At 39.9% G+C, this 130,440-nt stretch overlaps 3 protein-coding genes across 12 annotated transcripts; 1 reads left to right on the top strand and 2 right to left on the bottom strand.

Annotated features, from left to right (window-relative positions):
* Positions 1-19,951: 19,951 nt before the first annotated feature.
* TBC1D22B (TBC1 domain family member 22B) lies at positions 19,952-61,284 on the bottom strand. Its single transcript, XM_034414688.3, has 13 exons — positions 60,821-61,284; positions 56,763-56,819; positions 52,214-52,521; positions 49,853-50,032; positions 49,307-49,377; positions 48,531-48,659; positions 47,019-47,084; positions 43,272-43,386; positions 24,731-24,837; positions 23,377-23,452; positions 22,310-22,437; positions 20,985-21,080; positions 19,952-20,351 (listed from the first exon to the last, which is right to left on the bottom strand). Exons 1-13 carry the CDS (start codon positions 60,874-60,876, stop codon positions 20,223-20,225), a joined length of 1,518 nt encoding a protein of 505 aa, XP_034270579.1. The 5' UTR covers positions 60,877-61,284; the 3' UTR covers positions 19,952-20,222.
* On the top strand, positions 60,622-72,978 carry TMEM217 (transmembrane protein 217). Of its 10 annotated transcripts, none has more exons than XR_015733054.1 (5): positions 61,250-61,364; positions 61,943-62,029; positions 67,232-67,348; positions 71,116-71,230; positions 72,099-72,234. XR_015733054.1 is itself a non-coding variant. In XM_034414685.2 (4 exons), the coding sequence occupies exons 3-4, from the start codon at positions 67,346-67,348 to the stop codon at positions 72,690-72,692; spliced, it is 597 nt and encodes a 198-aa protein (XP_034270576.1). In that variant the 5' UTR covers positions 61,250-61,364; positions 61,943-62,029; positions 67,232-67,345; the 3' UTR covers positions 72,693-72,978. The 10 variants fall into 10 exon arrangements, 5 of the variants coding, with proteins under 5 accessions (XP_087745684.1, XP_034270576.1, XP_087745683.1 ...); XR_004590893.2 differs by having other exon boundaries at positions 71,081-71,230; XR_015733055.1 differs by lacking the exon at positions 67,232-67,348 and having other exon boundaries at positions 71,081-71,230.
* Positions 72,979-80,547: 7,569 nt separating this feature from the next.
* PIM1 (Pim-1 proto-oncogene, serine/threonine kinase) lies at positions 80,548-85,423 on the bottom strand. The gene is made up of 6 exons (XM_034414684.3): positions 84,956-85,423; positions 84,605-84,711; positions 84,386-84,436; positions 83,877-84,243; positions 82,263-82,439; positions 80,548-81,868 (listed from the first exon to the last, which is right to left on the bottom strand). The coding sequence occupies exons 1-6, from the start codon at positions 85,035-85,037 to the stop codon at positions 81,711-81,713; spliced, it is 942 nt and encodes a 313-aa protein (XP_034270575.1). The 5' UTR covers positions 85,038-85,423; the 3' UTR covers positions 80,548-81,710.
* Positions 85,424-130,440: the final 45,017 nt, after the last annotated feature.

The following is a 130,440-nucleotide window of genomic DNA, read 5'->3' as shown; positions in this document are numbered from 1 at the left end:
AAGGCAGAATGCCAACATTTGAACTTCTATAGTATGGAAGTGTGTGATGTCATAGCACAATCATGGCATATTTTCAATAGGTTTTTGCTTCTGAAAATGAGTTTAATGTCTAAAGTCAGACTGCATTTCATCATTTTATTTGTATTAGTACATGTTTTTTAATACCTTTTGGTATGAAGCTGCACAATTTGCTAAACCAGCCAAAACATCTGTAATGATAGCTTTATGTCTAAATATACAAGTATAGCAAAAGTGGAGGCAGAGGTACTCTAAATTTTTACTGATAATCCAATCTAAAAGATACGTTCTCGCCAGACATCAGTCCACACATATTTAAAGCACTTCCAGCTTGCTCCTTCTTTTCTGCCTCTTCAGAATAACAAAGTGCTGTTATTCAGATAACCACGTGTACACATTTCAGCAGATGTCAAAGCTCTTCTATATACAGTTCATGTTATACCACTGGAATGCCAAGTTTGCTGTTATCAGAAAATTATTTCCTAGCCTATTTTGAATTATCAACCAAATATTCTGGATTATTTTTTTATCTGTCCCAAAAAGGAATGGCCTTGTAAAAATATATTTGCTTGATAATATCGCGGGTGAATGGCTATGGGCTCAAAAGAACTTAGAGAATTAGCCTCTGTGCACTAACAAATGTTCAAAGGTTTTTTTTTTTTCCTGGCAGAACAAAACTAACAGCAATGAGCACCGTTTGGCTAGAAATATATTTGATACAGGCTGTAAAAATTTTCCTCTGTGCTCTACTGTTGTAAATAAAAGCAGAGGAAATTAAAGATCTGTGCAGGGCACAACAGCAAAGTAGGTACTTCATCATAAAAAACCTAGATTGCTTTGGGCATCCATTTTTTATCAAACACTTTTGGTGCTATCTTCTAGAGGTACAGCACCAAAATATAAGCAATTCCAAACCTAATCACACAAGGGAGCAGTATTTTGGGAAGATTTTTATTACTTAGTCACAAATGTGACAAATATCCACCTCTAACATCAGCAGAAAGCATACACTGCACTTGCAAAGACTTTTCTTTCAAGGAACACTCTTCATAGTATTCCGTAGTACTTTTTAATCAACGCTGTTTGCAGAAATAACTTGATTTAAGCTATGTAAGCTAATTTCTGTGAGAATAATATTCCCTCATGCCTTAAAAAATTAAATGTATTCTCAGCAATTGCATTAATTTTGAAAATGTAATGTCGGTTCGCATATATTAACATAACTCTGAAAAGAAGACACGGAGAAATGAATAGAAATCGTGGTGTCCAAGACAATATTCTCCCACAACACACACACTTAAAGGAAAGTAAAAACTAGGACAGTTTATATTGGTCATTTCAAAATATTCAAACTATCAGCTCATTTTATCAAGTGGGACCTTGACTTCCATATTACCCAATAGCATCAGTAACTAAATATCATGATAAATAGAAATATGAACAATTTTGAGTAAAGTTTATTGAGTGTCGAAATACAAATGTGTTTGTGTGTGGGGGGCATTTGATGGTAATTGTCTTCAAAGATGACAAATACTTTGAAGACAAATTGTCTTTAAAGATGATAAAGGCAATGGAAAGAGAATGTATAAACTGAGCCAATTTATGAGTGATGGGTTGTGCTGTTCAGAAGATATTCATTGGTCCTGTACAACACCAGAATGATATATTGGTAGCCCTTGTTTAGCAATCACAACTGCGACTGGCAACTTGATGTTAAGTGAAGCAATTGGTAAGTGAAACCACAATTGTGCTTATGACTTTAGCTTTGCTTAGCTTTACACACTTGCAAAGGACTGATCATAAAGTTACTTTTTCATCACTGTTGCAACTGTAAATGGAATTAAATGACGTAGTCAGTAAACAAGGACTATCTATATGTAATTAGGATTATCAAGTTTCCTATGTCAGGTTCATACATATAATAGTATGCACCAAGCTTTAAGAAGACATGTTTTAAAAGTGAAACAAATCTTCAAGTGATGTTATTTAATGACCTAAGAAATTCTGAAAATTAGAAATATAACAGATATTTTCTTCATAGCTGCTACAAAGTTAGCAGCCCCAAATAAGAAATACTAGATCAGAGCTCCAAGTTCTTCTTTGATGGCATGGGAATGTAGGAATAAGAGCTTTTTCTGTTGGTATAAGAAAAGCTGGGGCAAGAGCAGAGATGCTGCAAACATATCTCTCAACAGAAAGACGCATTGGTTATCGTTAGGAATAAATCACCATAGCCAAGACCTGTTCAGGGTAAAGAGTGGTTTTCATAGATTTTCCTGATATGATTTGCTCATTGCTATTGCAATGCCTGTGTGGGTGTCTGTGTGTCTGTGTATATATCACCGCATTACTTCATTCACACCATGTGGCAGGTATTCAATTTAAATTGATTAAGGCTGATTCAACTTCTCCAGTTATTCTGAACCATTGTCAGGAAATAGTTGACCATTTAAAACCAGAACAAAGGCAGGACACCTCTAAATTAAGTTTTATCTCACCAACAACATAGCTGCTGGGTTGATATGGAATATAGAATAGCATGTTGTACAGTTAAAATTTTGGCAAGGGGAGCAAAAGATAGTTGTGCTTCATGGGTAATTATGAAACTTATTAGGAAGAAAAGGGAATATAAACTTTTCCTAAAGCACAAGAAGACATTACATCAAATGAGGCTTTGACACTCTCTTCTGACTGCAATAGATTCTGAACAACATTATTCTGGAAATTAGTAAATGATAATTTGGGTGAAAAAAAGTCTTTTTTTTGGCTTGAGGGGCCAAAGAGGAATGGGAGAACTATTATACTAGATCAGTGTTGGTGAACCTTTTTGGCACTGAGTGGCGAAATGGGAGCGAGTGTGCGTGCCGGAAATTGAAAGAGCAGCTGTCCGGAGGGCATGCGCTGCCGGGAAGATGATCTTCTGGTTTCCGGCATGCACATGTGCACCGGCCACCTGGTTTTCCGGTTTCTGGTGCGTATGCGTGCTCAAAGACCAGCTGTGCGGTGCGCATGCACACACCGGAAACCAGAAGAGCAGCCGCCTGGTGCAGATGCGCATGATGGGAAGATGATCTTCCAGTTTCCGGTGCATGCATGCACACCGGCCACCTAGTCTTCCAGTTTCTGGTGCGAATGTAGCTGGCAAAGACCAGCTGGCCAGAAACCAGAAGGTTTATCTTCCCAGCACGCGCATGCGCACCAGGTGACTGCTCTTCCAATTTTTGGCACTCCTGTGAGCGTGAAGACCAGCTGGCCAACGCGCTGGAAACTGGAAGAGCAACGGGCAACGGCTAGTGTGCCTGGAGAAATGGCTTTGAGTGCCACTTCTGGCACGCATGCAATAGGTTCGCCATCAAGGTACTAGATTGTTTGCTTGTCATCCCACTCCAGATAATTCTCCAATTAATCTAAAACTTTGTGATGCTACACCTTGGCCCCTTATCTCATTAAAAGAAATTGAACATCTGATACTGGTGCTGCCATCAGGCAAAGCCCCTGGAGAAGACTATATCTTGGTGATTTATTAAAAGCTGATATATTGAGAATTTAAAATTTCATTTTTCTAATTTTTCAGCTTCACTTAATGCTTTGGGGGGGAAAAGCAATTCACACCCTGGACAGCGAAGATAGGAAACATAACATGATATACTGTAGCAAAATGTTATATGGAGTATGCAGATTTTGCAATAGGCGGTCTCCTCGTTAGTGTCCACATTAGCATATGAAATTGGTTATCATGAAGGATCTGAGAAGCAGGCAGTAGAAACATTGTTTTATGAGATGCACCTTAATCCATTACTGCCAGCAAGAATGAAGTGATATCAATGAACCTCTCCAAAAAAACAAAACAAAAACCAATTATAACGTTAGGAAAACATTCAGTCAGGACAACAACAATTTTGACACGTAATTCTGTTTATGTACATGATGCACAGTTTTCAGGTACATCTTTAATATGAAACTTTAGGGTGGTTATTCACCTTAGTAGTTATCTGATCCCAAGAAACACTTTTTAAAAAACATGTTTCTCCCTTTGTTTTTATTAAATGACAGTCTGTGCATCTAGGTTTGTTCACTTTGTTGGAGTAATAAATGCCCAGTGTTAACAACCACTGGCTACAGATAGTCAGCACAGGATCATGAAAGGATCTAAGATGAAGAGAAATTACTGCTTAACCATTTTCATACAGGCCAATATTCTATAGGCGCTAATAGAATCAGAATTTTACACATCTCCTTGATTTTTGTGGTATTTCTCAGCATTCTATAAGTTACTTTTTACTATCCTCTTTGTTGTCAAAGAGGACAACAGCAAACTATGTTCATATTTCTATCAAGAAAACTACATGGGTTTTAAGCTTCCTTTAAAGGACAGTTTACCTATGTGAGAAGTTTTATATCTAAATATATTTTATTCTTTATACTGTTTCCATCTTCCCTTAAAATACAGTGGTCTGGGAATCAGTGTCTCCACCTCAAGCTGAAACTAAATTAATCAAATAAAGATAGCAAATGGAGAAAATCCTTTACCCAAACTTCCTCAAACTTCCACATAAATTACCCAGACCTAGTCCACATATCAAAGGATAAGGTCTACAAACATAAATAGAGTTCATTAAATTAGGTCTCCCAGCGGAACTGCATATTCACAAAAAGACATAACTCCCACCCACCCCCCACACACATACATGCCTCTCAGGTGTCACCCTAGAATTGGCATGTAGATACTTCCACATACACCCAGGATCCTTTCTCTGTACCTGCCCCTAAAGCCAAGCTCTTTGCTTTTAGGAAGAAATATTTCTTCTTTCCTCACGGCTGTCTGGATCTCATTTTTATTTATTCTTGTGCAGCCCCAGCTCAAGTTGGAACCCCAAATTATTCTTCTGGCAATATCCAACAACTGTTTCTGTTTGCTTCTTTAATTTGCTTTACATATACATTGGGGTATTCTTAATACAAGCCCTATTCATAGTTATTAACTTGTTTAATCCCTGGATTCACTCTGTAATCCTAGCATAAAGGCTGATGTTATATTTTATATATGGTAAATTAAATCTATAATTTCATCTCTGTTAAATCGTTATTGCAACTGTTATTTTAAGGAGTTTGGTTGCCATGATCCTTGAGATGATTAGGAGTAACAAAATAGTAAATGTTCTTTAATTACTATGAATGGTCCACGGTTGAGCAATTCATTTCCATAGTGGTGCTGAGACCAGAGCTTTGCAGAGAAGTGTGAAAAAAAACCTGCAAGCTTGGATTTTGAAAGGGCAGACAGAACATAATGTTTTCAGATGGATTAAGGATGCCAGGCCTGTTTGCCTCCATGGTACCTTGTTTGAACAGTAAATGTATAAATAAACAAGCATCGAAAAGACACTAGAACTCTCCTATATTCATGAATCCATTACCACCTACTGTGTTGCCAGTTGAGAAGACACAAAATGTTAATAGGAAAAACAATTTATGCTGGAACACATCTTATTAAAGCAACCAGGAGAAGAACTAGCCAGGAGGTGTAAAGTGAGATTAAAAAAACATAAATGTGATTTATCTTGATTTATCAGGAGTCCCTCAAGAAATAAAATTATTAGAATGACTGATGGTCTAAAGGCCCTAAAATAGCTTTCACAATTTGATACCTCAGGGTATGTCACAATAAAGCTCCTATCATCATTATGGCCATATATTGGGTGGGAATGAGGTATAATAGGGTATCATCACCTGTTACAGAAAAGTATGAAAAGGACAAGGAGAAATCTAAGCCTAACTTTCTGCTTACTCTCCTTTCTTCACAAATCACTTGAATATTAGACACTATAGTGTCCCACATTAAATTTTTGCTGCTTTTCTGTAAAGAAAATAAAAGCATTTATGTAACTCAAATTTAACGCTCACAGTAACTATGCCTTTAAACATTTCCACAGAGTATCTAACAGAGTTTGCAAATCACATTCTGGGAAGTTCTGATTTATGCAATTGTGTCTCTTGATAGGAGGATGGTCTTACTTTCAGGATTAAAGTCCCCCCCTTTTTTTTTGAGGAAGCCACTGTCCCCCTACCAAAAACTGCTGAATGCTTCCTCCCAAAGGCAGCAAGCAACTCTTAGGATTGTCAGAGTTAGTTATGCTTTCTTCATAGTGTAGGGAAACAAACAAGCCAGTTTCCATGACAACTCCAGCAAAGATTGCTTCAAATGACAACAAAACAAGATAAAATTTCTACCGGAGGAGAGGGGAATATCTGCAAAAGCATGAGGGGGAGATTAAAAACAAATAGATCTGGGTTTACCATTGACTTTTTGTAAGTGAAGGGAATAGGATTCTATAAAGTATCTGGTAATTGTTGTAATAGCAATTAGCAATTCTGTGGCACTTGTGAATCCTGGATCTGCAAATGGTCTTGAAATCATTAATCTTATATTATAATGTGAGCAGAGATTCTCCTTCCTCCTCCCATTTAGGAAACATTTCCTTTGAGAAACTTCTTTGAGGTAGATTAAGACCTAAACGAGATAGAAGATCTTTTGCAGATAGAGCTCACTGTCTATGTGTAATTCTCACAATAACAGTTCATTCTGCAGAGACTCTGGAGGCCATTTTATGACATCACACATAATTGCAAAAGGACTTGCTTGAAAATCATGAAGAAACATTCAAGGGATCAATTAATGGCACCAGTTAGTTCACAAACGTTAGCTCTTTCTGGCCCCAATCTTGAGAAAGTTAAGCATCCTCAAATGCTTGTATGCCTGCTTAAAATGTACAGTTTTTATAAAAGTAGAGTATAAAGAGTAGAGTAGAGTAAGGGAGAGTACGGCAGAGTAGAGCGTAGCAAAGCAGAATGTTAGTTCTACCAAAATGTATCTCAACTTTGTTCTTTTCACATGACTAGTATAATGAGGAACTTCTTGATCTCAACAACGCTTTGATTTTGAGACCAGGAAAATCAGACTTCTGAATTAGAAGTGTACAACCTGAGGCGATGCTTATCTGCAGCACCCCAAATGTCTCTGAAAGTTGTGCTGAAATGCATTTTTATTGTGACTGAGGGGAGATTAAATCTCTGGGGACTAACTAAAATTGTATTTGAGCTGTATTTTTTGTTTGTTGGTTTGTTTTGTGCCTTTGATCAGTCTTGATTCCTTGCCAGGACAAGTCATGCAGATTTCTCAGTAAGGTTTTGAGACTTGATGTTGTCTCATTCTCAGGGCTGATAGAAAAGAACTGGCCCAAAGCCACATAATTGGCTTCATGACTAAGATGGGACTAGAACTCAGTTTTCTGTTTCTAGCCTGGTGTCTTAACCATATAACCCTTGTTCTTCACTCATATGATACCTGGTATGATGTCTTGTACCTGGGGGAGAATTGTGAAAAACCGAGAGGTTCCTCTTCTCCTTACCCTACTTCCAATAGTGGGTTAGACTCTACAAGGGTAGTCTAACTCTCCTTTGTCTCCCTGCTATATTTTGAATCTACAACTTTGCATTTGCCTAAGGTGGTTTTACTCCTCTTGAAATTTATTTATTTGTATTCATTTTACTGAGCTTGCAGACCACTCCCATCACAAATGCCTCTAGAAATTCATTTTATCAACTGTATTCAAGCACAGTTGGCTATTACAGATTTATTTTGAACCTATCAGGTCTTCACATTCAAGGTTGAGTCAACTACATTTAAATTTAGTGCAGAATTGTTAACCTGGTGTTTTCCAATTTTGGCAACTTTAAAATATGTGGAGTTAAACTCTCCAGAATTACCTAATGTGGGAGTTGAAGAATTCTGGGAGTTGAAGAATTCTGGGAGTTCCAATCCACACATATTAAAATTGTCAAGATTAAGAATCACTGTGCTAAACCTTAACCTTTCTCAGGGATCCACTTTTAAATGTCTGGCAACTAGATTTGGTGTGTATAGATCTCTGGGAACTGGAGCAATTTTTTCCCTGCAAATCCCATGATTGGAGTATGCTTTCCATGCTATATAGCTTTGTATATTTTGAATACCTTTTTGAGGTTAAAAGAAATTGAAGTCTGATTTGAAATGAAAATTCATTGTCCTAAATCTACAGGTTTCTGTATTGGATCTTTCCAATGTCAGAACTCAGGTCAGGTAGGACTAACAGTGAAGGTTAACCAGTCAGTACTCTGGAGCATATGAACTGAAAATCCATATGCTCTGTTCCTCAAACTGGAATCTGGAGGTTTGCCTTTTGATAATTTAAACTCAGATCACTTTTCTACCAGCATTTGCAAATCTTTGAAGTTTCTCCATCCATTTCCCTATGTTTAGTAACCAATCTGCCAAAGTACATACATTCATCTTCTTGCTCTACTTTTTGCATCATCAGTTCTAATATCTACTGCCTACCTTTGGGCTTGCGGCTAATAACACATAATGTGTACACAGAAGCACAAATCATTCATGTTCCAAACTAACACACTTCTAAATATCACATTCATACAAAAAGTGATATCAAATATATACAATATCATAAACTTATATACTGTATGTGTGTGTATGTATGTATGTATGTATGTATGTATGTATGTATGTATGTATATGTATGCATGCATGCATGCATCCTGGCAGAGCCAGGATGAGAACGGTGTACACATCTTAGTGTTCCTTGATTTCTCAACAGCCTTCAGTACTGTATCCTACTGGACCATTTTCAGCATTTGGGACTGCGAGGCATTATTCTGCAGTGGGTCTCCTTTCTCTGTGGCTGGTTTCAATTGTTGTTGACAGGGGATGAGGCAGGGCTTGACTCTCTCTGTCCTTTTGTTTAATATTACATGAAACTGTTGGGTGAGGTCATCCATCAGTTTGGGGTCAGTTATCATCAATGTGCTGATGACATCCAATTATATATCTTGACCCTGGGCTGACCAAGTGATGCAGTTGAAGTTCTGACAGACTGCCAGGAGTATGTAGGCCTGGACAGGGAAGAACAGGCCCAGGCTCATTTTTGACAAGACTGAGTGGCTGTGTTTGTATGTCCTCTCCCCCTTGGTTCTAGGGATAGTTCATGTTTAATCAGTCTTTAATCAGGTTGGACATTCCCCATTTGAGATTAGTTTGCAATCCATTGGTCCTGCTATACTTACAGCCCGTGCTTTAAAAATAGGTGGCTTCTTCACAAGAGCTTTGCAAAGGCCTTCACAGAGGAGCTCTGGTTGCATCTGTTCCTAAACTGGAAGGCCTTTCAGATCTTGGTCACTTCTCAACTGAACTACTGTGATGCACTGTACACAGAGCTGTCATTGAAGGCCACTTGGAAATTACAGCTGGTCTGGAATGCAGCAGTGCAGACAGTCAACAGTGTGTCACAGCTGCCCAGGTTTCCCTGCTGCTTCATAAGCTGCACTGGTTGCCATTTGTCTTCCAAGAACAATTCAGGGTTATGACTTACAAAGCCTTTCATGGCATAGGACCTGGTTAGTTGTGAGACCACCTGTGTCCGTATATTTCTGCCTGTATGGCGAGCTACAGCGTGGAACCCAGCAAGTGAGTCTTCTCAGTGATGGCTTCTGCCCTGAGGAAAAATATTGCCCTTGGAAATCTGTACCACTTCTATCCTTTTTGTCTTTTTGCAGATTGTTAAAGGTTGATTTTTCTTTCAGGTCTTGGGCTAGGATGATTATTCAACCCCTTCCTGTTTTTGGCTTTTGTTTTCCAGGTGTCTATATTCTTTTTCTCTGATATATGATATTTGCTGCTGTGGAATTGGGTGGCCTTAAAATTTAAACAATAAATAAAATAAAAAAATAAAAAAAATAAAAAATTAAAATGAATCTTTCGTAACCAGCTAGAAGCTGCAAAAGACACGTGAAATATTAATATAGTAGTAGACTTTAAGAGGAATAACAGGGCAAGAACTGACTAATAACATCCTAGAAAACATTAACAGAGGAAAACAATCTATCCCCCTTTTCATTAACAAGAAGCAGCTTCCAAGTTGAGAGCCCTTTGCAGCAATTTTTGCTGACCAGATACTTCATTCTTAGTGTTGCTGTGAGCTTAACACAGCCTGACTCTGATGCAGTGACTGTAAAACACATGTTGGCACAGCTCCCAGGCTCCCGTGCTATCCCTTGCTTGACAGGGTTGGACTCTAGGCAGAGGGATGGGCTGAGGGATTAATAGGTGTGAACAGTTATTTTCTCAGCTTGTCTCTTTCAGGAATAATTGTCTTGACTTGGCTCTTCGCAAAAACCCTCCCCGCTTCATGGCACCTTCGGCAACACTTAACACAGTTGGGCAAGTTGTAATGAAGCAACCTGACCTTCCTACCCCAAAAAACTGAAGATGCTGCAAAATGAAAAGACAGAGACCTCTTCTGTTCCCATGGTTACATCACGGGCCTTGCAAATTGTAACCCCTCTACTCTCATTTACCTTTTTGAACTGTTGGTTTCAAAGCACCTTCTAAAATGATTAAACAGTGATGATTTTAATTTTTAAAAAGCCGATCAGCATTAGATACAGCTGTTAATTTGCAAATCATTTAATCGTTACCTTTTCTAGCTTAATTAGAAGCCTGCAAAGTAGACTAGCATTATTGTTCTCGTATAAATTACCAGAGGATGTTAAGAGAGTACAAGTAGTTCAAGATAATTCAGTGAGAAAAGAGCAGGGGTACATTTGGAACAACTGAGAAACTATTCCAGGAAATCTGAGGTGTGTGGAGGACATGAAGAAAAAAAACAGGATAACTACTGAAGTACAGATTATAAAGACTAATTGTCAGGCTTAAGCTACATCTGTGGTCTCAAGGAGATCAAGCGCTCATAAATCATGAGATGGTAATCATATTCTGTGCCATGTTGTTGCAAGTGATTAGTCGATTTCAATCAGTAATATATTTGATAGATTTCTTCCACTAACTCTTTTTTCTTTCTTGATTAATTTATAGATTAGTTTGTCCAGTAAAGATATCACTTGAGTCAAATTTCCAATCTCTCTGATGTTAGGTACAGACAAAGATTGGTGTTGGTAATACCAATTCTTCAACTCACCTTCTGACTTCCCCATTAAACATAGGGGAGCTTGCTATTGATTTCACAGATAAGCTTATACCATTACAGTAAGTGCTTAATTTTCCCAGGACATTCAAGAGCAGGTGTCTCCAGCCTTGGCACCTTTAAGCACGGAGGAAGTCCTCCAGTTGAAGTCCTCTGGGCTTAAAGGTGCCAAGGTTGGAGACCCCTGTTCAAGAGGACAGCAAGTGCTGCTGCCTGGCCCTGTTGTCTTAAATGGGTAATATGCTCTCAGGAAGTCAAGGGCTGGATCTGAAATGTGGTAAAGGCTATTACTGGTTTCATTAGCTAAACTTTTCCCCCAATATGAATGCTGAGCCAAAAGCTAGAAGCTTATTGAAGTTAAAATGTTAGGATGGGAGAGGGAACAGACTCTGGAAGAAAATTAAGGTGATGGTAGGTCTAGCAGTGAATTTCTGTGAAACAAATTATGTTATGGGCTAAAATGCCACTGTTATTAGTAAGACATGTGGAATACCTGTATATTGTGGCTTCAAAGGGTTTGAAGATAAGCAACTATGAGCTAGGATTGGCAGTTGTGAGCACCTCATCTTACAAAGAGTTTTTCAGAGCAAGATTATGTGTTTGCAACCAAGCCATTAGTATCCCAATGAGCCTGTGACTGTCCAGGGCATTATGTCCCATGATGAAAACAACAGGTGAGTGCCTGAGAAGGTGCAGAAGTGAAAGGCTGGTATTTAGAAATCCACCTATTCAGACAGATCTGACCTTTAATTGAGAGCCATGCTGACTTTTTCTTTATCATGTCAGAAAACATAATGCTTGCCTGACTAAGTGCAGGCAGGGGGGAAAATAGCAAAACATAATAATGATGATGATGCTATAGGAAAGGTGAATGAAATGTCAGGTGCTTGTGACCTCCGGAATGGAACTCTCCTTGCAAAGTAGAAGAGAAGCACTGACTTTCACTGTGTCATGCAACTTTCATAGCATTTGTGCAATGCTAATGTGATTTCTGGAGTCATGGAACCATCTCAACTTCTGGCAATTCTCCAATTTTGCATAAGCTTGGAGATGATGATTTTGCTTGCTTTTGTATAAATTTGAGGATCATGGATTATTTTGTGTTTATCTAATTGCTGATTCAGTCTGAAGTAACCTTCTCTCAAGTGCCTGTTTCTCATGTGCAAACATCTGAGTAGATATCAAGACCAGATCAGGATGATATCAATTCCCTGTGAGGTCCTTCCTTTTTGCATAATTTGGAATTTCCACATGCAAAATGTTGCTACATAGAAAACCACATGCAATTTGCATGTAGATTGTGAAGTAGCACATTTGTTCACCTGTTATTTTTTAAAATTCAGTTACTTCTATTTCATAAAATGAAGCTAATTTATCTTGGTTTAGTAGGACAAAAGCAAACTATAGCAGCAGAAAGTTAAATACAGGTATTTCTCAACTTTCAACTATTTGTTTAGTGACTGAAGTTACAACAGCACTGAAAAAGGTGATTAATGACCAGTCCTTGCACTTGCAACCACTGCAACATCCTCATAGACACATGATCAAAATTTGGATGCCTGGAAACCAGCATGTTTTTACAACAGTTGCAGCATCCTGGGAACATGTTATCACCTTTGTGACCTTCTGTAGGAGAAGGAATGGCGGAACCTGGGGTTGGAGTGAAAAGAGGGATCAGCTTAGAATCCCTACATAGCTACAAGTGAACTACCGTATTTTTCGGAATATAAGACACACCTTTATCCCCCCAAAAAGGGTGAAAATCTGGGTGTGTCTTATACTCCCACCCAGCTTCTCAAATGGAGGTTTCAGAGGCAGAAAAAAAAGTTTTTTCTGGAATGGAGTTTCAGAAGTTTCAGAGGCAGAAAAAAAGCAAAAAAAAAAAAAAAAAAAGCAAGCAAGGCACAGAGCTCACAACCAAGGAACCTGTTGCTAAAAGTCACCTCTGGGAACAGCTGATTGGGGGTATTCCGGGAGGCCGATCCACCTGCCAATCAGCTTTTTTCTTATTTTCCTCCCCCAAAACTAAGGTGCGTCTTATACTCTGAAAAATACAGTAATTCCCCTTGTGTGCTATTGACTTTTATCTAACACTAATCAGGTGCTGACCATTGGTTGAGAAGATTCCTGTGCATAGGCTTTTAGCTTAATTGAACCTTTATGTGTGGACCTAGTCTTTCATGCCTGATACCTTCTCAGCCAGCTTCCAGCAAGCAAAGTCAGTGGGGGAATACTGGACTTGCTTAATGAGCATGTGATTAATGACTTAACAACTGCAGTGGTTTGCTTAACAATCATGGCAAAAAGCTCGTAAAACCTGGCATGACTCACTTATCAGTTGCCTTACTTAGTAATGGAAATTCTAGTCCCAATTGTGGTTGTAAGTCAATGACTACTTATATTTCAAAACCAAGAAGCATCTTAAAACAAGCACCCATACAATTTGTCTATGACTGGCCACCTCATCACAGAAATCACTTTAATTCTTCTCTTGGCATGAACATTCCTTTGTTGAATTAAATTAAAGCATAAAAACAATACTTTACAAGGATAACTACATATGGTACCTGACAATTGTTATAAATTATCACTCCAATACTCAGATTGTAATCAAATAAAGAGATTGGTACAGCCAGAAAAATGGCAAAGTGAATACTGGATTAGAATCCTGAGTTTATAGTTTTGACAAGTTAACATTCTTAAGAACAGAACCTGATTTTAGCAATGATTACTGAAACAGGTTTTATATTTTCTGTATACTAGAACAAAAATTAATTTATTGGAAATACATTACACAGATAGTTAGAGCCTGTCTACACCACAGGTGGCCTTCAGCAGGTTCTGACCAGTTCTGGAGAACCGGTAGTGGAAATTTTGAGTAGTTCAGAAAACCTGTAAATATCACCTCTGACTGGCCCCACCCCATCTATTCTCTGCCTCCCGAGTCCCAGCTGATTGGGAGGAAATAGGGATTTTGCAGTAACTTTCCTCTGGAGTGGGGAGGGAATGGAGATTTTACAGTATCCTTGCCCTGGCATACCCGCCAAGCCAAGCCACACCCACCAAGCTACGCCCACAGAACCAGTAGTAACAAAATTTGAATACCACCACTGGTCTACACCCTACCGGGAGGAGAATGTAAGAGTATGTGCTCTGTGTATGTGTGCCTGAGGAAAAAAGGCAGGAGGAAGTAACTTCAGATTAGCCACCTCTTACAGAATAAGCAGACCCAGGGCTAATGAACATTCCCTACATGCCTCAGTATGAGGATGGTCCACCTACTATTTTAGGAGGGAAGGACTGGATCAGTGATGGGTTGCCCCGGTTCGCACTGATTCTATAGAACCGATAGTAAAACCGGCGGAAGGCTCCTCCCACTGACCCTGACATCATCAGAATGCTTCTGCGCATGCGCAGAAGAGCGTGCGAGCGCTTGCTTTGCTCACACACGTGTGGCCCCATTGCGAACCAGTAGTAAATGTAAGTAGAACCCATCCCTGGACTGGATGATACTTCCTTTGGCTACTCTAAAATATTGGAGAAGCACTACTACAAGAAGTCTTTTTCCTTCTGAATTGGTGCAAGTACAGCAGTCCAGTATTATGTGTTCCACTTCATTGTATTCTATTGTATGCATTTTTAATGGGTAAAATTGACATAAATTCTGCCAAGTTTCCCCTTGTAGCCAAATATATGCAAAAACTGTAAAACTGCTTTTTCTATCAATCCTCAAAAAACATGCCTACAAAAGGAAAAATATTGGCACTTGTTATTCCAGCATGGGTAGAGAAGTAGTGGAATTGGGAAGAGAGCTCGGTAATGGCTGCCTGGGCTGTCATTGTGGTAAATGCTAATTTACCACCATGGCGATGGCGCAATGGTTAGAATGCAGTGTCGCAGGCTAACTCACTGCTCACTGCCAGGAGTTCAATTCTGACTGGCTCAAGGTTGACTCAGCTTTCCATCCTTTCAAGGTCAGTAAAATGAGGACCCAGATTGCTGGGGGCAATATGCTGACTCTGTAAACCGAGGGCTGTAAAGGACTATGAAGTGGTAGATAAGTCTAAGTGCAACTGCTACTGCTAGTGGTGTTGTTAAAAGTAGAGGAAGGAGTTGAAATCTAGAAATATGTCCCATAAACTGGCCTGATTTTCAACTGACTTATTTAAAGAGAACAAAAAAATTGAAAGCTGTTGTATAGATCCCCAGCCTACTGTCCTCTTGTGACCAGTAGCTCAGATGGGGCTAATAAGTCACTGAATCCGTAAATGAGTACCAATAGTGTAGCGATGATAAATTAGCCCTTGGATGGCAGATAACCTCACTCACTGGTCTCATATATTTGTTGGGGTGGGGAAAAAAAATAAAGCCCTCAGATATTCCAGAAAGCAAGGATTGAGAACTGGACCTGCCCTATTCCCAAATTACATCAGCTAGTCTATTTTAGGTAATCTAGTCTAGCTGATACAACAAGGAGTATGGATCTCAAAATTAATACACTAAAGTGATTGGGTTTGCCAAGAAATCTGAACAGTTCCAAATTACACATAAATGGTGAAAAGTTAAAGCAAGCAGATAAATTTGTTATCTCCCTTGGTAGAAAGTTCATTGCAAAGGGAAAAAGAAGAAACCTGAGGATATACGTGGTGACTAATGAATTTTTCCTGAAATAAGTGAGAATAACTATATGCAAAAGTGAGTGCTGCCTATTTTGCTACATGGCAGTTTGGTTAGATAATTCCTAAGGTACCTTTCAAATTTTACATTCAATTTTTCTGATTCCCTTTCTTTTCTCTTATGGCATGCTTTGAATTTAATTTGCACATTATTTTGTATATCTTGTCTGGATTGTATAACATTGCTTACCCAGAAAGAAAATAGGATCATGGGGATGTAGGCATATATGTAAACAACAGCTTTTCTCAAATTTTACTACAAATAGCGTGCGTGTGATTGGCATGATTTCCTTTCTCAAGGAATATTCTATACAGCTTTATTAGTTCTAACCATTGTTCATGATCGGACAAGCAGCTTTTCAAAATTAAGAGGGTATTTTTAAAAAGGTATTTCTAGGTAGTCCCTTTATGTGTGGTATTCTATTATAATTATTTTCCAAAAGAGCACATTTATCTTTAGCAAGATAAAGTCCACAAAAGGCACCAACATATACTATAAACTAACTGGTTTAAGACCAATCAAAAAGTAACAGATGTATTAATGGCCGCTGCACCTTGTAACCATGTGAATCATTAACATCTGATGACCACAGAGCCATCTGAAGACCTGCAAAAATAAATGACCCGTCATGAATTAGGCCCCAAACTAAACATTTCTATCCTTGTTCAAAAGCAAGGGCATCAGCTCATATATTTAAGCAACACATTGAGTAGTGAAGTGTGAAATCGGGTTAGATACATACATTTGTGAACAAGACATAAAGCCTGCAGCATCATAGCTGTGAATTTGCTTTCAGCAACAAAAAAGTTGTACTGCAGAAATGGAGCGTAACACAGCTTTTCTAAGTGGGTGGCCTACAAAAAGATGGTATCTGGACGGCATCTGGCTGGTCTACTGGCATTAATATGGCAAGGCACCCAAGACTAGGAATGTAGAAGGCACTCAGGTAGAACAAAGGGAATACAGCTGAGGCACCCAATCAATATCACAGGACACTTGCATGTTCAAATAGAATCTGTGTTTTTTTCCTGGTAGAGGTATTAATTAGATAATTCCAGAGTGAAGCAGACCATTAGCAATCAATTACAACAAAGCACTGGCAATAAATGCAGATAATTAGGCTCCCCCAAAAGTAATTACGTTTGTTCCACTCCAATGAACTTTTTATTTTAATAGTAATTAACTTAGGGTGGGGGAGAGAAAGTTTGAGTGACCCACTGTGCCCAGTCCTGACTGCATGAAAAATAGAATGATTCCCCATCAGTTATGAGCACTTTTCTCTAGATTAAAAATATATTTATGTTTTAATTATATCTATTGTAGGTCTATATGTACAGTACATAAAAGCTACTCTGGCTAATGGGCAGTGGGAAAAAGCGAAGGGAGCAATACGATGAGACTTACCACAGCATAGTAATTCCTGTATTGTTGTGTGGAGTCAAAACAATGTTGAAGCATCTTTCTATCATCTTTGACCATCTTTAGCTCAGACCAGCAAGCCTAAGCAACAAAATCCACAATCTAATGAACCATTGCAAGAGTAACGGCTCCATTAATGGGTAACCTGAGAAAGGAACGATCCTTCATTCTAAGGTTCTTTAGAGATCTATTGAAAAATGCTGTAGCAATGTAGAACTGCTTTCAGTGAAAATGTTTAGCATAACTTTCTCAAGCCAGTTTATGGCTCTATTGCATATTACAGAAGCTCAGAATCAGGTAGAATTTTTGATAAGACTGTGTGGAATGACAGAAGTGCTGCCTTTGAAACCTAAAGTTTTCTTCCATTTAGTAATCCCATTGCAGGAGAAAGGCGGCTAAATTTCAGGCAAGATATATTTTCTTGCTTACATTTAGATCTTAACAGAATTCAGACATTCACCAATTTAAATTCAAATGTAAAAAAGATAATTCTGGGGGAAACTACCTGTTGATTCACATCACTCACCTGCTTGCATGGATGCAAATCTTATATACAAGTTAGTACTGATCAGGGATCTTAATGGTCTATTGTAGGCAGTATGCTTGGTATTGCTAAACTAGTAGAATGCACGATTAACTACCCAGAGATCTACTCATAAATATTCCTGATCTTTGCTAAATTGTGAAATTGGCAGGCAGAGCAATCAGATTTTCTCTGATTCCTAAAAATAGTGTTACTATTCAAATAATTCTGGCAAGGTACTGAAAAAAACAAGGCACTTTGCATTTTCCCTCCTCTGCCTCTTTATCTAGTATCAGACAAGGAACATTTATATGAAGCAAAATGATTAAAGAAGAGACTTTTCCTGATAAAAATTGGCCCAATATGAATTTTAAAAGTTGTCAAGGAATACTGAGAAGCAAAAATATTTTGACTTCTGCCTGGTTGGGTGCTCTAAAAAGACTTTGCAGATTCATATGCAATCCATGTGTTGTGCATCTAATGTGTAATATTCTGTAGTTTATATGGAGGAATTTTCACCACAAGCAGGAGAAAGCTTAGAGTGAAGATTTTCAAAGAAAATTTTCACTAAAAATAAGTCACTCAGAATTGATAGAGAGAGGAAGATTCTCCACATTCTGGTTGCTCCATTAATAACCTCATGAAATCCTAAGAAGAAAAGACTGGTGACACAAGTAGGAATATTTTTTAATCAGTCATATTAAACTAATGACCACCAGGTTGTTGTCTGAATGGAAACAACAAATTCACACATACACACTTACAAAGGAAAATCCAGTCAATGCCTGAAAAAGCAATTCCCGGTTAGGAAAGCAACTTAAGAAACACTGCTTGGTGTCTGAATTATGGCAAGGGTCTTGTGTTCTTCTACCTCAAATATCCCCCCCAACACCCTCACTGAAAAAAAAACCAGGAGATTGCTTTTCCTTTTTAACTCCAAGAAGAAAAACAAAATGAGATGGATGCAGTTGGAAGTTTGATGAAACAAGCCGAAGTCAGCCCAGCAGAATCTGAAGAATTCGGCCTATGGAAACAAATGTGATCTGAGAGGTCAAAGCTTGGCACTAATGAGATTGTACTGCTGCCTGCATAAACCAGTCAATTAATATATATATATATTTCTTTTTTCACTGGAAGTCACACTGCAATAATAGTGGAGAGGACAAGAAGTGTATTAAAGCTGCTGCCTCCCCAGAAGAGGTTGGAGCCTTGAAAGAAGAGATCTCTGCCTGGAGAAAGGGTGGGTATAGCTGAGCATAAACATCCAAAAGATACAGGATGGGACACAAACCTTGTCAAAGACATGGCCATAGCAATGTACTTTGCCGCAGCTGGAGGAGAACTGCTTTCCACAAGGGCAAGCTCAAGTGCTGTTTGGGAAGTGCAGGCACCCTGCAGAAAAAAATTCCATGAAATTCATGGTTCAGCAGCAAGTTTTTAAAAATCTTCAGACCCTCAAATTCCTTGGCACAGGAGGTCATGCAATGTCATTCAGCTTTGGAGTCATTTTTTTTTTCTGATAAAAATGAAATGTGCATTCTGGGGAAGAATAAATGTGCTAGTGCAGATGTGTTGACAGCTTCAAAACCTGATGGACAGAGGAAGTAGGAGGCCCATTATTTGTAACCTAGGCAGCGTTTGTACGCCAGAGAGGCAGACTATAAATATAAAATCATATCTGCTACAAACAGACGACTTATATTGTACAACCTTTACCCATATACACAAGAACACAATTTACATATAATGCCTTACAGGAGTGTCATTGTCACAGAAAGGATTTCTTTTCTCTAAAAAAGAAGGGGGGGAAAGCACAGCTCTCCCCCCTCCCCCCCTACGGTCAGTGCACATACCAGGTTAGGCAGTCCAACAATCACAGGTGGAGTTCTGTTTTATTCACTTGTATTTTCTGAATTGTGCATGAACTAACCAGCCTTTTCAATGTGTATGGACCATCCTACACAAAGATGCTGCACAAGAGGAATGTGGCAGCATGCACATGGAGTATATATGTCTTTTGTTAATGCCTGAAATGCCTCATTTCTTCAGACATGCAGAGTGAAGCTAAGGCCTGAGAGTGTCTTGTGTTCAACAGCACTGCCTTCTCTTGGGCAGGACTCTTTGTAAGGCATCTTCATTGGGGAGTTTAAACAACCGCCGAAGAAGAAATGGGGGAAACAAGAAAAAATAAAATAAAAACAGGCCAAACAGGAAGTGCATGAGTTTGTCTGTGCTTAGAAGGTTAACAAGAGGCTGCAAGACTTAAGACTATCTAGGCTGAAACTTGGAGGTCATTCAGAAGTTCTGTTTATTCATTTCACTTCCATCCAAGCTCAGGCCACCATCACAGCAGGACACTAATGGTTTCTGGAGTGGCACGTCCACACATGGAGTGGCAGGCAGGCACACACAAAGTGAAGACAGAAGTCTGATGGGAGCGTTTTTACAGCAAAGATTGGGCTCCTGGTCAGTGTGTCCGAGGGCTTAGGTGATCGAATGCCACAGTGATTGAAACTGTGCCAGCACAATGAGAAGCAAAGGCAGTACTCGACTACCTATCGACGATAGTGATTGGGAGCATCTGCAAACATGTACTTTAGTCTGTAGGCTTCGGCAAGGAGGAGTCCAATCTCTTCATTGCCCCAGTGTATGGTCGGTAGATTTTGTAATAACATTAGAAGGCCCTAAAATGTGGAAAAGAGACAGCTCAGAGATATGACCTTGACTTTAAATGTGCAAAAGTGCTTTTATGTTTTTGTGGCATTGCATTTCTGTTGCATTATTTTATTTATTCAAATTTATTATCGTGGCCCAACTTCAATGGACTCTGGAAGACATACCAAAGCAAAACATCCATAAAAACATATAAAACACAAAACCACCCAGGCAGCCTGGACCAAAATAATCTACATTCAATTCAATCTACATTCAATTCAATAAACCTACATTCAATTCAATATGAACCATAGTAATTGGGGCTCTGATTCAGGCAGTATTGAACCTGATAACCAGTGGAGGGGAAAAACACCATCTCAGGATTAGGGTCAAAGCCTTAAACACGAAATCTTCACTTCCTGCTTTACTTACAGACAATCAGATATTAGAAAGTCAGATATTACAGCTGTGGAAATTATTTTACTAAAGCACTCAAAGAAAATGTCTGCATCTCTGGGTAAAGTTATTTCATGCCTGTAATCACAGAACAGAAATACTGCTGTACATATTCATTCTATTCTCTTCGCTGAAATAAATACGTTTTCAAGCAGGATAATTACACTGCATCCTTTTCTAAATGTGGTTGCCTGCTGATGATTTACCTGGAAGTCCTCTTCATCCAAAATCTCTTTCCGCCACTTAATCAAGAATGCAGCACAGACGTATAAATGGAAATGAGAGAATCCCTCAGGCTCAGACTGAAAAAAACACATCACTTGGGGTTACAACCACTGTTATCAGCATGCCTTATTTCTCACTGCTTTTCTACATTTTATAGTGGATATACATGTAAGTTATGTGCAAGGAGAGTGGCAGAGCTCTCTCTCTATTTTGTGATGATCTTATACAGGTAGTCCTTGACTTACAGCAGTTCATTAAGTGACTGTTTGAAGTTACAACATCACTGCAAAAAGTGACTTACAACCATTTTTCACATTTATGACTCTGACAGGATCCCCATGGTCACATGATTTATATTTGGATGCTTGGCAACTGGTTCATATTTATGATGGCTGCAGTGTTCCAGGGTCATGAGATCCCCTTTTGCAAACTTCTAACAAGCAAAGTTAATGGGGAAGCCAGATTCACTTAACAACTGTATTACTAAATTAACAGCTGCAGTGATTCACTTCACAACTGTGGGAGGAAAGGTCATAAAATTTTGTCGGGCCCTAAAAACTTACTTTTTTCAGTTAGCCGGTCTGTCTTGATTTTAGGGTTGGTTTTAAAATTTTGATACTGATTTTAAATTGACAAGTTTTAAATTATGGGCCAAATTTATTAATTATTTTAAATCTATTTTTAATTGCAATGTTATGTATAAATGTTTTTATTTTGGCTGTTCACCGCCCTGAGTCCGAAAGGAGAAGGGCGGTATAGAAGTTTGAATAATAATAAATAAATAAAATATGCCAAAATTCACTTAACAACTCTCTCAATTAGCAACATAAATGTTAGAATCAGTTGTGGTCATAAGTCAAGGACTAGCTGTAAAGACCTATCCTCTAGAATCCTGGGAGAAAACTGGCCTTCCAGATGGCCCTGAAAAGTTGGTTTTGCATTCAGAAATATGAAGCCCACAAAATGGTTGCATTGTGTTCAAGAGTCTGAATGCACTTTTGTATTTTTCGTTTGTTTGTTTATAGTACTTTAATTGCTTTAATCATTTTTAATGGTTTTGTTGTAATTGTTTTGACAGTTTTTTCTCTTGCTAATTTAATCGCTTGAGCTGTCCAGAGTTACAAACGTGAGATGGGTGGCTAAATAAATCCAACAAATAAATAAATAAATAAGTGATCTGAGTATACTACTGCCTGCTTCCATGTAAGATTATTGCTAGGAAAAGGTCTCTGAGTAAAGTCACATGGCACCATTTTTATCAAGACGGGCTTCCAACAAGGAACTGGGGTAGTCTATGTACTCATACCTGATAAGTGTCCCAAAGGCGAATGGTGCAGCGAAGAGGAAGCTCCCTCATTAGGAGATTGTTCATCCAGCGAAAGGCAAACTGCAAGTACTCCACTTCATACTTCCTAAAGTGACTGTGTACCTGCTCTGAAACAGGACATTTTATTTGCAAATGGTAAATATTTGATCAATTTGCTGTCATTAGCAGAAATCACATCTCCATGAAACAGTACCTTTGCTTGCTGTCTCTGTTCTACTTCTTAGTACAATTCAACGGTTTTGACCTATCATGTCCCACAGGGCTGCCTACTTCTATCCATCTGGTTCCTGCATCTCAGATAGGATGCTTAGCCTGCATTTGAGATTTGGGGAATGTGAAAAACTTCTGTTTTTCTGGCAGTTTCTATCAAGAAACTAGGAAAGAAAAAACTATATTTCCACCAACGATGTTGGAAAGGCAAGCTACTGTAGGTAAATAGGGAAAAAACCCATATTGACTTGCACTGATGATGTTACCTAGTTGGGTAATCAAATGTCTACAAACAGCCAAGCTCAGAGAGCACCATGGACTCCACAGATCAACCCTGAGCTACATATATTCTACTGTATTCTATTTGAATATGAGAAACTCCTGTTGTCACTGGCACCCACACTATGGAAGAGCTTCCCATTAGAATTTTGGGAAGTTCAAATGCTAGAGTTCTTAAAGTCTTATAAACACAACTGTGGACATAGCAATTATTTAAAACCTATCATCAATGTGGTCATTTTGGGGGGCTGCCCATACAAAATGCCTTTTACTTACATTTTATAAATTTTAGCCCCTTTTCTGCTATTTTTTTTTCTTACGAGCCTATCAGTTTATGACTTCCTATTCACCCCTTCTTCCCAAGAGTATTCTATTTCTAACATGCCTTAAGGACATCAACATCCCAGTCTGATTGTCACCTAAGACAATTGAGAAAAAGAGCCTATGACTTTGGTCTCATGTCAACTGTTTGTTTTCCACACCCTATGTTTTTCTCTCAAGTGAGAATCCATGAGTGTTACAATTCAGTTGTAGATGTCAAACTCAAATTCACCTACCATCAATACGACTGACAAGTTCCTCCAGTGCTTTGACTTTTTTTTGGATCCCTGGTTGTGCAAATGTGTAATTGTCCTGAAGCAAAGATATATTGTGCGTTTAAGAGGATGCAAGACCAGCAAACAGGTTTATACCTTTTTAGTTATTGAAGATGGTTTTCCAGGGCTTTCAAGCAGACCATTCCAAAAATGCCAGAAATAAAATATGAAATTCTATATATCCAATAGACCCTACCATAATTTTCTGATATTTGGGACATATCTGATGGATATGCTCCTTATGGAATGTTCATATGCAATAGAAAATGGTGGTGAGAATTGGGTATTAACCATTTCTTGCCCTCTTTAACTGTCTGTAACATAATAACTTGATGTTCTCAATTTGTTTATTCAACACAGCATGAACAAATAGGAGAAACTGCTGATTTCATCTGGTTATAAGACATTCTAGAAACCCTGGTTTTCCACGAATTATAGAAATTATTTCCTATGTATACAATATTTTCAAAATTAAAGATACCAGTATATTACAAAAAAGATCCCCTACAAGACTTTCAAAAATTCTGTTTTTGAAGTGACACACGTTAAAATAATATAAATTTAAACTGCTACTATGATTACCATGTTCCTGTCAAAAGCAGTAAAATTCCCTCAGTAGCCCACTTGCTTATCCACATACATAAAAATGTATGTGGATAAATAACCTCTATCTGTACATCAAACATTTTATGGTCTATACAATAGTGTCTCTGATCAAATTGAGCTACATTGTATTGATTTGAATATCGCTTTTGCACATTATGGACAAAACCTGCATAATGTTAAACTAATATTATGTTTCCTGAGAATTTTGTATTAGTTTTACATTATGTTTCCAGCCATTAGAGCTGTGAAGACATGCCCGACTGTACATTTGTAATAACTACAGGAATTTAAGCAGACAAAAGCATTATTAAGATTTTCAAGGACTAAAAAAATGCTCTTTCAGTATCCATGTGATTCCTTCTCTTTCTCTAGAACTAATAAATCCAGAATAAATTAAACAAATATAGAATGAATGATAAAACAAATGATTGCATAGTAATACAGTAGATTGCCATGTTTCAAATTGAACATTTGGGAGACATAATGTTTAGATAACTGAATAATTCTTTTTTTAAAGCATGGAATGCACTTGCTTTTGTACATTGCCTTCAGTGTAGAGGCCAAAGCAGGTAAAATTATGAAAGTGTAGACTCCACATTATCCCTGGGTGACCATGAAGCAGCAGAAGTGGCTGGGAATAGCAGAGGTTGAATTATCCAAGGAAGAGGTTCCCTGGAGACCTGAGAGTCAGTACAGATAAATGTCCTACCTGGATCCCATCCAGCAGTTTGCTCATACACCAAAAGCTGTCAGCTTCGATGCTTTGCAGCACATCTTGAGACAGGTTTGTTACATCAAAGTTCTCCACATCCTCTTCTAAAAAAAGAAAGTGTACCATTATAGAATAATGCTTAGGGATATACACCCCTTGTCTGTCTCTACTATTTATTTTGTGTCTTTCTAAAAACAGAAGTGATATCCCATCAGGTCTTCCTTTTGTTGGTAGAGTTCTGCTTTTTTTTGTTGGCGGAGTTGTAACTTCTACAATGTGAAAGTCCATACAAAGCTGGAGGGAGAATGCATGAGCAGTTAGATCACTCAATGGCTAATCCTTTGGTGTCATTCTTTGTGTTAGGGACTCGTTTGTGAATAAGGGCGGGTTTCCAAATGGCTGGCAGGCGGGAGGTATCATCTCGTTTATTCATGCTGTGTGGACGTTTTTCTATCTCGATGGCTTCTCTGATTATTCTGTTGTTAAAGTGTTCAGTTTTGGCAATAGTTCTGGTCTTTTTAAAGTCAATATCATGTCCTGTGGCTTTGAGGTGTTGGACCAGGGAAGAACAGTTGGTCCAACACCTCAAAGCCACAGGACATGATATTGACTTTAAAAAGCCCAGAACTATCGCCAAAACTGAACACTTTAACAACAGAATAATCAGAGAAGCCATCGAGATAGAAAAACGTCCACACAGCATGAATAAACGAGATGATACCTCCCGCCTGCCAGCCATTTGGAAACCCGCCCTTATTCACAAACGAGTCCCTAACACAAAGAATGACACCAGACCCACACTCACGAGAGCCACACAGGATGTAACCACCACACATCCACGCAGAAAGCAGACTCAAACCCACACTGATGATCAGGCATGACCACGGACCAGAAGCCAGACCACAGCTGCATCATTAGCCACTTTAAAACCCTCCAATCCATACATGAAGCAGACTGACACCCAACATGAAGAGATGGCACGGCCACAAACATGAAGCCAAACAACAGCAGCACAGCTCACCAGCTCAAATCCCCCTGCTACTCAGACTAACCCGAGCACAACCAAGCCCCTACCTAAACAGAACACACACCCAACCAACCAGAGCACAGGCAACCCCCCATCCAATCAGAGCACAGCCAAACCCCCAACCAATCAGAACACACCTCCACCCAATCAGAACACAGCCAAGCTCCCACCCAATCAGTTCACACCCCCACTGGCAGTTAAAAGGAAGAAACAGCTGTGATCACACACATTGCTCCTAGAAGCACGAAGCTGAGAACACCAGCCTGAAGATGACGAATGAGACTTCGTCAGAACGTTGCCAAGACACCTCCAATTTTACGTGGGAGAAAACCCGAATAACCAAAGACCTACATACAAACACCCGCGAAAACCTCAGAAAACACACACACATATATATATATATGCAATAATATCAGTTTTTGGAAATTTATTTGCTCAAAGAACAACTGGTTTTCTTGTATGATCTTCTAGATCTATTTCATTTGATAATGAGGTCTGGATAGAAATAGATTCCCTGCAGGATGATGTTTATTATGAAACACAGAGACTGTTGAAAGGAGAGGCGGAAAAGGTTGTGGTTGAATGGAACTGAAGAGATTCTTAAAGAGAAGTTTAAAAAATAAAAGGTCATATATGAGTCAGTGTATTAACATGACGGAAGCAGGGACACGGGGAGGAATAATGAATAGTGCTAGTATAAACTACTTCTGTGTCTTTTATCTTGTGTCTTTAATTCATTTGGTTCAGACTTTCATATCTGTGTTCTGCTTATCCTGACAGGAAGTAGTATGATGAGTAAATACAGCGTCTATGCATACAATATACAAATGAGTCCACAGTCACTCTTTGCCCAAATATATTATCTTCAGATAATATTAAGCTCAGGCAATTGTCACTACTGATGAGGGGAAATGGCAAGACAGGATTAGTATTTTTTAAGAAGCACGCCTTAATTTCTTTTATGGCAAACTGCTATTCACAAATCCATTCAAGGCAGAAAAATACCTACATCTCGCTATTCTTTGCTTCTCTTAATAGCAGATGCCTTGATCACATCTGAGTGTTTTAATAAGAGACACTTTGGTTTGCAGCACTGAAAAAGAGCTATAATGCAATGGAGAAGTCATTCAAACCTCCCACAATAGTAAGAGCTCTCTATTCAGTACAAGGGATTGACAGCTCTGAATTCTGAAGAATACTTGTTTTTAAAAGGCAGGCACTAGCCTTTATGAAGTAACATCAGGATAGGACTAACCAAAATTGTTTTGGCCTCTAGTTCCTTGCTTTGGAGATGGCTGTTCCTAGAATCCTATTAACCATAAAGATTTTACTATCCATCTCGAAACTAAAAACTTGACAGCAGGACTGTCATTGGTTCCTTCATAAAGTCAGATTCAAAGACAACCCCCCGCCCCTCTCCAATATTCTTGGTTGCTTTTCAACCTTACAATTGCTGCAATTTAATCTGGAAAGTATTTTTTTCTTTCCTAAAATTAATTTCAGTGACTAATATTCTATCTATACGCTCTCTACATGGGGCTCCCCTTGAGGAGCACTCAGAGGCTCCAACTGGTGCAGAATGCGGCCGTGCAGGTACTTATGGGGGCAACATGGCGCTCCCACGTGACACCTCTCCTGCGTGAGTTGCATTGGCTTCCAGTGGTCTTCCGGGTGCGCTTCAAGGTATTGGTTCTCATCTTCAAAACGCTCCATGGCTTAGGGCCCGGTTATTTACGAGACACCTTCTGCCACCGATATCTTCCCACCGGCCAATACGCTCCCTCAGAGAGGGCCTCCTCAGGGTGCCGTCGGTCAGGCAATGTCGGCTAGCGACCCCCTGGGGAAGAGCCTTCTCTGTGGGGGCACCCGCTCTCTGGAATGAGCTACTCCCAGGGATACAACTGATCCCGGACCTTCCACCGGGCCCTGAAGACTTTTTTATTTCTGCAAGCCAGGCTGGGTTAAAAAAAAATTTTAATTGGTGAATTTTATGGGTAAGGGGTTTTTAAATTGAGGGAAGCCAAAGATAAATTTAATTTTGTTTTATACTCTTTTAATGTTTATATTGCATGTTTTTTTTAATTTTGGCTGTTCACCGCCCCAAGTCCTTCGGGAGAGGGGGTGGTATAAAAAATAAATAAATAAATAAATAAATAAATAAATAAATAAATAAATAAATAAATAAATAAATAAATAAATAAATAAATAAATAAATAAATAATACAGAGTTGGACATGACACCAGCTTTGAGTAAATGCAATAGAAACTATAAATTTCAGGAACAAGAGGTAAAGAATACATGATATGAAGGACTGGCGATACAATCTCCCAGCATTTTTTCACTTTGAAATAATTATCCAGGATCTTGAAAACAGCAGGATTTTGGATCACAGGGGTCAGCAATTATTTGTATGGGTCCCCCCCCCCCTTTCTGAGTTGCTTCTTATTCTAAACCAGTCTCACAACAAGCTACTCAGCCTTGTAAGGGAAAAATGGCTGTGTGATAAATATCTATATTCCTGTATTGGCTCAGTATTACCCTCTCTGGTATGCAGGACATCTTTATAGTGTTTGAGAATAGCCTTAGTAGGCAAATCTTTCTTTTTTTTTTATCCAAATCAATTTTTTTACAATAACATGGCTTGTGAAATGTAAATGTGGAGTTCTTAAGGTAAGCTCAGTAGCTAATACTTTTGGATTTGTTATCCAGGCAGCTGACATATTGGACAAAATAAATCAATTGAAGGGCCACTTTTACCCTAGCCTCATAAATGTGGAAGTCCACTCTCTTGTTTCCCGGGGACTTCCACCATGAGCCAAAGATGTTCACTCCAAAACCAATCTTAGTGACTCACACAGATATAAAATTAAAATTATATTTAAATAGTCTAGAAGCACCTTCAGGCACATGCTTGGTATTGTAAGATGCATATCTTGAAGTAAGTAGCCTTTTATCCAATAATTCATTTTATGTTCTGATGTTCCAAGCTTGCTATGTCATAACTTAGCTACATAAATGCAGGTAATATCTTTCACAATAGCGATAACACATAGGCTTACAGTATATATTGCTCATAGTCCTTTACAGAACTCTTTGGGTGGGATACAATGTCATTATTTCACTCCCAACAATCTGGGTCCTCATTTTACCAACCTCGGAAGGACGGAAGGCTGATTCAACCTTGAGTCCATCAGGATCAAACTCCAGACTGTGGGCATTTTAATCACTGTGCCACCACGGCTCTAGAATTTCTAGAGCTAATATGTAACTAATGCTATATATGTATCCTCCCAAGTTAAGTTTGACTGAGTGAATTACTTGATTTTGTTAAAGTGAATTTACTACCAAAATACTTTTTAAACGAATTCCAATAACTTAATTGGAATGGTGAATGAAACCGGACTTCATTTGATTTGCCCTTCATTCCATTTAATTGAACCTAACACTCAACTTGCTGAAAAATAACAACCTCTTATCTTTACTGCTTCTCAAGACTAACCATCAAGTTTAGAAGAAAACATATTACTGAACAGCAAGGAGCCACCAACCCTGTGGCAGCCCAGTAGTGAACAGTGTATAAGTAGCATTAGTGTAATGGAAATGGCTGTAGGGGACACAGCGAGAGAAGCAGAGATAAGAGATGCTTCTGGCAGTTTCCTGAATCTATTGTCACCAATGCTTATTGCAAATTTATGAAAAGACTTCAGACTCACAAAAGCTTAACAGCTTTTAAACAATTTTTTAACCATCAGAGGTCGAAAAATAACATCTAGCTCTAAGTAATTTGCATTTGCAGCAATTATAAACTGTTTCCCCACACCTCTTTCACCAAACTTGAAAGGAGAACACCATTCAATGAGACCAGCCTAAGGCATCAGCATAATCAAATGAAACAACCTCTTTAAGAGAGAAATCAGAGTTTCTGCCCAATACTTCCAATGCTAGTTATTCAGTTTCTAAAAGGAAAGGAAAGTCCTCACAGAATCAGAGGGATTTTCACACACTCAAAAAAGCAAAGGCAATGGACCTATGCTTGAGTCAAGTGACCAAGGCTGAAATCATATCTGATCAACCAGTTTTCTTTTAATAGTACCATTGTCAGGGTTCTAAGGAATACATCCCAGTTCAATAAGAATGCCGAAGCAAAGTTCCTCAAAGAACATTTTATTAGGACATATCAAATTGGCATATTCCTGGTGGAAAACGGGCTCTAAGTTGGAGCTGGTTTTCCCCCCAATTAAAAGTAAAACTTTATCACTTCCCCCCAGAGTCTCGGTCATATGGGCCAATCAGCATACACCCCAGTTGCTAGATGACCTCAGTCTCCACCCTGCGGACACCTGCGAACGTCCTTGATTCCCAGGGAAAAGAATTTTATTTTGACTACAACCCCCAGCTAATCTCTACAACCCCCCCGCCCCCTTCGCTCCACGCTGTGTGAGCCCTGAAGCAGTGAGAAAAGAAACCTCCATAGAGACTACAAAAAATAAAATGGCCACAGTTCAGCCAACTTCAGGGTTGACAACCATTTCAATAAAGCTATCTTTTGGGGAAACATTAAAATTACAACATTAAACACATTTAATGCTGTTTTTAATTGATTACCAAAGCACTAGAACTCTTTAAAATGTTTGCTCTTTGCTTTCAGTTCTTTGGAATAAAATCCACTCTGTCAAATACAGCACCACTTGACAGTCAATAAATTGTTTTGAAAATTGTAATTTACAAACTGAGTATTATAACCCTAGATTATATCTAGATCCTAGTGGAGGAGAAAATATCACAATACTAACTTCTGAAAATCCTTAACTCCTAAAAGTAATAGAAGCTAAAATGTTGTTATCAGAAACTTCTCTGAAAGGCAACAATAGAATAATGGGGGTTGGGGAGGATGGATGTGATTCTGATATTTTCTCTATTTTTTTTAAAAAAGGATTATTTTATATATAACTAATTCTATTAGGAATGGGATTGATTACAGTCAGAAGACTTTTCCCTGGTACCAATCCAGCCTGCAGGATTATTCAAGATATGAGTGAATCAATAAGGACATTCTTAATGCCCTCTCATTAAGCATAAAAGTATTTGAGATTTATACTGCATTATTGTTTATATTGTGAGTTATTATTTCATTCTAAAAAGCAAACTGCCTAATTTTAGAGCATGCAATCATAGAATACAATTGCACAGGCAACTATGAATAATGTTTACATTCTTGCAAACTTCAATTTTTAAAGATTTTCAAAAGAAGCAGAATATAGGATTTAATGTACTTTGATTCCAGATACAAGCAGATTTGGATCATCAAATTTTTTTTGCCACTTCTTCGTACTTTTTTGCTTCCTTAGAAACAAGAATTTGAGGTCACGTTTCTGGGGAGGAATGGCAAACTGAGGCTCTGTGGATTAGCGGGAGGCATTATGTCTGAAAAGGCAACTGGATGCTGGATCCAGAGTGCTGAAAATTCTTCTCTCCAGATCAAGGAGACATCTTCATATCCTGACCGTTTTGTGACAGTAATTTCTGCTGCCTCCATCTATCTTCCAAGATGTTCTCCATCTAACTTCTAGCCTTTAATTCCAGTGTCACAGAGAAATAGGGACCTCACAGCCTATGCAGCTTTTCTATTGATTTAGAGGTTAAAAGGCAACAAGCAGAAGATTATCAATACTGCAGCCTCCTGGCTATGCAGCTTCTTAATTTTTTTTTCTTCCCACTTTTAAAAATTAAGGCGGAACCCAAAAGAGCATTTATTTATATGGGTTTCATTTATAAATATTTGATGTATTAAAAATTAAAATAGATGCACTCATTGCCCCTGTAGCTTCTCATGATTGTTTGATAGGATTTTAATTTAATTAATTTATTTTTTCAGCATGGATTGGCAAATAATTTTGATCCCTGAAAAGGTCTTAAGAGGCTCCCTGAAAGGGTCTTGAGAGATTCCCAGGGGTTCTAACATCACATTTTAAGAAACACTGGTCTAGAAGAATATGATGAAATGTTTCAGTCTTGTTGCCTCTTCTTGGGAGACAGACCAATCTCATCAGAGATGAAAAATTAAATTTTATTGAAAAGGATAAAAAGACAAATACTAACTTTAAGTATTACATTGTACAACATTTTTTTTTAAAAAAATAAAAGAATAGAGTTCCAGAATTCTCCAGATACAATGAAAAGCCATTTAAACGAAATGTAAGATAGCATTGGTCTGCAAAAATAGAGTGATTTTAGTAAATTTCTTATAAAAGAAGCTGTAAAATATTTTCATATTATTTTACAAATTACAACAATAGTCTAAGGCAGGATTGTCAAACTCCTGGCCCACAGGCTGGATGCGTCATGTGCTGGCCATGCCCACACCCGGTTTAGTGAAGGGGAAAAAAGTCCCGATACGTCACATGACGATGCCGTGACGATGTGAGTTTGACACCCCTGGTTCTCCTCTAAGAAGAATATTATTTTTGTTCATGAACAGGCTTCCCAAACAGATTGAGAAGGGTAATGATTTTATTGACAAGGCTGCATTTTAATTTCTTTAGTATCTAAAGGTCATAAGCGCCTTGGGTCAGTGACATCATCCGAATAGGCTAGTTCAAAACCTTGAGATAGTTTTGCGACTGGAGGTTTCTGAAAAGTATTTTGCTTCTGTAAATCAATCATTTTCCAGATGTTTATCAGAGTTAATGATCCGAGAGATATATGCCTCTGTAGACAACAGATAACTGCTATTTACATTTATTCTGATATCTAAACTTTCTTTCCTTCCTTGAACAATGTGATAATTTTTGTTTCACCTTTCCCCATATATATATTTTTAAAAGTCATGCCACCATATCACTTTTCCAGATCCTAATCATAAACTCTTACCTTTTTGATCCTTGGAATGAGGTTGAATTGTAGTAAAATGGTTGTAGAATACTTAGTTTTTCATTTAAATTCTTAACTAAGGCTAATATTATGAAGAAAAAAAACATCTTTGCCATGGATGCTTATTTCATGTGCAGGCTTGAAAACATTCTTTTTCCAATACTTAATCTGAATGCTCCTGAGCCTTTATAATATTTTTTAAAAGAACTGTAATATTTTTCAAAGTATTAACACTCCTGGTCTTCTCAGTTTAAGACAGTTTTTTTCCTGTTTTTCTCAGGTCTGAATAAAATTTATCCATTTTTAAATCTCATTTCCCCTCCCCTCCACACCAACGTTTCCCAAACTGGCTGCAGAAGAAATGGACAGAAAATGTTTGTTTCCAAATTAACTCCTTTCTAGCCCAGTCACCTCAGGTTCATCACTGCCCTTATTTAAGTGACTGCAATTGTATACTTTGTTATTGTCATAATAACAAAACAACAACAAAAAAAATCTTGGCAACTGGTGTGCATAACCTGTGGGGAATTGCAAACTATCTTCTTATCTCACAAATAATTTGGCTATTCTGATGGTTAACTAAGCAATTATTAAGGGATTATAGAGAGGAGAGTTGGCATCGTTGTTCAATCTTTTCCCCAACCCAATCATCCTTCTCATCTGGTAAACCAGTAGGGAACATCATCTACAGTTTCAGCCTCAGTAAGCCACTCTAAATTATCCATCACATTTAACAGATGTCAGGTTCCCCTGGTCTCCTGGTGGTATAAACCCAGGGCAGCTGGATGCTCTGATGATTTGGCTGACTTAGTATGTAACAATAAACAAAAAACAATAACTTTTATATCCAGGTAACAAAAAAAGGGGAGGAAAAAGCACTTGATCCCAAAACTTGCTGCTATATATGTGTTCCTATATTATGCTATACTATTATTTGTTTAATCATTATTTATTAAATAAATAGCAAGTACATTGGTTTGCACAACATGTTAAAAAGCAGCTTAAAAACTCGCAGTAGTTGGATTCACATAACTTGCCACATCGCTGATTGAATTGATGTGTGAACTCAGCTACAAATTGAGGTTGCATTTGCACCACATGTAAATCAAACCAAAGTAATTTCTGTTTCATCAGATAAAAGATCACTCACTACATTTTCCAAATGCCAGCTGGTCTGATGTGTCACTACTCCTACCATTTCCAAAATTAAGGCAATGGCTTTACCCATAAATTTACACACAACTGTTGCTTAGTTTGGACATTTAAAACTTGATTTATTCAACTATGATATGTACAAGCCTTTTGGTTACTCATCTTACTATCTTTAGCTGCAATTAATGTAAGAAGTCACTAAGTTTTTCATTTTTGTCCAAGCAAGGAAACCATGTTATTTGCCTGAAAATAAGCAATGTTATATGATGATTAGAAATTTAAAACCTTGGCTTGATCCAAAATGAATATCCATAGTTTCCTGATTCACATAAAACAGGATATTATGTATTGAAATTTTGGGCTTGGCTGCCATGTATTATACACATAGGAAAAGGAACAAGGAACAAACAAATCAGTGAACAACTTGCCTCCAGAAGTTGTGAATTCTCCAACAATGGACATTTTAAAAAAGAGACTGGACAACCATTTGACTGAAATGGTATAGGGCAAGGGTGTCAAACTCAATTTCAATGAGGGCAACATCAGGGTTGTGTTTGACCCCAGGGGGCTGGGGTGGGTGTGGCCAGGGTGGGCATGGCCAGCTCAACATCACTCATGTCGGGGGTGCCTATGGTGGCCCGAGCGCTCTGCCAGCAAAAATGGGTTCCTGAGCTCCGTTTTCGGCTGCAACGGCCTCCTGCAACCCTCTGTTAGCGAAAACGGAGCCACCCGCGGGCCTCCCCAGCTGTTTTTGCTGGCAGAGGCACCATGGGCCAGTCCTTTGTTGTTTCTAGAGCAGCCCCGCAGGCCAGATTTAAGTACCCTGTGGGCTATATCTGGCCCATGGGCCTTGAGTTTGACACCGGTGGTATAGGCTCAAACCCCCTGTTTGAGCAGGGGGTTGCACTAGAAGATCTCCAGGGTCCCTTCTAACTCTGTTATTCTATATTCTAAGGAGGACTGCTTGTAAGCCAGATATTATTGTACTTCTTGAACGAAAATACTTGCTGCATTTAGACAATCAAATTCTGTGAAAGGATCCATTGAAAGTAACCATATTCAAACCCAGAATCACGTTTTTTAAAAAACAAAACTCGTCAGTCATTAGCTTTATATTAGCTTTGTGCACATTCCTGTACAAATGTGTTCCTTCCTTTCAATGATTTGGTAAGTTTAGGCACCATAATAACTATAATTACAATTATCATCAAAATATGGCCTGATATCTGGGGATTCCTTCACAAATCACTGTTTCCAAGTGTAGCACATTTGGACTTCTTTTGCTAGATCAAGACTGTAAGACCGTGTGTGTGTGTGTGTGTGTATGTGTGTGTGTGTGTGTGTGTGTGTGTGAACTTAAAGGCAGAGCAGACTATCCAGAACAGATGTTACTTTTTTAAATTCATATTTTTAAATATACAATTTTAAGAATGGATGCTAGAATTTGTTTGCTTTCCAATTCCATCTCATTTCTTTTTTTCTGTCTTATCAAATCCTTTAGATTATAAATACCTTCTGTTTTGATATCCACATATATCTGAAACATTTAGGTATGTGATGGTTACATGACAAACATGGTTTGGGGAAATAATATGAATGCAGTCATAATGGTTGTATATGAAAGACAGATAAAATGCGACAAACATATATAGCTCACTCCCAATCAGATACTTCTCCCTCTTCCAAAGGAGAAGCAATGGCTACGACATCACAAGCAACCCTGAAAACTAGAGGTATGGGTTTATGGCAAAAGAAGAAGAGAGCTTCAGAAAATCCTCTTGAGTGTATTGCTCAACACAAACATCTGTTCTGCAAGAGCCTTAGACAGAACCCGCATAAAAAAACCTGGATATCCAACATATGGCACTGACAAGAACTGAAAAGCAGCCAACAGTTTTGCAGCAGCCACTTGAAGCTGGCATGAAGAAGAGTCTAATGTGGCTATGATTGACACTGCAGCTCAAGGCACCACCGAACTAGGATAGGAGAAGATTAGTACGCACAACAGTGGCTCGCTATGCATGTGGCTGCTGGGTACAGCAAAGATCTCTAGACGGCATTCAACCAAGAAGCTTGGAGATTGCTAACCAGCAAATGGAGTTAATTTACAGCAGGACTAGAGGCCAGCTCATCTTTCTGCCTGCAGACACTGTCTAAAATATGTAGGATCCTGTCAAAAAAAGAGATGTACTTTTTCCCACCTTACTGGGAAACCATCCATTTATACAATGACAGCATGAAAAAAAAGCTATGGATGTTTTGAAGGAATGGACTTTTGGGAGCTTCCTTATCTTTTATTTCAGCACAGAAGTGATGAAATAAAACTGAAACGATCATATTGAAACTGAGACAATCGCAGAGGAAGACAAATTACTTTCTAAGTATGGATATTTACTGTGTATGCCAGCAGCAGAGAGTGTCGTCTTGACAATGTGATTACTACAAGTTGCCTGCAGTGAAGTCACCAAGGTTCCCTACCTTTACTATTTGTTTAAAATTTAATTTTTGTTTAAATTTGGAGGCTGAATGCACTGAAAAATGAAATGTTGGGTTTCATCCCACTAGTTTTACTTCTATATGTGGGCTCAAAGCATCCACCTTGTGGCCCAACCTGATTACCCATAAAATTATTTACGGAAGAGTGGGTTCTTCATAACCATTATAATGTATCATTTTAGGTGATGCAGGGATGTAACAGAGACTGACAGGGTGATAGCACAGTGGGGATCCAGACTGGAGTGAAGAAGGTAGAAGAAATATGTATCTGATGCACTCATCCCGTGTGTACATGAAGTAGGGAGCTGAGATTTATATATGAGAAAAATGTGGCTCAGTTCAAATAGCATATTTAACTGAGTCAATGTCAGAGCAGTTTTATGATCCAGTCCAAGTCCCATCTAGTAACTCCTTCTGGAAAAGATTGTAGATAGCAACAGCAATAGCACATAGATTTATATTCTGTTTCACATTGCCTTACAGTCTTCTCTAAGCAGTTTACAAGCTCAGCATATTGCCCCCAACAAACTGGGTTCTCATTTTACAGACCTCGGAAGGATGGAATGCTGAATCAACCTTGAGCCAGTGAGAATCGAACTGCTGAAATCCTGGCAGCCGGCAGTCAGCAGAAGTAGCCTGCAGTACTGCATTCTGACCACTGCGCCACCACGATTGGTGCAGATTGTAAAGGGGCTTGAAAAAATCCTAACCACACTAAATACAGATATCTACTGTTTGTCCAAGCAACAAGGAAACAGCTATTGACCGTAATGAAACCTCATCTGCCTTCTCCTGGCAAAAAGGGAATACCATTCAGGACTGAAGAAAATGAAAATAAGTATTCCCCCAAACAGCAGACTTTAAGCTGGTGAGGGTGACTCTGCTGCCAGCTAAAAAATAAACAACATGGCTTGATTAACAGTTGACTGTACTCATGAGTATTCTCTGGACATCATATACGGATTGGGATTAAAGGAATGAACAGACTTGATAATAATTTGTGCGGGTATGTGGATGCACATGTGAACAGAAGTTTGTGATTTCAAAGGTATCTTTTTTAAAAATGAAACTCAAGACTCCAACTTGCCTCATAGATTATAATGTGACTTGATTTTTAACAGGTCAAGTTTTTCTACTGTAGAATGGGATAGTTTAAGACTGGTTGTTGCTCACTAGGACAGCAATTCTGTGAAATAACACTAGTCTCCCTTTGTTGTGATTTAGTATGGCATCTATGAACAGAAAATCCCAAACATGGCCATTAGTTCTAAAAGGAGAACTTTCCACAGGAGACAGATCCTGGCGCTTGACCTTGCAAATATAAGTCAGTTTAATCTTCTGAAAGGAACGAGAACAGAAATATTGAATAACAGGCAATTTCCAAATCTACATGTTCCCCAGCAACTGAATCAATGTAAGATTTAGAAACTATATTTACTGTCATCTATATCTTCAATCAATAGAACACTACAACGGAATGGAGAGGAACTGGAATCAGGTGATTATAATTCATGGGAAGCTCTATTGCAAGGTTTACATATTCTTGGAGGGACTCCTACATTAATAGTTGTAAAGTACTTTCAAGAAGTTGTGAAATATTAAGGGGCGCAGTGGCTGAGCAGTTAAGATGCTGAGCATGTTGACTGAAGTTCGGCAGTTTGAGTCCCAAGTACTGCATGATGGGGTGAGCTCCCGTTCTTGCCCTAACCTAGCAGTTCAAAAGCATGCAAATGCGAGTAGATAAATAGGTATCACTTCATTGGGAAGGTTACAGAATTCCATGTGCTTGGGTGTATAGTCATGCTAGCTGAATGACCATGGAAGCATCTTCGGACAATGCTGGCTCTCAGCTAGGAAACAGAGATGAGCACCGCCCCCTAGAATTGGTCATGGCTGGATGGGGGAAACATTTACCTTTTTTTTAAAAGGATGTTTTTATGGAATGATCAGACTTTGATTTTCCGTATCAAAATTATGACTTTTATTTGAAGACTGAGGTTTTAATGCTCTTCATTTTCAAGTATACCATTGTGTATGTATTTTGACCTTATTGCTTCCTGTAATGGAAGGATTAAAAAAAAAAAACCATTATGAACACAATTGTAAAGCTAGTGTTTTTAGTTACAATTCAGTTGGTATCCCAGACAGCAGGTACAGCAACAGACAAACAGTGCCTGCAGGCCTCTATACTCTCTCATCTCACTGTGGGTAACAGTGAGCAGATTCTCAATGAATTACTGAAAACTATACAGCAAATAAGATGCTTTGAATTTTATTTTTATTCACAACTAAAGAGTTGTATGAAGATTTGGCAAACTTGTGGATAATTTGGAATAAATTGGAATATCCTCATTTAATAAGTTATTATGGTTGGATTGTAAAAAATACTATTCATCCAAGTATAATATAGGCTGGCTTTCCAATTCTTTATGTTGGAAGTGCAATATATAACTAACTATCCTTTTGACAAACCAGGCACTCTCTGCCTGCCTGGATCCCTATCTGAGTCTCTCAATCGAGGGCTGGCATCGAAGTTTCTCCACTTGATGGTGTTCAGGGGAGTTCAATCTCACAGCCTGGAAGATGGGTCAGGGAAAGCCATGCGGTGTATATACTCCATGACAACCATGGGTTTGTTCCAATAATCTCAAAACACATTAGTGGACATATGTCAGACTTTCCTTTGCTTGACGGCAGTTTTGTGGTGATCTGAATCTAGTGAGCATTATATCTAGCCCGCTGTTGTGGTTAGATCACCTTCTACTTCAATTAAAATTGATATTCAAAAGGGAACCTAACTGAGCATGGGGACAAGAAAAAGTTCAAGACATCATGAAAAAGGGGAAATCCTTACTTTTTTACCCTGTCCCCCCCCCCAAAATAAGACATCCCCTGACAATAAGGCCAATCGGACTTTTGAGCACATGGCAATAAGGCCAAGCGCTTATTTCAGGGTTCAAAAAAAATGTAAGTCAGGGTCTTATTTTTGGGGAAACACAATACTTTCCCTACTTTATTGCACTGATGGAATGTCAGGAGCAGCATACAGATGTAATCATTATTGTTAATAACATTACCTTTTTTTTCCCTATGGATTTTTTTGTTTCAGTTTATACTTCAGTTATATCTGGTTTAGTTAGTTGTTATTTGGTTCCTGTTTTCTTTTTATATATTATGCCATTGCTCTTTTTAAAGGTATAATGTGGTTGTTTTGGCTTTTTTTTTTTTTTTTGCTTTAATTTATATGCCGTCCTTCTCCGGAGACTGAGGGCGGCTTACAATGCGTTAAGCAATAGCCTTCATACTTTTGTATATTTATACAAAGTCAGCTTATTGGCCCCACAATCTGGGTCCTCATTTCACCTACCTTTGAAAGGATGGAAGGCTGAGTCAACCTTGAGCCTGGTGAGATTTGAACTTGTAGTAATTGCAAGCAGCAGATGTTAATAACAGTGCTTTAGTCCACTGTACTACAGGCTTTGGCTAATACAACATAGCTGCTATAGATATAATACTCTATCTCCCAGTCAATATAGTTTATTCAAATCACATGAAGTTTCACATGAAGGTAACATGGTTACTATCAACTAGATTGCTCCAGCGTTTAATTAATACAAGTTTTAAAAAAATCTTTACCAAATGATATCAAATTCTGTCTTGTTTTTGCCTTGAAAAGTTTGGTTGAAGTTGAATAAAGCTGGTTATTGAATGTATTAGGAATGGTAACACATGTGAGAGAATAAATGGAATGCTTACCAAATGTTTATTTTGTCAACCATAAAAACTCTTCCAAATGAGCATTCAACAATTCTGCCGCTTTGATAACCACCTTTGGGACACTAAAATTTTACTATAGTTGTAGCTGTTATAACCCCCATAAGCCATTCTGCCAGACAGCACTGGCTGAAACAAGCAATGCTCAGCAATGTTCAATGACATCCGCTGATCTGTTGAGAGCAGCAGATACACCATATATGGATCTGATACTGGCACAGATCCCAAAATGCTCACAGGCTCTGCAACTTCATGAAGGCAACTCCCTTTGTGCAGCAGGCTAACAGTGAACAATTTGAAAAAAAGGCAACAACATACAAGAAGAGGAGAAAGAGTTTGGTCCTGTTCACTAGCCAGGTATTTGTCTGGTGATTCAGCAAAAGCAATTTTGGCCTGATGAGAGCCGCCATGCTCACTTGTTAGTTTTTAAACAAAGAGAGAAATGATATATGGTATGGTATGGTATGGTATGGTATGGTATGGTATGGTATGGTATGGTATGGTGTGTATGATAATCGTTGGTGCCAATGGATGATTTCAGAAATAACATCCTTTGTAAACTCCTTGGCTGTTATCTGTAACTTAATTCACTGAATGACCATGAACAAATATAGACCTCTCTCAAAACCAAACAAATGATCTGACATATATATCAAAGAGCTAATCTTTGGTAGACTTCTCAAATTGATCTAAAATGAGGGTGTCAGGAACCTTATCTCTACTAAAGAAGGATTAATGAGCAGCAGTGACCTCATGTGCCAAGGGTATTCATCACCACACAAGGATAAGGCAAGAATCCAGCAAATACAATGTTGAGAGGTACAAGTGTCAGAACCAGTTTATTTTTATTGGAGATAACTAATTAAGAATGCCTATCTCCAAATAAAGCAGTGATTTTCCTACACAAATGTCATGAGAGTGCTTGCTGGTTTGCTGATTCAGCCACTGGAGTATAAGCTACATAAAGGGTAGATATACCAGAAACAGTTCAAAGCACAGTTGATGGGCAGCTACTCAAGGAAGTCCACTGAAGAAAGAAATAGCGGAAAGGCCTCAGTGAGTTCCAGATTCTGAAGCTACACATCTCACGAGAAGCTACATTATTATAAGCAAGGAATAATTAAATTGTCTGCCCAGCAAAATAACCAGGTAATGGCCTTTTTAGTAAAAGCACTATTCTTGGGCTACCCTCCTCATAGTGAGGCCTACTTTTACCATCAGTCAGAAGTGTTTTATAATAATATGCAAGTTAATCATTCTATTTTTTTTCCCATGGAGGGCCACTGAAAATTGATTGGGAAAAAAGTTGGCAGTAATTGATATTGATAAATTTATTGTTTTATCATTAAATGCCACATAGAATATTTTGAATGATTCTTAAGAAGAATTAATAATTTCATTAAATGAAATTCAAATGGAGCATTATCTTACAAGTTCTACTGATAAGACTGTTAAGAACAGTAACTGACATAAAGTCTTCCTAGAACAGACCAAAGACCTAGTTAGCTCCCGCCCCCATAGTAGCCAGCCATGAAGCTCACGCGTATAAATGAAGCAGCAGCCATGCTGCACGGAAAGTTCCTCATCAACCATATTTAGAACATGAAGGGTCACATCATTAGATACATGCTTAGAATAGCAAGTAGGAGCATGTCATGAAAATCAAAAAATTAAATGACCACATTTCCAGGCTTAGAAAAATAAAAACATGATAAGGCACAATATACCAATAACCAAGGGAGCTGAATATTCAATTTCCATGCCATCCCTTACTAACCATTATTTTCACAAGTTCTATTTTATCTCATTTATAATTAGGAGAGGACACCTACTGTATATATTTAAGACATAATCTCAAATAATCATCAATATTCAAAATACATCTCTTATCAGATTTCATTGTTTCCAGTCATTTATTCAACATGCACAAAATACATGAGTTATTCCATTCTCCAGGAAATTGCAGAAATTGGATTACTAATCTTTGATACATAGTAAAAAAATAATTTAGGAAGACTATCAATGCAGGTCAATTGCCAATTAAGCAAATGACTAGTGTATGAATTATCTGTATAAATAAGTTTGATCAACGGCAGGAGGATTTGCAGAACGTGATTTTATTCTTTCATTATTTTTTAACAAAATAAATCTTACAGATCATGTAAATGTTTGTGATAGCATCAGTCCGGCACTGTCATCATCAGAGAAGTTTTTTTGACCCTTCCGTATCTAGCCTACAACTTTGGTATTCCTTGTAGAGTTCTCAGGTACTAGGTATATCTGATGCTGCTTTGATTCTGAGCCAACACAAAACCAATCAGATTTCTTTAAATCAGCTTTTAAACTAGTAATTCTCTGCGTATATAATTTGACCCATATAAAGGCTGCATTATTAGTTCTTCATTTCCTGTGCTTTTTGATCTAAATCAAAAATGCATTGCTGTTATTATGTGTTATGTAGTTTCTCTGAAAAGCTCTTTCCTTTCCTAAATATTGTTCCTAAATTCTGTTCTTGAAGCCATTTTTTCTGCATGTCAATATTATTAAAACTGATAGAATATGCTACTTGTTCAGTATTGACTGCTGATGGGTATTTTTGTTTTCACTGTACAGGGTAAAAGAGGTGGACTTCAATTAGAAGCACTGCTTTAATGTAAAAGAATCTGTTCCATGACTAGATCTTTAATTCATTAAGCATTCCAGATTATTCTAAAAGGAAGGTGGAATTATCTCCATGTATCCTACAAGATACAAAATTGTAATAAGGGGTAGTGCCATTCTACACCTTTCTAAACAATTCGGAAGCAGAGCCCTCCTAGTACCTGATAAAAATTGACATTTGCATAATACATCTTGATTGCAAAATGCTGTTATCTTTGGCAAACAATGTAAGTCTGACACTACCACAGTCATTACTCTATGTGGAGTTTTTCTCACTAATGACTTGTTTTACCTTACTGACAATCACAGCTAGACAATAGCCTGCTTCTCACCACCACCACCACTCCGGGGGAAAAAAAACTTTTTCTGTCAGATTTAAGACATGATTGACAAAAGTTAATCCGGGAGAGAGATGATGGTGAATCAATTTGCAGCTCTACCTTTATATACTGTAATGAAAAAGCATTTCAGGGATGATGAAGTTGATTCAGTGATGACAAACTGAGTATTCAACAGCAAGAGCTAATCATATACTTCAGCCATCAAGCATCGCTTACCAACATATTCAGAGAGGAACACAACAAAGAATGGAGTGACCAGGTCATTAATCCCTTGCACGTAGCCGCTGGCAGGGTGTCGGATGGCCCAGATAAACAGGATTCGTTCAAAGATCTAGAGAGGAAGAAGGAAAGCCAGGTGCTTGAGTTAGCCATGCCCAAGGAAAGAGAAAGAAGGAGAAAGCCTGAACAAGTGCAGGGGAGGAAGAGGTTGTGGTAAGAGTTAGAAATGCAAAGTGACTAAAGAAATAGCCAGGGTTGAGGTTCTTAGCAGCAAAAGAAGATTCAGCATACAGTGTACCTGACTCCTAGGATGCCACGTGCAGAAGCCAGCAGAAATTCAGAATTATCATAGATGAATATTCTGCTCTGAAAAGAGTTTATCTATCCTTTTCCATTGTCTATGTGATTAAGCACCTAGAGGGTTACAAGCTGAAAGGCAAAGAGATGCTGTTTGGGGATTACCTGGCTTCACTTCCTCCAAGGACACATATTCATGGATGGAACCCTGAGGTTGTTTCAACCCAGATATGCAGCCATTGGAAGTTCTGGGGAAGATCAGATACCTTCTCAACTTTTTTAAACCTTTCTTTACAAAATCAAAGTTGCTTCTTTTTAAAACGAGGGGGGAAAAATACTGGCCTTATAATTAAGCCGAATGCCTGTTTATTTGTTCAAATATTTCATCAAAGGGAACAAAAGGCACCAGGTTGGCAGTACTGTCATTAATGTGAACTATCATTAAGCAAATGGTTGTAAATTGAGGATCTTTCAAACAGGTGTTTGGGGGTCAGCAGTTTCATGACAAGTTTAATAAATGTTACGCCTAGTTCAAAAGAGCAAGATAACAAAAGATTTTTTTAAAAAGCACTTCTGGAAATCCCGGAGAATACAAAATGTTGGGCTAAATTCACAAGTATTCTGATGTGGATTAAGGCAGTTTCCTGTTGTTCTAGTCCAACATGTCTCCTACCTCTGTTATGTAAGAGTCTTTCCAAAGTCACTATCACATATTTAGCAGATGCTCTTATATCTACTGTTAAAAGTTCCTCGTTTTCTGCAATGAGGTTTCTTGTTTATGGATGAATATAGGCAACAAAAGGCCTTCTCACAACTATCTGGTATGTCCGAAATTCATGAACCTTAGGATGAGGCTACTGCTAATACATACACAGCAGCTCCAAAACACACTGTCAAGTTAAATAAATCACTTCTGCAGAATCAGCAAGGTCTGACAGACCATACATTGCAGCTCCTTGACAGAGGTGGTCTAGATTCTCTTGTTTCCTTCAAATATAAGAATAGGGCTCAGGCTTGAGGCCCCTGATAGGTTTTCCAGTTGCACACCAGATTTAGAAACATTAACCCCAGCATGCTTCAAGTCCTCATGGTGATTTCTGTAATTGAGAGAACTGACATTCTCCAGAATATATGTTGTTCACACTTCATGAAACATTAATAATAAATGAATAGCTTCTCTGTTACATTTGCATCCACAATGACTGAAGTTAGTAGACAAGCATCTGAAGTCTGTTGTTTTGAGAATATAAAATCTTGATGGAGGTATTTATTGCTACTTGTAGGAAACTTGTTGTAGCAGAACAATATAAGCAATATCTCGGTGCCCTTGGTATAAATTCCGTGACCAGTTTTCCTTTCAAGAGTCTGCACAGGTTATTTTATAACTTTCAGGATAGTCAGCAATGGCATTTAACATAATTGTGACAGATAGCTCTCATTAATCATACTTTGAACATGGCCATTTGTTTTGCAGCACTACCACTTATATTAATGGTTAAGTATTCTAGCTCTTAAGCTGATCAAAGCTTTTAAACAGTATGCACAGGCCATTGTCTGCTACAAGGAGAAAAGGGACATACACCAGAAAACAAGCCATGACAATGTGCCTATTCATTTCAAGGCCAACAGCACAGGACCTTGTTAGGTATTTATTTATGCTTCATAAACCTGAAGAACTGAATCAATCTATTATGGTTTTAGACATACCTTGCATTAGTAATCATAAATTCCCAAACCCAATCAATGCTGACTCCTAAATATAGAAAACCTCATCTCTTCTATACACAAGAGCTAGGAATGGATTAAGATCACTTAAGCTTGACTGAAAAAGCATGATTTGTAGGCATCAGTAAATAATCAGCAGAATCAGATTGGCCAAAGCTAAAATAATTTATACCTTAAAACATGTTTCGTTACTAATATTTGGAATTCAATTAATCTAGCTAGAGGTCTGCCATTTAAAACTCTACTAAAACAGTTTATGTTCGTAGGCAAGTCACCTCATTGCTACAATATGGACTTAATGCAGTTTTGCTGGTGATATACATTTGAGAGGACACTTAAAAATCAGAGATTATCCCTTCATGAAGTCACTACTTTCTGTTGAAGAGTTTCTAAAAATACTGGCTTAACTTCTACAGAGCCTTATCACTAGAGAGCATCTAGAAAGCCCACACAGACCCCTGCCTTTTACTCATAGTAACTTCCTAGATACTAGTAGCATCCTCAGAAGACTTATTCTGGGTACTTATTACTGAAAGAAGGATTGAAAATGCCTGGAGAAATGAATCCCTTGGTTTTCACGCCTTGATTTTAAATTCTCCTTCAAAGGTATTCAAAATGGCATACTGTATAGTCAATTTTTCTTCATCAGAAAAAAAAAATCTTTCCAACTGTACTGTTCTTATTGTTCTACTAATCTTACTTTGATTTTAGAATACTGTCTATTCTTCTAATATTGTCATATTTTTCTTCTTTTGATTTGTAAGCCACTCTGGGAGTCCTTAGATAGCAGGATATTGGGGGCTATAAACAGACAGATAATATCAGAACATTGTACCCTTGCAACTAACTAAATATAACTGTGTATAGGAAAAACACTTTATCCTATCTAGTGCATTCTAAAAAAAAATTAAAAATATGGAGAAGTTGCATCTTTTTCTGTTGAAAGTTTGTAATTTCATGCAATATTTGAATATATGGATTCTTATGAAAAGTTCATAATTATACAGTATTGAAGCTATTGGGCTGCAGATTGAAATGTTAGTCCTGTCTAGTTCTTCCTCTTGATTTGCCTGCAACATCTAGTAATATATCATATATAATGCAATGCCATTGTGTTACAAATTTCTTTATCCCCACAGCAATGGCTGGTAAAATAAAAGGAAACAGAATGCAACATTATCCTATCATACACCTATATTAATACATATTTCTAAGAAGAAAGAGATAGGGAATTATTTATCTGGTGGCAATGTGCATTCTTTTAAAATTTCATAATGATTTTTGCATTTCCCAAATGGTGCGCTTAAGTAGAATATTGATAAAATATTCCTGCAAAAATAAGTGTGCCTGCATGATTCATTTATATTGCATTTTGGAAATGCAGCATATACTACATAGCCACCTAACTTTTAGAGTAGAAAGAAAATACTTAAAAGCGTGATTTAAAGAAAAAATCTGTCAGAAATGCCCTTGAATAGTACAAGGCAGTTAACCCTAGAACACTGTTTCTTGACTTCAGCAAGTTTATGATATTGGACTTCAATTCCCAGAATTCCCCAGCCAGCTAGAAGTTGAAGTTCACACATCTTAAACTGGTTGCCACTGGGTAACAGTTCTCAGAAAATCAGTAATAATCGGGCAAAACAAAAATTTCAGTAAGCATCCTTGGTCACCAACATCAAGAGTTAAATGGCTTAGCAGGGCGGGGAAAAAACTTCTCACCTCTTGAACTAATGGTTGCTGGAACAGAGGGATGAGGGGATTTGTCCGTGGAATGTCTATATGGATCTGAAAATGATTTTTAAGAAAATAAAAAGAAATTAAAGACTGCAAACAAATCTTGCAATCTGCAAATACAAGGCAATATTTCCATGGCCTAATCTAAACGGAAGATAGAATGTTGTCACTGATTCACAGAGGACCAACATTATAGCATGTTCTTGCTCAGCCAACTAAATAGAGCTGATGACTCAAGGGTATATGTTAATGATCCAGCACAAATATGCAAGCTTTGCAGGAATAATCCCTTCAAAAGACTACCCTAAAAAACCTAGGTGATTTCCCCGCAGTAGCTTATCTCTGGGTCAAGAGTGCCTGCAACTCTTGGAAGATGCCCAGGCAGCAGGTGTGCCAGCCTGATGGTTATGAGGTTCCAGGGATCAGTTTTGTAGGCAGCATAGGGGAAGCTTTCCTCCCAGCTAAAGAGCAACCAGCCCACACTGTCAATGGCAGGAAGGAATATGCAGTACTATAGAGCTGCTTCAACAGGAAGGAATAGGGAAGTCTTGTGTAGCTTTTTCTTTTCTTTCCAGTGAAGCAATTCCAGTGGCTCTCTCTGGAAAGAAGTGGAAGAAAGCATCCTATTTCCTAGAACAAGGTGTGTTGGAGACTAGACCTCCACTCCACTCCCCTCAAACATGCTTAAAATTGTGGATTTCCCCAAAAGCACTGACCTGCAAGCAAGTACTTGGAGAATAAACACAGTTTCTTGTGCATACATCCGTTTATGTGTCTGCTGGGTATATACTGTATTTTTCAGACTATAAGACGCACCAGTGTATAAGACGCACCAAGATTTCGAAGAGGTAAGCAAGAAAAAAAAAGTTTTTGCCCTCCCTGGCCCCCAGGAGTACTCTGCAGGCCTCCCAAACCCTCTGCACATCCCATTTTTCACAAAAATGGGATGCACGGGGTGGGGCTTTGGAAGGCCAAAAATGGCTGTATTCGGTGTATAAGACGCACCAACATTTCCACCCTCTTTTAGGGGGGAAAAAGTGTGTCTTATACTCTGAAAAGTACAGTATGTATATCTGGAATATACGGCCTTCAATATCTGACATAGCTCTGAAAGACAAAAAGGCTATCTATTCCTGTTCTAGGGTCATTCAGATCAGTTTCATGTCTGCTGATTAACGAATAATACCTAGGAAGTGTATATTATTATCTAGTATATTATTGCCAATGTTAATTTGGGAATCTGGAATGGGAAGACCCATTAAACTACAGAACTCACTGAGTGACTGAGTGACTTGCCCAGAAACTGTCTCAGCCAATCTATCTCATATGGCTATTGTTCTGCAGGTAAATTTCTTCACTTTCCAAATACATGCTTTGGAGCTCAGAAAAGGTGGGAACATAAATGCAAAGAATTGTAACTAAACAAATAATGGTCAGAACTACAGAACTACATGCAATGGGGGCGAAGCTGAATCTAGAGATTAGAAGTCTGAGTACCTGCCGATAGGTATCTTGATGATGCTCCTCATTTCTGGAGTCATAATACTGTTCAATGAAGCCAAAATACTCTTCTCGTTTTCGTTGTAAAGTCAGCTTCCTTCGTTCCATACTGGCAGGGAGATAACCCTATAGAAGACAAAACCTGTCAAGTCAAAATTCTTCCACTGTGTTCCACGTTCCTATCCAATTTTCACTCCAACCTGCCCAATCCTAGCCCACAAGAAAATATTTTAGGAAAGGATATAGGATTTAACAAGAGTTCAACAAAAAGTTTGAAAAATGCAGCTTCTTCTAATCAAGTTCTCCTTTGGGAGATGAAACTGCAACTATCAACATTTTTCCTTAAAATGCTTAAAAGCATTGGAGACAGTCTTACTTTGGAAACTACAATTCCAGCATCACATAAAGATTTCTTGGGAATAAGGCTTTTTGGAGGTCAGAAATACTGTTGTCATGTAACTTCTCTCATTTTCTACAGAGACTGACTTTGGGATTCATTGACATTCTTGCTTTTTCATGGCATAACTAACATCAAATATGGGCTATTTTTATTTCTAAATCAGTTTTTACAAACCTAAGCATAAAATGTACTGTTCTCCCATGCTACAGTGTCATATTCCTCTCAAGAGATCTCAGGCAGCTTGGTTAAGAAAGACTTGGGCTAAAAATCCAACCAGGAGCTGTGTTTGCCTGGAGCCCAGTTATGCATCTTGGATACATTTTCATTATGTAGATGACACAAGTTGTCCTAGGTCAGAGGATGCAGCACTCACTGATAAAAGTCGCCAAGTCACAGGACGAACCTCTCTGGGGACACCAGGCCAGCTGCATTTCCTCAATTCATCTGCAAAGGGGTAACAGTGAATTTATTCATATTAACTTTTTGGGATTTTTAAAGATGGCAGAAAGGATATACTTTTCTCCCCTCTGGGTAAGTAACTTGCTGCTTCGATATGTATGGCAATAGTGACTATGTTTCTTTTTATTTTAATTCTTTGAAATTTAAAATTGGATTTAAATATGTATGGAAATAAAATGATAAATCAAATATAATCATTGGGACTCTGTATAGCTCTACAACTGTACTGCTTTAATCCTCATACAATCTTTGCTTGATCTCTTCCAAGACTATAACATTAACATTCTTGGCTAGCTTGGCTAGGGATGATCTCACACTAGAATCTCATGTTACACAAAGACATTTATGATAACCCAAACATGCTTGCGCCACAACGGGAGGAATGTGGTTGTTTATTTATTATTTCTAGAAACCACAAAAATTCTTGAGGTACTTTTATCATCCCAACATGTGGACTCACCTAGATCTGTGTTTTGGCTGGACAGAAGCTGCCGGAATTTTTCCAAGCGAGTTTTCTCACGCACCGTCATGGGAGGAGCCCCAGAAGCATTTTGGTCAGAGATGCGAGCGACAAGTGGAATGATGGGTCGGAGTGGGAGGGATTGCTGTTTGTGGAGGGGGTTGCGCGTACAGGCATCCTCTAAAAGAGTTTAAAGAGGTCCATCAGGAGTATACTGGGCAGCAGCAAACACTGGAGCTTCCAGAATCCATTGTTTTCTTCATGCCTCCAGAATCTCCAATTCCAGGAAGGCTTCCACACCTTTAAACACACACATGGCAAGGAAAGTCTCCATACCTGTGAATTTTCTCTCCCATCACTGAATGATGGCAGAAGCTTCACATGTTGAACTGTTTCCTGCCATGCTGTTATTAAAAAGGTATGCAAAGAACTTGAGGATTAGTCAAGATAAACCATGAACTGATTTATTCCTGCTGACCAAGTTATCAAACTGTTCTGCTTTACTCATTCACCAAGAACCCCTGCACAGGAATACCCTGATATTTTACAATTTTCACTATGCTTGACATAACTCTTAAGGAAAGTGCAGAGATCCAATGATTGTAATGGTAAAAGTAGAATGTTATATTGTTAGCAATTTAGATGGATGGCTCTTAAACCACTTTCACTGATGTCAAGATTACCTGGCCTGTCCATCAACATTATACAAAGCCAATACTCTATCAGCTCTTCTTCCATCATCTCCACCTATTCAATCCCTTCCATCTGTTTCCAGATTTCAGGCTCTTTCATTCCTTCTTCCTTCAGCATGCTAAACAACAAAATCAATAGCACAGAAGAGGAAGCACCACACCTCAAAAGCAATCTAGCACCCCAACTTCCTCTATACTTCAATGCTAAAAAGCCAAATAATTTCCAAAAAAGAAATAGAATGTGGTATGGGTTTTGATGCCATCTGGTGGTAGCTTTGCTATCAGATGGCTACTTTTTCAAAGCCAGAAAGCAGAATATACTTTGCTCATCATTGCAGTATGCAAGATAAGGCATGCATTATCTTAATTGTTTGATTAATATTAGGAGTATACAATTTCTGGCTTGAGGATGCCATTAGGTTTTGTGGTAGAACCCATTTCAAGGGGAATTTCAGGGACCATGCAGGGTGAAATGGGTATCTCTAGAGTATCTGTAAAGATTAAGGTACTGATTTTATCCCCTAATCTTCCCTAAAGTTCAAAGCCACCAACGAAGCTGTCAACATTTTGGCCATTTTGGGAGTGGAACAGAAAAAGAATTCTGCTAGGCTGCATGGCAACTTCAGGCTGTATATTTTACACTCATATCTCACATGCAATATCAAGATTCTGTGGTCAAGACTCTATGTTTTTCCCAAAAGTTTCAAATACTTTTTGAATACCAATTCACTAACTGAAAGGCCTTTATCTACAGAAAGAGCAAACTCATTCACCCCAACCCTCCATTAAACATGCAATGACTATGCTTGATATCAGTTAGTAAGAATGACTAACAAATACACTAACTACTGCTCTTTTTTTTAAAAAAAAAAATTTGATTTATATGCCGCCCTTCTCCGAAGACTCAGGGCGGCTTACAATGTGCTCAGCAATAGCCTTCATTCTTTTGTATATTTATACAAAGTCAGCTTATTGCCCCCACAAACTGGGTCCTCATTTCACCTACCTTAGAAAGGATGGAAGGCTGAGTCAACCTTGAGCCTTGGCGAGATTCGAACCCTGCAGTAATTGCAGGCAGCTGGTCTTAATAACCAGCTTAATAACAGGGTGCCTTAAACCCCTGTACTACCAAGGCTCATAAGAGCATATCAGATCTATGTGTGCTCTGTAAAGGATTGTACTTTTAAAATACACCGTTATAATTTCACCGGCAAGAAAAGCCAAGGTCTACCAACTACAGTACATAATCAGATCCCAGGATTCACCTTGTCTAGAACTCAAATATATTGTAACCAATGTCAATAAATAAATATGAAGTTCAAGAACATGCTTATATATCTGCATCAATGTATTCTGTTCCTGCTAAATACGGGACAAAATAAAAAGTTAAAAAAAGCATGAAAGTCTTGTTTCCTGGGATATTGTACTTAGCTAGTCACCAGTTTTCAGGATTTCATCACAAATTAACCACACACATAAAAGGCTATTTCTTTGTCCATAAGAAAAAAATGCTTTTCTTGGCTAAAACAGATTGAAGGTTTTGAGAATATTCCATTCTGCATTTGCCTACAAATGCAGCATTTGTACAGAACTGCAGAATTCACTCTCACAAATTTGGTGGGATATAGCAATACACTGCAAAAAAAGCCAAGAGCCATAAGCAACGTACCAGGTCCTCTGGATAGCTGGGCTTCACTATTGGATTTGATGACTTTACAATTGATTGGTGCGTCACTGAGAGCTGCCTGGGGCCACTCGGGTTTCATACGCTGTGATTTTCTGCTGTGATTTTCCAGGACTTGTGCTGCTGTGGCCTTGGCCACTTTAGAGTTCAATGTTTGGAAAGATGAGAAATCTTCATCTTCATCATCCCCAATATCCCAAGCATCACTAGTGTCCCGAGCAAACTCATGAAAACTGCTGGCCTTCTTATTTTTCAGAGATAGCGTGTTGATCTTGGAGCGTTCCTTGATGAAGCTAAAAAAAGTAAAGTGATACACTGTATTGAGAATTGCACTCATTTTTTCATTTCATTTTCATTTTATTAGATTTATATACCGCCCTACTCCCGAAGGACTCAGGGCAGTGAACAGCCAGAAAGATAAAACACACAAACTACAATATTTAAAAGACAATATAAACCCATTAAATAATTTGGCCCAAAACAATTTAAAACACCTCTAATGTTTTAAAACCAATTTTAAAAATTACAATTAAAAGGGAAGTTAGGCCAGGCCAGCCTGTTGAAATAAATAGGTCTTGAGGGCACGGCGGAAGGTGTGTAAATCCGGGATCCTCCGTATCTCCGGGGGGAGCTCATTCCAGATAGCAGGTGCCCCCACAGAGAAGGCTCTTCCCCTGGGGGCTGTTTGGCCGACTGCACCCTAAGGAGCCCCTCTCTATGTGAGCGTACTGGCCGGTGAGAGGCTATTGGTGGCAGAAGGCGGTCCTGCAAGTATCCTGGTCCTAAGCCATGGAGCGCTCTAAAGGTGGTAACCAAAACCTTGAAGCGCACCTGGAAGACCACCGGGAGCCAGTGCAGCTCGCGCAGGAGAGGTGTCACATGGGAACACCACGTTGCTCCCATAACCACCCACGCGGCTGCACTTTGAACCAGCTGGAGCCTCCGGGTGCTCCTCAAGGGGAGCCCCATGTAGAGAGCATTACAGTAGTCCAGGCGGGAAGTGACGAGGGCATGAGTGACCGTGCGTAAGGAGTCCCGATCCAGAAAGGGACGCAACTGGCGTATCAGGCGGACCTGATAGAAAGTCCTCCCGGCCACAGCCATCAAGTGCTCTTCTAAAGACAGCTGTGAATCCAGGAGGACGTCCAAGTTGCGAGCCCTCTCCGTGGGGCCAATGACTCACCCCCAATAGTCAATGATGGCACCAACTGACTATATCGGGACGCCGGAAACCACAGCCACTCAGTCTTGGATGGGTTGAGCTTGAGTCTGTTTCTCCCCATCTAGATCCGTACGGCCTCCAGGCACCGGGACATCACTTCAAGAGCATCATTGGGGTGGTCCGGGGTGGAGATGTACAGCTGAGTATCATCAGCGTACTGATGGTACTTCACCCCGAAACCACGGATGATTTCGCCCAGTGGCTTCACATAAATGTGAATATCAGTTTTGATATACAAATTTTCTTTGCCTATGATAATCTTTCATCATCATTTTCATTTAATGTATCAGTTGCTCTCCCTCCATCCCACTGTTCCCTCTCTTCCCTTTCAGTGAGCCAAAGAACAGAAAATAATTTTAGGCAAGAAGTAAAATATTTCTGCCTAAATCCATGATGTAAAAGGCGGTCCATGAAACTTCCTGTGTGGTAAGCAGAGTAAAACTCTGGTTTTATGTTATATAAGTAGAATACTAAAGAAGTATAAACCACACATATATAAGACATGTGAAAATAGAAATGTTAATATACTATTGCTCAAATTAACATGTATATTGAATAAAGACACAATTAATCCCTTTGTTTGAACAATACTGTTAATTTGCACTCGCTTTATTTTCAGTTATATGAATCATAATCCTAGCATCAAAGAACCCAGGAAATAGTCTTTGTCTGTTCAGATCAAGAAACCTAAATGAATTCCAATAAAGTAAGGTAGATCAAATGGCATTTTAAATGCAAAAAAAGGAATTTCTTAAGAATACATCAGGAATCCCTACCAGTAATCCAAAGCTAATGATGGTACTGAGCCCCCATTAGTTCCACTGGTCTTTGCTTAAAAAAAAAAAAAGAGGAGGCAAAGGAACCTCACATGCACTTTTTCAGTCATAAATTTTAATACAAAATGAAGTTAACTAAACTGACAAGTAGAAGTAAATTTGAAATAGTTGCATTATAATCCAGAAGTCCGATGTCAATAACAATAACAAATAAAAGACCAAATTTAGCCTGTACATAAAAGCCAAATCACTGTACATAGACCAACATAAAAGGAGGAACATATCACTGATACTGATTTCTAGGTACAGTGTTTCTCAACCTTTGCTGGCTGGGGAGTTCTGGGAGTTGAAGTCCACCCATCTTCAACTGGCCAAGGTTGAGAAATATTGCTCTAGGTCCTAGGATAACAATGGTTGTGCCCCCTGAAATTCTCAACCATCTTTCCTCACTCTAGGCTTTATTATTAAAGGACTACAATGAATGTGTTAAATCAATGGATCACGGCCTATTGTCTGAGAAGATTATGCATATTGTCTTCACTGAAAATTCCAAAACAAAAGTGGTTAAATCCCTTGTTTAAAATATAAATTTTAGTAAAGAATTTTTCATACTATAAAAGATAAAGCCAAAGAAAAAGAGAAAAGTTACAAGAAACAAAAGTAAGAAAGACAGAAAGAGAAGCAAAGGTGAAGAAATAAACTACTTCAACAGTTTCTTTTCAACAGTTATTTACAAATTCATTATCCCTCCTCCCATCTGAATGGTACACTAATTGCATAGATAGATATATAGATCTATATTTTCATCATTCATATAATAATCAATAATGTATAGACTAAATTCAGTGACTCCAATACAACCACTTCGAAGTTCAGCAGTTAATATTCTTGAAATAATCATCCTTATCCTGATTGACACTAAAATTGGACTATGCATGTCTTTGGCCTTCTTAAATCCCAACTGTCCCCTTCCCTTTACAAAGATTCAATCAGTAACTGAAGCAGTGATAAGGATTTACAATAAATGACTTAATGTTGTGTAGCCCATAATATAAATGCAATAGGTTAAGTGATATCAGTGTGAATGAAGGATAGCCAAAAGTAAAAAAAAATCTCAAAAGTAAATCAGCATAGAATTTATATATTTATGAAATGAATATTTCACATTTCTTCATAAAATCATATTCACTATTTAAATATGACACCTAGTCATAACAACCTAGTAGTTAATGCTTAATTCATTTAAACTTAAATACTAATTCAAGTCTGAAATTTTACAGGTTTTCCCCTTTCCACTGTTATGTTTGTAAAAACCAAGCCTCTTCTTGCCAAATAAAAGCAAAGGAATAAGAAAACCTCTCTCTGGGGAAAATGCTACACAAAATTCCCATGCACCTATTTATTTACACGTTGCCAAACTTCATCTCCTTAAAAGGAACTACTAGATCTGCAAATCTGATGTTAAACAACAATCAAGTAATAACTGTTGATTTCCAATGATGGTAGTTTTTAAGGATATTGTTGTGTTACCAACCAGCAGAGTAAGTGCACAGAGAAATGGTACTGAGAGCAATGAATACAATAGTAGTTAGTAGTTAATAGTAATAGTAATAGTAGTACAGTAGTTAATGGAGACATAATACTCCATATTTCCTAAATTAGGATCAACACTTGGAACCCAATTGAATTCAGTATCCCTGAAACAGACCAAGCAGAATTGGACTGCTTCTAAATGTCTAAATCAATATTTCAATCAAATAGTTTGATCAGTCTAATATATTCCTTTACATTCCTCATATTACTTGCACATAGATCACGTAAACCAGACTGACACTAAAACTGCACTACATATGTTCATTGCCCTTTTGAAATCCCACCTGTTCCTCTCCCTTTACAAATTAGAACAGATGTTCAATTTTATAAACTATTGGTTTCCTGACTCAGAGAAGGCAATGATTGTGAAGATGTCATCCCATAATGATTTAATAGTTAAACCATCATCTCACTATATGTCCTCCGCTTAATGGCCAATAGTTTTTTCAAGAAAGCAAAATATAAACTTCAAATGAGTATTGATGGTTCAAACAGAGTATCCAAGTACTTCAGTAGAACATCATCAACCAAGGTAATATATTTTCCTATTGTAAAAATGCCTTCTCATAGAAGAGGTAGAATAATTTGCCATTTTTACTATATACAGGTAGTCCTTGTTTTACAGTCATTCGTTTAGTGACTGTTCAAAGCTACAATGGCACCGAAAAAAGTAACTTATGACAGTTTTCACACTTACGACTGTTGCAGCACCCCCATGATCACATGATCAAAATTTGGGTGCTTGACACCTGGCATATATTTATGACAGTTCCACAGTCCAGGGCTCATGTGATCACAATATGTAATCTACCCAGCTGGCTTCTGACAAGCAAAGTCAATGGGGGAAGCAAAATTCGCTTAACAACTGCAGTGACTTGCTGAAAAACAGTGACAAAAAAAAAGTTGTAAAATGGGACAAAAGTAAGCACTAAAAAGTACTTACTTTTTTGTGAGCCGTGGGTCCAGTGGAGGATGCTGAGCTCCATAAACAGGTTGAATACTGTAAAAGAGACAAGACACACAACCAATATTAGATATATATTTTGCCTTTCCTTCAAGAGTTCAAGGCAACCTCAATTTTCCTCTATATAACAATGTTTCTGAGACAGAATGGGCTGAGAGATTGGGTCTGGCCCAAAATAATCCAGTGAGTTTTGATGTCTGAAGGTGAATCTGAATTTGGGACTTCTTCACACTAATGCAACATAGAGCACTGGCTTTGAAAATAGCCATACAGTACTTCAATAACCACAGAAACAACTTCAGCATCCTCAAAATTTCATAATAATTCAGAGTTGAAGGGTAGTTCTTTTAGGAGGAGGACAGATAATTCTTTTGAACTGCTATGGTAATATGAGATTAAGCGTGAGATTGTGAAAAGTTAGGAATTAAATGCAGAACAAGTCTTCAACTCCAGTCATAGTATTAGAATGGCTGGGTTTGGTGCTCTACAGCAATTAATGAGTGAATCTTGCCTTTCGACATTAGAACTATTACAGAAATAGTAAAGAATTTTTAAAAATCACTTTGGCTTTGGTTACATGAGAACCGGACCATTATGGCTTATTCAATAAACCAACCCCACAAAACATAAAAAACCTAGTATATAAAAGAAAAATGGTGACCTAATTTGACAATTAAGCAATCAGAAAGGGATTCTACTTAAAAGGCCTCCCCGTTCCCCAAGGGGGGAGGGAGCCAGATCTTAACTGCTTTTTTAAGGCAAAAGAATTGGGGTCTGTTGTATATTGGGAGGGGGGATTGTTCCAGAGAATATAGGCAGTCATTAAAAAAGGCATGCAAATCCTGTGAGATGGGAAAGTTTAAAAGCAGGAACTTGAAGCATGTTCTCCCTATGGGAGCATGTGGAATGGACAGATGTTCTTGGGAGAAGACAGCCCCACAAGTAACTCAGCATTCTGAATCACAACCAGGAGTCTATTATAAGCAAATTATATTATATTATATTCGGTTATATTATAACCGAAACCTGACATACAGCTTACGGAATAGTGGTGTTATACGGGTGAAATGAACTGCACCCATTACTACCTGTGCTGCTGCCATTGAAACTTCCAGATGGTCTTCAAGAGCAGTTTATATGCTATAGTAATCTAATTGGGAGGTGACCTAAAGTGTGAGTGAGCATGAATAAGGGCTCCCAGTCCCGGAATGAATGCAACTGGTGCACACGACATAGTTGTGCAAAAACCCTCTGGGCTACTGCTGTTACCTGCTCTTAGGGCAAGAGTTTGAGTCCAGAAAGATCTCCAGGTTGCACATCAAGTCTGAACGGGGCAGTGCCATCCCAGTTTAGAATGAAAGATGGAAATAACCAGATCCAGAATCCATAAACACTCTGCCATGGGAGGATTCAGGCACAGCCTATGTTTCCCTATCCAGATCCTCAACAGTTTCCAGAGATTTTTGACAGTTTCACTTGGATAGATAGGGCCAGAGATATATAACTGAGAATCGTAAGTGTAAGCCCCCCACAGTTTATTTTATCTAGAACTTAACACAGTGAAACAGAGGAATATAATGACAAAACTATGCAGAATTTTAAGGACCAATTCAGTAAGCATTTTTAATAAAGCTATCCAGCTACAAGGAAAAGCAGTAACAGAACTGACAATCCATTGTAAACACCTCTCCTTTACTTTGTGCCAAGTAGTCATGTGGAAGTGATTTCCCATTTTAATAAGGAACTCTTTGCTAGTTTCCACGACATTTTGGCCCAAATCAAAATATCGCTTCTATCCCTTTTAGCAGATTTAACAGAAGCCAGCTGACAGAGCTTTATGTATGCCAAGTGATTTTTTTTTCCTGCTTAGTCTGGAATTAGCTGCCTGATAGGGAACAAATCATATGCTCATATTTTTCTAGCCCATATAAAACATGTATACAAAATTGCAAACTATGTCTATTATAAACAATTTATACACATTTACATTACACAGTTCTAGGAGAAGTAAGATAGCCATGTTTGGAAATCATGTATAAACTGACTATTATCTGATAAAAATTATCAAGCTTCAGGCTGTCATAAAATAAGGGGAAACCTTGCACTCCCTTCTGCTGGTGTAAGATATCACAGCATTGATGATGTTGCAAAGTACTCACATCAAAAATGGAAGAAGTTTATATTTACTGGTTGGCTCTGGTTCAAGTTGGCTCATTTGCTTTCTTCAAACCAGTCTAGCTGGTTGAGTCAACTTTACTGTTTAAAACAACTATAGATGAAAGCTGTTTCACAGAAAGGCAGAATTATATGCAAGCAGGATGTGGCACTATGATAAGACATCCAAAACCAAAAAACTGCTACTGCACTAACAAAAATACTGTTTCTTTCTTTTCAAGTGCACATATTATGCAACATTTGTCTGCAATGTTCCTAGACTTCTGAATTGCCCAAGTATTCTCATAGCCAGAGAAGTTAGAGTAATAAAGATAGAAACAAGAATTACCTATTTGGGAAGAATTTAAAGCTAGCAAAGCATTCCAGACACCTTACAGTAGTAGTTACATGGTCAAGATGAGGTTAGATGACCAGTCTATGAACTATACAGCTTTTGCCTCAAATTGCTATCCATGAAGACTGCTTCTTAGTTTCTCTACACTTTTCTCAGTGGCATATTTATTTCTGATTTTGTCAATTCATTATTTCTTAATTCCTTTAAGATTGCAAAAAAAAAAAAAAAGTTTTCTCACATTTAATTAGTAAAAGGGAGCAATCTAATCAAATCTCACAATCTAAATGATATAATTAAAGAGAAAATATCAGAATATTCCAAAATGTTGAAATATTGGAAAATATTCCACTGCTGATGCTCAAGTACCTCTACGCCCAAAGTAGTAAAAGAGGAAGTTAAGAAAAAGATGCTCAAGAATATAATCTTAGATGAGAAAAGCGCTGAAAGTTTATGCATGCACAAATTTTAACAAGAGCCCAAACTTTGCTAGAAAGACATTGGTTTGAAGAAGATAAAAGAAACCTACAGTATATTTGTTCAGCACTCCTTACACATAGGGCTTATGGGAGGAGGAAGAGAAGTAGGGGGGACAAAAATCCCTCTTAAATCATAACTCCTTATGATTCAAATATTAGAGCTTCCCTAAATTTTATGGGTGAGGTGTTACAACAGGGGCCAGTTGCATCTTTAAAGATGGAATAACTCTCTAAGAAAATTGAAAATTCGAGTCTTCTGCTCCAGCCTTGTGTTATGGAAGTTCTCCGGAGGACTTCCTGGGCTGATGGTAGGGAAAAGTTTTGTAATCATTGCTCTACAGCCGGCCTAACACATTCGTTCGGTTTAAACACGATTAATTAGGGTTTTTATTTCAACTTTAACCGGAACTCTCCGCAAAAAAGCATTGGCCTAGTAAGCATCACACAGAGATGCAAACCGATCAGCCTGCACACCAATGGAAGACACGGGCGGCTTTTCACTTTCTCGGGGAAAGCGGCACGATCTGCACCTGCCTAAAGCTCTACCTCGACTGCCTCCCTAACCACCACCAACGCGGCCCGCAAGGCAGAGGTGACCAGGGCATCGTATTCCCGGAGGCGGGTTTGGAACCTGAGAACCGATCAAATTAGTTGCTCCGCCACTTTTGATTAAAAAGACCGGGAACGTCACATCTCCGAGTGGCAAAAGGGGAGGGGGGGGAGATCAGGATTGCGGGATGCTGCCGATGAAGAAAGGCAGCCCCACGGCTGGGAAGATCCAACTCTTGCCTTCCATGCCAGGCAAGGGGAAATCCCCTGCTTCAGACCACCTCCAGGGTTCTCCCTGCTCCTCCTCCATCCACAGGAGCGAGCGACTGAAGCAACTATTCGCTTCAAGAGCAGAGAGGCTCGACCCTTCAAACGCACTTCCGAGAAATGAAGGGCGACAAAAAAACTAGGAGCCAAGCCGGCTTTGCTAAGTCAACCTCTGCTCCCCGGGGAACAAACAGATCGGTCGGCATCGATGCCCGGTCGGAGCCTCCTTTACTCACCTGCCCGGTAGCTTCGCGCTCCGTTTCCAGAACTGCTTGTTGCTTTCCGCGGCCATGCCTCGGACAGAGGCCGAGGCCCTCGCTGGCCCGGTAGGGAGAGGGGACAACCCGGGGCGATGGGGCCCGAATCCTCCGGCCGAGACCGTTTCACCTCCTCCTTCCCGGGGTCCCTTTGCCAGTCCCCAGTGCCGCCATCTTGGATTCGGGCGGGTAGAATGCACCCATTGGCTGTTGGACGGAAATCCCCAAAGCTTGACCAATCCACAGTCCCATCTGTAGAGCCACGTGAAGCACGAAGGGAAGAAGAAAAACCCAAACCGGAGGAATCAGAAACCTGCCAGAGAATGAGAGGCGGGACAAGCGATCACAAGCATCACAAGCGATAAGGGGGCGGGGGGGGGAATGCATGGAGGGGAACGGGGGGGGGGCGAGTCACATGCGCTCCAGAGATGGGGAAGCGGGAAAGGCGGTTTAACTGTCAAAACCAGGCGCGGGAAGGAAGAGTTGTGTATAAAGCAGGTCCGCCGAAAGTCGCTCCAAGAAGGTATCGATTTGAGCATTCAGGAAGTGCTTGAGGTTGTTTTTTTTTTAAAGAAAAAACGAAAAAGCGCCGGTTATTTGGCCATATAGTTGCATTTGAATGTACATAAGTTTGAAATGGACTTTCTTCCCCATGTGCTTTGAAACCTAGAGATAAACAGTTCAGCAAGTTAAATTAAAAATATAAATACAAAATCAGGTGGAAACTTTACAGTAATTCATGTTTTGATAGATGGATGGATAGATAGACAGATATATATATTTTCTCTATTCAATTATATTCAATTTCTGGCAAGATATGTTTTCAGAAGTAGCCTCCTTCCTAGGGCTGAGAAAAAGTGACTGTTTCAAGATCACCTAGCTATTTTTGTGCATAAAGCCGGATTAGAATTAAGGGCTCCCAATTTCAAGTTTGATGCCTTAACCACTATGGATATTTTTCAACTTACATGTGTAATTGAGCATGCAATTTTGCTCGTAAATCGTGACTGTTAAGCGGGTTGCCAGTGACCATGCCTGAATTTACAACTATTTTTGTGGTGGTCATTAAGCAAACCCACTTAATGAGGCCTTTTTTTGCAGGAAAAAAGAAGTAAACACCGGTTTCCGGCTAAAATATCATAAATTGCAGTCATGTGACTGACGTGTTGCAAAAGGCCATGAATGCAGGTCAGTGTCTTCTGGGATTGGCGGTCGTTGGAACTTTGAATCTGGGTTGTAAATAGTTTTTTTATAATTTTGAATGGTTGCTAGGCAACTGACCTTGAGGATTACCTGTACATCAAATTGGCCCTGGTCCATTATATAGCTCCCTTGTAAAAAGGAAATCCTCTCCTGTTCTTGTAACTACAATAATCATAGTCCTCAACTTATGACCACAATTGAGCCCAAAATTTCCATTGCTAAGCAAAACAGTTGTTAAGTGAGTTTGCCCCCATTTTATGACTTTTCTTGCCATAATTATTACGGTAACATGTTTAGTCATGTTTAGTCACAGAGATGTCTTCGGACTGCTGGGTCTTCGGCTTTGAAACGGAGATGAGCACCGCCCCCTAGAGTCAGGAACAACTAGCACATATGTGCGAGGGGAACATTTACCTTTATCTATGACATGATATATAGGTAGTCCTCGACATACAGCCACATTTGAGCCCAAAAGACAGTTGTTAATTGAGTTTTGCCCCTTCTCCGTATAGGAGGGAAACAGCAGTCAGGCTAGGGAATGACTCCTCTATATAGCATAGGACCGAGTCTGCTAAATTTGCATGGCTCCGCCCTCTTGGCCCAGTGTTTTGACTCGGTCTATACTGGACAGACGTGTCTTCCCAGCCTGACCGTGTTTTTCCTTTCAAATAAGGAATTGTGAGAGAAAATTTCTGCTTATATCCTCCTTTCTGAATTGAGATAATCTTTCTACGATTGCTGACATTCTGCTCGCATTCTGTCGGCTGACAGACCTCAGCGAGGCGAGCAATTTGGGCCTCATTGAAGCTTCCCCCAACCACCGGGGAAGCGACGCTGCGTTTTAACGGCCTTTGCCTAGCAGCCTTAACTGCCTCCAGCTGGTTTTTCTTAGCCCAGAGATCGCATTAATAGCCGGATGGCTAGCGTTCTGGGGGAAGCGCTGGTCAGCATCGTGTGTCCTAGAGGCTCTGCCGACATCGTAGATCGCATTTCTAGCCGGATGGCTAGCGATCTTGAGACATCGCCCGTCAGCGCTGAGCTTGTGAGAGCTTCTGCTTCCACTGCCGATTGCCTCAATAGCCGGACGGCTAGCGATCTTACACATCCGCCATCCAGAGACTAGCTCGCAGTGAGCTGACTGACCAGAGGATCGTTTTATTTCCCGGGCGGCTAGCGATCCACGGTTCTTAAGATTTGGATGTCTTCACGCAGTGAGTTTTGCCTTCGGCGACTTTCTGTCCTTACAGTTTAAGTGGGCGGCCATCTTAAGTGCAATAGGACCTAATCAAAATGGCGGACGCCATGCGGTCCAAAGCCTCGGTGCGGGGAGGCGGCGTCCTCTTGACAACCCTATGAAGGGCTCCTCGGGCCTCCCTCCTCCATCCAAACGGGCCAGAAATACCAAGGCAGCCCCCTCAGCTTCTCTTGCCTCATCCTCCAAGGAGGATCAGCGGCGACATAAAGCCATCGAGAAGGCCTTCCTCAAGGCCCAATCACAAGCTGGGCTGGAGGTTCAACAACCTCTACCAGGGGTTCCCTCAAGGTCTCATTCACCAGCTCCTACGCAGGATGACTGCTCTATACGAGAACTGTCCCCAGATCTGCTGGCTGCCGTGGGCCCCGCTCCCATCCCAGGGAAGGAGCCCCTTTTTCAATCTTTGCCTACTCCTGAGGCACCTCAGGGCAACCTAGAGGCTCCCCCCGTACCAATGCCTCAATCCCAGGATCCTCACCCTCAATTGCCTGAGGCCTTTGAGATCATTATTGCCAAAGCCATCAGGCAGGGCTTGACCCAATGCATGCAACAGGGCAGTTTTCTACCTAAGCCAACCACCTTTGTGCATTCCCACCAGGCTAGTCACATGGAGGATTCCATGTCAGAACAAGACCTGGCTGACTCCAGTGTCAGCTGATCAAGCTTCCATTTCGGAGGCGGATGAGGTCCGGGAATCTGCTTTCTCGGATGATGAGGGCTTGGTCCCTAACCAGACACCATTCATAGGTCTCTTTCGGCCACAAGTATTCCGATCTTTACTTCATAAGGCCATTGCGACTACACGTTTGGGGAACGTTCCTTCTGCCTCCACCATGACCAACTCTTCGGATCCGGCGTCGGCGATGTTCGCAGAACCTACAATTGAACCAGAGACTATTCCGGCTCCCAACAAAGAGGGGTTCCAGAGGAGGGCCAAACAGGGATCCGGTAGTTATTTTTGGATGTCTTTCACCGTCAATGGTCTCTTCCAGGGGCTAGGCCCAGCCCCAACGGACTTGATAAACGACTTTACAACTCCGCTTCAGGTCTCTCTGATCTCTTACAACCACCGCCCGCGGATCCGCCCATTGTGGCTCTTTGCAACGCTCCTCATCCCACTGGGCCGACGGAGGATTCCCTGCGCCCAGAGGACAGACGCGCTGAGAAGACGCTGCTCAAAGGGCATCAAGTAGCTGCCTGGTCCATCAAGGCCTCATCCTCTGCCTCTTTCTTCAATAGGGCCGCCCTCCTTTGGCTCAAACAACTCCAAGAGAATCTGTCTGCCTCCGACACTAGGTCGCATCAGGACCTGAATAAGATATCGGCTGCCCTTGAGTACTCCGCGGATGCAACTCTAAATGCAACCAGATTCGCCGCCAAGGCACTGGGCTCTTCCGTGACCTCACGTCGCCTCCTGTGGCTCAGGAACTGGAACGCGGACATGAGAAGTAAATGGCAGCTGGCATCTGCGCCTTATTCAATAGTCTAAGATCTATTAACATTTTTATATAGTTGTAATACATTTTCCCATTGTTAACTGAAAATGAGGATCTCTAATTCCTTGTTCAATTCAGTCTTTAAAATTTGTATATCATATTGATTTATTGATCAGAATAAGGAGGAGAGAAAACATCAAAATGCATCAAGAGAAAGATGAGAGAAAGCATCAAAATCAAAATCTTCTAAATTTTTAAACTCAAATTTTAATTCGTTTTAAATTATTGGGGGTTTTAAATTGTCTCAGGCAAAAATTATTTAATTGGGTTTTAATCATGTCTTAACTTTTGTATTTATGTGTTTTATTTCGTGCCTGTTCACCGCCCTGAGTCCTTCGGGAGTAGGGCGGTATTCAAATTTAATAAAATGAAATAAAAAAAATGAAATGAAAAATCTAGGCAAGATGGGCAGCATATACATTTAATAAATAAATATATTTTCCAGAAATAATAATTTAAAAGGATATAATGGTGATAGGAGATACATTTAATCTTCTATCTTTTCAACCCTAAAGAAAGCCCAGGAAGGAGAATATATGATAAGTGAAACCATCTGAAATTTGGAATAAGTCAAAGGTTAGGCATGATGGTACAGTATACAGGTAGTCCTCAATTTATGACTGCTTGTTCAGTGACCATTAAAATTCACAATGGTGCTGAACAATGGGGATTTATGATCAGTCTGCATAGTTGTGGCTGTTGCAGCATCCCCAGGGTCATGTATTGGTGATCTGAATACTTGGGTGCCCTGCTTGCAATTATGACAGCTTAGTGAGCTAAGGTCACATGACTGCCATTTGTGACCCTGTCAGTTTCCCAAAAGCAAAGTCGCTCTCACCATCTTTCTCCCAAGGAGGCCGTTAAGGAGCATGAGATTCCAGAGATCTTGCATTCTTTAACACACACCCACAGCCTTGCCAGCATGCTTGTGCATATGGGGAAAAAAAAAACAGTTGAGTTTTATCTTCAATCTAGGGGCCATGTCCCACATCTGGTGTTATTTTATAAATCCTTTGGAAAATCAAAATTTATCTAGCATACATATTATGTCTGAATTTTATCAAAAGTTTTTCCATATGAAGTGATAGAACTACAGTTTTGTATTATCTGTCTTTATTCAAATCAATCAGATCAAAGCTGCATATTATCCATACTGTCTTCTTTCAACAACTCTGGTTTTTGGTTGTTTGGTTTGAAGTTTTGACTGGGAAGAGCACTGAGGTTACTCAAATAATTTGGAACCTTACTGTTAGAGGGTATATAATCTACTCAGAGTCTTTTGGGGTATAGAGCATTGTATGAACCCCAATAAGTAAATAAAATGTTTCTTAATTTGTTGTGTAAGATGTAAGTATACAGACAGTCCTCGCTTAGCAACCACTTGTCCAGTGACTGTTCAAAGTTACAACGGTGCTGAACAAAGAGACTTAAAACCAGTTCTTGAAATTGCGGCCATCATAATGTCCCTGCAGTCAGACGATTGTAATTTGGGCACTTGGCAACCCGCATGCAATTTTGAGGTTGCAGTCTTCTGTGGGTCACATGATTGCTATTTGTGACTTTCATTGCTGGCTTCAGATAAACTGGCACAGAGTGCAGCGGAGCAGGCAGTCCTTAGGATCCCTATTGTGGCTCATGTCACACCACTGTTCCGCAAGCTGCACTGGTTGCCGGTTTGCTTTGGATGCAATTCAAAGTATTGATAATCACTTATAAAACCCTTCATGGCATGGGTCCAGGTTACTTGAGGAACCGTCTCACCCCAGTGGACTGGCTCGCCCCATCTGTCCCAGAGGTGAGGACATACTATGAATCCCATTGGTCAAGAAATTTTGACTGGTGGGGTCCAGAAGTGCCTTCTTGGCTGTGGCTCCTACCCTTTGGAACATCTTACCCCCTAAGGTGAGATTGTTTCCCAGCCTCATGACTTTCCATAAGAGTCTTAACACCTGGTTCTGCCAAATGGCTTGAGGCTCCAATGGGGGAGTTTCATACTGGAAGTGGTTGACTAATTAAAAGCTAATCTCCTCTCCCCCACCCCTTGTGTATCCAGCTCTCTCCCTATCTTGCGTTAAAGATTTTACTTTATCTGCTCTGTTATTTTACATCCAATGATTTTAATGTTTTTAAATGTTTATTACCCGAAAATAAGACCCTATCTTATATTTTTTTGAATCCTGAAATAAGCGCTTGGCCTTATTGCCATGCACTCAAAAGCCCGATTGGGCTTATTATCGGGATATCTTATTTTGGGGGAAACAGGGTATGCGGTAAGCAGCCCAGAGTAAATTAAAATAATAATACTACTAATAAAAAAGTGAATGGGATAGCTGGCAAGAAGTTGCAAGTTTTGGTCACATGATGTCACATTTAATGAGTGCGTGCCAGAACTGATCATATGATTTTTAATTGTATAACTTTTCTCTTCCTTTACAGAAAGGATGTAAGGATGGTGTTCTGGTTCTATAATCCAGCAGTTAAGTAATCCAAAAAAGGAAATGCCTAGGACCTGATAAATAATGATTTTCTGATAACAGAATCAGACTTACCATGGTGAGAAAAAATTAATTTTAATTTTGCAAGAAATTAATGAAAGCAGAGATGCATAAATCAGTAAAAATTCTGGAATGCAAGGAGACCAATCTACATCTGAATAAGAATAATCTTAGAGTGAGAACCACTGTAAGGGATATTAGTGATTTTGATTCCATTCACATTTTTTAAAGCCAGTTTGTTAGATGCAAAACATAGACTGAAAATTTTAAATATTCCACGATTCATTTTAAAAATATGTGGTTGTAATGATTTCCTCCTTAAACAAAAGAACGAGTGAGAGTCACAGTAAAGCTTTTATGAGAGTTTGATGCAGTTTACAATTCAGAGTGCCTACCCATTGGATGCAAAGACAAATATAACAAAGTGTAGACTGAAATTTTAATTTTTGTAGTGTCGTACATCCATTTAAAAAATTTTAAAAATTGTTATATCTCCCTCAAGGCAGATTTCTGTTAAATTCTGGGGAGATCACTTACGACAGGGACAAGCTATTTAGGGCATCAGATGTTTTGGAACTACATCTGCTATAATCTGACTGTCAACCAGCCTTGGTGGCACAGCAGACTAAAGTGCTGTTAAGTAGCACCAGCTGCCTGCAATTACTGCAAGTTCAAATCTCACCAGGCTCAAGGTTGACTCAGCCTTCCATTCTTTCGAGGTAGGTAAAATGAGGACCCGGATTGTGGGGGCAATAAACTGACTTTGTATAAAAAAGAACGCTGCTTAGGGGGGCTGAAAGCCCTACTAAGCAGGTATATACAAAAGTATGAAGGCTATTGCTTAATGCATTGTAAGTCGCCCTGAGTCTCTGGAGAAGGGCGGCATATAAATCAAACCAATAAATAAATAAATAAATAAACCATGGGGATCATTGGATTTTTATAAATTGGAGATTTTCAGATGACCTATGTTTGATTTAAGATAAAGTGTCCCAGAGCTTGCGATCCTATAAATTACCATGCCTAGGTGGTATGGACTATGCCCATGATGGTGAACCATCTGTGGGCACATGAGCCATCACCCCAGTTCAGCTCCGCCACATGTGCATATGCCTCCCACCGGCCAGCTGGTCTTCGGGTCTCTGCCGCACATGTTTGTGGGGATGGGGTGTGTGCAGGGGGTGGAGTGTGTGTAGGGGGCCCACACATGCATGGGGGCATGACACATGCTGGGGGCGTGCATGCGCAGGGGCGGGGCACATGTGCAGAGGCTGCATGCACATTTTGGGAGTGCGCGCACGCTTTGGGCACTCGGTCTGGAAAAGGTTAGCCATCACTGGATTACACCTTTGGTTTTTTTCCCCTGTAGTTTCTGAATTTATTTATTTTATTTATTTATTATTTAAATTTTTATACCGCCCTTCTCCTGAGAGACTCAGGGCGGTGCACAGCCACAATAAAACAACATATATCCATAAAATTTAAAAACGGTTTAAAACATATTAAATAATTTGGCCTTTATATTAAAAAGTAAAAAACTAAAACTCCCATTAAAATTCGTTATTTAAGCCAGCCCAGCCTGTTGGAACAGTAAAGTCTTAAGGGCACGGCAAAAGGTACGTAGGTCGGGGATCATACGTATCTCCAGGGGCAATTCGTTCCAGAGGGCAGGTGCCCCCACAGAGAAGGCTTTCCCCCTGGGGGTCGCCAGTCAACATTGCTTGACCGATGGCACCCTGAGTCCCTCTCTGTGGGAGCGTATTGGCTGGTGGGAGGCTATCGGTGGCAGAAGGCGATCTCGTAAGTACCCAGGTCCTAAGCCATGGAGCGCTTTAAAGATGGTAACCAGCATCTTGAATCGCACCTGGAAGATCACTGGGAGCCAGTGCAGTTCGCGCAGGAGAGGTGTTACATGGGTGCGCCATGTCGCTCCCATAATCACCCGCCCGGCCGCATTCTGGACCAGTTGGAGACTTATAGATAGTATAATTCTGGATGATAATTCACTAATACAGCCGGGTCCATGGAAGGCTTCTTGAGGAGGGGCCTCACCACCGCCTCTTTCAGGGCGGAAGGGAAGAAACCCTCACTCAGAGAAGCGTTCATAATCTCCTGGAGCCAGCCTCGTGTGACCGCCCGGGAGGCCAGCACCAACCAGGAGGGACACGGGTCCAATAAACATGTGGCAGCGCTAAGCTTACCCAGAATCCTGTCCACGTCCTCGGGAGTCACAAGGTCAAACTCCTCCCAGATAACACTCTCAAGACCCACCTCCTTCACCCCATCTGAACCTACCCGTTCGGAGTCCAAGCCTTCCCGAATCTGAGCGATTTTGTAATGTAGGTATTGCACAAAATCCTCAGCCCTACCCTGCAAGGGGTCTTCCCGTGCTCCCAAATAAAGTAGGGAGCGGGTCACCCTAAACAGGGCAGCTGGGCGGTTCTCTGCAGACGCAACAAGAGTGGAAAAATAATTAGATTTTGCCGCTCTTATTGCCACTAGGTAGATCTTAATGTGAGACCTCACCAGTGTTCGGTCTGATTCGGAGCGGCTGGCCCTCCAATCGCTCTCCAGGCGTCTTTTCCAGTGCTTCATCTCCCTCAGCTCCTCAGAAAACCAAGGAGCCAATTGAGATCGGCACCGGGTCAGAGGCCGCAAAGGCACGATGTGGTCCAAAGCTCCAGCGGCCGCCCTATCCCAGGCGACCACCAGTTCTTCAGTCAAGTCGTGAGCCAGAGCCTCAGGGAATGGCCCAAGCTCCGTCAGGAACCTATCCTATCAGGCGCCTGGGACGGAACCACCTAGTGGAAATGTGTTTGTATTTCAGGAAATGAAATTTGCTCTGCTCAAATAAAAATGTCTAAAATATATTTTTATTTGTCCTGTAAAGTTACAAGAATTCTGTTCAATATTATGTATATAGAGCAATGCTTAACACTGATTTAGTTAGAATGGCTCTCAGCCTCTATGATCTATTTGTTTAGTTCACGAGTCATCAATAAGAGCTTGATGTAAAAGACTTATAGATAGTATAATTCTGGCTAACAACTAAGTATCAGGAATGAGCAGAAGTATAATCTTTCCATATATTCTTTCTGAGTTGAGTCTAGAAAGAAAATTGCCAAGAATGTTAAGGGAAGTACCCTAGGAATAAAAAAGAGGAAGTGTCATATTATGTATCTTGGATAATGACAAAGTAGTATGCTTTAGGTAACTGGGTTTTTTTTGTCCTTATGCACTTATGAAATTTGCTGATTGTGAGCAAATGGCTTAAATGTATGTGCTATCTTGTACTTTTGAACTTCTAATAAGTAATGGCCTGTTTTTAGAAGTTTCTGCCTCTAGACAATCCCACAAGATCTTGCTTCAGGCATCTCAACTGGACTTATCTAGGCCAATCCGCCCAAATTTTGAATGGCTCTGAGGGATTTTATCTGCAGATAGCAAGCATATTCTTCACAACAGCCCTGCAGATGTTCTTGAAGCCCGTACCTCCTCAGCAGGGACCAAGTCTCCTTAAACAGGGCTGTTGGACAACTATCAGCAAGTGTAAAACATGGAGAAATAGCAATTGTTCACTGCCCTTATTACCACAATGTAATCCATAATATGGGTTTTTACTTTTGCTTGGGCAGATTCACTCTTCATCTTCCTATAGTGCCTCTCCAGACATGCCTCTTTTGCTTCATCTCTCACAATTCCTCAAATAAAGTTCACCTTGGGATCATCACAGGGGGAGAGACCACACAAGGGCAATCAGGTTAAAACCTGTTCCATTTGCCCATTCCAGGTTGCAACTAAAGCTTCAACTCAATTTCCCACTAGATTCTTGGGGAAAATCCCAGCCTCCCTCTGGAATCCAGCTGGACTCATCAGTTGGAATGGGCTAATCTAACAGGCCTATCAACAACTACATCATGCAGGAAAGCAGGACCAAAAGGTGGGTAGCGTCAGAGAATCTCCAGGGAGAACTAGTGGAGATTTCTACTTCATATCTGGTATGGGCCCTTCTGCTACACAAGCCTTTTCCAACATGATGCCTTCCTAGTTTTATTGAAAATGTAACTTCAGTATTCCCAAATATTACTGGCTGGAAATTCTGGGCATTAAAGTCTCAAATCTAAAGGCATATGATTGAGAAAACTTGATTAAATTGTGAAAAAATAGTGACACACACTGGTAGAAAGAGGTTCCCTGAGGATGGTCTCCAACACGAGTCTGAAAGCTCAGAAGATGAACCCTCTGGTCCTGGTGTCCAACCCAGATTGGATCTTTCAACATTGTCCTGGGACACATATATTCGCCTTCATTTGTGTGATAAAATTATACAAGTACAGATTACAATTTTAAAACCTATAGAAGAATAGCATATTCATATATGGTGCTGAGCCATAACATGATTTGTTTGGTTTTGATAAAAGGTTGTGCAACCCCTGGTATTTTTAAATCATCATTGTTAGGTTTAACATATGGCAACCAATTGTAGTTTATTGATCATAATTAAAACCTACTTTAGAGTGATGAAACAATTCATTAAATACTTCCCTAGTGGCAGTCTCCAAATAGATTGGATCATATTGGCTATCATACGGGATAGAAATTGTGCTGTTGAAAGGCATCAATTTGGGAAAACATTGAACAGTAGAATGCATATAAAACAAATACGCAACTCACATTTTATTTTTTATACTAACATATTTAAATTTGGATTAAATATAGATTTAATATAGATAAATATAGATTTCTTTATGTAGCTCTGGTAATTTTTTCCATATTACGTGGAAGTGATCCTATTTTTTTTTTTTCAGGCAATTATTTCTCCAGACACAGTCATTCCCCTGTTTGGTGATGGCATCTGTGGCATAACACCGAAAGCAGGATCAGTTGTTGCTGGTGTGTACATGATCTTAATGACCAATATGTATCTTATCTTTGAGTTTCGACACCTAAGCCTTACATTAATTATCTTGGGAAAGATTAAAGTGAAAGGCTTAACCTGGATTATTCCATATTGCTATTATACAGCAATAGTTTTGGCTTTTATAACTTATCCTATATGTTTCTATTATTTATATTGTATCTATAAGAGAAAAACTATAGGTCTTTATGTATACTTTGCTTGGATAATCTTTTATGATGCACTCAACATAGTCATTGTAGTCGTGACTAGTCAGATTGGACGTCTATTTTCATTTCCGATCAGTCCTTTAGAATGGTTTGGATTGGCCATTAGGATTCCTGTGGATTGTTTTTGGCTTTGTTTTATTGTAACATATGTTGTGTTGCTTGTTGAAGGAAAACGTGTAGGGAGGATGTCAATGAGGCAGAGGAGGACATCTAGATATATTACCGAACCTCCTAAATTTAGACTCGGTATAAGTGTCAAGAGAGTTCATTGGTAGTTATCAAAATACTGTTCTATGCAATTATGAACATCAGGCCTGCACAATACCTGGCATATCAAAAAATAGGCAATTAATATATTCCTATCTATTAGTTATCCAATACCTTTGCCTATTCAGAATAATGAAATTAGGGTGATTGTCAGAAACATGGCAGGCTATAATATATACTGAGTTCAGAACCAATATATGTATGTACTAAGTAATGCTTCACATTGTTTTACTTCATTATCTTATTGAGTTAATCTAAATGTCTTTAATAAAGATAAATTTCATAATTACTGTACTTGGGTCTCTGGGCTTGTTTGTATCATTGATGATAAGGAGTTAATTAGGGCAGGAGACCATTCTGTTTCCAGCCTATAATTATATTAGATGTGTCTCTGAAAAACAGGACGAGAGATTTGGTGGAGGAAAAAAACCTCTAATAATGTGTGAAACATTTTGATGTGTACATATACAGGCAGTCATCGATTCACAACAATCCATTTAGTGACTGTTCAAAGTTACAGCGGCACTGTAAAAAGTGACTTACAATCATTGTAGCACCCCCCATGATAACGTGATCAAAATTCAGATGCTTGGCAACAGACTCATATTTATGATGGTTGCAGTGTTCTCGGGTCATGTGATTACCTTTTGCTACCTTCTGACGCACAAAGTCAATCGGGAAGCAAGATTCACACACAGCATTGCAGTTGTTAAGTTTTTACTAACTTAGTAAAGTTAGTAAAAAGTAAAACTTAAAAGTAAGTTTTAAGTTAGTAAAAACTTAACAACTGCAATGATTCATGTAACTATTGTGGCAAGAAAGGACGTAAAATGGGGCAAAATTAACTTAACAAATGCCTCACTTAGCAACCAAATATGGGGGCTCAATTGTGATTGTAAGTCAACGACTACCTGTATTAAAGACACAATAGGAATATTTTACTGCTAAATGCTTACTTTAGATCAACTAATTTGCTTTCTATAGGTCAAATTCACATAGTCTTATGTTTTTATAATAAATACAACATATGGGTTATTTACAAAAGAAATGTAAATAGTAGGATTAGGTAGGTAATCCTTTAGAATATTTTCCTAACAATTATTTTCCCTTTGGCAGGATGTACTATAAAAAAAATGTTATATGGTAAATACAAGATACAGTACTGTTGGGCAACCCTTGACTTCCTATATTTTTTGAACTTCAATTCTCAATATGGACAGAGTCCAGGAAGGAAGGGCAAAATGTAATCCCCTCAAAATGATTAGCTTTTCTATAAAAATACTTTCCCTGTTGCTGAATTAATTATTTTCAGAGGACAAAGAAATGTGAATCCATGCAGAATTTTGAAAGTGCAGTGTGATTTTATGCTATGGTAGGTAGATAGTACAGAATATGGAACAGGTTTTGCATTTCAGTAGATCTTTAAGAAAGGTATGAAGGTGACAAAAAGAATGGCTATTGTACATGTATTGATTTAGAAAAGCATACAAAATGAATAGTTTTTAATTATAAAATGTTTTATGTGAGTATCGAATTGGAGTTTGGTTGCCAAATGTGGTAAGGACAAATGTAATCTGAACATATGTGAGGATAAATGGAATACTTAGCATGTAAGATAAGGATGTGTGATGTTGTTTAATATTTTTATGGATAAGTATACAAGGAATGCTGTAAACTTAGAAGTATATGAGTCAAGCATGTGAAAATATTTGTGTTTTTGCTACCTATGATGCTATGTTGCTGGCTGAGAAAATGAATGGTAATCCAACTCACATTGGAGGGCAAATACTTGTGTGGATTTTACTTTGCATTTACAACAGATTTATTTCACACCAACCTTGAGTTTACCAGAAACAATGAAGACTAAAGTACCTGATAGCTCAGCCACACAGATCCGGGTTGCAACTGATTTAGAAGAACTGTCTTGAACGAATAAGTGAGTCTTCCTTCTCCCTAGAGCGGGTGTCTGCAACCTGCGGCTCCCGAGCCGCATCTGGCTCTTTCGTCCCCCTGCTGTGGTTCCCTGTCCGCTGAACCCATCACTGGCTGGCCTCACCTTCCCCTCCCAGTCACTCCTTGCCTGGCCTGAGAAGGTAAGGGCGATGGCACGGGATGGAGACTCTCTCCATATTCCAGAGCGGGAGTGAAGCACCCCTGTACTTGCCATATCTCGCAGGCACTTCTTCCAGCCCTTGTTGGTGCTATGCATACCTCTGTCGCTCGGGAAGATGCATGACTTGCTCTCTGCCCCGAGACACTGTCTCAGCCCATTTGCTCTGCATTGTAATGGGCTCCATGAGGAGGAGGGGACACCATCTCCTCCATTGTGAAGCGTGCTAAATTTAACTGCTGTGCAAGGCACTGTGAGAGCAGCGGGCAGGCTATGGAGGTGGCAACAGCAACGGCATCGGCCACAGACAGGCCAAGCCAGTGTCCCGGGGTGGAGAGCAAGTTGTGCATCTCCCTGAGCGACCAAAGTGTGCGCAGCACCAACAAGTGCTAGAAGAAGCGCCTGCAAGATATGGCAAGTACAGGGGCTCTTCGCTCCCGCTCTGGAATATGGAGCGACTCTCCATCGCCGGCGGTCGCCCTTACCTTCTCAGGCCAGGCGAGGAGTGACTGGGAGGGGAGGGCGAGGGGTGGGGCCAGCCAGTGGTGAGTTCAGCTGACAGGGAGCCACAGCAGGGGTATGAAAGAGCTTCATTTATCTGGGAACCTGAAATGACTCTTGATTTAAATATGGTAAAAAGCACCCAACGAAGAAGAAAAAAACACCAACCCTCACCTGTTTTTGGAAATGGTTCAAGAGGGAACACATGCATACAAACGAGACGGGGGGGGGGAGATGAGAGAGGGAGAGACAGAGAAAGAGAGAGACAGGGAGATATACCTGTTTCCCACAGAAAATACCAGGAGCCACAAAACCTGGGTAAGCGTGGCTGGGTGTGTGTGTCATGTTAATGGGTAGGAGTGAGTGATGTTGAGTTGGCCACAATCACCCAGGTTTTGTGGCTCCTGGTGATTTCTTTTCTGTGGGAAATGAATTCAAATGGCTCTTTGAGTGTTTAAGGTTGCAGACCCCTGCCCTAGAGTCACCTATCTAGTGTCCTCCACTTCAAAAAGAAACTGGCCCCCTTAAAAATTTCCTGTTGTTGAAAAAAAAGTCACACCAAAGAGAACGAGTTTATGTTTCCTATAAGTGGGCAGCAGGTGGTGCAATTTGCCTGCAAGCAAGAACTGCTAGGAATCATAAAATAGAGAAAGTCATAGAAAATAAAGAAGTTAAATTGTTCTGGGACTTGAGAATTCAAACAGACGGTACCTGCTACATAACACCCCAGACTTAACCATTATCTATAAGAAAGAGAAAAAAAAGTCTGGATAGTGGACATGACAGTACCTGGAGACAGCAGAATAGAAGAGAAGGAACTGGAGAAGATAACAATATACAAAGATCTGAAAATAAAAATAAAATGACTGAAACCCCCCCCCCCCCCCCCAAAGATAGTAGTAGTAATCGGTGCCTTGGGTGCAATCTCAGAATTTAGAGGAGAAAACAAGAAAAAAAATAGTTTTTTGCCTCTGCGTGTCCCGTTTTTGCCCTTCCCAGCATCCAGAAGCACTCTGCAGGCCAAAAATGGACCCGTTTTTGGCTTCCAGAGGCCTCTGCGGGTCCTGTTTTTGCCCTCCCCGGCATCAGAGAGTGCCTGCAGAGTACTTCTGGATGCCTGGAGAGCAAAAACGGGACCCAGGAGACCTTTGGAGGCCAAAAATGGGCCTGTTTTTGGCCTGCAGAATGCTTCTGGAAACTGAGGAGGACAAAAACGGGATGCGCAGAGGGTTCGGGAGGCCAAAAACAGGCCCGTTTTTTTGGCGGGGGGGGTGGATGTGTCGTATAGTTCGAAAAATATGGTACATCCTGTGACATCTCAAACACCATCAAATGTCAACATCTGCCTATTCCATATCCTTGGGAAGAACTCGATGGGTAGGTTAAAATGCCAAAATCCAATCTATACATCTGGATGTGCGATGAACCATAATAATCTATTGTCTTTATAGCAGGCAAACATATAGGTAGTAAGAGGAAACAAAGCAGTAGTTTTTATTTATTTTCTGTGGAGGAGGGTTGACTGTGGAGGCCTACATTTTGTTCTCACATACTTCTCAAGCTTTCTTCAAAGACTTTCTTTACAAAAGACTGGCTGTGCTGGTACACATTCTCACATTGCTCAAGTAGCAGGGGTGTGACTAGATTTGAACCAATCATTATTCAAGCTCTACTGGCATCTACCCAACGCAAAAGTGAAGGACAGCCCAGGAGGGTAATTTTTATAGAGATTTGTTTGCTTTTTAAACATTACTAAAAGGTCTGGAACTTGGATATGTTTATGCAGAAAGGACTTAGATTTAATTGTCCTTAATACTCTATTATATTTATATTGTATGCAATACTAAAGGTACTTCATTGAATGAGCTACATTTTAACTGAGAGGAACTGGGAATAGATTTGGCAATTGTGCCATCTTTTCCTTTCTGCAGACAGAAAGTCCCAGGTGAACTAGGACAGCAGTCCTCAACCTTTGCGGTGGGGGGGAGGGGGAAGAGGGGATCTGGACAGTGTGAGTGGCTGGCTGGCATGCATGCATGCACACGTGCAGCTCAACTTGGTGAGAGGTGTGCCAGCACTCATACACATGTGCACACAGTTTGCCCCTCCAGTTGCCTTTTGAAAAGCATCTTTGGGACCTCTATATAAATTCTGTTCCTACATATATTGGTGCTGAGAACTGGAAATCTGCCTCATTGGGGATTTGGTTGCATACCAATCTCAATTCCTGGGTAAAGAGGAGGATTGGTGTTAATAATCTGTAAGAATCTGATGGTGACCAGCTCATTGACTCAGTAGCTGGGTGTGAGGTCCTCTATGAGCCAAGGTGGCATAGTGGTTAGAATGCAGTACTGCAGGCTATTTCTGAAATTTGGCAGTTCAAATCTCACCAGGCTCAAGGTTGAGTCAGCCTTCCATCCTTCCGAGGTGGGTAAAATGAGGACCCAGATTGTTGAGGGCAATATGCTAACTATGTAAACTGCTTAGAGAGGGCTGTAAAGCACCGTGAAGTGGTATATATATATAAGTCTAAGTGCTATTGCTATGAAGATAGGTCCTGGTAGTCCTAGTTTACTATATGCCCTGCTGCCCAGCTAGTTTTCTCCCTGAGATCCTCAGCCTTAATCAATTACCCCAACTATGTGCCCGGGTTACCTATGTCTTGGAGGCTGGGAAGGGGTTGGGAGTCCTTTGTTGCCATGACAACCATAGGCCTGCCTTAAGCCATATCACCAATCATTTGGGGGAGGAGCACACATTGGACTTGGTATTTACCTCAGCAGTTAGTTTGTGATCTGAGAATGGAGAACATTAATAGCAGCCTTTTTGCATGGCTAGATCACTATCTTGGCAGACTAGAATAATGCTCATTATTGTCCTCTCTAAGGGAGACAGACTTAAGTTGATCCACCCCACACAATTTGGTTTACAGTGAGTGCCTGGTAATTTCTCCGTAATGAAGCAGGCAATCTTGTAGCCAGTCTGGTTGAATTCTGGAACAGAGATAGCTAAGGTGCTTGACAGGGTTTATATTCTTGATTCTATGATGCATAAGTAAGTTGACGGTACTCTGGAAACCCCTCAATCACCAGTAAATTAGACGCTTGCCATTCTTAAATAATACTTGCAGCCAGAGAGGGTATGATAGCAAAGGGTGGGTACAGGAGGATCAAATACACTACATGAAAGATGCTGTATATCTACTTTCCTCTATCATATTATCAAGGAAAATTTCTTATATATTGCTGTCAGCCTATTAGAGCAGAGTATAAAAATGGTATCAGAAGAAAATCCAAGAATGATAAAAGAGGTGAAGTTGATTTAAAAAAAACAGTATAGCAATAGAAATACAACAAATGTAAAAGATGTTTTAAAGTTTTGCTCAATATCAAAAGATAACAAAATAGGTGCCTAGCAATCTATTCTTTAAAGAGCATTTCAGGCAATACGGCGTGGCAGCCATGTACAATATTTGTTGTACGCTTTCTGTAAGCAATCTTATCACACAGACCCATGGGAGTTAGTATTCTTCGGTTCAGCTGATGTAAACCTATGCACATTTTACATAACGTGCAGTTCAAATACTGTAGCTGGTGTTGCCAAAATGAATTGGAAGTCCGAAGGACACATGTTGTTTATTCATACAAAAACTCCACAGATGGCCGTAATCTTAATAATAAAAAGAAATGAGACATAGAAGGAAGCCGTAAATGAATCTGCTTTTGTACATCTTGATTTCCTGGTTTTGCTTTGTCTGCGCTGTAGGAAGATTTCTTTAACAAGCATTTATTGAGACAAAAGTAGATTTACATTTATAAGCTTAAATGTATATAAATACTTGATGTCATCCATATTGAGTGTAGGAAAGAACATTACTCTTCATTGCTAAAGCAAATAGGCTGCTACATAGTGTATATAGTTTTATTTTGTTTTTTTATTTTAAGGAGATAGATCCAAAGTTCAATTATCATTTACCAATGCAACATATACCTATAGGCTATAATCATAACTGTAATAAAATCCTGTCTGGATGCAATTTAGAGAAGGAAAATGGCAGGGAACATTGCATTCTTGTGTCATTTGATTCAATGGTCTTACTAAGTAGTCAATTCCAGTAAGAATTTATTCTGAACTTCAAATGGCACATTAAGAATATTTCTAAATAAAACTGATGTGCAGTTCTGAGAATGAGGAGTCATTTAAAGTAATACTAAGTTGTGCATTAAAGTGTCCAAATACAAATAGAAAAAAAAAGTTGCATTTTGGTTACTATTTAGAAAATAAATAAGTGCTTGTAAGGCTGTAATGCTATTAACTGATCAATGAGTTAACCAAGAAAGAAAACCATATTTTTCTGGGATACTATAGTCCTGACCAATTTTAGAAATTTGTTGGGATGTAAATGCTGCCTGCCAATGATTTTTATGAATTTGCATGAATAAAAATGGGGAACAAAATGATAGCACGAAGAACAAGTCAAGCATTATAGGAATTCTGAACTATAACCAACATCCATAATCAGAAAAATTCCTGATGTGTTTTAGAATAAATAGCAAGAGAGAGCAGCTTCAATTAATGGAGATGAAGAGTTCTCAAGGGTTTTTTAAAATAACATATCACAAAGAAAGACTTGTTTGTTAAATATATTCATACTACATAGTAATTTAGGCAAGTCTCACAACAAACTTTAACCATTATTTAATGAGACCCAGACCTAATAACGCATAGGTCTTTTATTTGAATGCCCATTTATAAGATCATTCATTTATTGTAAGCAAAAATGAATACTAAACTGTCATTTGGCTTTGGATACATTTTCTGTTAATTACTTTTTTATTGGAAACCATTGTCTTTTCAGAACTGAGCAGCAGATAAACTGCAGAAATTAACTTCTGTCTGGTAGTATTATGCTGGGCTGTCCAAGGCCTTTCTTAGATGCTATTATTCCTGCTGCCACTCAGGGGATATTGACCATTCAGGGTCAATATTCTGTACAGAGAAGAAAAATCTGAAAGCTCTAATACCGCAGAATTATAGAGATATCAGGTTGGATTTTATGTATAAGGTATTGCAGTAGAAACTAAATATTGGTAGCCAAGGCAATTTATATCTGAAATGTCATCACAGGCACATCATTGTTTTGCTGAGAGTTTATAATCAGAGGGATGACAGTGCTTTACTATACAGTTAGAACTAAAGTTTTTATACAACTGAATGTAAGACATATAACCATTAAATATCCAGTAGACTGATTAAATCAAGTGATTCCATTTTTATTTAAAACAGCATGTATAAAAAAAATAGCATTTCTCAATTCCCTGTACAGTATTATCTATTTTAAAAAAACAGCAGACTACACACCAAATTACTTAAACAAATTTTGACAGTGTTGAAGTCCGGGACATCTTGCTCCCTTTCAAAGTACAGCACTATATACACATGCTATTTATACATATCCTCCCCATCAACACCAGTTAAAAAGTCTCAAACATTTGGAGAGGCTGAACAGCAACAGTTGGAAATATTTACAGGTGATGGGGAAGGGCAGTCAGCTGTTCCATACAGAAGCAAGATATCAAACAAAAAGGCAGAACATAATCAAAGAAGAATTAGAATATGAAACAGAAGTAGATGCAACATAGCAGAACAGGTCAACAGCTATAGCAGTGAGGTGTATGCCAAGAATTCGCATGATTCATAAATAAAATAAATAAAATCCTACCAGTTAGGATATTCAATTTTTAAAACCCTAGAAATAAATTAAAAAACACTGAAGTAAAAATATTATAACTACAATCTTCTGTACACCAATTTTTGTTCTTGTATTCTGTACAAATTTACATTTACAGTTGCATTGTTTGTGCACTAGAGGATGCCTTCATGTTCAAAAGGCAGCAAAAGCAAACACAGAGTTTATACTGGACAGCAATTAGGGTTGCTAATATTATCTCCTTCATTCTGAAGTAGTTCTTTTGAAACTGGAATAAACTTTAAGACAGGTAAATCTGTGAGAAAGCAGCAGTGAAGGAATGTTCAAGTATTTTCCCCCAGCACAGCTCAGTTTGCAATTGAAGGCACTCAGAACATGGTAGTAGTAACACAGTGAAGGCAGGTAGCCGATCCAAATCATTAACTCCCTCCCTTCTCTTGTACCAAACATCTCTAGTTCTTTGCACCATTCATTTCATATTCTAGGATTCGGCTTGTCCAATTCATATAGTGGTGAGAAGATTTATAAGTCAGACTCCTGAACAGCAAGTCCACTCTCCCACAAGAAATGGGTTTTCTTCAGACTTAGAAAGTCATCAGGCAGCCTGTGTCTGGAAAAAGATGAGTCACATTTCTATAAAAGTCTTCACTCCACCAGATCAAATACGGCAAAATTTTGTTTTGCTCCTCAGAAGGATGAGACACACTATTTGCTAGATTCTTGAATTAGACTATGCAAATGGATCTCAGCTGTTTCCTGAGGCAGGAGAACATCTTGCATCCAAGAATGATTCAGAAGATCTTCAAAGGATGGCCTGTCAGAAGGCCTTAGAGCCAAACACCACTTAATGAGATGCTGACATTCTACAAAAGAAAATACAAAATTAGCAAAGGTTCACTGATGAAGAACATCTACAAAATGGAACATTATAAATGCTGCTGCAAAATCTCCATAGATTATTTAATAAAATGAGATTGCTTTACACAGCTGAAACTGTTGAAGCCGAAACATCCATTCATCCATGCTTAATTACTTTGCCAAGGTTATGTAAAATCAAAATTTCTTAGATTGAGTTTTCAGGAATGCTACCTTCTAAACCTTGGCTAAAAGCAGTCATCAAAAATTCAAATCTTAAGATGTTGCTTTATGGACAGTGGCACATGCATATTATTGCTTACTGCTTATCCAATATACTAAACAAGTTATTTGTGATCAGCATTCCAGACAGAATTTCACTCACCCCAAATTAAGACTTACCTGAAGAAATCCTTTGACGAAAATAGACCTGGCCTTTTATAATCTCTTCATCATGCTCAAAAGGAATATCCCCACACACCATATCATAGAGTAATACCCCGAGTGACCAGACAGCAGCAGATCTGCCATGATATCTGTGATATCTGATCCATTCTGGAGGACTATAAACTCGAGTGCCTGAAAACAGATGATAGATCATCAGGAAAAATTTAAAAAACTACAAAATTCAGACACAAGTACTCTTAAATCTTATAGTTAGATATACATAGGTATAAATTTCGACAGTCTCCATGGACACTAATCAAGAGGCATAGGAATGAAAAAAGATCTAATTTTCAATCATGAAAAGATTAGTATGTATTTCATCTTTAAAAGGAACTTTTATATCATTTGCCTATATCTTAAAAAAATTTAGACTGCAGCTTGTAAGTGCAATGCCAGAAACCTCTTGCCTAGATGTCTTTGTTGTAGTGCTTGATCTCTCTCCCTCCTCCCTCTCTTGGCAGGAAGCAAGGATACTGAGGTCAAAGCTGCTTGCCTGGTTTCCATCCACGTGACTGTTGTTTACAAACTTTGAGTTGTAAAAAGATACTTCATAATCCACAAGGGGGCACTAGAAGCTTGGGAAAGCGCCTGAAAGAAGGCAGCAAACCCATCCTGGTTATTAACCGTTAAATTAAAAACAAAACAAAAAATTCAAGGCAGCGCGTGCCATTTGGGAACTCAGACCAAAAAACACAAACAAGCTGCAAACCAGCAGTGATTTTTGAAGTAAACGGCTCTTAAGTCTTCCACGAGTCTGTTAGCAACACAAGCATTTGTTTTGTTTTCTGGGAACAGTTTGAATACACAAGCAGATCATATTTCTATTCTAATATTAATGCTTAAATTCCTATCACTACAAACTTGCTTTCAAAAGACCTTTATTTGCATTTCTAGCCCTAGGTGAGGTTATTTTAAAATGATCACTCCTAGATCAAATTTCACAACGTTCATGCCCTACAAAATGCAGCTTCTCTACTGAAATGATTAATTTAGTGAGTCTGCAAATACAGCTTTTAACAGTAACCTTTTCATCTAGGCTTCATATTCAGACATCACAGGGAAGGACAAAATACAAAAACCTCTCTTCACTCTTACCACACAGAAAAATTGCATGACATCTATATTTTTATTTGGACTTGTAGTTAGACTATCATTAAAACATAAAGACTATTGCATGAATATTTTACATGCAACTTAGCATACATCCATTATATCTAGCAGGTGAATTAGTAATCATAACTTGAAAACAATCTGCAATAGATTTTTTCCCAAGGCATTTCCTTTCTACATTTTTAAGTAAGGTTGTGAGCCCATCAGATTTAATAGAAAAACAATCTCATCAGCAGTAGGTTAGCCACAAATAGGCATTAGTTCTCTGGGCAAGAGCAATTTTATGCAGGGAATGGTTTATGAGAATCAAATATACTTCAGAGAAAAGACAAATCGTTAAAATCAGAGGAAGAACTTGTTCTATTGCTGTGAAGTTACCTAAAACACAGGCTAGGGAACACTATGTTTCAGAAATGAAACCTCCTAGCTCAGTTTTGAATTAAAACTAAGAACACTTACCATCAAAGTCCGTGTACACTGTGTCCTTGAGCAGTGCCCCAGATCCAAAGTCTATAAGTTTGAGCTCTCCATTGCTCAAGTCAATCAAGATATTCTCATCTTTGATATCCCGATGCAGGACACCACAACTGTGGCAATGTCGAACTGCTTCCAACACCTGACGGAAAAAGCTACGGGCCAAATCCTCAGGAAGAGCACCTCGTTCTGTGATGAAGTCAAATAGATCTTGAACAGGATCTGGCCTTTCCAAAACCAAAATGAAACTGTCTGGCCTTTCAAACCAATCCAGCAGGCGGATCACCCCTCGAAATCCAGAGCCAACCTTTTTCAGCAGCAAAATCTCCATGGGTACTCTCATTCCACCAGGCTGCATAAAGAATGGGAAAAGGGGGTGAGGAAAAAATGATTTGTGAGAAGGAATACAAGTTGAACCTCAACATCCAATACTGACTGTGAATATCTTTCTACAGTAACAAACCCCAAGCATTCCTCCCTTCCCCACAACTTACCAGTTCTCCCCATTCAGAAACCCGGTCCCGGGACACATGCTTGATAGCCACCTTCAAATACAGGAAGGGAAGGGGGAGAGAATAAAAATTAATATAGACAGCAGCCAATGCTAAAGAAAGGAGAATATGCGAGTTTACTGGGGAGGCGGGAAGGGCAAAAACAATAGGGAACGATGGAGGCTGCGAGAGGGCACACTCCACTAGAAACCCATCACTCACCGGAGCTCCATCTGCCAGCCTGGTGCCTGAGTAGACAGAACCAAAGCCTCCACTGCCGAGCAGCGGGCCCACTTGGTACAGCTTCTCCAGGGATTCCTTTTCCTTTCCTACAAATAGCAGGAAGGAAAGATCATTTAAACCCTGTCAGACATGTCCTTGCCCCCGCTCCTCAAAACAAAGCAAAGCAAAGCAAAACAAAAGCAAAAACAAAACAAAAATCAGTCCACCCCAATCCAGCCACTTAAACCGAGGTATTTCCAGGTCATCCATCCATCCATCCATCGACCATTCCCGACTGGTGGTTCCAACCTCCCGCCTCCCCTCTTCCTTTCCGTCTTCTTTTCAGCTGACCTGGCAGGGGCTTGACGGGGTGCAGATCCCCGCCGGGCGTCGAGCATAGGTGGGCCAGTGAGTTGATCTTAGAGAGCAACATCCCCGCCCCGTCCGCGTGTTCCAGGCAGGCCGGGGCTGGCAGCAGCGGCAATGTCTCGGAGGAGGAGGAGGCGACGGCGGCAGCGGCGGCGGCACAACTGCCGTCTCCTAGGCACGGGCGGGAGCTGCGGGCGGGGTCGTGCCGGGCCAGCCTGCTCCCTCCCGTGTGGCGCGGCGGCCCGGCTTCAGCCGCCTGTAGTAAAAGTGGGAGGGAGCAGAGCTGGGGTGGAGCCGGGGAGAGCCGGCGGGCAGGTCTCCAGTCCGGGAAGGCTCCGCCCACTGGCGCCGCCTCGGCCAATCCCTGCTGTAGCTGGCAGCCCGCGCCGGGCCTCTTCGTCAGAATGGACTGCTGAGGAGGCTCGACGTGGCGGGAAGAAAACGGCGCCAAAGAAGGGGGGGAAAGGGGGGGGGAGAGGGTAAGAATGAGAAGCTGGAGACCGGGAGGAGGGGGCTGGAAAGGGCTAAGATCCTTGGCGGGAAAAGGGAGAAGGCAGCGAGGAGAGGGAGTCCTTGGAGGATTGATTTTTTTTTTTTTAATGTAAGGAAAATGCATTCATGGTTGCCCGTCTTTTTCTCACCATTGTGTCATTGTCGGAACATGAGGGGGTAACATTCAGTGGGTGCATCTCTTCATCTCTGCTGCCTACCGTGCAGTCGTTTTTAGGCAGGGAGCTCCCTGCCACACGTAGATACGTATGGCGAGGAGCTCCCTGAAACGGCTGCAGATACACCCACGCCGACTCTGCTTGAAGACTCCTCCTAATGACTCATGGCTTCTGATGGGGGGAATCCTGTTCAGAACTTCCAAGTGCAGCACTCTGCTTTCTTCCGAGTAAATACCAATACGTGCAAGAAACTTAACAAAACGATAAAGTGGCAATTAAATCGAACGCCAGTCCTTTCCACTGTAAGGGATAAAACCTGTCCAACAAGCTAGATTACTATTAGTTTATCCATCAAAATTAATAGGCATCTTGTCTGCCATTCGCACAAGATTTCGCTGGAGTCATCTTTGTAGGAAAATAGCAGATATTGATTTGAAGGGAAATAGATTTAATAATGAAACATAAAACAAGCAGAACAAAGCCACCATAAAATCATAGATGCTTATGTGGCCAATTGGTTTCTAGTGGAACCAAGTCAACAAAAAGTTAAGCTTCCAAGCACCAGTTCTGTGAATTCTACAAAAATAGTTGGCTGACTAATCTTGTTTATGAAAGGTCCTTCAGTAATTTTTCAGGTACACAGGATAGCCACCCAGTTCAGATAGTATAGTTTTAAAAAAACGTTCTAAATCATAACAGATTTTTTTAAAAAATAGAATGAATGTTATCAGCATCCAATTGGGCCATGATTTTTGTTATGTGAAGCTACACAATAGTCAAAATACTTTTATATTAATTTCCTGCTGGCTATAGGTTCTAAGGCAGAGGTATAACTCTTTCCTTAGAAAAGAAGAATGCACATTGTCAACAGAAGCTTCTCTAATAACTACTTGGTTTTTAATTTTGGAGAACTAGTATAACAACATTCCTAACTATTTACAAAAACTACATTGTGATGACTCTTTATTTGAGCAAGTATAAATAAACTTATAAATCCCTATATTCCACACTGTACTACATTAATTTTAATTAAAATTTATTTGTGTACTATTCACTTTTGCAATTACAGCAATTTAACAAAGTTCCTTTAGTTGACTGTTTTCATCAGCTGATACTGTTGCTAGCTTTTTGTTTTGTTTTTTGTTTTGCAATTTTTGTCTTGTTCTTAGATCAGTATGGGCATTGTACAAAAATAAAAACCTGCAGATGTTGAAGGCAAGTTGTCAATTTAAGTTTGATATTGATTTTACTATACAGGGGAATTTGCACAGATAATTTTAAAAGCTGTTGTGCAAGATTTCATTTTCCAATGAAGTTGAAGAGGAACAGCTGTTTTAAAAACAAGCATCACTACTTACTTGGAAGCCAATTATTACAGTAATCTGAAAGTGAAACTCTATAAATACTAGTGAAACTGACAGATTATTTTCATGTAAGAAATAAGGAGTACATATATCCCATGGTAAAGAAAAGAGAAAATGGGAGGGAAAGAGATTGATTTTGGGATTGCACTTCCAACAGTATTTAAACCATGTATCAACTGAGTATAAAATGTTCAAGACAGAATTCTGCATTTATTAACTCATTTTACAAAAACTATATGAATGTGGAAGGTGATGTGAGATTAGAATACTAATATGATTTATTTGGTTTCATTTTCATAATCATTCTGTTGTAAAATTTGTATCTTGAAAAAAATAAAAGATAATCCAATATATATAATAAGAATGTACCTGGCTGCCTGAATACAAATGACTGTCTGAGATGGAGAAATCATTTTGTTCCTGAATAGGAATTTAGGTGGGTTTTTTTTGCTTATCCCAGTGAGCAGTTATGCTCACTGAAATATTTCTGGATGTAAATCCACCACATAAATAAAACAAATAAAATAACACCAAATAAAGTTTCTTGGATGTGAAGCAAAACATTTTCAAGGAAAAAACCCCCAAAAAATCCAGTTGCCTTTTGAAAAGCACCTTTGGGACAATCATGACCTTGGATCGAGAATCTCCATAGATTTCTAATCCTTAATTTCTGTGATTCCACTACCGTTATGCTAATTCAGCCTTGCACAAAAGAACTCAATATAGGCCCTCTATTAGTGTTATCAAGCCTGGCCATTGTCAACAATGGATCTGATTCAGAAGCCCTGATTAGGAGTTACTGCCTTAGGGTCCAAAATGGTTGTGCTTTTAGGCAAAAAAAAAGTAACTGAAAATCACATGATCCTCTGCCATTTCAATTCCAGCCATTATCCCAGTCTGTCTAGCAGTGGCTGGTCTTCTCAGTATTTCTTATGGATTTCAAAGAATTTCTAGCATGTAATATCTATTGTACTTTGTTATCATGTTGGTGAGAGAGAACTACATCTTTACAGTCATTCAGCTTTATTATTATTTGAAGATAATTAGGAATTGGCAGGGAATTATATTTAAAAATAGTCTTTTTAGAGAAATATTTTAAAATTATAATATGGATATATAATGGAATATGGATATATATGGATATATAAGGGAAACTAAGTACAAGCATGAAGCTTAATTTTCCTCCTGTTTTGTACAAATTCAAATAATGCTGTATTGGATCCAACTCAGTCTTTAATGCAAGGTTATCTTGCAAGCATGATGGCCATTTCTGATAACAACAAATGTCTTTATCATCAGCACTAGGAAAGTCTGCCATGTTTGGCTGAAGTCAGCCTCATTGGAATTCTTATGCTAATCTTGTCATGACTTCATCTCTTCCTGAAAATCTGATCATGGAAAATCTGTCAGATGAGCTCTTCTTAGTTGATTAAGTTTTACTCAGTAAAAAGGAGAAATCCCTATGAGAATTCTTTGACCAGAGTGTCTTTTTACAGACGTTGGCTGATGAGATGCTTTCCAGAATTCCAAAGATAAGATAAACAATTTACCAGCATAGATTTCTGATGAGTCAGTCTATTAACATTTATAGAATTTCAGATGCTAACATCTAAATTGCTACAGATGAAACCCAGCATCCCTCTGTGTGTATGAGTAGGTGTGCAGTGTTATTTCTTTATAAAAACACTGGGTGTTTGCACCATTCCACACATATTTTGAAGACTGATTAAATAGATTGTGTTTTACTAGAAATTCCAGTAGGGTGTTAGGTAGTGTGTGTGTGTGTGTGTTTGTGTTTGTGTTTGTGTGTGTATATATATATATATAAATAATGGTAGGTACATCTAGAAAAGGGAGCAACTGATCCCCTGAACTGATTCCCAAAGTCCCAGGAGTTTTGTTTTAACTCAAAATAGCCCCCATTTGGCATAGGATTCAAATAATTCTATCCGGTCAGCCCTATTATGGAAACATCAAAACCCAGTTAATTACCACATATTGCTCCACTACCTAGTGTTCCAAGAACTAAATAGAAAGAGCAGCTGTAAAAACAACCCTCTGTATTACTGAGCTCACTGTCAAGACTTAGCAGGACGGAACACACCTCACAGACCCTGGCCCCAGTAGTCAAGCCACACAAACCTAGGCATGCCTAGCCAGTAGAGGAGGGCTAATGAAGCCTTTGCAATATTTTTCTGGTTAAAGAATTCCAGGAAGTGCTGTGGGCAAGGCTCCAAGCTGTTTCTGAAGAAAGTGGGTGGTGACTTTTGACCCAGTTCATTAATTTAATTGTATTCTGCTGTAAGGAGATTTGTTTGAATACTAGCTGACTGGATTAAATGTGTCCCAAAAACAGGCCCATGCACATGTACACAAACATACTGGGCAGAAACAAAAAGCATCTGACCACTTTTCCAAATCAACATAGAAACTGATACTGATTGTGGCACTACATCATCATTCACTATAATTATCCTATGAGGTATTTCAGGAAAAAATGGAAAATGCTTCATAATAGAGGTAATATTTTCCTAGCCCTCAACACAATATAGAATGTGCACTCATATAATATGTACTTAAACAGATGCTTAATAAATTTATATGTAACTTTGTGAATGAAAAAGGATAATAAAGGTCTAATACCTTTTGGCTAAAATAGATTAGATAGACAGACAGACAATGAACCTTTTTACTATTTAATACAATAAATAGTGGTTTATGTTCTGTATAAAATATCACAGGACTATGTGGTCTTATATTCATTTATTCATTCAGTAAGCTGCAAGCATTTCATGCAGCATCTTATCTCTGCTGTTTGTAAATAATAATAATGTCAAGAAAAAGCATGTAGCCAATTTGTACAACAGATCAAAGGGAATGTGCGTAAAGATAAAATCTGGCAGTGCCTTATAACTGGAACATAAAAAAAACTTGGATCATTAAAAAAAGATTTTGGCTGTTTAGGAGCAATCTATTCAAACTATTAAGACCAGAATTGAAAGATGATCAGATAATTCAAAATGCTGATTCTGCAAAGAAGCAGAAGAAACAATAGATACTATATTCGTCTCATGCAAGAAGATTGCACAAACTGATTGTAAACAAAAATATAGTCATCAAACTGATTCACTGGAACATCTATAAAATTATGTGCTAGTAAAGTAAAATTGGTGGGGAATTGAATAAATAGTTGAAAATAAGCAGGTTAAAATTTTGTGGAATTTCCGAATACAGACTGATAAAGTCTTGCCTCTTAACACATCAAATATAACTGATTGAAAAGAGGAAAATGTGGATAATTGATGTGGCAATGCCAGAGGATAGTAGAATAGAAGACAAAGAATTGAAGAAGATAATAAATTATCAGGATCTGGAAATTGAAAGATTATGGCATAAACCTACTGTGATAGTCCCAGTGGTTCTTGGTACAGTGACTGCCATGTCAAAAGATCATAGGCAGCATTTAGAAAATCTGCACTTTGAAAAAAATTTCCATCAGTTAATTGCAAAAAAGTCACACTGCTTGGATCTACTTATATAGCATACTAATACATTACAACATCCTAGGTTCTTGGGAAAAATGTGATTTGTATGAAGGCCAACATCAGCTAAAGAACTGGAAGCTGTGACTTCACATTATTTTGAGAGGATAATAATATCAAAATTGTAGGAGTAAGTAGTAGAGAAAATAGTTAATACCTTTTAATTCACAACTATTTACTGAATTTAAATTTACTGATATTTTTCTCAATTCTCCTACATGAAAATTATGAAACAACAACAAAGAGTCTACATTTATATATTTTTTTCCAGCATGCATCTTTTAAATTTTTGTAGAAAGTTTGAAAAAAAAAAGCCTTCCATACTCAGCATTTGGCATTTTAAAAACAGGTGACAGAGTTATGTTTAGGTACACTGCCTGGTTTTCTTCAATTTCTATTTTGCAAAAGAATTGTCTCCATCTTCTGTATGCAATTTTTGTTTTAATAGGTAATATTAATTCAAGTGAAATAGTCTTATGGAATTTTAAATGCAAGGAGGCTATTTCCTTCAGTTTAATAACATTCTAATACATGCAGTCCTCGACTTACAACAGTTCATTTAGTGACCATTTAAACTTACAACAGCACTGAAAAAAGTGACTTATGGTCACGTAATTTACATTCGGATGCCTGACAACTGACTCACATTTATGATGGTTGCAGTTTCCCGGAGTTATGTGATCCTCTTTTGCATCCTTCTGACGAGCAAAATCAATGGGGAAATCACTTAACAACCGTGTTGCTAATTTAAGAACTGCAGGGATTCCCTTAACAAATGTGGTGAGAAAAGTTGTAAAATAGGGTAAATTCATTTAACAAATTTCTCACTTAACAACTTAAATTTTGGGCTCCGTCGTGGTCGCAAGTTGAGGACTACCTATATAATCTTTCCAAACCTGAGGCTCTTCGTATGTCTGGGTCTATAAAACCCATAAATAACATTATCTATGGCTCTTCTTGAAGATTGTAGAAATGTTGACCCCAAACATCCAGAGGGCACTGGGAACGTTGTACTAAAAAGCATAATTCTTCTACATTAGGAGTTTCAAACTCGTGACATCACGGCGGCGTCACATGACGTATCGGGACTTTTTTCCCCTTTGCTAAAACCGGGCATGGGCATGGCCAGCACATGATGCGTCCAGCCTGCGGGCCAGGAGTTTGGCAGCCCTGTTCTACATTATCAATATTTTTTTTTAAAAAAAACTTAAACCTTTAGGTACATTTGGAGTGGCAGACTCCATGATTCTATGTAAACATGCAGTTAATTCTTAAATTACAGAATTCCAGTGAGGATATCGCGTATACAAAGCAAAGGATATTAAAAATTCAGAATAAAAAACAATTTATTGATAGAAACCCTGCAAGGAGGGTGAAATGAAAAAAGTGAAAATTCTAGTAATTCATATATTGACAAGTTGCCCTGTGTTTTATCCTCTTCCTTAGTTCATGCTTGGGGAAAACTGGTACTGTGTATAAGGAACAAAACTGCACTATAACAATTGGCTGGCAGCCTTGGGCATTTCAAAATTCTCCGTAACTTCCAAGGGACAATTTTTCAATCAAAATATAAAAGTGATTTTAAAAAATCAGTTGCCCAACAAATGATTAATTTGGAATTGTTTAATGGGAGAAAGTTACAAAACAGATGACTCAATCAGTACTGAATTCATGATAAGCATCTGTCCCTAGTGAAAAAAAATAGCAGGAAGTCAGATTCAATCCATGGCAAACAAATTAAGCAAGGGTCACATTTTAAGCTATGACCTATACTGCTTGTAACTGAAGCAGCAACAGACTCTGGTAACGGGCAATAATTGGTGGATTAATACTACTTCCGCCTGGATATTTTAATTTAGAATGGCAAAATATTACCCTTGCTCAGTGGAGTCTCCTTTGATTTCATCATTCTTTTTCTCTTGCCATTTTCTATAAATTTAATAGTCTGTGTAAATAAATACATTTCCTGAGATAGGAACCTCTCCACTGTAAGTTTGGGATCACTAGCAATTGTGGATTTTTGCTTATAGAAAGCAGCTCTCCTTCCTTCCTTCCTTCCTTCCTTCCTTCCTTCCTTCCTTCCTTCCTTCCTTCCTTCCTTCCTTCCTTCCTTCCTTCCTTCCTTCCTTCCTTCCTTTAAAAAAAATATTCTATATAATTGTATATAATCCCCATAATAATTCATACCATTTGAATTACACCGTGTGTAGTAAATGGTGAATACGCAAAAGATTGTATTCTATCAACCTCTCATGCCAGGTTTCTTTTAAATCACTAAGGGTCACATTTGAGCCAGTATCTATTGCCTGACTGCAGACACTTTGCAAGTCCACTAAAATTATGCATATTAAAAAATTAAGTCACTGGAGAAGCATAAATAGATGAGATTATTTATGTGCCCCATTTCTTAGACCAAGTGGTTTAATTTTATATTTTATTTTAGAAGTAGGAAGGTATGGCATACCAAAACTAAGAAAAATTGTTGGTAGACCAAAGGGAATAAGCCCCAAGATTGATCTAAGATATTTTAGCAGCTAATCAGACCAGTAAAATGGTATACCTTTTCCACTGAAGATACACAAATTGACTGGGTTGGTAGTTGAGTGTTTTTCACCACTAAAGTAAGACCACCACAATGTTTTCCATGGTACCTGAAGTTGCAGGATAGCCTAGGAAGGCAGCTACATGTAACTACAGTACTGTACATATGTCAAGGGACAAGGTTTTCTCTTGCAATAGAAATGGATAATTACTGCTTTCAGGAATATGTTGCTAGAAGTACAGTAGTTGCTCATTTTGCCTAGAGGTAATTCTGGCCTTTGCCTTCCTGCAAGCAGCCTCTTCTGGTCCTTTCTTTTATCACCCATTTGAAATATCCAGCTAAAGTAAATCAGAGTGGATATATTAACCTGAATGTTAAAACCTTTCAGCAAGAACAAATCCAACCCTCCCTTTGCAAACAGACACAAAACTCAGGGTGAAAAGGAATAATTAAAAGACAAAAGTCAGAGCGGAGAGACTTCCCTTGAGTATGTACTGATGAACATTTATATCCTTAAATGAGCTGTCCTGCTGGCTTCTTTCTGTTAGTAGTTGATTATTAGCACACTTGCCTGATTAGATGGTTGATTTCCTTTGTTTTCTGCCTAGATTCCAGACTTCTGCCTGGGAAAGGGGTCATGAGGGGATTTCACTGGTGGCCATGTGTATAGCTATGCCTATCCCATGTTTTTTTGGATAGCTGGAACTCACATGACCTGCTTACCTTAAGTAAACTTCAGATGACTCTTTGAAAGTGTCCAATCTTCTTGCTCTAAGCTGCCATGTGATTCAACACCAAATAGCCTGTTCCTTGTTCTGAACAGATGATTACTGAATTCTTGAAAAGAATGGCAACCTGACAGTCCTTGAGCTAATCTTCTATTTACAAACACTAGACAAATCTGTCCTACTAACTGGCATCAACTGACTTGCACAGATATATAATCAACAGAAAATTCTCCAACTGTTTCCTGTGATCTATATGTCAGCATTGATTTGTGTCAACATGCCAAAGAGAGTCCAATAAATAAATAATTAAGATAAATGTTTCGTGAGTATCACTGGATTTGCCTTAGTGAAGGACAGTTAGAGATTGATTTTACAACAGGAAGAGGTTCTATTACCCCAAGGCATTATTTCCCTTTGGGTATTATCCTAAGGACAGCCATTAGTTCCAGATGAGCGTGTACAGAAGTCTTTTGTAAATAGGCTTTGCTTGTAGCTGCCCAACAGCACAACTTCACTGAAAACTGATGGGAAGTTAGTCTGTGTCCTGGCAAATAGACTGCCCCAAATCAGTGCAAATCTGAAATGTGACATTTCATAGAAGCAAATGTCAATGACAGTTTCAGTTTCCATCTTTCACTGAGGTTCCTTCGGTCAAGTTTACATATCCAAGGGCTTATTCACATGTACATTTATCTTCTATTCACAAAAGCTTCTCATTTATATAAAGTTCATGGAATTGATAAGAGAATACAAGAAAGATAAAAAGTATTTGAATATCTATGGTCTTGAATATCTTGAATATCTTGAATATTTATGGATTACCACTGTAATTTAGGTGAGTAGTAAGTGGCCCCTTAATAGGAAACAAATCTAAAGGTCACACTGATAAATGTATTTTACAGCAATCCTAGTCCCCAGAATTTTTTTAAGTGACAAAAGATTAGGAGAGGGAGGGCAAATTCCAAAAGAGGACAGGTCATATCTACCCCAGAGATGCCAGAACTCTTTGTGCAGAACTTGACCATTGGCATTGGTTCCACATGCTATGCTTTGAAATGGGAAAGGCTCCTTGCCTACATCAGCATCACACTGTTCAGGGACTTTTGAAAGGACCAGAGAGGAAGAAAAAGATATGCCTATTCCCACCACACACTATTAGCCAAGTTTGGTATTAAGCAAGCATGGCTTTGGAAAAGGGAAAGGATCTTCTTCCTCAAACAAATATTGTTGCTCTGTTTGTCTGAAAGTGCTTATTTTAAGATTCATGCTTGGGGTTCCTTGTCTATTGACTACAGACTACTGATTTACAGCTGTTTGGAAGAAATGTCCAACTGGGTTCAGTTCCAAGTGGGGGAAAAGACACTGGATTCATGGAAGTTGCTTGGAAAGAAGGTTTGTTGATGAACAGGATCACATGGCTTGAGATCCTGGGCAAAAAAAAGGGCAGAGATGCTGAGCGTGTCTGGGTTTTATGCCCTCTGTTGGGCTTTGAATTTGAGCTTGTGTTCTGATTGGTTGTCAGACTCTTTTGGGGCCATGCAGCGGTAACTTTGTAAGTTGTCTTTTGAGTCCCAGGCTTGGTTGACTCTTGCTGGGTGATGATGTAATGAAAGGGCTTTGGGCAATTCCCACTATGGCTCTGCCTGAAGGAGGTAGAACTTTGTTATGTAGAATAGACTGGCCCAGGCCTTAATGGCCCATTGACAAAGGTGGGGGGCCTGAGTTTCTGCCTCCCTTTTAGGGGAAATATTCTGCCCTTGTAATATTTCCTAAAATATCTCATTTTCTTAGGAGAGGGGTGGGTGCTAACTTCCTACACAGCCAAGTTTAGGCTAGAAAATAAATCTTTGCCTCCTGCGGGCCAGATGCATCATGTGCAGGCCATGCCCACCCCAGCTCCGTGAAGGGAAAAACATCATGATACATCACGTGGATGGCAAAGTGACCTCCTAAGTTTGACACCTGTGATATAGGGGAAAGTTCTCTTAAATTAGTGAACTATGAAATATTTAGCATACTGCTGATTGGATTGCAAGAGAAGAGTTTCCATAATGGCAGATTTTAAAGCTTCAAAAAGTCCACTTTTTCCACAATAATACTCTTAATGGTTGGCCATACTGTAATGTATCTTTTCCCATGGCTTAAGAGCCACTGGACTTGCCATTTCTATCTACTCACATCTGGAAGGCACCAGACTGAAGAAGGCTGTGCTATTATAGTACAGGACGGGAAATTGCTTAATTCTCCTAAGAGGTTTGTAGTCTCTTAAAATCCATTAAGAGAATAGCATCCACATAGCTTAATGCTGTTGTCCCTATATAAGAGTGACCAGCAGGAAAAAAACATTTTTGTTTCCTGCATGGAACTAATTGTACATAAAATTCTCCTTCCGTGTAAATTTAGGTGTTCGTAAATAACAGTTCATTTGCTTCCTTTCTCCAAGTTATTGGAGTGTTCCAGTGCACAAAAGGAATTCCAACTTGATACCTTTTTTTGTGTGCTACTTTGGAGTAACCTACTTTTCTAGGTGATATCTTCACAAAACCCCTCCTCCATTGCCACCTCAAATTACAATAGAAGCTGTCAAGGATGGTTATAAGCTATTACACTTCCTTTAGCACTTTTGGTAGGGTGCTTTTGCACAGATATATTTTCACCTCTTAAATGCATTCATTCATTACCCTGCAGATCTGGAAAGCATGTATGGCCTTCCCTGACTCCGTAGTTGCCTTCAGAGCACATAGGCAGTCTCTCAAACATTGGATGGACAACACAGTCCAGACATAGAATAGAATAGAGTTGAGTTGAATTGAATTGAATTGAATTGAATTTTTATTGGCCAAGTGTGATTGGACACACAAAGAATTTGTTCTTGGTGCATACACTCTCAGTGTACATAAAAGAAAAGATACATTCGTCAAGACTCATAAGGTACAACACTTAATGATAGTCATAGGGTACAAATAAGCAATCAGGAAACAATATCAATATAAATCACAAGGATACCAGCAACAAAATTACAGTCATACAGTCATAAATGGGAGGAGATGGGTGGTGGGAATGATGAGAAGATTAACAGTAGTGCAGACTTAATAAATAGTTTGACAGTGTTGAGGGAAAGTGTGGGAAAGTGAAAGGTCATTGAAAGAGATCTACCTTATTACATTCCTACCCCTAGTTCTAATTGCTCATTAAAGCATGAACTGGGAAAACAAGAAGGATGCAGCATGCTAGTTTATTGCCAGTTCATTGAGTATTGCTCAGTGGTACCAAAGGGTGTCTTTCTGTACTGGAGTATGTAAACATTTTTTGCTGTTGGCATTCCTCTTATTTGCTTATGTCTCCCTGCAGTGATGCTATGAGGACAGGACTTGAAGCCAGATTCCAAAGACAAAATGTAGGCTTTTTAAGGGCCCAAATGCAGAAAAATATGCATTTGCAAGTAAAATAACCAACTAAATAAGACAGGGCATTCATTCAGAATGTCTAAATTATCTAAACGGCCTTGTCTTTAAGTTCTTGCTTTCTCAAACTGACCCATATCTGCAACTTTGAAATAGAGGCTGACTTCGCTGGGCTGATTTATTTAGTTGTTTTTTGAAACTGACAAATTGAATTTTGAAAAAGACTTCAAGATGAGACAAAAATTAGGGTCTTGGGCATGTGAAAACCTTTCCTCTAATCCAGCTGTCATGGTCATCTCTCTGCTCTGCTAGTAAGGTGTTAAGTTAAATATATGATATTTGCAACCAAGTTTTATGTTTCTGTATGTTCTCCTGGCTGAGAAGCAGCTTCCATACAGACATCAAAGGGTCAGTTCCTAACACTGGAAACAATCCATCCAGTTCTTCATTCTCTTGAGCTGCATTTCACTCTAACCAGAGTTGCCTTGCATGATAATCAGGCCTAATTACTGCTTTATCCCTCAATTGTTCTGCTGGGCCTTTGGAAGTATAATGTCTCTTTCTCAGCTTACATGTACATTTCTTCCTGTCCCCTCACCACAAGCCTCTTTCTTTAGAGCTACTTAGATTTTTTGCCCCCCTTGAGAGTTCGCCATTACAGTTAACAAATTGTTTAATAACTTTTTAAAGGTGGGAACAAAAATATTCTCTCGTTTCAATTCACAACACACATTACTGAGTATCTTTCCTTGACTGTTAGAATGTTCTACCGTACTACCCATCCAATCCTGGGGCACTGCTTAGTTTATTCCTAAAATCTATGTTGAGATCATTCAAGCAGACATATAGCTATCATGAAATATCAGCATTCTGTCTGGTAGTGTAAGGTAATCCTCTAATGCAGGAAAAGTAAATAAAATTTTAGATGTTTCTGAAATTATTGTTCATAGCCAAGCAATTGGCACATTGCTTTATATCAACCTTTTAAATACATTTTCCATTTCTTTTTTGATTCTAAGTGTATTTAGCTTAGACGTAGATATGGTTCATGCATAATGCCAAGTCAGAATTTTTAAACCACTGCTTGTTCAATAAGCCATAGTCACATGGCTTACACAGAAATGATACCATAATGGTTAGCATATAATATTAAACCAGAATCAAACAGTGTAGACCAGGATTATGTATTAAATGTTTTAGGCAGTATACTTTCTTTCTACATTATATACCCATCAAAATCATTAATGAAAGGAAGAAATACGTGCATATAAATGATAGGTATTGTATTTTGCCCCAGCTTCAACTCTAATTTATTCCATCTGTGAATACGACTTGATTAAAACTTGCAGCCGAGCCCTACATGTTTGCTGAAAAGTAAGTCATGTTGAAGTTTGCAAGAACATGTGCTTAGAATTGGATTACATATGAACATACGTATTTTCTTGTTTGTTGATAAATAGCTCCCAATGATTGGAGAGAGTGATAAAGGCATATAAGACATTCAGAAAAGTGAAGAAACAAGAATCAAGTCGGCGTAATCAAAAAGCAGGTATCTAAAACCACATTGACTATTCTGAATTGCTGTGGCTTCAATTCTTTTGGTCATCCATTTCTTTCTAATCATCTGCTCTTGGATGAACTTTTAAGATTTCCCAGAGATTTTAATATCACCATTATATAAATGTTAGATACACAAAATCCATCATTAGATTTATTGCTTTAGTTCAATAGACGCTCCAGACCCAGATTCTTTTTGTATTAAAAAGGAGAGGAAAGCCAGTTTTTGTAGTGGTTTTTTTTTCTCCCCCTTATTGGAGAAGAAAAGGACCAAAGGGGAGTTGAATCCTCTGGATAGCTAATATTTCTTAGGAACCTCTCTCTTTTTTCTTCTTTTCCTTTTGTTGGGGAGGGGGTGGATTGTGAGGGGAGAGAGAGAGACTCAATGGAGGCCCTTTTGCCATTGCTAATCTGCTTTGTGAATGGAGCCACATGGGGGATTGGGGGAGGGAAAGGAAGCCACATGCCTGACATTCCTTTCTCTGGGTGGGCTTCTTCTCGCCAGACTCTCAGGATGTGGGAAATGGAAGATGAAAGAACTGCATTTCCAGCCTATCAGGTTACAATGCCTGAACCAGAAAAGAATGAAGGAGAGGAGGGGTGGATTTGCAGAGGGAGAGCCCCACTTTATTAGAAAGTGTCACAGGGAGAAAAAGAGGGTTTGGGGAGGAGAGAGTTTGACTGAGACCTAGGATGGCAGCTCATGTTTTGTTTCACATCACATCAGAGCTGAGGAATTTCCTCTGTTCGGGAGGTGCCTTACAGAAAAGGGGCAGAGTTTAAGGCTAGGCTGGGATGAATAATGGTCCAGCAGAAACCGATTAAGTGTGTTACTAAGTGATAGCTGTTTACAAGCAAAACCTCCTGCAGTGCTGAGGAAAGAGAGCCTGGCGAGGTGTGGGAGAAGCATATTTGTGTGATTTATACACAAAATCTATTGGAGAAAAAGAATAGGAGCCATGGGTTTAAAATCCCCTCTCTTTTTCTGAATTCATGTTGTATAGTTATGATTTGGATGGCTAATTATAATCACACCATAATAGATTAACTACAGAAAGAAATGTGGGGTCCTGGCTGATTTTTTACCCTCTCTGCTACTCAACAAGAGAACAAAGAAGGAAGCCAGCACATTTGTTGATTGTCAATACTTTGTCAGTAGATAGAATCATAGAGTTGCCCATCAAGCCCGACTGCAGCGATCAGTTAACATGCCATACCTTAATTATGGAAAAGTTTTCACAGTACTAATCTAAAGTTTAAAAATAAAAATGGATATAGCTATATATTGGGTTCTACATAGCTTTTTACTTGATTTGCTCACTGAAGCCTTCAAAATCCCCAAAGCACATTGCAGTCAAAGCATTGCATTATTTCAGTTTTTTCTTAACTGTCTTCCTACCAGATTTTTCTGCCTTTCTATGTAGTCAAAACTCAAGGATTATTATTATTTTTTTAAATCAAGTTTTCAGGGTGGAATGACAAAGAAAAATTGGAAAAGTTTACATCTCACAAGCCACCATTTCTGAGGCTTTTGACACTAAATAACCCAACATGTTAGTGCATGCTGCTCAATTGCTTTCACTTGGTTCCAGACCATGGATGTTACTTTGATAGCGTGTTTATTGTACCATATGAACTAAGACCTCTTGCTTGATTCTCCCAAACCAGAAATCAAAAGCTCAAAGGAAACCGTTAGGATGGTGATAAACCAGGGAGCCACATTTGACTATTGCATCTGAACATTTAATGTTAAGTTAGGGTTTTGCATTATTAATCCTTGTATAAAGTATAGTTAAGCTGCTTAGAATGTTACTTGATCAGAAGTAACATCTACTAGGTTGCCAAATATGACATCAATGGAGCCTTATTTTCCTACATTGCTTGTCTGGCATTTTCTGTTATAGTACATGTTCTGTACCCTGGATCAGCTGTTCAGGAGAGGAAATGCATGTGTATGTTAAAGCTTTCTTATCAAGCCTTCCTATCAGGGGTGAAATGCTCCCGGTTCGGACCGGATCACCCGATCCGGTAGCAATGGAGGCGGGTGGTTCGGAGAACTGGTAGCAAAAATCCCTGCCTCCCCCCCCATGCCCAGCTGAGCCGCGCCATCATCAGAGGCTTTTTTTTTATTTTTAAAATCATTTTTTCTACAACCTCTTCGGCCGAAAAAATGCTTTTAAAAGTAAAAAAAAAGCCTCTGATGATCGGGCGGCTCACCTGGGATCGTCAGAGGCTTTTAAAAGCATTTTCAGAGGTTGTAAAAAAAATGCTTTTAAAAGCCTCTGATGATCCAAGCTGAGTTGCCTAATTGGCAGAGGCTTTTTTTCTTTTAAATGCCTCTGATGATCCCAGCTGAGTTGCCTGATCCGCAGAGGCTTTTAAAAGAAAAAAAACCTCTGCCATCAGGCAACTCAGCTGGAATCGTCAGAGACTTTTGAAAGCATTTTTTTACAACCTCTTCACTGAAGAGGTTGTAGAAAAAATGGTTTTAAAAGTTAAAAAAAAAAATTGGCCACGCCCACCCAGTCACATTACCCCACCACCAAGCCATACCCACAGAACCGGTAGTAACAAATTTTAGATTTCACCACTGCTTCCTATGATTCTTTAAATGGTGAAATTTATGTTAATAGCCTATTTTCCTAATTTTTAAAGCTGAAATTTCCTTTTGGTACTAAAATAGAACTGTTTAAAATGCTTTGCTTGAGGTTGCTCTAGCAGTTATAGTAATATGTCTCCCATATTAAACTTCCCTCTGGGATGTGCACTGCAAAGCAGAATTTGTTCTGCATTTTTGGAAGGTGTTTTTCCACAGAAAACTGCTACTAGTTTTGTCATTGTAATTCACAGGACCCTCAAAATGTTACTGAAAGATTGCAGATGAATTTCTTAAGTAGCAATACGAATGGTGCTATGTGGAACAGCAGAGATAAACCTGGATTATATTGATTGAACATAAATAATGCCAGGGATTCTAATGTGAAAAGACTGAATGGTAATCATAATATATAGTTTTGGGGAAAAGTTTTTAGAGGGACATTGCTGAAAACAATTTCAAACAATTTTTACTTACAAGTAGATCATGATTGGGGTACAAGAAGGGATGGGTGGAGTGTGGTTTTGTTTTGAAACAATTTTTTTAAAAAATGTGTTGGTTCCAGGGTAAGCCTAACTGTAGGAGAGAACAAAAATGAAATTTGACATGTTAGTTTTTCTTCAAGGGTATTGTTGAATGATCTTACAGGATCATTTTTCTAGCTTAGACTAGGTTCTGGAACCTCCTGTGGTGGTTGACCTGGTTTGGGCTTAGAAGGAAAATAGGATTAGGCCTGGTTAGTAATTGGATGGGAGATTATTAGGCTATTCCATGTAGTATGAAGTAGTATGGATTTTGAAAAAGAAATATTTTGAAATAAGGGCATGTCAGATCATTTCCAGATTGTATTCAAGAAGTCAAGTTTGACTCAGGAGACCACTGTACTTTTAAAATCTCCCATATATAGGCTCACACTTTATACCAATGCAATTTGAGTTGCATTTACCCCTGAATGTGGTTGTGAAATCTTTTTAATGTGCAAATTACTGATTGATGTTAGAATAGAATAACAGAATTGGAAGGGACCTTGGAGGTCTTCTAGTCCAACCCCTGCTTATGCAGAATATCTTGCACCACTTCAGACAAATGGTTATCCAACATCTTAAAAACTTCCAGTTTTGGAGCATTCACAACTTCTGGAGGCAAGTTGTTCCACTGATTAATTGTTCTGTTAGGAAATTTCTCCTTACTTCTAAGTTGTTTCTCTCCTTGATTAGTTTCCACCCATTGTTTCTTGTTCTACCCTCAGATGCTTTGGAGAATAGCTTGACTCCCTCTTCTTTGTGGCAACCCCTGAGATGTTGGAACACTGCTATCATGTCACTTCTAGTCCTTCTTTTCATAAGACTAGACATATCCAGTTCCAGCAACTGTACTTTATATGTTTTATCCTTGAGTCCCCTATTCATCTTTGTTGCTCTTCTCTGCACTCTTTCTAGAGTCTCAACATCTTTTTTACATCGTGGTGACCAAAATTGGCTGTAGTATTCCAAGTGTGGCTTTACCAAGGCATTATAAAGTGGTGTTAACATTTCACGTGATCTTGATTCTATCCCTCTGTTTATGCAGCCTAGAACTGTGTTGGCTTTTTTGGCAGCTGCAGCACATTGCTGGCTCGTATTTAAGTGACTGTCCACTAGGACTCCAAGATCCCTCTCATAGTCACCACTATTGAGCGAGGTACCACATATACTGTAGCTGTGTATTTTGATTTTCGTGCCTAAATGTAGAACCTTACTTTTTTCACCATTGAATTTCATTTTGTTAGATAGCGCCCAGCGTTCAAGTCTGTCAAGATCCTTCTGTATCTTAAGCCTATTTTTCAGAGTATTGGCTATTCCTGCTAGTTTGGTGTTGTCATTTGTTATGGGAACAAAACATGTTCAGTGTTTTGTTCCCATAATCCCCTCTTGAAACTGTTTAAATGTTATTGTTATTTTGCAGGCAATGGCTGACAATTGTGTCACTTTCTTCCCTAAAACTCTGCTTTAAAATGGTTTTATTCCTAATAGGGGTGCTGGTGAAAGTGGAGAGGGGATTTATAATCTCAGAGATTTTCCTGGGAGGAAAATAACTGAAGATGCTTAGATCCCTACCACACTGCCTCTAGTTGTGCTCCCCAATTCCTCCAAAAGAGTCTTAAGTTACTTTGCAGTTGTCCTCTCTGCCACCAACCATGACACACAGAAAACATGACCTAAGCAATAAGGTGACAATAGAAGATCACAAACGCAGCACCCAACTAAAGCATCTCCCATCTATGGTTTGTTTTATTTAGTATTTAAAACATCTGAGCGTTGGCAATCAGAGGGCTACAGAGCCTCCAAGGAGTAATTCCTTTGGGAAGTTATTAAAACAGCAGAGAAATTATAACGTGGAGTGCCTTAATCCCTGAGGATGCAGGAGAGTCTGAAAGGTGAGGCAAGAATTCCCACTAATGGGGAAAAATCTGCCCCTAAGCTCACAGAACTTCAGCCTTTTCATTGAAGACCAGATCCAATGTGTTCCTGTTGAAGCACAGCTGATCTGGAAATATATCAGTTCAACTGCCAGAAGCAATATCCTAGGATAACACGGTAATGAAACTACTCTGAGAGCAGTGCAAACAACCATGTGTAGATGCCCTTAGCCATGAGAGTAGAGTTCAGTTCATTTCTCTCTTTTCCTAGGCTGATATTTAAATGCAGTCCACTGCTCTGCATGCAGACGGAATGAAATAGTGATAATGAAGGCTTTGCCCCAGTTCTGCTACCATTCATCTTTGCCTTCGCAGGAGCCTCCAAATCAGACTTGAGGCAACACAGAAGAAAGAGCTGCTCTGCTGGTGTTTTTGGTGTTCTCAATGGACAGGCACAATTAGATCTCAGTTTTTACTTACTTTTTCTCCTATACTTTTTGTTACCCATTTCTCCCCCCCCCCCGCCTATGTTTTTTTCTCCATTACCCCAAAGTAGAATATAGTTTTTAATTTTTTTAAATATTGTGAATTGCCATGTATTCCAGAGGAGTAACTATGTTAGTTTGTTATAACAAAAATAACCGAGTCCTATGACACCTCAAAGCAGCCTTCCCCAGATCACTGTCCTCCAAATATATCCCAAAGGTGCTTTTTCAGGAGGCAACTGGACTTGTTTTTTTCTTTGAAGACATTTTGCTTCTCATCCAAGAAGCTTCTTCAGCTCTTCTTCAGTGGGGAATGGAAGGATTTATATTCTTTGCAGACAGCTGGTCATTTGCATCCTTTTAGAGGGTTGTTCAAACACTTGGAGGTTTATCTGTGTACCCAGGGTCACCTGAGTAGTGCTCCTGGTTCCTGTACTCTGCATTTTTTCCCTCTCTGGAAATCCATTCCTACTCCATACCATTCAAAGAGTGTTCATCCCAAATTGTATAGCTAAAAGTCAAGGATCACAGAAAAAAAAAATGGACTCAGATTAAATATAAAGAAGACCAAGCTAGTGACAGCAACAACCAGCCTCAAAAATAACAGCAATGTTGCTGAATTGGTGGAGAGTTTCTGCTTTTTAGTATCAACCATCAGCAGAAAAAGAATAAGCAAGTCAAAACATTGCTACTGACTTGCACTTGATAGAGTAACTATGAAGGTCTTGGAAAAGATATTCAAATACTGTGATGTGTCTATGCCTACAAAAATCAGAATAGTGTAGGCAATGATATTCTATGTGATACTTTATGGAAGCAAAAGTTGGACTTTGAAGAACCAGAACCATTGGCACCTTTGAACTTTGTAGGAGAAAACTCCTGAGAATACCACAAACATTTAAGGAAACAAATGGATCCACAAATAAATCAATCCAGAGTTCTGACTTGATGTACAAGTGATCAGGCTCAAAATACCTTACTTTTGATGCATTATTCAAAGATCTCCCTCTAAGTCGCTGGAGAAGGCTGGAAAAGGTGGAAGGAAAAAGAAGACTAGCAGCAAGATGGTCGGACTCATTTATAGTGGTGACAGGTGCACCATTGGAAGATTTGAAGGATCAGAGTAGAGACAGATTGCTGTAGAGAAAATCTATGTGTTCATTAAGAGTCAGTGCTGACTTGAGGGCACAAAATACAACACCATTGGTCTGTGGGTCAGTGATGTTTCAAACCAGCATTGTGGTTTAATTTTTACTAGGTAGCTTCAACGTTCTTCAAAAAAAAAACCCACAACATTTTTCAGTTCATTTATGCCTGGCATCAATAGTTCTGCCCAAAGATACTACATTAGTCAAGTGAATATTTCACTTCACTCTCCCGCTCCCCCCGAATCTGTAAAGCAATCCAAGCCATGCTTTATTACAGTGCGTTGGGAGAATTCCCAACGGAAGCAGCCACTTTGTTTTGTCTCATGCATTTAGTCATAGTAACTGCCTATCACTGACAATCCAGCCTTTAGCTAGGATTTCATTCAATATCCTTTGGCTTAATTCCAGAATTTCCTCCCTTCAACTGTGTAAGGCCGACCATATTTCCTAGATGCCTCTCTATGTCTTTCCTGTTGTCCACTCATTTAAAAAAAATAGAAATACATAATGAGCCTGCTGAGTCTCTGGGCTTGGTCCATTCAATTGGTAAACAGAGCACTCTAATTGTCAGAAGGAGGATTCATTCAGAAAGAACTAGCTCTCATGTGGAGTTGTTGCCAGGGTCTGCCTTAATGAGCACTAGCCTTGCTAGATTCTGGCCATTCAGAAAACCCAGGCATGTGTGTCAAGTGCAGTGCTAGGATACATACACACCACCTTACCAGTGGTGACTGCAAGCACAGGGTAGAAGTTTCAGTTGTATCCAACTTAAGTTTAAGAGAAGCACACAGACTGCACCCTTGTAGCCAGAGTGTCACAGTGGTGGGTTGCTACCGGATTGGGCGAACCGGTAGCGGTGGCGGCGGGAGGCTCCGCCCACCCACCTGGACGCTTCTGTGCATGCGCAAAAGCGCCCCACGCATGAGCGAACCGGTAGCGATGGGATTTGGAACCCGCCCCTGGAGTGTCAGCAACTCCCTATCGTTGTTATAAAACATGCCACATATTCTTAGACCTGAGACAGAGTGACTAGCCCAAGGTCACTCAGGTTCCAAGGGAAGGGGGAAAAGCAAGAGAATCAATCAGTCCTTTGCTGCCAATGGGGGTCCTTTGCTTATCTGCTTAATCAATTTATATAGGTGCCCTCTCAACATAGGGCAGCGCACAATTAGAAAAAAATATTACTATAAAAATATTATTGTACAGCACAACAAGACATAAAGCAAATTGCACCAGGGACCACTCAAAAACCCAAACAATCAACCTGACTGTATAAATAAAGAGGGAAATAAGAGATCCAGCCAGGGCATTTGATTTGCACAGGGCCATGTTTGCATGACAAGACACAAGCATCTCTCAGTCAAACAACTCCTTTTTGCATGCCAGAAGCTCTAGTATTGGGTTACTTAAAATCAGTCATCAAATGGCCATGTCACTATTCAAAGGAGACTGACAGGTTGTTGCTTCCCTATTCTCTGGTTTGATTCCTCCTCCCCTTGCCACTTCTCAGACATGGAGAAAAATCTGTGATTTGGGTCACACCAACAAAGAGAACAGGGTATGGGGGAGAATCACCCATTTCTGGGGGCCCCTTCCCTTGTAAAGTTATGGGTAGTTTAAAAAATGATAACTGAAACAGAATATTCAAAGGGCCTCTCCAGAACTCTTCTTGATTTTCTTGAGGTATCAGAAATCACATTTAACTCTAAGCTAATAGATTTCATGACTTGGAGAAATTTAGCTAATCAATAGATTAGGTCTGTTTGAGGCTACATTTAATTTGCTTTTCTTTTCTTCTCTTTTTTTTTTTTTTTTTGTTGCCCGGATATGCTTATATTCCACATAAGGCTATGATCTGTTGACTTTTTCTCAACAACTTTGAACCCACCTATTATGATTTAATATTATGTGTGAACCAGAGGTGGGATTCGCTTACCTTTCCTACTAGTTCGCAAATGTGAGCATGTGCACGCGCTTTGCGTGCATACACCACCTCTGTGCATGCACACAGCCTTCTGGACATGTGCATTAGTCATGCATTACATCCGGGCAGGTAGGCGGAGCCTCCTGCAGTCACCACCACTGGTTCGTGCGATCCGGACAGAAATGGCTGAATACCACTACTGGTGTGAACTAAAATATTCAAATATGTTTAAGACACTGATAGAAAAAGATGTTTTGAAGTGTAAAATTGATCAATAGATTGTCAATCAAGTACAAGATTGTTTCCTGAGTTATAAGCTAATATTTTGGAAATAATACCAGATGTTTCATACCTAGTTGTTCTTTTTCCACTCTCCTTGGGAGTCAGAGCTTTGTAGGAAATATGTCGCAAATGGATACATAGCAAAACAGATATTTGATTCTTGCACTATTTTAACCAGATTTCCTCTGAACTCATAGTGAACAGAGCAATTATCTCCTTACTCAAGGATTTAATACAACATGAAATGAGACCACTGAAACAAATAATCTTTTCTTCATTCTGACAGTTTGTGCACACTAATCTTGGCATTGCTTTGGGCTAGAATATCATAAATTTGCTATATCAGGTTCAACAATACAAGCCCCTTAAGTAGCTACTGGGGCCTCAAAGACTGGTAATGTCCATTGTTTTACATTAATCCATGTCCTGTCACCCTTTGTCATATGGCCATCATTTCATTTCCCTGTGCCTTAGAATAATGTTACAGTGGAGGCATAGTAAAAAATTCCAATACTACGTTTTAGAACCTACTTCTTGTCGCTAAATATAGAGCTATTGCTGCCCATTTCTGCTACCCCAAGGGGAATATTGAAATCAGAGGGTATCTTTGTTAAGTATTTCCCCAAACCTAGACTTGGTCCTGAATCCTAACATAAAAGCTATTAATAGCTTTTTTTTCTGGGTGTATTCACATACTCTTATACAAGAGATAAACATTTCACAACTACATTCTGTATCGCTGCATTTTTATAGTGAGAAAAATTCCTACTGGTTGATTTTTTGCAAGTGGCTACCTTAATGAAAATCAATAGAATTAATCGTATTTTGTCAAGCATCTCATTCAGTCTTTTCCAACCAGGTGCCTTGCGAAGGTGCTGGAATAAACTCATATAATTCCTAACTGCTATCAAAGTGGGAGGAAGGTGATAATCATCACAGTTGATGCCAGAGCTACCAACACATGCAAAAATAAAGTGCTATGGAACATTACCACCTTTTAAAAAAAAACTGTTTCTTTGCTGGCAATCATCTTTCTGCATAAACAGATTGTCCACATTAAGAAGAGGAAAACCGATGAAAGGATGTTAAAAGATGGCATGAGAATTAATAAGTTAACATAGCATCCAGGTGCTCCATAAAATTGCAATAATATATTATGTATATTGCAAGTTAAAAGGTGTGCCGGCAAGCCTGCTGAGTTTTTACATGAATATATAGCAGCTCTACTGAATGGACCATTTTTGAAAAAAGGACAATTTGCTCAGTGATTATGTATTATTTACACAGAAAATATCCCTGTAAATAAGGAATCTGGAATTAGAGGATGGGATAGTATGTCCTTTTACCACGGAAATCAGCTGCAAAAGGGGTTGGCGATTCAAAAGTGGCTAATATCAATAGGATATGCTAGATTACTTTCCTGCTGAATACATGAGGCCTAGGTATCTTTTTAGAGCCGCTGGACTGAGTGCTCAGCATGATTGTCTTCCAACAGAAGTACGCCAGCCGTGTCCTCTCCCCTCTCAGATGGAGCTGGGTCAATTTTCATTGCATGCCCTTGAACCCTTTTCGATATAAATAAGGAGGAAAATGGCTCTTCAGCTGTTCCTGACTGAAAGCCAACTGCTTTAACATTTGTGAAAAGTGAGGTCATGTGGATGAACTCCAGGCATGGGGTTAGGGGTTGGGATGAAAAGGAGTGGAGTGTGCAGTAGCAATGCCTTTTCTCTGAAGTTTAACTCTCATGTAGGACTAGACAGCAAGTGTGAGATCAGGGAAACTTTACCTCCTGTCTGAGATCAGCACTTCTGTTTCAGAAAAGAGACACAGCCCAGACCCAGTTTATCACACTAATTTCCATTCACTGACAATGGCAGGTAGTTGCCTCTTGGCTTGGCTTTGATCCCCTCCTTCAAAAAACCCCAGCAAAACCGTTGCAGGAGAAAGAATTCCAGCCATCCCACAAAATGGCCTTTTAAGGGGCTGCTTCAGCATTAGAGTTGCTCCCTTGTTTATTTTTAGAGTTGGAACAGAGATAATGAACTGCTCTCTGTTTAAACAAGGCCTTAAGGTGAAAAACCTCACTGTGTGGCTTGAACATGGATGGACTACTAAGTGGATGCCACCAAATGGGCTGTATTGGAGAGGGAGGAAGCAAACAGCTAGCAGCAACCCAAACTCTGGCTTAGATAAGCAATGATGGGAGAATAAGGCCATAGTCAAGGAAGCAGGCAAAGTGAGAATGCAATCAGGATCTACTGTGGATCACTTTATATATACAGACAATATCAAAAGAATAAAGCATTACTGCAAAAAACTCAGAAAAGCTCAGTTTTCTCCCAAGTTTGGGAGAAAGTGAATGGATGTATATTTTACAAATGAAAAGACTATGATTGATGCTCCTCCAGCACTGATCCTGCTCTGAAATGGATTGATATGAGGTCTTCCTCATGGTCAAATTGAAGCTGACTCAATTAGCCTTGAACAGCAGAAAAATACAGCATATGTTGTGTTGTCCCCATTGTCAGTCCTTCTTCCAGGCCAAATTAAAAGGTCCAGGTTGATGAATTTCCCCCCTGACCAACTTCACCTGTTGGCAGGACACAACCACCAATCACTCTTTCTAATGGGGGTGAGTGAGGTGAGTTTAGACTGAAGCCTAGAATGGTGGGTTTAGCCACCTGTTGTCCTACTAACAGGTGGCAAGTGGAGAGAACTGTGTGATGTAGTAGTAAGGAACAATGTTGATGCTCTTCTCCACTCTTCACATCTGAACTATTTAATTTAATTTAATTTAATTTAATTTAATTTCCAATTTATATACCGCCCTTCTCCCTGAGGACTCAGGGCGGTGTACAGCCAAGATAAAAAACATAGAATACAAATATTAAAACATTTAAAAATATATATAAATTTTGGCCCGAAAGTTAAGAATCACAGACTAATTAAAAGAATTTAAAAATTTCTTCTTAAGCCAACCCGGCTTGCTGAAAAAGATGGGTTTTCAGGGAACGACGGAAGGCATTGAGGTCATGGATTCTTCTTATCTCTGGGGGCAACTGATTCCAGAGGGTGGGAGCCCCCACAGAGAAGGCCCTCCCCCTGGGGGCCACCAGTCTACATTGATTGGCTGATGGCACCCTGAGGAGGCCCTCTCTGTGGGAGCGCACAGGTCGATGGGAGGTCGTCGGTAGCAGCAGGCGGTCTCGGAGATAGCTAGGCCCTATGCCATGGAGCGCTTTAAAGGTGATAACCAACACCTTGAAGCGCACCCGGAAGACCACCGGGAGCCAGTGCAGCTCGCGCAGGAGCGGTGTTACATGGGAGCGCCATGTTGCTCCCATCACTACCCGCGCTGCTGCATTCTGGACCAGCTGGAGCCTCCGGGTGCTCTTCAAGGGGAGCCCCATGTAGAGAGCGTTGCAGTAGTCAAGGCGAGAGGTGACGAGGGCGTGAGTGACTGTGCACAAGGAATCCCGATCAAGAAAGATCCGCAACTGGCGAATCAGGCGAACCTGATAAAAGGTCCCCCTGGTAACAGCCGTCAGATGTTCCTCCAAAGACAGCTGCCTATCCAGGAGGACTCCCAGATTGCGAGCCCTTTTAGTGGGGGCCAAAGACTCGCCCCCAATAGTCAGTGATGGAGTCAACTGACTATATCGGGATGCCGGGAGCCACAGCCACTCAGTCTTGGAAGGGTTGAGCCTGAGCCTGTTCCTCCCCATCCAGATCCGCACAGCCTCCAGGCACTGGGACATCACTTCAAGGGCATCGTTGGGGTGGCCTGGGGTGGAGATGTACAGCTGGGTGTCATCAGCGTACTGGTGGTATCTCACCCCAAAGCCACGGATGATCTCGCCCAGCGGCTTCACATAAATGTTGAACAGAAGGGGCGAGAGGACCGATCCCTGCGGCACTTCACAAATGAGAGGCCTCTAGGTTGACCTCTGCCCCCCTGCCAACACAAACTGCGACCGGTCGGAGAGAAAGGAGGAGAACCACTGCAACACAGTGCCTCCCACCCCCAACTCTTCCATGGTCGATGGTATCAAAAGCCGCTGGGAGATCTAATAGGACCAGAACAGAGGAATAACCCCTGTCCCGAGCCCTCCAGAGATCATCCACCAATGCGACCAATGCCGTTTCCGTGCTGTGCCCAGACCTGAAACCCGACTGGAATGCATCTAGATAGGATGTTTCCTCCAGGAATTGCGGAAACTGTTGCGCGACCACACTCTCAACAACCTTCGCAATGAAGCGAAGGTTGGAGACAGGACGATAGTTAGCCAATATTGCTGGATCCAGGGATGGCTTCTTGAGGAGAGGCCTCACCACCGCCTCTTTCAGGGCAGCGGGGAAGTGACCCTCACTCAACGAAGCATTAATGACACCCTGGAGCCAGCCTCGTGTAACCTCCCGGGAAGCCAGTACCAACCAGGAGGGACACGGGTCCAGTAAACATGTGGCCGCACTAAGTCTCCCCAAAATCCTGTCCACATCATCGGGAGTCACAGCATCAAACTCCTCCCAGATAACATTCTCAAGACTGCTCCTCGTCACCCTGCCCTGATCTACCCAGTTAGAGTCCAGATCCCCCCGGATCTGAGCGATTTTGTCATACAGGTATTGTCCGAAATCCTCCGCCCTTCCTTCTAAGGGATCTTCCCGCACTCCCAGATGGAGCAGGGCGCGGGTCACCCTAAACAGGGCGGCCGGACGATTCCCTGATGACGCAATAGAGGCGGAAAAGTAGTTAGACTTTGCCGTCTTTATCGCCACTAGGTAGGCCTTAATATGCGACCTTACCAGTGTTCGATCAGATTCAGCGAGACTGGCCCTCCAACCGCTCTCCAGGCGTCTTTTCTGGCGCTTCATTTCCCTCAGCTCCTCAGTAAACCAAGGAGCCGCACGGGATCGGCATCGGGTCAGAGGCCGCAAAGGCACAACTCGGTTCAAGGCCCCACCAGCCGCCCGATCCCAGGCGGCTACCAGGTCCTCGGCCGAGTCATGTGCTAGATCCTCAGGAAATGGCCCAAGCTCCGTCTGGAACCTATCAGGATCCATCAGGCGCCTGGGGCGGATCCATCTAATTGGGTCCGCCTCCCTGCGGCGAGGGGTCGCGGTTCGAAGATCTAGGCGTAGGAGTGAGTGGTCAGTCCATGACAAGGGTTCCATGTCTATATCCCCTATAACAAGACCACTCAACCACTGGCCAGAGACAAAAATCAAATCCAGAGTGTGACCTCCCCTGTGAGTAGGGCCATGAACTAACTGGGTCAGGTCCATGGCCGTCATGGAAGCCATGAACTCCCGAGCCACCTCAGATGTTTCACCGACGGATGGCAAGTTGAAATCACCCATGACTAAAAGCCTGGGTGTATCTACTGCCACCGTGGCTATCACGTCAAGTAGCTCAGGTAGGGCTGTTGCCATGCGGCAGGGAGCCAGGTACGTAAGCAACAAGCCCATCTGAACCCCAGTTATAGTTATAGTTTTAGTTATAATTATAGTTATAATTATAACTATATGATGAGTTATAGTTAGAAACTATAACTCATCAACCAGGTTATTTCTGAACACATGTACATTGCTTTTCAGACTTTTTTTGTTACAAAGTAAAACAATATTCTGAAACTCAATAGAATAGAATAGAATAGAATAGAATAGAATAGAATAGAATAGAATAGAATAGAATAGAATAGAATAGAATAGAATAGAATAGAATAGAATAGAATAGAATAGAATAGAATAGAATAGAATAGAATTCTTTATTGGCCAAGTGTGATTAGACACACAAGGAATTTGTCTTAGTGCATACACCCTCAGTGTACATAAAAGAAAAGATACACTCATCAAGAATCATAAGGTATAACACTTAATGATAGTCATAGGGAACCAATAAGCAATCAAATCATATTAGGAAACAGTCAATATAAATCGTAAGGATACCAGCAACAAGGTTACAGTCATAAGTGGGAGGAGATGGGTGATAGGAACAATGAGAAGATTAATAGTAATGCAGACTTAATAACTAGTTTGAGAGTATTGTGGGAATTATTTGTTTAGCAGAGTGATGGCATTCTGGAAAAAACTGTTCTTGTGTCTAGTTGTTCTGGTGTGCAGTGCTCTATAGCATCGTTTTGAGGGTAGGAGTTGAAACAGTTTATGTCCAGGATGCGAGGGGTCTGTAAATATTTTCACAGCCCTCTTTTTGACTTGTGCAGTATACAGGTCCTCAGTGGAAGGCAGGTTGGTAGCAATTGTTTTTTCTGCAGTTCTTATTATCCTCTGAAGTCTGTGTCTGTCTTGTTGGGTTGCAGAACCAAACCAGACAGTTATAGAGGTGCAGATGACAGACTCAATAATTCCTCTGTAGAATAATTCTTCTGTTATCAGCACTGTAGAAACTTTTCAAAAGCAATAATGCACATCGCTAATAGAATGCAGTTGGCTTTCCTAGCACTGGATTATGCTCTTACAGAAGATAAAGCCATGTTTAAGACCTGTTAATTGACAAAGAAAATGCTGATTAGGAATTATATAGACAAGGCTTCTTGAGAAGCCAGATATCATGTCTCTCTTGCATCTCAAGTCAAAATGGCCCTGGAGAACAGTACCCAGTGTGCTTATGGTAAAGTGGCCAATAAAATCTGGGCAGGATCCAATCTCTAACTATCACTGAGCTCTTAACTGATTAATCATGCTGGATCAATCACATCCATGGCAAAAATTTAACCTTAACACTGGAACAGGTAAAGCTTTAAACTGCCTCAGATATGGGCTGGCCTGAGATGAAGGCAATGAAGCTATGGAAGAGAGAAAACCAGTGGCCAGGGCACATGGGAAGAAAGACCCATTGGGTAGTTTGAACAAATGCAAAAGAAGAGAAGACAGAAAACAAACAATTACTGGAATTGCTTAAAATGTCTTCTTAAATGGCACAGGAGCCCTATCTTCCTTTTCATTAGGCCAGCCCAGTATTATCCAATCATAGAGTCCACTAAGCTTTTTCAGTGTATTGAGCATGCAGATGCCAAAACAAAGAAGTAAATATTACAACCTACTTTGTTTGAAAGAGAAGAAACATAATTTCTTAGCAAAGCTCTGATTTGGCAAAAAATGTTTCGAATAGCAATGTGTAGACTGCAGACAAGCTACCCTCAGTGAGGCATTTTACCTTGTGAAACACTTTGCTCTACCACAATTCATCAAGTTCCTAATGAAACTTGAAACTTTGCCTTGACAATCTGAAACAGGGAGCAGTTTTGTGAAGTTGCTTCAAAGGGGCGTATTACCACTTGCATCTCCAAGAAAGTGAAGCATCCCTTTGAAGAGCTCTACTACTCCACTTTGGAACTGTAGCAAGTTCAATTCAGTTGCATTACATGAACAATAAATCATAATCCAGAGTGTGATCAATCTATAAGGACCTTGGAGATCTTTCTGTGATTATCAGAAGCTAGCATGGATTGACAACAAGAGGTCAAATGTCTTCAGGGTTGCAGGGACTTTTGCCTCAACTAACCATTTTAAGGCCAATTTGGATATTGTGGTAAGGCAGAGGGGAAGGCAAATTAGATTTTAAAAACTAACTAACTAGGAGGTTCAAAAGAAAAATGTCATATCTTGAAAATGCACCCAAGACCTGAATAAATGTGGACTTGTAAAGCTATATTGATACAATATAGCCAGAAGCCTGATATATGAAACCTGATGCTAATATGCAAAGAAAACCTTGCTCTAAAGATTTACAACCAATCAATGGCTTTGGGGCTGATTTAATGTTGTTTTGAGACAGGATTTGCAGATGATCTGTGTCATCTAAGAATTGTGTGGTTTCATTCTCTCCTACATCATCTAGCTTGTTCTTCTGAAAGCCACATTATTGAAAACTTCCTACATAAACTTCCTTTTTGTCCCCATAATTTCTCACTGAAATATTTTTGTCTCTAATGTTTTAGTTGTTAGAGATTGAGTTTCTCTTTGTCCTGAGTGTCCTTCTAAAATAGCAATAGCAATAGCACTTAGACATATATACCACTTCACAGTGCTTTACACCCTCTCTAAGCTGTTTACAGATTCAGCTTATTGCCCCCAACAATCTGGGTCTTCAAAATCCTAAAGAATTTTATAATAACATTTTTCTTACAGTGTTCAATTCTGTGACACATTGCCCATTATAGTTCTGTTACAGAAATCACACATATCCATATCCCTCAATATAGTGTTTTCTATGTGGCTTTTATAAGCTGGGTTTGTGAAATCTTTTGATTCTGTATCAGTGGAATCCAAATTCTGCAGGAGAAGCAGAAACACACTGAATTCTGGCAATTGTGTAAATATGCATGAGTTGTTTCATTGTATATAATCATTTCCACTTTTCTTCATTTAGGAAAGAGGCAGAACTACACAGGGAATTGTAATACCCCATCTGACTGCAGACATTTTTTACTTATCTTGTGAAAAAGCCTTTGATTTCTAAGATTTCAGCTGGCCTGTTTCCCACTTTGGAGCCTATGTTATGGAACAACATTTATAACATTTACCTAAAATGAAATAGAGGAAAGCCAGGATTTCCTGGAAATTACATTCTATTGCCAATAAGCTGTATGACATTTTGCAACTGTTTAACTATAACCCTGGTTGTGAACCTATGGCACGTGTGCAAGAGATGGCACGCAGAGCCCTCTCTGGGCACATGCGCTGTCACCCCAGCACAGAGTATGCCATAGGGAGGGTGTCGGCAAGCCGCAGGCTTTTTCGTCCCTCTGCTGTGGCTCCCTGTTGGATGACCACACCACTGGCTGGCCCTGCCCCTCGCTCTGCCCTCCCAATCACCCCAAAGGAGTCTTTGAGGGTTGAACGCTGAGAGGCATGGATTTCCTTCGCCTTCTGTGTTCCCACACTGCGCTGAAGCGAACCAAACGGACAGGGGTCTCCTCGCTAAGTGGCCCCGCTGAGCCCGCTTGCAAACTCCACCAAGCATGGCTCCAAACGTTTGGTTTGAGCATTGCTCTCGGCCAGCGCCAGTGCTGCAGTGGCAGAAAAGGTGCGCGCCCTGCCTACTCCGCTCTCGCCAGCCAGAGGTGGGGCTCCGTGCTGCTGCCTCCCAGCCAGAGCACCACGTTTGTTTGCTTGCTGGCCGCCTCCAAGGAGGGAGCTGCCCTCAGGCCACCCAGGCCCCCACTGCAGGGGGAGAGAGGGGGGTTCTCCCCGATAGGATCCAGGTTGGAGTTGCCTTATTTTGCATGGATCTCCAACGCTTTGTTTTGCCTGCCAGCCTCCACTCCTCCTCCACAGCCCACAGGTTGGATTCACACGACACGTGAAGCTGGGCAAGAGAGCATAGGTAGATAGATAGATAGATAGATAGATAGATAGATAGATAGATAGATAGATAGATAGATAGATAGAGACAGAGAGAGACAGAGACACAGAGAGAGAAAGAGACAGAAACAGAGGGAGGGAGGGAGGGAAAGAGAAATGATATTACAAAAGTTTTTCTTTTTTATTGTTGCTAAACGTAATATTTCAAAAGCAGAAAAAAATGAAGGGCATAAAAGTGCATTTATCACGTTTTTCTTAGAACAATTAGCTGAACTCTGCCTTGTTTATCATTACTTTAGGTAGTAAAACCTTATTATTCAGGTTAAATTGCCATGTTGGCACTTTGCAATAAATAAGTGGGTTTTGGGTTGCTGTTTGGGCACTTGGTCTCTAAAAGGTTCGCCATCACTGAACTATAATATATACCCATATTTCTGGGAAGGATCATTCTCAGGGCTGGATGAAACAGGAACAATAAAAGTGGAAAAGATACAGAATCACAACACAGGAACTTGCTTTGGCCATTCATAGGAGAAAACAGCTGTCAGTCAATTGCTTCGATGATTCCACTTTAGCAAACTGAAGAGAGAAAAATGGTAACTTTACTTGTTCTGCCTTTCCACATACCATTCTTCCTGTGTTTGGTTTTACAGCCCTGCCAGCTTTGAAAAGAAATTTTACCTTGATATAATGCTTTGAGTAGGGGGCCTCTTCCAAGCTCAAGTTCTCAAAGGAAGAAGGTTTTCCTGTTGCAAAATATGGAGCCAAGCCATTGAGTTTTCAATGACTGGAAAAGTAGAGAATGTTCTGGAGACCTGGAATGTCCCAAAGTGTTTCAACAAGGTGAAAAGCATACATTGCATTTGGGACATCCAGCTGGCTCATGTATTATTCTTTGGAGACTACATGCAGCCACTTTTCCAGGAACACATAGGCCAGTGGTGGGCTGCTGCCGGCTGTAACAACCGGTTTGCCCAGCACCGAAAATGTGAGCATGCTCATGTGCACAGCTTCAAAAACATGGCGATATAGGTCGGAATAGCGCCGGGGCGGGTGGGCCACCCATCCGCGGGTCACAACTACTGGTTCGCCTGAACCGTTCTGTACCGGCAGCAGCCCAACACTGACATAGGCCACATCAGTAGTGGTTGCCCCCAGTTCGCACCGGTTCTATAGAAATGGTAGTAAAACCGGTGGGAAGCTCCGCCCACCAACCCTGATGTCACTAAAACACTTCTGCGTATGGGCAGAAGAGCGCGTGAGCAAGCACACGCATGCGGCCCCACTGTGAACCAGTAGTAAAGGTAAGTAGAACCCACCCCTGGGCCACATCAAGTGATAACAGTTAATGCCCTTTACAGCATTTTCTTTAAAACCAGCCTCTCAAAGCACACACTCTTCATCCTCCAGTCATATGGTGGTGGCATTACCAACATACATGCAACCTTTGGTTGCTGAAAAGAGGGCATGCTTTAAAAGTGCAGCAGCACCCAGATACAGATAGGTCTCTCCCTCAAAATGTTTTTAAAGGAAAGGCTATTAGCATGGCTACTTTACTTCTACAGTGGCCATTCTAATCTCTCCTTAGAAATACACCCAACAATATGCAGAAACGTGCCATTGCCAGTGAAAAAAGGTTTGCAGAACTACCTTATGAAAAATGACATCACTGGACTATCCTTTGATAGAGCAGTGCCAAAGGGCAGATGGTGTAGCTCGGGATAGGTCAGTTCACAGCAGACAAGGCTAGGAAGCGGCTGTCATGTCCCCTCTGGAACATCTGCTTCTAGGAACTGAGAGCTAATGAGTCTTCTAGTAGTTCCTGTTCCTAGTCGAAAGCAAAAGCCATTTACAAAATGCAGATCTTTGCAGGTCAGGCAGATGGGGATTCTGCTTCTTTACCGAATGAAGTTGAGCTTACCCCCGGCAGCATTCTGCATCTCTGCATACCGCCTCCTGGAATGAAAAGAATTGCTCCTTTCTCAGGTGCATTCTCCAGATTCTTGGCTTTGTGAGCGCAAGCAGGAATGTTGACCTTCCTGATCACGGGGAAGCCTGTTCCCCTGCCTTAGGGAAACAGGTCCCTGAGATCATGAGCTGGGGGTGGGGTGGGGGAGTAAGGTAGAGCAAAGGGTGTTTTTCCCCCCCAGCTTTTTGTGTTCCGACCATACTTCAATCTAACCAAGCTCTTGGAGAGATCATATGGAGAAAGCAAGGCACGTGAGAACTTGTTTTCTTCTGCTTGACCATTCTAAAAAAGGATCAGATCATTAGCAGTAAACTGGAGCGGGGTTGCGGGGGGGGGAGGACGCTGAGCAGAAATTTTCCTTTGGGAATGAACATACATTTCTCCCAGTTTAATCACTAATACTACTCAATGAGAGTGAGCACAACACAATTCTCCCGTGGGAAATGTGATCAAAACTGTGATACTTCCTCTTTATTGCTGCTACTGCATACTCCTTAACCTCTACGCTGATTCGTAACTTAGAGTGGAAAAGCAGTGATGCTAAGAAGGAGTTCTTGAACCCATACAATATTTTGTATTTGTATATTTGCATTCTGCAAGTTGGAGTAACTTTATCTTTACATGGACAGACGCTAAAACATTATTTAGAGGAGAGGATGACAAGTCCTTTTACATATATTTGTTATTTCAGTTTTAAGGAGTTTTGGCACATGCACAAAAGAATACAGTATTCTGAAGATGAATGGTAAAACAAAACAAGCACAGAAAAATCACAGAGGCAGCGCAGAGGCATTTTAACCCCTGTAATGCGTGCTTGCTGTTTGCATCCAGCATTGACTTCTTTTCCTCATAATACTGAATGTTCTCACTGGGCTTCCGGGCCTCTGTAAAATAATGTGATGTGTGGAAGTGTGAGTGGAAGGTGAGCCTGAGTATTAATTAGCAGGAGCTAGCAGCAAAAGGCATTTGTACTTGATTTATTGCTCAATGTCAGCCTGGAAGAGGAAGCAGCTTGGTCCCGTGATTTGAAATTGGAGAATAATGATTGACATTATAAAGTCACATTGCAAGCTAGTACATTGTGATCTGGTACAAATTTTATGGCATTGGGATGTAACATCTCGGGCACAGCCCATACCTGATCCCCTTGCATTGTCCCATCCAGATGCTATTGAAGAAGGGCAGCCTTTGCTATCCTGGAAGCGAAAATGGAATCCCAGGGCTTTTGGCCAAGCAATCTGTCCTTCTCTGTCCCCTACCAGCCTCCTCACAGTGGCTGCTTTCTTGAGCAGGAGCCAGCTGCCTCTCAACACCTAACAGATTCTCTGTCCTAATAGGGAAATAAACTTTGTCTGCTTGATTATTGTGGAGCGTTTCCTTGACATGCAGATCCAGCTTCAACTGTTGGCCTGTCCAGTTACTTTTGGGGAATTGCTGCCAGCTAGGGACAACCATGCAGGATGAAAGAGATTGAAGCTGTCTATATCTCCAAGGTATGCATGTGACCTCCCTGAAACATGTTTCTGAAATGCCAGCTCAGAATCCAACAAGCAGAGCCTTATGCCTGGCCTCTCATGAATCAGTATCCAATGATCGCCTCCAACTGGACCCTCAGCATGTTATGACAATACTGTACAACATCCAGCTGAGAGTGACTCCTGCTCAGCTCCAGGACCAAAACAAGAGAATTCCCTCAGCTGGTTTCCTAGATACAGGATGCTGTTATAACAGTTGCTTCATTTATTCCCCACCCCCCATTTCTTCTTTTCATCCTTGTACCTGATTAACTACTGCACAGATAGAAGGAATCCAAACCCCAAGTGTGCAGTGTGAGGGGGCAGAAACCAAAGCAACAGCTTTGCCTGGGCAAAACAAACCAAAAGCTGAGTCAATAGCAATTTAGTTGGAGGCAAGGCAATCACTCTGAAAATCTGCTTTCCTTGGAGAGATAGGGATGCTCAGAATTCCTATTAAGATGGAGATAGTGGGGTAATTTTTGCTTCCACAGCTAGTTTTGAAGGCCCTTGGGTATGTGTTGTTGTCTGCATTGGTTTTTCCAACCTGTTGCATCAGGAAGTGGGATCTTTTGTTCCTCTGATGAGATCATCCCACTGGATATTAGAAGAGGCTGTGGCAAAAAGGTGTGTCTTGAATAGTTTAATACATAATATACATCTGGATGGAATGGATTGTGAGGATAACCTTGAGGAACAGAAAGAAGAGCCGCAAGGAAGACAATGGTTGGATAAGAGAAATCTGAGTTCAAAGCAGGAATGGAATTTGAGAAAGTGCTATTGACCTGACCCTCCTTAGTTCTCTTGAAGGAAAGGGTAGGGAGGAGAGGTGCATTCAGACATGCAAGATTCTTTTACTGTAACTTTATAATAAAGGCAGTATTAGCAATCGCATTCTTGGTTTCCTGCTCACATGACTCAATATTCCACTTGAGTCAGTTTTCATTGAAACAAGTATCTCTCCTTCTTTCTTTAGACTAAGACAAGAAAGAATAGGTTTAGGGAGATAAAATGATACTTCTTGCCTGCCCCCTTTAGCATATAATATTTCTTCTAACACCTCTAAGGTTGCTTGATATCAGTGAATGCACTCTGCTTTTCCCTCACAAATGAGTTCAAATGAAACGATCCTAGCCAAAGTTTCACCCTTCCTTTCAGATATCCAATGAAATGATGCAGATCAAAGGGATCTAAGATTTTCAGACTAGAGGCCAGGTAGGCAACAGAGAATGGTAAAAAAAAAACCCCTGTCAAGGTGGGTAAAAAAAAATCCGTCAAGATCACAATGGTGTGATGGAACCTCTGCCTGTTTTGGGGGAATAGCAAATAGCACTTAGACTTATATACTGCTTCACAGGGCTTTACAACCTTCTCTAAGTGGTTTACAGAGTCAGCATATTGCCCCCCAATCATCTGGCTCCTCGTTTTACCAACCTAGGAGGGATGGAAGGCTGAGTCAACCGTGAGCCTGTGAGACTCAAACTCCCAAACTGCAGGCAATCAGCAGTCATCAAAATTAGCCTGCAATACTGCATTCTAACCACATTGCCACCACCGCTCATCATGGGCCGTTGGTTTGATCACGCTGCTGCAGCCATCATCTTGACATTTTTTACCAGATCCTGCAAATCCACATGCTAGAAGTATTAGTAGTTAGAACAAAGTAGGCAGGGCCAGGACAGGCCAACAATATATTCAATGTAACTTAATCACATTTATTTATTTATTAAATACAATGAACATGTGAATTCCTCAAGTGTTTATTCTTTTTTTTTTTTATTGCCTTAAAATTTTTACTGTATTTTCATGAAATTTACATAGGTGTTCTAGCAATAATATCTATGACTTAAGTCAGAAACTGAATTTCAGGTTATATCTCCTGACACACAGATAGAATTAATGTTTGGGCATAATTCCTCTGTTTTCTATAAAATAGCCATATTCTTAAAGTCAAAATCATATTCATCCCATTTTAAATGCATAAAGCTACTTTACTAATACATTTTCTTAATTGGTGCATTAATTCAATCAGAAGAGAAAACATTTAGCTTATCCATGTAAGTTACTTAAGTATCCATTTGTTTAGTTGATTGGGGGAAAAACCTTTTCTTTGGGCAGAGAATCAAATTCTATCTAAGGATCATTCGAAAGGCCACCTTTTCAATCTCCTATATCTCTGAATCCAGTTAAAATGCACTTGCAAATGAATTTGATTTTTTTTTTCTATTTTCATCTGTATTTGGGTAACAGCACATTATGGTTGTGGATATGTTTATATATTTGCACTACAGGTCATACACAGAGAACCACCAGTCAAGTCTTGCTTGCCATTCTTGCCAAGGATCAAATGTGGAGTACGCCAACCAAAAGACCATCTTCTCCTGTACCCCGAAATCAATATTTGAACACAACACCCCTCCCCCTTTGTCTTCAATCCCCCTTACGCCATTGTACTCCTTTACCTAATCAGATCAGTGGTGGGATTCATAATTTTTTCCTACCGGTTCTATGGATGTGGCTTGGTGGGCGTGGCATGGCTTGGTGGGCATGGCAGGGCAAGGATACTGTAAAATCTCCACTTCCACCCCACTCCAGGGGAAGATTATTGCAAAATCCCCATTTCCTCCCAATCAGCTGGGACTCGGGAGGCAGAGAATAGATGTGGGCGGGGCCAGTCAGAGGTGGTATTTACCGGTTCTCTGAACTACTCAAAATTTCTGCTACCGGTTCTCCAGAACTGGTCAGAATCTGCTAAATACCACCTCTGAATCAGATCATTATAATGGGATCCCCGAAGGTATGAATTGGGGGTGAGACAAGAATCCCTTCAGGTGCTAAGGCTGCTGAGTCACAAGAGGTAGTCACTGCCTTGAAACAGTCTTTATCAATATATGCAAGGCTTCTGAAGTCTCTCACACTTATAATGTCATGGAGTTAACAGAAAGGAGGGGTACAAGCACTGATTGTGCACCCTCCTCATTTGGAAGACAACCTCATTTGAACTCACTATAAAATTCCACAAATGGGTAAGAAACAATTAAAGGCTGATGTTGACCTGTCTCCAAATCTTTTGCAATCATTATCCACTTTTCAGAAAAGGATATTTCCTGCTCACTAGGAAACTATTTTATTGTTTTGCCTTTCTGGAACATTAGGTGATGGTTGATGAAAAAGCTGCTTTTTCCGTTCTTGTAATCAATCTACAATCTACTAGAGCGTGTGTATTTGCATTTTGGGGAATTTCAACATATAGAATGAAAATGCAAAGTGGATGGAACTATATCATGCATATAGGTACTGTCAGTATTTCTCAGTATGGGGAGGGTTAGGGGGAGTCTCTTTAAACTGGGTTAATGTTCGAAACCCCAAATTTTGCAAAAAGAGACTTCTAGGAACTACAAAAAACAAGAGTTGAGGACAGGCCCACCAAAGGTTCTAATGATGTTGATACTTTGGTGATTATTTTAATTTTAGGAGCATCCTCTCTTCAACAAGCAGAGGACTTTTCAATATTTAAGAAAAGAAACCAGAGAGAATGAATTGTGATTAAGTTGTATTGCAAAGTCATATGAGAGCAAACTGAAAGAAAAACTTTAATAACTGGGTTGCATTAGTGCTACTGAGCAACTAAGGATGCAGAAGGACAACATCTGTGTGCAGGAAGTACAGTCTGCTTAACCTTGGCCTGGTTGAATATCTTTCAAAAGAGTGAATTCTGAAGACAAATTCTTAGTTATATTGGGGGCAATGAGAATGCATCACTGCTCCAAAATTTGAGACAGTAAGATAAAGAAATTATTTATGCACCCTAAATAGTTTTCTGTTTAGACCCCTATAACTCTTTAGATCATGGTGAAAGCTAGTTTACAACTAGCTCAGAATGACCAGGTTCTCTATACAATGGAAGCTGGTTATTCTCAGCTAGTTGTAAACTAGCTTTCACCATGATACTAGTTCTAGTTCGTTTATAGCAGCTAACTAGAACTCAGTTTTGTTGCTGTGTATTGTATTTGTTAACTATATGGGAATCTATATATGCCAAGCTCAATATGCAGATATAAAAAAACATTGTTGGCTTCATCACAAAATGGAGGGAGGGAAGTTAAACTGTCAACTTCACTACTTAAACCCCCCTAATCCTAAAGTTATGCTCCAGACCTCCATAATTCTTTAAACATGGTCTGACCATTCTGATGATGTTGTGAGAAAGCAAAAAATGTTCCTGATCTAGAAGAAGTTTCAACTGGTCTTTCAGGAATACTGATATTTAGCATACCACAACTCCTAGGGTTTGCAAGTTGCTCCAATTAAAAAATAAACTCAGCCCTTGCAAACCATTTTTAGACATTTGCTAGCAGGCAGATGGTGTGGTGTGGTGTCAGCCTTTCTAATTCCTAACCAAAGGGCGGAAGACACACAGTTATGGGTGCATTCCTCCCAACACAGAAGAACACAAAGAACTGTCTCTGTGATGCCAGAAACTATTGCAGCATAATAGCCAGTTTAAACCATGGACCAAGAATTCTTGGATTTTGCTTTTGCCATGATGGCACTAGGTGATTTAATGCTCTCTGCTTTTTGCTACTTGTTCTCTGCAATACAAGAGTTAATTATACTGACTTGATTTACAGAGATCATAAGGAGATTATAAGGAGTAAAATGTTTCCAAAGCACTGCTGGCATATAAAAATATTTTATAAAAATTTATTTATTTATTATTGCATTTCAACAGGCACGAAATAGATCATGCTTATTGAACAGCATCCATCTTTGAAAAAAAAAACAACAACCTGGTGATACACCTAACCTCCGCACAGATCTACAATATTAAAAGATAGCTGCTGATCATCCTATATTATGGAATTATGGGTGATTAGGGAAGCTGGCTGTAGGGGTAGTAAAAACAAAGCCAAAATGGTGGCTGTGATCATGAATTAAAGCTCTATCCCTTTTTTATGTGTGACGCATGTGTCACCCATGAAACAAAAGGCAGGGCATCAGTCATCTATTTGCAGCTGCCATCTTGACTTTTTTAGATATCTCCATGGAGATCCCTGGCCTCCCAGTGAGCAATCTTTTTTCAGCATGTCCCACCTATTCCTCTTATTCGTCAGTCAATCAGTCAGTTGGTTTTTGAGTCAGTTTTGACTCCTGGCAACTATATGGCCAAGTCCACAGAATTAATTTAGCAGTATTTTCAGGAGTGGTTTGATCTTGCTTTCATTCTAGGGCTGAGGGGAGAGTAACCGGCCCAAAGTCACTCAGCTTTTGTGCCTAAGGTAGGACTTAAACCCCCAAAGTTCTAGTGCAGCATATTTAACCACTGTAGCAAACTCTCTTTCTCTTTACATTTTTATGTAAATAGTAGCTTTCCTCAGTGTTCAAGTTATCTCCCCATTCCCTGCCCTCAGGCCAAAGCTAGATTGATTTCCAGACTAGGAGTGAACACTCTGAAGAACTGAAAACCATCAGTCACAAAATGTAGACTCCATCTTTGGACTTTCTTCTAGCATGGTTCTCCAGATTTGAGATGTTGGAGATGCTTTTCAGGGAGGGAAGGGTTATTATTTTGACTTTCAAAGCAGATGTTCAGAGCTAGTGTGGTCATAACATTTTAGAGATGTTGGAAGTCATCTTGTCCAGCCCTTGGAACCAGTGCAGGAATCTTGCAACTACAACATCTTTGACAGATGACTACACAGTTTCTGGTTAAGTACCATGAATTCCCACGGCATTCCATCCCACTACTGTATTAAACTGTTTTTTCCTAATACTTAACTAGAAATTATTGCCTTATTAATTAGTCATACCATTCTAAACAGTGAAGAATGAAGCTGTCTCATCTTTTGCACAGCAGTCCATCAAATATTTGAAAATTTCTGATAAGCTTTTGATAAACTGGGGGGTCGGTTTACTTCAATTATAGTCAGTTTTCATTAATGTGTGAAAACATACTTACCCGATCATCAAAATCAATATTTTAATATCACACATAGGTCATGGATTAGTTGTGTAAACTGCCAGCCAGTGGTAAGACCAGGGTTTGTCTCTTCTCACATGATAAATTATGACTGGGGGAGGGATGGAAGAAGACAAATGGAAGAAGGGGAGAGAGGCAGCAATAATCTTGTTCAGTGACAAAGATGCTGTTTCTTAGGGATAAACCATATGTTGTACAGAAGATTGTTATACAGTACTTAGGATACCTTGAAAGAGGCGGTGGTGAGGCCCCTCCTCAAGAAGCCTTCCCTGGACCCAGCTGTATTAGCGAACTATCGTCCAATCTCCAACCTTCGCTTTGTGGCGAAGGTTGTTGAGAGTGTGGTGGCATGACAACTTCTCCAATACCTGGATGAAGCTGTCTATCTAGATCCATACCAGTCGGGCTTCAGGCCGGGGTACAGCACAGAAACAGCATTGGTCGCATTGGTTGATGATCTCTGGAGGGCTCGGGACAGGGGTTGTTCCTCTGACCTGGTCCTATTAGACCTCTCAACGGCTTTTGATACCATCGACCATGGTATTATGGTGAGCCAGTTGGAGGGGTTAGGAGTGGGGGGCACCATGTTGCGGTGGTTCTCCGCCTTCCTCTCTGACCGCACACAGTCTGTGTTGGCAGGGGGACAGAGTTCGACCTCGAGGCGCCTTGTTTGTGGGGTGCCGCAAGGGTCGGTCCTCTCGTCCCTCCTGTTCAACATTTATGTGAAGCCGCTGGGTGAGATCATCCGTGGTTTTGGGGTGAAGTTCCATCAGTACGCTGATGATACTCAGCTGTACATCTCCACCCCGGACCACCCCAATGATGCCCTTGACGTGATGTCCCGGTGCCTGGAGGCCGTGCGGATCTGGATGGGGAGAAACAAGCTCAGACTCAACCCCTCCAAGACCGAGTGGCTGTGGTTTCCGGCGTTCCGTTATAGCCTGCTGGTTCCATTGCTGACTATTGGGGGTGAGATCTTGGCCCCCTCAGAGAGGGCTCGCAACTCGAGTGTCCTCCTGGATGCACAGATGTCTCTAGAAGATCATGTGACGGCTGTGGCCAGGGGGGCTTTTTATCAGGTTTGCCTGATTCACCAATTGCGTCCCTTTCTGGATTGGGACTCCTTGCGCACGGTCACTCATGCCCTCATCACTTCCCGTCTGGACTACTGTAATGCTGTCTACATGGGGCTCCCCTTGAAGAGCATTTGGAGGCTCCAACTGGTCCAGAATGTGGCCGCGCGGGTGATTATGGGAGCGACATGGCGCACCCATGTAGCATCTCTCCTGCGCGAGCTGCACTGGCTCCCGGTGGTCTTCCGGGTGCGATTCAAGATGCTGGTTACCATCTTTAAAGTGCTCCATGGCTTAGGACCTGGGTACTTACGAGATCGCCTTCTGCCACCAATAGCCTCCCACCAGCCAATACGCTCCCACAGAGAGGGACTCCTCAGGGTGCCATCAGTCAAACAATGTCGACTGGTGACCCCCAGGGAGAGAGCCTTCTCTGTGGGGGCACCTGCCCTCTGGAATGAATTGCCCCCGGAGATACGTATGATCCCGGACCTACGCACCTTTCGCCGTGCCCTCAAGACATTATTGTTTCAACAAGCTGGACTGTCTTAAACATGAATTTTAATGGTTGTTTTAGTTTTTTAATATTGGGGCCAAATTATTTAATATGTTTTTAAATTGTTTTTCAATTTTATGGATATGTGTGTTTTTATTGTGGCTGTGCACCGCCTTGAGTCCCTCGGGAGAAGAGCAGTATAAAAATTTAAATAATAAATAAATAAATAAATAAATAAATAAATAAATAAATAAATAAGTATTACAATGCTTAGGGAGACAACATTCAAATCAGTGTTCCAATATCTCAGGAGTGGCCACAAAGAAGAGGGGGGTCAACCTATTTTCCAAAGCACCAGAAGGCAGGACAAGAAGCAATGGGTGGAAACTAATCAAGGAGAGAAGCAACCTAGAACTAAGGAGAAACTTTCTGGCAGCGAGAACAATTAACCAGTGGAACAACTTGCCTCCAGAAGTTGTGGGAACTCCATCCCTGGCGGTTTTTAAAGAAGAGATTGGACAGCCATTTGTGTGCAATGATGTAGGGTCCCTTGCTTGAGCAGGGTGTTAGATTAGAAGACCACCAACTCTGTTATTCTGTTAAAATTCAGATTCCTGCAGAGCGGTGACAAGCAGCTTATCTTGCAGATAGTTGGAAAGATAGGAGGAGAGCCATGGACTCCAGCTTGAAGGGTTTTTTTTCCTTTTGTGCATGGGGGGTGGGAAGGGGATGATAAATTACAAATGGTAATTAAGTTCTAAAACTTTTCTGGGTAGTGACAATAGGGAAAGAATGTAGAAATCACAAAGGAGGAAGTTCTGCTGGAACAAAAAGTGTCCTTATTGATATCATTTATCAACATTAGAATTAGTCTTTTTCTGACAGAGAGACAAGGAAGAGGGATTTCCAGCAATCTGATCAAGTTTTGTTTTGTTTGTGAGAAGAATATTCAAACTTTTCTTATCTTTCCCCTTTTGATTAGTTCAACTGAAATGTTTTTATTGTGAATTTTTAATTCCGGATATATAATTTATGAATGCTTGTATAGCACTGAATGATTATTATTAGCCACCCAGAGCCCAAAGATTATTATTAGCCATTTAGAGTAACCCAACAGTGAGATAGGCGGCAAATAAATTTAACAAGGAAATAATTTTTATTTCTACCACTGAGTAGCTGTCATTCTTTTTTTAATGAAAAGAAGAAGTGTCCTTCATTGTTCCCATTGTAGTAAAGTCAATAAAAATCTTGTGACATCAGAAAGTCCAAAGATATGTTTATGATAACATAAGCCTCTATGAACTATAATTTACTGGATTAGATGAACAGTCATGAGTTACTATGTTCTAATATAAAAGCTAAAGTGATTTCTAAAACCTTTCTGAAATGTTAGCTGGTTGGATGGAGTTTTAATTATGAAACCAGAGGTGGTTTCAGCAGGTTCTGACCAGTTCTGGAAAACCGGTAGCAGAAATTTTGAGTAGTTCGGAGAACCAGTAGTAAAAATTCTGACTGGCCCTACCCCCATCTATTCACTGCCTCCCAATTCCCAGCTGATCAGGAGGAAATGGGGATTTTGCAGTAACCTTCCCCTGGAGTGGGGTGGGAATGGAGATTTTACAGTATCCTTCCCCTGCCATGCCCACCAAGCCATGCCACATCCATCAAGCCACGCCCACAGAACTGGTAGTAAAAAATTTTGAAACCTACCACTGATGCAAACAATAACAAAGATATGCTCCTTGTACTTGCAAAATATTTACCACCTAAAGTTTACATACCTTGTAAAAGAACCTGGAGGGACAGGAGAGAGAATCAGAATTTCCTAGCAATTCTGTTCAATTTCAATAGTTTAGCTATCAGTTGGAAAAGTTAGTTCTGCAGTGGGACAACATTACCTGAAACATACGCAAAATGTGGTAGCTATAGATCATTCCTGTGCACCACCAGTACAGATAGTCCTCAATTTACAACGGTTCATTTAGTGACTGTTCAAAGTTTCAGCGGCACTAAAAAAGTGACTTATGACTGTTTTTCACATACTTATGACCATTGCAGCATCCCCATTATCACATGATCAAAATTCAGATGCTTGGCAAACGGTTCATATTTATGACGGTTGCAGTGTTCTGGGGTCATGTGATCAATTTTTACGACCTTCCAGATTCACTTAACAACCATGTTACTAACTTAATAAATGCAATGATTCTCTTAACTGTGGCAAGAAAAGCCGTAAAATGGGACAAACTCACTTAACAAATATTTCACTTAGCAACATAAATTTTGGGCTCAATTGTGGTCGTAACTCGAGGACTACTTGTACACCTATTACAGTACTGAAGCAGAGGCTTGGCTCCTTCTTACCTTTTCTGATGTGTAGTTGTGTAGATGGATAGACAATTGTATTTTTTTTTTAAAGCTCCCCCTAAAAAACAAATGCATGGTATGGGAAACAATGAACTCAGCCATT

Source organism: Pantherophis guttatus, chromosome 3, assembly GCF_059756535.1.
Source record: "Pantherophis guttatus breed Tessera chromosome 3, ASM5975653v1, whole genome shotgun sequence".
NCBI lineage: Eukaryota > Metazoa > Chordata > Lepidosauria > Squamata > Colubridae > Pantherophis > Pantherophis guttatus.
The sequence above is the reverse complement of the archived record's forward strand: the minus strand, read 5'-3'. Positions and strand labels throughout refer to the sequence as shown.

What these genes read in the sequence shown, in the direction of transcription:
- TBC1D22B (XM_034414688.3), bottom strand. Translation starts at nt 60,876, where the DNA reads ATGGCCGCGGAAAGCAACAAGCAGTTCTGGAAACGGAGCGCGAAGCTA. An exon ending in GTTCCTCTCTGAATATGTTG is followed by an intron (nt 24,838 to 43,271) that starts GTAAGCGATGCT and finishes TTCTTTTTTTAG; the next exon opens with AAGAGGATGTGGAGAACTTT. An exon ending in AACTGCTGGATGGGATCCAG is followed by an intron (nt 23,453 to 24,730) that starts GTAGGACATTTA and finishes TCTTTGCTTCAG; the next exon opens with GACAATTACACATTTGCACA.
- PIM1 (XM_034414684.3), bottom strand. Translation starts at nt 85,037, where the DNA reads ATGTTGCTCTCTAAGATCAACTCACTGGCCCACCTATGCTCGACGCCC. An exon ending in GGCTGGCAGATGGAGCTCCG is followed by an intron (nt 84,437 to 84,604) that starts GTGAGTGATGGG and finishes CTGTATTTGAAG; the next exon opens with GTGGCTATCAAGCATGTGTC. An exon ending in TCGTCAAAGGATTTCTTCAG is followed by an intron (nt 81,869 to 82,262) that starts GTAAGTCTTAAT and finishes TTTCTTTTGTAG; the next exon opens with AATGTCAGCATCTCATTAAG.